This window comes from Colossoma macropomum, unplaced genomic scaffold (assembly GCF_904425465.1).
Source record: "Colossoma macropomum unplaced genomic scaffold, Colossoma_macropomum, whole genome shotgun sequence".
NCBI lineage: Eukaryota > Metazoa > Chordata > Actinopteri > Characiformes > Serrasalmidae > Colossoma > Colossoma macropomum.
This window is the reverse complement of record NW_023494798.1, coordinates 31,097,070-31,211,017: the sequence shown is the minus strand read 5'-3', so window position 1 is coordinate 31,211,017 and position 113,948 is coordinate 31,097,070. Positions and strand designations below refer to the sequence as shown.

General features: G+C 40.0%; 3 protein-coding genes and 1 long non-coding RNA gene across 5 annotated transcripts; all 4 read right to left on the bottom strand.

Moving 5' to 3' along the window:
- Positions 1 to 995: 995 nt before the first annotated feature.
- Positions 996 to 4,675, bottom strand: LOC118818283. Its single transcript, XR_005008072.1, has 3 exons — positions 4,483 to 4,675; positions 4,235 to 4,356; positions 996 to 1,863 (listed from the first exon to the last, which is right to left on the bottom strand). It is a non-coding gene; the product is annotated as an uncharacterized LOC118818283 (long non-coding RNA).
- Positions 4,676 to 13,515: 8,840 nt separating this feature from the next.
- Positions 13,516 to 48,459, bottom strand: qser1 (glutamine and serine rich 1). Its single transcript, XM_036584907.1, has 13 exons — positions 48,118 to 48,459; positions 36,592 to 36,695; positions 36,322 to 36,483; positions 31,252 to 34,737; positions 28,988 to 29,262; positions 25,580 to 25,696; positions 25,288 to 25,421; positions 23,935 to 24,155; positions 21,564 to 21,701; positions 18,535 to 18,632; positions 17,778 to 17,924; positions 17,478 to 17,573; positions 13,516 to 14,180 (listed from the first exon to the last, which is right to left on the bottom strand). The coding sequence occupies exons 1-13, from the start codon at positions 48,261 to 48,263 to the stop codon at positions 14,040 to 14,042; spliced, it is 5,265 nt and encodes a 1,754-aa protein (XP_036440800.1). The 5' UTR covers positions 48,264 to 48,459; the 3' UTR covers positions 13,516 to 14,039.
- A 2,619-nt stretch (positions 48,460 to 51,078) lies between these two features.
- prrg4 (proline rich Gla (G-carboxyglutamic acid) 4 (transmembrane)) lies at positions 51,079 to 69,755 on the bottom strand. 2 transcript variants are annotated; one of them, XM_036585330.1, is made up of 8 exons: positions 69,625 to 69,755; positions 69,427 to 69,540; positions 68,966 to 69,075; positions 65,421 to 65,584; positions 65,134 to 65,161; positions 56,990 to 57,131; positions 54,154 to 54,339; positions 51,950 to 51,977 (listed from the first exon to the last, which is right to left on the bottom strand). In XM_036585330.1, the coding sequence occupies exons 3-8, from the start codon at positions 69,063 to 69,065 to the stop codon at positions 51,950 to 51,952; spliced, it is 648 nt and encodes a 215-aa protein (XP_036441223.1). In that variant the 5' UTR covers positions 69,066 to 69,075; positions 69,427 to 69,540; positions 69,625 to 69,755. The 2 variants fall into 2 exon arrangements, with proteins under 2 accessions (XP_036441225.1, XP_036441223.1); XM_036585332.1 differs by having other exon boundaries at positions 51,079 to 51,977; positions 69,427 to 69,754.
- Positions 69,756 to 85,193: 15,438 nt separating this feature from the next.
- Positions 85,194 to 97,708, bottom strand: eif3m (eukaryotic translation initiation factor 3, subunit M). The gene is made up of 11 exons (XM_036584906.1): positions 97,588 to 97,708; positions 95,732 to 95,864; positions 95,485 to 95,623; positions 93,957 to 94,080; positions 93,701 to 93,795; positions 93,528 to 93,611; positions 91,938 to 92,037; positions 91,763 to 91,844; positions 86,982 to 87,125; positions 86,733 to 86,793; positions 85,194 to 85,404 (listed from the first exon to the last, which is right to left on the bottom strand). Exons 1-11 carry the CDS (start codon positions 97,627 to 97,629, stop codon positions 85,281 to 85,283), a joined length of 1,128 nt encoding a protein of 375 aa, XP_036440799.1. The 5' UTR covers positions 97,630 to 97,708; the 3' UTR covers positions 85,194 to 85,280.
- Between the last annotated feature and the right edge of the window lie 16,240 nt (positions 97,709 to 113,948).

Below are 113,948 nucleotides of genomic sequence, written 5' to 3'. Positions count from 1 at the left end.
TTTCAGTAAATCTATAAAACTCCTTTGTATAGTATACTATACACTTCACTGTACTATACTTTATTATACTGCATTACTAAATTGTACTACACTGTACTATACAATATTATTCTATACTCTACTGTACTTACTATACTGTATTCTACTATACTGTACTATACCATACTGTCTTATAATGTACTGTACTATACTGTACATACTTACTATACTATACTGTACCATACTGTCATGCCATACTATACTGTATAATTGATGGTATTCCGATGACGTCACAATTGTGCTGCCAACATTTTGGTAGGCAACATCATGTTCATTCAGCGTATTACACATGTTCACAAAGCGTATTAACGAACATATTTGAGTATATTGCCTTAATTTTATTTGAATTGTTGCTGTAGTGACAACAAATTAAAGCTGAAAATTTAAATGGCTGAGATTTCCGCTGTGTTACCAGCGCCCCATCCCAAACTGTACTAGTTCACTAAATACTGTGTAAAAATAGTGAATATACCATTAGAAGTGCCCTTATTAGTGTATTAGGTGAAGTACAGAAGTGTGTGGTTTGGGACGCAGCGTTAGATGAGCCAGTGAGATGCATTTAACAGCTGCTCTGCTGTGCTGCTCGCTAGCTGCTCATTAAACACCACCAAGAGAAAGTTTGAGGGGTTTGTTGACTGATGATGCATTTATTGAGGTAAATGAATGCATTTATTGAGGTAAGCTGATGACGGCTTTGTATGAGCCATCTTCGTAATTTGTTCTACGTTTAAGAAACCTCAGTGTGACTGCAGCGCCATTTGAGGTGGAATGGAAAATTCAAATGAGAAGCTGACTTCAGCTTCATGTCTGTGTATGAGTTTGCTATTTAAGAGCTTTCACAGCTACTTTTATTAGTTTTTGTAAACTGGAGATGTGCAGGTTATACGGATCCAGTCCACCAATCTGAATAAGTTCATCCTCTCTTTGTAGCGTATTTTTGGAGACTGCATCTAAAATGTTCACATATCTTGTTATGGTTATTCTGATCTATTTTGCTATTTTGCCTTTGGTCTTCAGCCACTTGCAGGGTTGTAGCTGCAGTAACAGTAATGAGACGAGTCAGAGTTACAGCTTGCCCACCAACATGGCAGCATGGTCTTCTTAATGATGCATCCATACCATGCCATCGTATACTATAGTACACTATACTGCACTATACTATACTATACAGTAATATACTATACTACACGGTACTATACTATGCTATACTGTACATTTCAGCCTTGCCAAGGCTGTATAACACTTTCTTTACTATAAATATAGTATAAACTGCAGCAACCTGTCAGTCATCTCGACACACTAAACGCATAATTCAGACTGTGCTGCAGTTACGCTGACATAATATAACTACATTCACATTTTAAGCTGCTCACATTCAGCATGGAGTTCACTGGAACGCTCCAGGCCTCACTGCAGTGCAGAGCATGAACACACATTATCCTTACTTATCCCCAGAGGAGATAACAGGGCTCCACCAGTGAAGACAGCCTTGAGCCTCAAGAAGAGGATCAGAGACAGCAGCGTCATCAGCCTGGAGGTGTTTGTGTTTAGGGTAAAAGAGTAAAGCTGGAGGGGGGTTTGAACCGGTCGGACCGGGGGAGGTACGGGAGCCAGTTTCAGAATCCTCTGGGACTCCTCCTTCTCCACAAGGCGCTTTGTGGCAGATTTTAAGGAAAGCGAGGACACACAGAGGGAATTAGCCTTTCAATGCTGCACCACGGGGGCCCACATTCACGGCCCACCGCCGGTCAGAAACCCTCACACTCATCCAACTCATCCAGTGCTCTTCTGGGCTGAATGTGAGCAGCTTCCTGCAGTGAAATACTTCACAGAACATGAATGTACTTTTACTATTTCATCATAACTACAGTAGAAAATGTCCAGATTTCAGAGTTTTGTATTGTTAAAACATGTCAAAATACAGTCTGCTGTTCTACTCACTGACAGCATTTACAGTACATATATATGTTCTGTACATAACACTATATATATATGAAGAGCTTTGTTCCAAAATCCTGTGTATCAATTTGTAACAAGGTTTGAATATGATGGGTTTTTGAGTACACTCTTAAAAAAGGTGGTTCTTTTAGGGTTCTTTATTAAATGACAGAACCATTAACACTCAAAGAACACTTTGCATGCTGAAACGGTTCTTCAGACTGATGGTGAACGTGTTGTATATGGTTCTATATAGAACATTTTTGAAACTGGTTCTAGACAGCACCTAAAAGAGTTTTTCTATTGTTATGATATCAAGCTTGTAACAATAGAAGAACCCATTTTAGATGACATATACACTCGCAGAACAGGCTCTTCAAGGGTTCTTTAGTAAAGTAAATGGTTCTATATAGAACCATGAACACTAAAATAACACTTACATAATTAAAAGGGTTCTTTGCATCGTAAAATTGTTCTTCAGATTGATGGAGAATGTGCTGTAGATGGTTCTATACAGAACCTTTTTCAGAAGGGTTCTATATAGCACAAAAAAAATGTTCTATTGTTACAAGCTTGAGATCGTAGAAATAGAAGAACCCTTTTTGGTGTTATTTAGAACCCTTTTCAAAAAGGTTCTATATAGGACCATCTACAGGACATCCTCCATCAATCTGAAGAACCATTTAAGCATGGAAAAAAATTTTAAACATGCGAAAGGTTCTTGGAGTGTTCATGTGTCTGTATAGAACCTTTGATTCACTTGAAGAACCCTTAAAGAATCATCTTTTTAAGAGTGTAGAATAACAGCTGATGTAACTCTAACCTACACTTCCTTTCTCTAATAAAGGTGCTATTAATCATAATATCCCATTATTATTATTTTCCATTATTATAATTTTTTGTAAGTGTAAAGTCATGCCCAACAATGTGTATCATAAAATGAAAAATTCTTGAAAATGATCTGTGATTAGTCTCGGAACCAAACCATATATATAAGTTATAATATAAGTTATAATATATAAGTATATATATCCTCTACAGAGAACACACTTCTGCACATTTTAATACACAACTACTGTTTACTGAATTTTATATAAAGGAACAAATAAGCCATAAAGTGTGGCCTGTGCAAAAGTTATAGCACATATTATATTTTATGTTTAGTTTTTTTTCCAGTGTTTTAATCTCAGCAAATAAATACAAATTGTGCACTAAACTTTGATATCATATTTAACTGTGTTCTCTGAAGAGGAGCTGTTAACTTATTTACACTTATTTAACTTAAAATCAACAATAACGTCTTTTGACTGGGGGTGTACAAACTTTTGCATACGACTGTACATGTCATATACAATATATAAATAATAATAATAATAATAATAATAATGCTATAAATGTTTTCAGTCAAATAAGACATCATATTCTTTAGCACTGCACACTGCCCACTGCATACTGCGGGCAGCCCTGATTTGAAGGATTAGTGACCCTTCACATAATGTAAAGGTTCTTTATCAATTTAAAGGTTCTTCCTAGAACCTTTACATTATGTGGAGGTTCTTTGAACTTTAAAAAGGTTCTTCTCACACACATCTCACTGGTTAGGATGGGTCTCCAATGGTGCAAAGAACCCATTTGGCACCTTTACTTTTAAACATTAAAAACATTTACAGTAACACTTCAGAATTTTAATAACGGAGTCACAGCTCCAGCTGAAGCTTATAGATCGCTGTAGTAATCCAGTAAACTCTGCTGTGCTGAATGTGAGCAGCCTGTTGTAGTGTAACACTTAAAAGCCGGAGCACAGATGTGTTATTTATCACAATTTCAAACACAACAAAGATTTGTGTTTAAGTACAGTCTATTAATTTTTCTGCTTGAAAATTGAATTAAAAAGAGCTCCAGATTGGGATATATATATATATATATATATATGTGTGTGTGTGTGTATATATATATAATTTTTTTTTTTGTTTTCAAAAAATTAAGCCATACTTGAAAACATGTATGCTGTATTGTTTATAATAAAATATGAACATCTACTCCTAATGTACTCCAGAACATTGTATACAGTATATTAATATTTTCTGAGTCAACATCTGATTCAACACGTTTTAAATACTAAAAAATGAACAAAAATAACCAAAAAACAATACAACCTACAAGTAAAAGACATTTGCTGAATCACTATGCGCTTGTAGACACTCAGCATATAACACTAAGAAAGCAGAACTGTATCAGAATGACCACTGAAACTCACCTTTGTGTCCAGATCAGTCCAGCATGTAGTCTGTGGGATATTAATCTCTCTCTTAAAATGTAGTGTACAGTAGAGGAAGGCTGACACGAGAGCTAAGGAAGTGTCTCCTTCCACCGTCCGACCTGCACGCAGGACCAAAACTGGTTCTACAGCTTTCAGCTTTTTTCTTGAAGGAATGAAATGAGTGCTGAGGCATTGTTGACTAAAGCTGTTCTACTTAAAGTAACAAACAATCATTTATAGCTCACCTGTTAATCTGTCACAGCCTCAGATGAAGCGTCATCAAAACATTCAGACCTGTGGGTCAACCATCTGGAAGAACCTGTCAAAAACACTGAAGCTATTATTCCATTATCCTGGCCTCCTTATCAGATGTTAAAACGCTGCGCTCACTTCCTTTAACCTGTCCTCTAAAAGCTGCTCTGCCGCAGATGTTTATCAGCTCAGCTAGTAGGAAGTCTAAGTGGGCTGTGATATGGCGTCAAAGACCGAGAGCGGTGGTATGAGAGCCGCTGCAGTGATGATTAATGGAGATGAGGCACTTTTCTCTGATTTGTGAATAGATTTAATGGAATTTTACTAATTCACAGGTTCAAGACCTCTTTTACCAGGAAAGCCCGAATCAAATGGCCCTACAGGGCAGAACATCACAAGATGAATTGTGACAGCTTTATGAACATACAATCAGTTCCTCGAACAGAATTTGAATCAGAAGCACAATCAGATTCACTCTATTGACGACATGCACCTGTGTGTATGAGGTCTTAGTCTTGTGAATTTTTTTGCTTATGTAAAAGGACAACATACAATACAAGCACCAAACAAATGATGCAAGTATGGGTACTTACAAAAACATAGATCAGGTGTGTTATATGGGTAATAGAAGTTTTAATATAAGTTTAATAGAAGTCTTCTGACTGAAGAGTTTTAGTAGAAGGGTTAAGCTGACCTTTTCCAGGTGAAGACTCTTAGATGAAGAGTTTAGCTGAACTTTTTATGTTGAAAAGTTCTGGCTTGAAGTCTTTTGACTAAAGAGATTTGGCTGAAGACTTTGGACTGAAGTTAAAGAATCTTTGATGAAGAGTTTTAACTGAACTTCTGGCTGAGGAGTTTTGGATGAAGAGCTTGTAATGACGAGTTTTTGATTAACTCTTTGGGCTGAAGAGTTTTTGCTGAACTTATCTGGCCGAACTGTTTTAAATGAAGAGTTTTAGATGAACTCTTTGGGTTGAGGAGTTTTAGATGAAGGGCTGAAAAGCTTTGGAAAAGGAGTTTTATATGAACCCTTCTGGATGAAGAGCTTTGGACGAAGAGCTTTGGCTGAAGAGTTTTGGATTATTTTTTGCTAAACTCCTCTGGCTGAAGTGTTCTGGATGAAGAGTTTTGACTTAAGAGTTTTGGATGAGGTTTTGCTGAATTCCTCTGGCTGAAGTGTTTTGGATCAAGTCTTCAGGCTTGAATTTTGGATGAAGACTTTTAGCCGAATTCTTCAGGATGAAGAGTTTTAGCTGAACTCCTCTAACGGAAGAGTCTAAGATGAAGAGTTTAGCTGCACTCTTCTGGTTGAAAGACCATTCACTGATATGGCCATGCCACGTTGATTAAGGTACTCTATAGTGACGGTCTTTGACTACTCTGAGCGTCTATGGGCCTCAACTGTCACACCCAATCTACCAGCACAGTCCCTGAGAACAGGACGAACAGTATCGATGGTCCAGACAAACCAAATTCCCCCCTTAGTGAAACCAGAATACAATGTTAGCCAGCCTCAAAGGACTCTCTCAACCCCCACAGACGGCTGTGCTCTTATCAATATTCATACATTTCTCAGCTGCAGGGCAGACGCCCGTGGTCGAACAATTATCCATTTCTTCCAGCGATATGCGCTGTGGAATCCCGAACGCCCCTCACCATGCTGCACTGGACAGTGCCCTTCTTCACGCGGGATCGGCAATGGACATTGCGGCCTTTGTTTTCGCGCTAAAGAGCCTTTCGGATTGTTACAGCGTGGCCTGAAACAATCATATTTTATTCAACAGGCCATCCAACAGAGGACGTGGTCTCAGACACCCAACTGGGTGACGCGTTTTTCCATGAAATGTTTGAGGGGCGATTTGGAAAGTACCAGTGGTGGATACAGAACAGTCTATGTGGATGTAATGCATGTGGGAAAGTTTGGCTAAAGTACTAAATGGCATATCAGAAGACTTTAGAACAAATGGAGCAACACAGTATGATGCAGTATGACGTCCTTCATAAACTGTAAGCTCTAATGCTCTGGGTCCTAGTCCAGTCTTACACTAGGGACCACTTTCTCTTCACATTTTAGTTCTAAAACTTTTATTTTGTAACTTCATGAAGTGTTTGGTAATGAACTGATTAACTGAAAGTGAGTTCGACTGATTTTTTAAACTTGTGGCATAATTAAATGGTTAAGATATAAACAAAGTCATTCAGACTTGTTTGATGTAAAATTTTGATGTAAAGTTTCTTGTTTAAAGCCTCTGAAAGTTACTTCATGAAATGGTTATGAATGATGCCTGAGACACTGAGTGTGTTTACATGCACTCAATAGTCCGATCATAATCAGATTTCTGCAGTTATCTGATTATTCAAATGGTCATGTAAACAGCACACTCCGATTTCTTAGATCAGAGTAAGGTCTCCGGTAAGAAAGGTAAGAAATCCGATAAAAAGACTCAGTAATCAGATTTCTCAGCGCGTGTAAACTCTTACTCTGATTTCTTTCGCCTTGCTCAGTCTGCACATGTGTGAATCAGACTGTGAAATACTGGAAATAAGCAAGCAGCGCTGCCGCGAGACGCAGCAAAACACTTTTGGAGCGACGCTGAAACCAACTACATGCTTGATGAAATGAAGGCCTTAAATATTCTTCATCTTCTAGATGATGGATGTTCATATTTTCATGTAAAGTGGCGCGATGTTTAAAAAAAAGCCATTAAGTTTGAGTTTTACATTACGTCTACATCACGTCTTCTTCTGTGGGTTTATTGGTTGGTTGCAAAGCAGAAATCTGATTACTGCCTGTCTCATGTTTCCCCATTATCTGATTACTCAAGTGTATGTAAACACACTGAACAGATTACTGACAAAATCTGATTTTCTGCAGTTATCAGATTATTAAGTGCATGTAAACTCACTCAGTGTTTTACTATAGCTTTGAGAAGATTTTGGCCGAAAATGCATTTTTTTAATCCCTTTATGCTGGACAGGTACATGCTGGGCATTATAAGGTAAAAAAGTACACAAAGGAAACTTAGTTTTTCTGATTTATCACCTTTTTATCACCATCATTACAAATAAAACTTGTGTAGGTTCACTGGTGGTTTTGGATAGTAAATAAAAGGTCTAGTGTTGTAGTCATGGTGACCCCTGGTTCCTATCACCACCACTGTATAGAAATCTGAGTCTCTACAATCAACCATTTCACACCAAAACATTCTGAATGACTTTCTGAAAGACTGAATTATCCTGAAAATGTGAAATATTGGTGCGATTCCTCTTTATATAGCAGATGAAAATGTAAAGAACAGAACTGTAGAGCAGTGCTGACTTAATATTATAAATATGAGGTTACAATGGAGGTTCTAGAGCTAAAAAACAGTAAAGTCTACAGAAGGTGTCCCCGAGACTGAGAACCACTGCATTAATGCTACAGTGATATACAGTTTAGAAAGATCGTCATGCTACATATGATGTACACACTTAAAAAATATGGTTTTTCAAGGGCTCCTGAGTAAAGAAAATGGTTCTATATAGATCCATGAACACTCAAAGAACCCTTTTCAAGACGTAAGGGTCCTTTGCATCTTTAAAGGGTTCTTCAGATTAATGGAGAATGTGCTATAGATGGTTCTATATAGAACCTTTTTGAAAAGAGTTCATCTACTGGTACGATGTCAAGCCGGTAACAATAGAAGAACTCTGCTGGTGCTATATAGAACCCTTTTCAAAAAGGTTCTCTATGGATAAAAAAATAGAAATAATGATAATTGCCCTTCAGGAGGTTAAATGCACGTCACAGAGCAGGAAAACATTTGCATGTGCACTGCAAAGAAAATACAAGAGCAGCACTGGGATGCGCTCAACTACAGTCGCATGCAAAAGTTTGTGCACCCTGGATCAAATAACGTTTTATTGATTTTCTGACAATAATTTTACACACGTCTGCACTTTTTAATGCACAACTATTGTTTATTTGCTGAAAAAATAAATAAAAATGTGGCCTATGTGAAAGTTATGAGGGCATTTTGTTCATTAAGTTGAATTTTTTTTTATGTTTAACTCAAATAAAAGTAAATAAATTGAAATCACGCACTATGATTTGAAGCCCTAATTTGAAGGTAATGTCATTTGATCAGGAGTATTCAAACTTTGTAATCAACTGTAAGCCCAGCCTGCATTATCATCAACACTGGCTCGATGATATTATTCACGCACATGTGACCACATTGTTTGTGTGGTTCCTTTAAAAAAAGAAAAGAGATAAGGCTGACAAGCTTCCTCAAACACATGGCCGGCTCTGACAGGGATTCGTCATGCAGTGATTTAGGCCGCAGCCCTGTGCGTAAATGAGTTAACCATTAACCAGCTCCTCCCTACAGAGGCATGAGAGAAATGTGTGGAGAATGAAAGCGCAAGGTGACCCACGCTGAGTCACGGCCTAAAGCAAGCACACCTGAGCCTCGGAAACTGTGTACCTGAACAGGAAGCGGAACTACGGTACAGATCAGACACGGAAAGATGGTGGGGAAGAGAACTTCCTGCCTGATTTCCTATCATAAAACAAAACAATGATAAAACAAAACAACTCTAACGTCACTGAACTCTGTATTATTTTTAACTGCACAGAATGAAAGGTTCAAATTGCAATACTCACAATATTGCCCTGCACTGCTCATCTATAGTGCATTTTGTACATACAGGAAAAATCAGTAGTCATTCTTTTTTTTTATATATATATTTTACTCAGGTTTTTGTATAATAAGACAAAAGAATAGTATAACCTCCCTCCCACCCCCCAAAAAAAAGCACCATTACAAAAAAAATGAAAAAAAATGAAAAAGTCAGTCAAAAAACAGACAAAAACAATAAATAAAAAATGGAAAACATGATAGCAGGTGTTATAATCTTGGCAGTTTGGAGGAGAAAATAATTGAAAAAAGTTAAATTACCAAGAAGGATGTCACAGTTTATTCATTGGCATTGAAGGTGTTCAGTGAAAGAGTCCCATACCTTTTATACCTCTTGATTAATCCTGTATTGATACATTGTAAATTTATACATTTGTAAATTTATATAGAAGAAACCATTTCAGAAAACCATATTTTAAACGGGGGAAGATATTCAGATTTCTATCCCCTGAGAATAATCCTTTTTGCCAAAACCAGGATAAAGGAGAAATCTTAATAATGAAATAATGTAATCTATGAATAATACATACATCATCTAAACCACTTATCCTTCTGGGTCACGGTGGGGTGCTGGAGCCTATCCCAGCTGTCATTAGGCAGAAGGCAGGATACACCCTGGACAGGTCGCCAGTCCATCGCAGGGCAGACAGACATACACATACACTCACACCTAGGGGCAATTCAGCATGTCCAACCAGCCTGACTGCATGTTTTTCGGACTGTGGGAGGGAACCGGAGTACCCGGAGGAAACCCACACAGACACGGGGAGAACAGGCAAACTCCACACAGAAATGACCCTGGTCACCCAGCCAGGAATCAAACCCAGGCCATTCTTGCTGTGAGGCGACAGCGCTACCCACTGCACCACCGTGCTGCCCTCGATGAATAATCTTGAATTTAATTAATTAAGTAGTTGTTCTAAAGGCCACCGCACCACATCACATCACTACTATTATGGCATTCAATTAAAAGGCCACAAAAAGCCATAGAGTAGATGGCATTGAAATTCACAGAGACATCTTCACTATTTAATTTTATTATTACTATAATTACTACTAAATTCAATAGACTAGAATAGAGAGGTAAAATGTACTGCTGCTAGTATTATTATTATTCCTGAGCTCCACAATCCACAGAACCTCCTGCGGAGAGTTAACTGACAACATGCTAAAGGCTAACATCCCAACATGACAGCAATGTGAGAATAAATACAAATGTAAATAATCTTTATTGCTGGGATGCTTAAATGTGTGTCGATGCTTCTAATCGATCTGTCAAGAAACCTGAACCTGCGTCAGAGAAACCCTTTAGGTTCTATACAGCCTTAACTATTCATGCTAATAAAGTCATTTCATATCAGCTTTTTCATTTTGTTTATGCTGTCAGGTGCAGCATTAAACCCCTAAAGCACTGATATTACACTGCAAAACGTAGAAATCTGTAAATTCACTTAGTTTTTTAAACCAGTGCTGAGATAACGCTCCTTGTATTTTCACCATGGTAGCGCCAAGCTAGCACCATTAGCTCGGCACTATGTTGGATTTTCATGTCAATTCCAGCTTAAATAAAGGCACTTTAAGTGTGTAACAGACACGCGGGTAACATTACAGCTTTGTATGTCTTTTTAAGTAACTCCTTCTGTAAATGCTTTCACTTAAGGTTGGTCTTTTGTTAAGGGGGCGTTAGCCTGTTAGATGGTTAGCTTTTAGCTCAGCCTGCTCTAATGAGGGCAGAATATCCAGTTAGCAAGAGAGTTTTGAGTGTAAACCAGTTATAGAGAGTCTCTCAGCAGCAACCAGTGATGTTCAAATGGCATTTTATCACGTGGTTGGATTTCCCTGCTGAAAAAAACAGATCCTGCGTGCATTTCATGGTAGTCTGGTGTTGATTTAGCTGGTCACCCAGCATGGTCATGCTGATTGACCAACACATCAGCATCCAAAACACAACATATGCTGGTTTTGCTCGTGACGAGCGAAGCTGGCCTACCCTAAGAAGTAAGAAGCAACATTCATATCGCTGCTGTTCGAAGAAAACATCGTATCTCCATTTTTGCCGTTTTCCAGTTTTTGACATAATGTGAAAATGCCTGCTGCTCTTTATATTGCGTGTAAATTTCATGATGAATGGACTAAAAGAAACGGCCCAGAATGACTTGGAAAAAAATCCTGGTTCCATTGACTTCCATTAAAAGTAAAGTAGGTTTTTTCCTTCTCCTGTAAAGTTACCATTTTGGAGATACGAGGTTTTCTTCCGACAACAGCGATACGTAAATTGAAGCTCTGTGCTTTCTTGAGAGGTTTCTGCTTGTGAGATCCAAATTCTCAGCCTACTTTCAGCTTTAGTCAGCGGAGGTGACCACTGCAAAACTGCATACTGTCCCAGAAACACCTCAGACACATTTAACATGTAATGATAACTTAAAAAGTGAGCACACTTTCTTTAACTTAGCTAAAACACTTACGTTCCCCAAACAGATGTTTCGACCATAATCCTGTGGTCACGTGAAAAATAAGGTATTGTATTCTATTTATTTACTTGCAACTATGTTTTAACGTCAAGACAAATTTTTTTGTGATATCATACTTGGCCCATAAAATCAGTTCTACTCCAGATTTTGAGTGTTGTCTAGGGATCCTGTATCACTGTATGTCAGTACAAGGACTTTTATTCTACATATCTGGACTATACTACATCTAGTTTTCTTCTTTGGGAGTCGTAATGTCTAGAACATTAGGAAACTCCAAAATAATTGAACTACTTGCATGTTTTATTTTATATTAAATGGTTATACTGTTAAGCATTTGTAGCAACCCTGTTAGCAAGAGGACAGTGGACCACTGTCGGCCCGCTGATGGCAGAGCTGCTGGTCCACTGGCATTTTGCTCAGCATTTTCTGGGTGTTCCACCAGTGGTTAAGCAGAATATTAGACAAAATTTCACTTATAGTCGCTCATTTTCCACTCACAGTCCAGTTTACTGATTTTTCCTTCCTTCCTTTCTTTCTTTAGTCATATTTTGTCAATTAGTTTAGTAAATAATTTTAATCGAGCTCAGTGTCAGCAGCATTTTCTATAACATCAATTTATATCAGGCCTAATCATTATTTTTTCTCACAGTTGTTTGTAAAATTTGTGTACGCTTATTTTCTAAAATAAAAAAGTCTCTGTGCATTTGTAATCTGTTGGAGGAGATTAAAAACTAGCTAGCATTTGTATGCAGGGCAGTAATCTGGGTGGTCTGAGGGTGGACCAGCAGTGGTGAACATTCAGTGGGGTGCCGACCTAATCAAGCCAGTAGACTGATATATACTCTCTGGGTATATATCGATATATATACACACATATACATATATATATATACATACATACATACATACATACACATATATATATATATATATATCGCTGTCTGGGTTCATTCTGTGTATAAAAGTCACAATGCTTACTATTACTGCTCTTATTTTTGTTAAATTAAAATAGTTCAAAAATTATTTAGGAGCTCCTATTTTCTCCTCTCCAGGTTTCTGACGTACCTCTTTTTCTCCTCCTGTGATTGTGCCAAGAACAGTCTTGGGTTTCCCGAACTGATAACAGAGAAAGCTGAAGGACACTAACAAAAAAACACCAGCTTTATTAGGCATGTGATGTGTGACTGAGATTCTATTGTATTGCCTACGTAAATATTTGCATGCCCAGGTTTGATAATGCCATGAACTGGGAGTACAAAAGCTGAATGAAAATGACTTGAAGGATTTACTGGACTCGGCGGTTTCACTTTCATTTAGTAGGAAATTTATTTTCACATATCAGAAAATAATTGCAGTTTGTAACACAGCTACAGTTGAAAAGCAAAAAAAAAAAAAAAAAAACAAAACCGATGCTGTCAGCATAGTCATCTGTGTAAAACTGTGGAAATTTGTAATATCCTACTTGATCTTAAGAAATAATACACCGTAAAGTATATAATGTGTATTTTTCATATAAATTTATAGGGCTTCTCTGTTGAAAAACAGCATGTACCACAAAGATGAGCATGAAACAAACTGACCACAATATTTCCTTCTGTGAAAAATACATCTATTGTTGAGATAAAGTGTACGTTTTGAGGGAAAAACAGTATAAAACATTTTTCCTCAGAGAAAATAGTTATTGTAAATGTTTTTTATTACAACAAATTATCACAAAAGCAGTATTAGAATTGCACCAACTCCAACTGTATGAACTCTTGTCGTAACAAAAGGAGTTTTAAAAGCACAATAGGTAAGTATTCTGTATTACGTCAAATTCATCCGGGAGAGAATCATTTGACCAAAGAGCTCTCTTTACAAAATGTACAGTATCATATATAAATTTGGCGTTCCATTGTAAAAAATGGATGTTTTATACATATATATCTATGTATATATAAATTTATACAATAATAATCACCTCTCTTTTCCCAGCCTCAAAGCACACACTGATATTTGTCGTTCTTTTCGCTTTTAAATTAGTGTTTTAAAATCCAAGGCGAGGCAATCTGTACCACGTGAACTGTCCTGGTCCATTAACGCTTGGAGAGGGACAACCGTAGGTAGGGTGCTGAGAAAGCCCATCTACACCTAGCCTGGCCAACTATATATATATAAAAGAAAAACTTCAAAGCCTGATCTAAAGAGAAGACCACGATTACAATCCACCGTCTCTGTGGTTCTAAGAACAGATATCCACGTTTTGCCATCGTTTTTGTTTAAAAACTCTTGGGAGCTTTTCCTCACAGTGCTGGTGCTCCATCTTGTCAGTTAGTGCTTCAAAAATGGGGACAGCCACGATTAGCCCCTCGGATTCAGTCAGCTATCCAGTCGTCCATAGGTGATGGTCCGTTACCATGGCTACAGGCAGGCCTGCTGTACCTGTGTTAAAAGCTCCCCAAAGCGGTCAAACAGACCCTCCAGCCAGGCTCTGTTGCTCATGCATTTCTGCACCGTCTCCTCCTGTCCCAGGTCCACACCCCGCGAGCGCAACAGCGCAATCTGATAAACACAGACATTATATGACGTGAGGACGTGAGATATACATATGTTGCATGTTGTTGTCGGAAGAAAACCTCGTATCTCCAAAATACTAACTTCACAGGAGAAGGAAAAAACCCACTTTACTTTTAATGTAAGTCAATGGAACCAGACATTTTTCCAAGCAATTTTGGGCTGTTTGTTTTGGTCTATTCATCATGAAATTTACACACAATGTAAACAGCAACAGGCATTTTCAGATCAAGTAAAAAACTGAAAAACGATAAAAGTAGAGACACAAGAATTTCTTCCAACAGCAGTGATATATAATATGTAAGTATCGAATATGATACAGTGATTTTCAGTTTACTGGAACAATTTTGGAACTAAATCTGTGCTTTATAGTATCCGAATCTAACCCTCTAGCTATGAGCTAAAAAGCCACAATACAACAATACAATAGCATGAATTGTGACAATATACGTTGAATTGTTACATCCCTTGTAAGTAGATACCCATACGCACACACACACACGCACACACACACACACACACACAAACCAAAACGCAACCCTGATTATCTCGTAACAACGCTGTGTACAAGGACTGTACTTGAGACGATAAGCAAACGGTCAGTTATCGTAGTGAACATGCTGGATGTGGGAGAAATGGGCAAGAATGAAGACCTGAGCGACTCTGATAATTGTCATACTGTTATGGCCAGACGACTGGGTCAGAGCATCTACAGAACGGCAAGGCTTGTGGGGTGGTCCCCGGTCAGCAGTGATGAGTACCTAATGACAGTTGTCCGAGGAGGGACAAACCAACGGCTGGCATGGGGTGTTTGGCACTCAAGGCTCACTGATGCATGAGGGCAACAAAGCCCATCCCGTCTAGTCCAAACCAACAGAAGGGCTATTATGACACATCATGTGGTTGGCCGAGTTCATGTTTACCTAGGAAAAGGATGGCACCAGGATGCACTGTGGGAAGCAGACAATCCTGTGGAGGCAGTGTGATGATCTGGGCGATGTTGTGCTGGGAAACTCTGGGTCCGAGCATGCATGTGGACATCAGTTGGACATGTGCCACCTATGTAAACATTGCTACGGACCTTCATGGTGATGGTACTCCCTGATGGCAATGGCCTCTTCAGCAGGATAATAAGCTCTGCCACATTTTTCAGGAATGGCTTAAAGAACATGATGAGTTCATGAAGGTGTTGCCCTGACCTATAAATCTCAATCAGATCGAGCATCTGTGGGATGTGCTGGAACAACAAGTCTGATTCCCAGCAGCTCCACCTCACACTTTACAGGACTTAAAGGATCTGCTGCTAATGTCTAGGGGACAGTACCACAGAGGACCTTCAGAGGTCTTGTAGAGTCCAGGCCTCAGTGAGTCGAAGCTGTTTTGGCAGCATATGGAGGACTAACAGGATATTAGGCAGGTGGTCATCATGTTTTGGCTCATTTGTTTGTTATATGTCCCATATAAAACACATACAGAACATAGTATAATTACATATCTCTGCTGTCAGGGACAAAACCTTGTATATTCATTTTGGTCATTTTTCATTTTTTGACATAATTTGAAAAAAAAGCAGCTGCCCATTATGTTGTGTCAAAATTTCATGATAAACAGACCAACAGAAATGGTCCAAAATGACTTATTAGAAATATTAGACTTTAGAAATATTATTTCTCCATTTACTTCCATTAAAAGTGGAGAACTTTTTCCTTCTCCTGTAAAGTTACTTTTTTGGAGATATGAGGTTTTGTTCCGACAGCAGCGAAATATATATTTAATAATAATAATAATAATAATAATAAGCAGCAGAAGTATTATCTAAACCTAATTCTAATACAAACTCTGAACTCAAGAACCGAGAACTGGTTTTGCTATTTCAGTTTTAGAAATGTACAAAACGCAAAACACACACACACACACACACACACACACACACGTGCGCACTTTTCAAGGAACCAGACTTCACAACTGGAATTTCACAGGAAAAACAACTTCATATGAAGTGAGTATTATTATTAGGAATTCCTTTGTAAATTCACACTGTAAAGTCTTTCTGGAAGGAAGGCTACAAACCTGAGGGAAAAACTGACCCCTTAAAATTTCAGGTACATTCATCCTAAAGTTTATTATTAACCACATAGAAAACACTGCAATCTGGCTGAGCTGCTAAAACGTTTCAGGGGGTTTAAGGAATTAATATATTTTAAATTTTAATGTACATACATACAAAGTCAACAAGAATCAGCTGAACTGGGTCAGAGAGGACATTCCAATAAAAAGCTGAAGAAGTCCATAGCAGCATGAGGCATTTCTTTTTAATGCATACTAGGAAACTCAATTAATTTGAGGTCTTTGCTGTTAAAATGATGACTTACCTAGAATTTGTCAGTATAAACAATAATAAATATAGCACAGACTAGAATCTCTACAGAAATGCTGATGGCAGCATTTTGAAACTCAGTAAATGTGTTATCTGTAAACTTCTAAAACTCATCTGCAAGGTTGACTGTAGGTGACACAAAAATGCTGTCAAAACAAACCAGATTGTCCTTATTCAGTAAAGGCACTGCGGCCTACAGCAGCGTTTTGACCGTAAGCGTTGTGCTCCTGGCGTACGGTGGAGGAAAACACGCACACGAACCGCGTCACTAGTGATAAAGGTGCATGCATCACTAGTCAAAACAATACACTCCCCGAGGGGCCGAGGTCTTTACTAGTCAGCAATTTAGAATCTATCAAATATTACATATACATACAGCTGTACGCAAAAGTTTGGGCACCCCTCGTGTAAATAAGTGAACTAACCCTCTACAGAGAACATATTTCTGCACATTTTAATGCACAGTTACTGTTTATTTGCTGGAAACATGTAATGTGACTTGTGCAAAAAGTTATGGTACATTTTACATTTTATTATTTCAGCAAATAAACAGAAACTGAGAACTAAAATCTGCATAAAAATGCCAAATTTAAGTGTGTTCTTTCTAGAAGATGTGTTATGGATTATACACACACACACACACACACACACACACACACACACACACACATTATGTATATATACACATATATACACACACACACACACACACACACACACATACATACACAAATGGTTTACAAAATCAAGAGTATTTCGTTGGTTCTAGAGGATAGAACTGCTTTTCTCTGGTTCTACAACAAAAGCAGAAATATTCTGTTGATTCTGTACGTTTGAACGCTTTTTGAAATCAATCAAACACACACACACACACACACACACACACACACACACACACACAATCTCACCTCCTCCATACACATCAGATATGTATGGTACTTGTAGTGCTGCAGTGAGTGATAGAGAGAGAACCAATGGGTTTTCTGCTGGTCCACTGTATACTCCTAGAGAGAGAGAGAAAGAGGGAGAAAGAGGGAGGGAGAGAGAGAGAGAGAGAGAGACAGAAGTTGTTTGCCTCTCATTACTTTTTATGCATGTTAAAAGATTTGAGATGTCTACCCCCTAGTGGTCAGATGTACGTACTACAGAACAACTGTGCCCACTGACAACATCCATCTTAATTTATATCGTCAGACTGATGAACTCACCAGGGGAAGCTTAATAGGGGACTTAGAGGGTTTCATGGTCTTCCTATTGTAGGCCTTCCCACTCAGTCGGACTTTAAAAGTGGGGGTCTCTCCATCTGTTTTCAGTTCTGTTACAACAGCCAACTCAGGAAAGCTGTCCAAGGCGTTCTGCGAATGGATAAAGGTGAGAGGTTTGGGTCAGTTGGAGAAACTAGAAGTAGCAAACAGGAAGCATGCACAAATACTGAGAGAAAAAAAGCTCTAATTTACACAATAATCAATGCAGGCTTACAGAAATCCATTCACTGGACTGTATTATAGTAACAGCACTGGGATGGAGGCTGACAACAGTTTATGGAGTATATTAAAGAAATGGTTTGGCAAAAAATGTATTTTATACTATTTTTCCTCCTACCACAAAGTCGACCAGCCAAGACATGTTTGGTTATCTATAAAAACAGTCACAAGTGTCAAAAAAAGTAATGGAAACTAACTTAATGCCTGAATTTTGAATGTACTGTTTTTCATGTTTAACTCCTCACGGTTTAAGGCAAGTGTGATGATGTAGACGCACAGAACTGCACAAGGCTAACTGGTAGAGTATGTGTTAGCTACATTAGCTTCGTAGCTCCAGTATAAAACTAAAGCAAACATCAGACAGCAAACCCATCTTGGCTGACTAACTATATCTGGGCTAAGGGGAAAATTGCGCACATTTGATTTTTCACCAAACTGTTGATTTAATAAACACAGAGTGGATTTTGGAGGGGATGCTCACTTTGAAAACCTGACCCACGCGCAGTTTAGGAAGCAGCCTCCTCCTGTTGTCTGTAATCATTCCATCCACTCTCTTCATATGTGGCAGGAGAAGTTCATCTGCGGAAAAAGTGATTACATCAGCACATGGGTCGTATACCAGAGCATCAGCACAGAGGCCAACCTAGCAAACATTCAGTCTGAGGTATAAACTATGAAAAACTGCTTTCTCTCCTCTCAGTAAACCAGCATTACTCAATCAGACAACATGACGGTTGAGCTTATATAACCTTTAGCATTATTTATAGGTAAGCGTTGTGCTCCTGGTGTGCGGTGGAGGAAAACACGCACACGAACCGCGTCACTAGCGACAGTGGTGCATAAATCACTAGTCAAAACAATACACTCACTGAGGGACTGAGGTCTTTACTAGTCAGCAATTTAGAATCCATCAAATAAAATACATACATACAATGGTATGCAAAAGTTTGGACACCCCTCATGAGTTACATTTTGTTGATTGTCTAAGTGAAAGTAAGTCTTAATCCTCTACAGAGAACACATTTCAATGCACAATTACTGTTTATCTGCTGAAAATCCCAAATGGGTCTGTACTCCCTAAATAGTGTTCTAGCTATGAAAGTTTAGAAATTCTGACCTCTACAGCCAAACATGCATCATTTATTGAGTGTGGATGTGTCCCAAATGACTATTTCTTAGCCATATTTTGCACTGTTGGGCAGCAGGAGCCAGTATTTAAATTCCTACGAAGTGCACTATGTAGGGAGCAGGGAGTCGTTTGAGATTCAGCCCCAGCATGAGCAGAGAGTCGCCACTGGATTGGTGCTAAATAAGACTTGTGGTGGTAATTTGGACCAAAAAGTACTTATAAAGAGAAAGTCTTTGCATTAAACAGTGCTGTGTTACCATATGTTCATTGTTATACGACAAAAAGTAAAAAGAAAATCATGAAATGACTGCAATACTATACAGCCATGGGCGAGCGAACGTTCTCCTCATTCTGTGGTCCATGGTTGCTTGGCAACGACACCATACCAATGCCTAAGCAGTGCATACGCATTCAATCAGTTTCTTGTTTCCATGCATTTAAAGGGGAACTCCACTGATATTTCCCCAAATTTCTGCACAATTAAATAGTTAATATCAACAAAATCATTCAGAGTGGTTTGGTGTGAAATGCTTTGTTTTAGATAAACTTACTAAGTAAGAATTGTTCACAGTGGTGGTGATGGAAACCAGACGTTTGAGGACTTTAATGTGCCTAAAAGCTCCCTCGCAGAATGTTATTATATGAAACGGTATAGAATACACTGCCTGAGACATTGATTTACAGTAGTTTTGGGACAAACTTTGGCCGAAAATGTATTTTGATCATTTTATTTAAATCTATTCATGGTGGAGGGATACAGGAAGTATGTTCTAAGGCAATATAGTCCCCAAAGAGATTAACCATTATTTTACCATCATCAACATTACATATATAAATTCAGAAGACATGTGGAGGTTCACTGGTGGGTTTGGATAGTAAATAAAATGGTTATATTTGTGTTGTAGATATCAGGACCTCTGGTTCCTATCACCACCACTGTAAAGAATTTAAGCCAATAGGTTTCTCAAGAAATGAAGCACTTTACATTAAACCAATCCGCATGACTTTGTTTACATCTTAACCACATAACTATGTAGGAATTTTGAAAAATAGATGGAATTCCCCTTTAATGGAGTTACTATACACTGGTTGTTGTTAACAGGTTCTCTATAATTGGTCTAAATCTGTCTTTATGATTTATGCAGGTGTTCGGTGTTCTACAAGTCCTGATAACACCCATAATACAAATGACTGCCATATGTCTGTTTATGTTAAACACTTCAGATTGACTGCCTTCCTCTGTGTACATTTCAAGCCACATGTTACCTATTCATAGTACTCGATTACATAATTAAGAACACACCACCATGATTTTGGTAGGCAAGCTGTGACTCTGACTGTGCTCCGATAGAGCTTGTCTCATCACTATTGTTGCAGCTACAGCCCTGCAGGTGGATGAAGACCAAAGAAAACAGACCAGAATTACCATGAAAAAGATAAAAAAGTGGAAATTTTAGTTGCAGGCTCCAGAAAATGCTACGAGGAGGAGATCAGCTTGATTGGTGAACTGGGTTTGTATAACCTGCGTATCTCTCAAGTTCAGAATACAGAGTGAGATTTTACAAAAAGTACTAAAACTGCCAAAGCTCTTAAATAAAAAACCCAATTAAGCTGGAGTTGGCGTCTTATTCGCCACCTTCTTATTTGAATTTTTTGTTCCACCTTAAATATGCAACAATCAGTCGCCTCACACACGGAACAAATTTGGAAAAAGTAGCTGGTGAATAAGAAGCAAACATCATGTCGCAGAAAGTTTTGTGGACATCAAGCTTACCTCAATAAATGTGTCCTAAATCAGGAAACACTAAACTACGGCTTGGAAATGTTTAATGAGCAGCTGATGAGCAGCACAGTACAGCTATGATCAGCCACTGGAGCTGCTGGACTGTTAACACGTCTCACCAGCACTGCGCCCCAAACCACACACTTCTATATTTCACATACTACGCTAATGAGTGCACTTCTAATGGTACCGCACTCTTTCTATACACTATTTAGTGTACTAGTGTGCACGTTTGGGATGCAGCATGAGTAACACAGTGGGAAATCTCAGCTGTTTAGATTTCAGCTTTCATTTGTTATCATAACAGCAATAAACAAGCAATAAATCAAATTAAGGTATTACATTTAAATATACTGGTTAATATGCTTTTAAAATCCCCCCTAAAAACCACGTTTTACTGCCTTTGCTGGATTGGTTATGGCGTTTTTTTTATCTCATAAAAAAACGCCACTGCACTGCTGAATGAACCTGAAGTTGTCTACTAAAATAGTAGCAGCCTGACGGTGTGACATCACCAGAACACATTTTTTGTGGCCTGGTCAAAATTAAATATTAAATCTGACTGAAATACACAACGCTACTCAGAAATACTGCTCACCATTTTCCCTCTCGAGTGCGATCATCACGTCTGCATCCAGGGCAACACTGATCAGCAGCTCCACAAAACTCCTGAAGGTTTCCTTCATCGTCCTGGTGTTCAGGAAGCGCGAGGCAAACGGGACAGGAGGCGTAAACTCTGAACAAGGAGAAACCAGCGAGGACAGAGACAGATATACAACCAGGTGAGGAGGACAGTGCTAAACCAGGACTCATGACCCCACATATTTGTACTGTGATCATTTTCAGTTCTCTGGAAGAATTACATCAGTCCTTTACCCTTAGAAGTCTAGAGTTATGATTTGAAGTACATGCGATTTGATATGCATTAGAAACACATTCAATATGTTGCATAATTATTTAATTGTAATTATATAATTACACAGGTAGTTACAGTTAGGTAATTCATTATGTTAGCATAGAATTTATACTCTGATTGGAGAGTTTCAATTCTGAACTTCTCATCAACAATTGACAAAAAATGGCAAAAATGTAAAAAGGACTGTAGAAGATTGTACACACAACAATACCTTTTCATCAAATTCAAATCATGTAAGCAATAGAACACGAGGGGGAGTGTGTTATCGCAAAATAACATCACGGCTGTGATTTGGTCGCCACAGATGTGTGTTATTCACGATAACACACTACCTCGAGTGTTCTATTGCTTTAATACAACAGTTAAATAAATAAAGTAATAAATTAATAAACTGGGCCATGAACGCGGCGTTTAATATGTTTTAATGTTCGCAGTTCCTTCACCAAATTATAGTTCCTTAACAAGCAGCTTGTTGCTACGTCAGAGTAACGAACTCCGCCCACTCGCTGCTCAGTCTGCTGTGAGCCTCGCCTTCTGAAGTTCGGACTGAGCCATAAAACTGCCGCAATATCAAGTTTATCTCAGTTCTGTCTTTTTTTGCCAGATCAGTATTAATGTTGTTTTGTTCCAGCCAGTCTGTAAAGCATCTTACAGCCCATTTAGTTTGGCGAATGGTGTTCGGTTCATTTCTGGCTGATTCCAGGTTGTTTAGCTGTTCTTCTGTCTCAGCTGCTGACTGAAAAGCTGCTCAGTGGTGATGACAGTTTGGGAATTTAGTGCCGTCTCATCTTCAGAGTCTGACCAAATCGGCTGTCGGTCAGAAGTGATCTTAAAAGTGTCCATTTTCTGTTTGTGGCAAAGTAAGAAGTAAAAACGTTCAAATGGCTTGAGCTTCTCCTACAGCGGTCAAAGTCGTTGCTTAGCAACGGCGTCTCAGCGGAGTCATACAGTGCTTGTGAAAAACCCGTGATGTTATGGTGAAATAACAGCACAGTTAGAACGCTTCTCAGCCAATCAGCTTGCGTGGCCGGAACCAACTGTTTCACTTCAACACAATTTCAACGGAATTTCTCTGCTTGTTTCAGCGAGCTAAGAGTGAGACGTTCATATACAAACCCAGTTCGGAAAAGGTTGGGAAAGTGTGTGGCATGCTTATAAATCAGAAAGCAGTGATTATTAAATTCTGTTTGACCTGCATTAAAACAGTACAAATGCATAATATTTTATGTAAGCATGTAAAAGTGTATGAAAGCGTAATGTTTTGCCACTTTGCTATTATACCCGTTGTATTTTGAGCTTAATAGTGTGAAAGACTTTTCAATGGGAGACCAGTTCATCATCGGCTCTGATTATGCAGCCTGTGTACACATGCAGAATGTTACTTGCTAAAATAAGCATGCATTGTATTATTGTGCATTGTGGAGGGCGAAATTCCTAAACTCCTTGCAATCACTTGCTGAGGAAAGTCATTTTTAAACTGTTGCTTTTTTTGGCTGATGCAAGCCTCAACCCATCCTTACTCATAAAGGACTAAGTCTTTCCTGATGCTCCTTTTATATCCAAGCATGATTGCATCACCTCTTCTAAATATTTTCTGAACATCTAACAATGTTTCTAGACTTGATTTTTCCCTGTCCCAATTTTTTTAAAGTGTATTTACATACAGCTGATAAGTAAACCTTTATATTTGTCTGTAATGTTTTTGTTCAAATACAGGTCAAAGTAGATTTATAAACCACTGCTTTCTGTTTTTATTTGCATTTTATCTACTGCGCCAACTTTTGTAATAGGGTTTGTAAAATTACAGCATGGTTTTGTCGTTGCCGTTGATAAATGTGGTGATAACCATGGTGTGTCAATCAAATACCACCAACAACAAAAAAATACCTTGAGGTTTTAATACAAACCAAATGCTTTAGACTCGCACAGTCTGCTGGCCAGTTATTAAATGTCGCTTCAACCGCAACTGGTGCTATAAGCAAATTATAGCTGCCCACAATGGTTCCATGGAAAAATGTGACAATGAACTAGAGGGGTGTCGCAAATTACTCACCATCATCTTCACTCCCAGCCTCTGGAGAGGAGTCCAGTGGAGGGGTTGTGAACTCCTCCTTCCACTTCTTCCTCTTCTTGGGTGGAGGTTCAGCCTTTGTTTTGGCCTGCTTGGGCCTGGGCTTGGACAGGCCCTGCTTTGTGCTGGGCTTCAGCGTGGAGGAGTCGGACACGGCCGGGGCTGCAGCGCTGTGGGCCAGAAGAGCCTTCATCTGACAGCCTCTAAAATCAAGGCAAGAACAAACGAACTGGTGACTTTATAAATGACACAATTATACCAGACTGGAATGACAGCAGCTGAAAAATAGCATTGATATTTCATAACTGGCCAGCAATTATTTGATTTTGGCAATCACAAAGTGGCAAATACACATTATAAGCATCATAACTGTGGGAATAAAAACCAACTGCCATTTAGACTGTGTGAAAATGTCATGATGGATGGACTATAATTTTAAAGGTAAAAACACATTTATGTCAAGATAAATGACTTTAAATAAGGTACTTAAGTGCCTTAAGACTATTTGTTTTTTTAGCTCTTTCCTGCTGATGCTGAAAAAAATGAAAAACTTCTACTTTGGCTACGTTCACATTACAAGCCTCATTGCTCAGATCTGATTTTTTGCTCAAATCCGATCTCTCTGACATGATGGTTCATAATCGTTTAGGTAAGTGACTCAAATCTGTCATTAATGTGAACGAACCGGCGTCCTGAAATGACCCGCATGAGCACATCCTACTCAGTAACGTCACGTGAAAGAATCAAGCGAGACGAAGAAGAAAAAGGTGAGATGAGCTGCTTTTCCACCGTTTACAGGCTTTAACTTCTGTTCGGTGTTGCTGCCATGGTAACGCTGAATGATGGCGCAGTGGAAAAAAAGCACATGAATTCCGATCCGAGTGTCACATTAAGGTCGCATGACCACGAATCAGATACGTATCCGATCTAGGACCACATATGACAGTGGTTCAGGTCGGATTTGAAACTATCAGATTTGTGCATCCACAAAGCCCTGAAAACATCAGAAAATAAAGACTAAAATGTGGTTTTGTGAGTGATTTTGTCTGCGGTTTTATTCTCTGAGAAGGCCGATGAGTGGGCTTGACTCGATCTGGGAGAAAGGAATGTGCTGCCATGGGGACATTGTTGTTAGAGTGTGTGTGTGCGCGCGTGTGTGTGTGTGTGTGTGAGTGGGATTCAATGCAAGCCGCATGACTTTGTTCAAAATATTTGTCATAAAATAAAAATAACAAATAAATCTAAACTGCTTTGATTCTGCTTCTGCTAGGAAGAAATCTGACAGCTTGTTGCGCTCGGATAAGAACAGCAGAAAGAAAGAAAAGGCAGCGGTACCTCATGGAATGCATTGGCTTGCACCTTGGCTTCCTGTTGCAGACGCGCACGTACTCCCGCTTGTTCACAGTATCGAGAAACTTGACGTACACTCTCCGGTACATGGTCTTAGCGTCTCCAAAGTAACCCAGATACTACGGGGCAGAGAAAATAAAACTGAAGTTTAAAATGATGACTGTCAGAAATGTCTTGGGCCAGCTGCCCTGCAAAATTAGACAGCTGGTATTTATTCTACTGATAAAGCAGTTGGCACCAGAGCAACACAAAATCAGAAACTGTTTTTTTCACTCACACTGTTGGTGGCTGAAAACACTCGTTTTCCGTCTCTCAGCTCTGGTATGAATTTCTGCAGCAAGGCCTTCTGTACTTTCCAGATGGCTGGTGGCTCTACTCCTGCCTTTAATGTGATCTGCACCCAAGAAAACACAGAACATGCCACAATGAAGATCAACTGTGGACAGGAACAGAGATCTTTCAGCAATAGTTAACACAATTTACACAACCTTCCACTCCCAGTTTAGTTCCTGTTTATAGATATCAGTACGTCACACAGCAGAGGTGCTCAATCCTGGTCCTGGAGATCTCCCACCCTAAGGAGTTCGGATCCAACACACCTGTCTCTAATATTCAGATGCTCTAGAAAGCCTTCATTACCTGGGTCAGGTGTGTTAGATTACGGGTGCTGCTCTGGACTCTGGACCCTGATAATTTCCACTTGCAGTGTAATATGTAGACAGTCTGCGTTCTCTCATACAGGTTATGGCAGTCCACGGAAATAAACAGGCACAGTTATTTGATGAGGTATAAGCCTCCATTATTTCTTAGCTACATTACTTTTGTAGCCCCAGTGCAAAACTAAAGGAGCCAACTTGTCTCTTTTAGCTACAGTGCACCAGTGAGCTGGAATTCACTACAGGAGTCTCTAAAACTCAGCTCACTGGTGTCACTCAGTCATTTTAAAATTCAGTCTCTAGCCACCTTCAGACAGCCGGTAGCTGTTTTAGTTGAGTTTAACCTTTCCTTTCTCATTTTTATTTTTATTACTACTATTATTATTATTTTAATATTTTATTGCCATTGTTTTATTTGATGTTAGTTCTTTTACTGTTCTATTCTAGTAAATAATTAGATTTTTCTTATTGCTTACTAAGTTGGTTTTCATTATATCGCTGTTGTTGGAAGAAACCGTCCTATCTCCATTTTTGACATTTTTCAGTTTTTGATATAATTTGAAAATACTTGTTACTCTTTACATTGTACGTAAATTTCATGATGAAAGGACTAAAAGAAACGACCCAAAATCATTTGGAAAAACGTCTGCTTCCATTGACTTACATTAAAAGTAAAGTGTGTTTTTTCCTTCTCCTGTAAAGTTACCATTTTGGAGATGCAAGGTTTTGTTCCGACAACTGCGATATATTTTATTGATATTTTATGCCTGTTTTCTATTGGAGCTATTATTTTAAAAATATAAATTTTATTATTCTTCTTCTTATTATTATTATTAATCTAATTAATTAAGTTTTTCCCATCGCACAAGACCAAGCGTCAATCTACTTGAAAGGGAAGAGAACAAAAATATTAAAAAACATGTCTAAACACAAAACTGACAGTACAGGTTAGAGGACAGGACATAGTTACAAAAACTTATTCGTAATCACTGGTAAAAAATAATGAAATCTCAGTTTTTGGCTCAAATAACGCGCACAAAATATGTATTTAAGGTAATTCCAGCAAATACATGTATCTCTAAAAGAAAAGGTGGCTTTCTCACACTTATGCCTTCACCAACAAGGTGACTACTTGTTTTTATTGATGAGGGGGCTTCCCGTAATACAGTCACCATGTAGATAAGTACAACAACTCTATTTTACATTGCCTCTGCCATTCTTCAAGATCAGATTCAGCAAGATGACCCTCAGTCTTGGCCCAGGAATAGAGCTTTTGGCTGCTGTTTGGTTTGATCTGAAACACGATTACATTGTGTCTCTTGAAAAGAGTGGTTGCACTACACAGTCAATTAAATTAAGTTAAATTCATGTTCATGTTGCCCTTTTCTTCTTTGAGCACCCGCATCCTAACATGTCTGTGCACGGGCCTGCATTACGAGCTTTCCCATTTAGAGTTCAACCGGTTATCTGTCTCCTCCTTTTTAAAAACGTCTGAGTGCCAAACCTTTAATGAAACATTAATTATGTTGACATACGGTAAGAGCACTAGCGAAGTTCACTAGCGAGGTGCAGTAAGCATATTTCACAAAGGGAATATCAGTGGAAACAGAAAGAGTCTGAGAGCGGTTTGATTATGACAGTCGCTGTGGCTACATAATATTATTTAAACATACTGCATGGATTACTGAGTTAACAATTTATGACTGGCTGACCACAGTACAGTTCAAATATGATTGTCTTGTTTTGAATCAAATGCATGTAAAGCACAAAATGAGCCTGCATCATGAAGATACATCACTGGCCCACAGAGATATTATATTTTAGAGAAATGGTTACGAACCCCCCTCCTGGAGATCTACTTTCCTTCAGAGTTTCGTTCAAACCTGCACCTAACACAATGCATTCCTCTTTACCTCATAATAAAGTATCTAATCCAGTCAATCAGAGACTTCTGGAGAAAATTAACTGGAGCAGATGTTGTAGATTATGGTTGGAACCAGAATCTGCAGAAAGGTAGATCTTCAGGACCAGTTTTGGTGACCACTGTTTTAGAGTGTATACTAGGTATATACTGAAAAATTCATTTTATTGTCTGAAGTTATTAAAAATTACAGAGGAGTTTATTTTGGGAGAAGGTGGGAAAGGAGGCACTGAAAGTTCTATTTGAGAACTTATTTATCTGAGAAAAAATCTGTATATATGACGAAGACACAGCAGTGCTGCTGGAGTTTTTAAACACCTCAGAGTCACTGCTGGACTGAGAATAGTCCATTAACCAAAAATATCCAGTCAACAGCGTCCTGTGGGCAGCGTCCTGTGACCACTGATGAAGGACTAGAGGATGACCAACACAAACTGTGCAGCAGCAGACGAGCTGTCGTCTCTGACTTTACATCTACAAGGAGGACCAACAAGGTAGGAGTGTCTAAAAGAGTGGACAGTGAGTGGACAGTGTTTAAACTCCAGCAGCACTGCTGTGTCTGATCCGCTCATACCAGTGCAACACTCACTAACTCGCCACCACCACTTCAGTGTTACTGTAGTGCTGAGAATGACCCACCAACCAAATATTACCTGCTCTTTGGTGGTCCTGTGGGGGTCCTGAACATTGGAGAACAGGGTAAAAGGGGGCTAACAAAGTATGCAGAGAAACAGATGGACTACAGTCTGTAACTGTAGAACTACAAAATGCATCTATATGGTAAGTAGAGCTGATAAAATAGACAAAGAGTGTAGATATATATAAAATAACTTTGAAACAATCAAGAAACTTTTCAACAGCACTGTACTGTACCAAACTGAATTTTGAATTCTGGGAATCATTACCATTCAAATGCATAACATTTATGTTTGAAGACCAGTCAAGTTTTCATTCAAAGCAGCTTAACTACTGAAAATGAAAATATCATAATGGAAAATGTATACTGGAAGACATATGGCATCATTTTAGGCCTGTTGTAAATGAAACAGTATGCGCTCCACACCTATTTGATAAATAAAGGCCTTGAACATAAAACCTAGTCACGTACCTTGAGGCTGTCTATTTCCTCGTTTTTCACCACAAACTCATCTCGTTCTCGGTACATGCCCTCCCCTTCACTGTCGGACAGTTCCTCGTCTGTTAGGCCTTCAATAGCTACAGTGGTCAGCTGCACAGCCAGTTTGTCTGGAGGCACATTCTTCACCAATTCCTCAGCAGACACTTCCTTTTGCACAGGCTTTAGTGGCTCCTGTGGCTTTGCATCTGTTGACTGGGTGCTTGATGGCTGCTCTTGCTTTGTGACTTCGCCTGAACTTGTGCTGTCTAGGAAATAGATACCATATCATGTACCCAAGCTCAGAATGCATATCTTACTAATTCAGAATGCAGATCTTACTAATTCAGAACGCAGATCTTACTAATTCAGGTAAACATTCAAAATACTTTTTAATAGGGAAGCATGATGATACCATTTTGGTATTGGTTAAAAAATTAACTAGACATGAAAACTCAAAGAAAGTGACAAGTTTAGAAAACAGTCTAATGTAGCGGGATCCGGCAGCATCATTCCAAGAAGAAAATTGGTTTGCACATGACATTCTGTTCCATTTTGAGACTAAAATACAGAAGTAACTGCTAAGGTATTATTAAGATCATTCACCTCAGCAGCTATGCAAATACAAGTCATGTCCAAATATTGCACTGTTTTCTAGGAATTTAGATGTATTAGTCAAAAATCTTGCTTACCATGCTAAGCTCACAAAACTACTACTCTGGAAGAGCAGAATGTGCTCAAAGTATCTGAATTTTATTCAATTTGCTGCATTTGCAACCATACTGGAATAAATGTTATTTCTCTGTATTCCTAATCCCAATTTTAGTTCCAATTTTTATATTTTATAAATGCATACATATCACCGTCAAAAGACGAATGCAAAAAATATTGGATATTGGCATCATCCCAGAATTTCCATATCAGTGCATCCCTACTTTTTACTTCTCTGGGTGTTACGTGCAGTATCTCTTGTGTTGGGAGTGTTTTAGGTATTTTACCAGTGCTTCTTTTAACTTGGTTTGTAAGATGGTCTTTTATGTTAGAGGAAGCACTTTAGTTGTGGTATTTTACTTTTAACTTTGTTTTACAAGAGACTGTTGGTACCACCTGGGGTTTCAAACAGGTAAGAGGGGTGTGCCTATACATTCGCACCACGTAGATGTCTACTCTGTCTAGCTCCCTAGGTCAGAGGGCGCGCACCACCACATGTACTTTTGGTTACTGGCAAAGGAAGTTTAGAGTTGTTAGCCTTGGTTTCCTTTTTTTTAGATTAGCTAAATACTTTTTGTTTCAGAGCAGGCAAGCGTGGGTCGGTTTTGATATGTTCTTTTCTTTGGTGCCGTCCAGTTTGATTCTTCCAGTGTGGTACTACGTATCACAGCACTCTGGTTTTATTGAGGTTTGTTTTAATCAAAATGGCTTCAAAAGCTCTATACTGGTCTGTTCCTCACGCTTCTAATCGATTCTCACCAGTTCAGTATTTTAATGCCACATGTTACAGATCCCACGCACCCTAGACAAAACATGGGATCGTAACAGGGGAGTTTAGATTTATTAGTTAAAAATCTTGCTTAGCATGCTAAGCTCACAAAAAAGGATAAAATCCGGTCATCTTTTTTTGAGACGCTATGTCTATTATAAATAGAATCATTTGTGTTTTAACTCCATAAGGCACATAATGCTTGGACCCCTTGGAATTGCCACTTGCAACGTAATTTGTTCTGCTCTCATGACAGCCCTCGGAAATAAGCAGGGTCTTTATTAATTTCAGGTGCAAACTAAATGGTTGGTTTGTAAAGAGAAATACGATTATGCAAAAATAAAACCAACTTCACTGCTCACAAAACCTGGCCCTCTTTTCACGTTTTAGAAACATTACTTTAGCTCTGATTGACCAATAAAGATTACATTCTATATCTGTTGATTTGCATGCATGAATACTGGAATAAGACAGATGTTTAGATTTTAAGGATATTTTAAATAGTTATTTAATTGCATATCTACTGTACTATGGAAGAGCAAAATGTGTTCAAAGTATCTGAATTTAATTAAATTTGCTGCATTTGCAAACCTACTGAAATAAATGTTATATTTCTATGTAATCCTTATCCCAATTTTATTCCCAATTTTAATAAATGCATACATATCGCCATCAGAAGATGTATGCAAAAAATATTGAATATCAGCATCAGCCCAGAATTTCCATATCGGTGCATCCTTACTTTTTATTTCTCTAGGTAATTAGCAAAGTTACATACCTAATTTCTGCTTCTTGTCTGACGGTTCATCTAAGGAGGAAAGAGCAGAACTAATGCTCTTTTGAAGGTCTTGGTTTTTACCAACTGATTCGTCCTCATCTGAGGAGAAAGATGGAAGCGTTTCCAGGTTCTTCTGAAGCTCCTCATCTAGTCTCTTACTAGAGCTAACAGTATGGATGTCTGGTGATACCATTTGCGTTGACTGAGGCAAGAGTTTAAGGGGGACAGACAGTGGATTAGAAAGTCTCTTAGAGACTGAAGGCTTTCTTGTGCGGTTCGGTGATCGTATGGGTGGAGAGGAGAAGTGCTGCTTGGGCCCAGATTTAAGGAAGTCCAAGAAAGATCCAATGAACCCAGTTTTAACCTCTGGCTGCTTCTCTTCTACCTCTCTTATTTTCTGACGCATCCTTTCCTGCTGCTGGTAGCTATCATATCCCTCAGACGTGGAGGAAGAACTCGTCTCACTACTTCTGGAGTTCTGTCGCTTTGCTTGGCCAGTTCTTTTCTGAGATTTGGGCTGACCATTTTCATCTTCACCAGCCTGCTTAGAAAAGCCCTTGGACCTGACTTTCTTTTTAGGAAGACAATCAGAAGAGCATTCCATACTGCCATCCTCCATCTTGACGTCCTTTATTCCCTTGGGTTGATTCTGAATTTTCGACAGATTGTCTATTTTCACAAGCCCAGTTGGGTTATAGTCCTGGCCCGCCAGGTGAAAATCTGAGTGGTTGTGGGTGTTTACACTACCTCCATTGGAATTTAAGGAAGAATCATTACTGGGATTAACACACTGTCCCTTGGGTAATGCCTCGTTTTTCTCATTACAGTTTGTCACATTCTCAGATGTTTCTTGCTTAGGGTTGTCGTGTTGCATGTGGGAGTTCGCAAGGGTAAATGCGTGGTGCCCACCAACATCTTTGTTAACGTTAGCTGTCAGTTGAGCACCATTTAGGGTCAAGGTCATGGTTTGCGTGTTGGCTATGATCATGTTTTGGGGAGAGAAATTGTTAGCTTCATGTCTGTTCTCAACTAACTGAAAGTGGCACTTTGAGTCTGCAGCATTGGACATGGTTGTTAAGTTCCCTTCAGAGGATGTGGACTTGAAGTCCTGTGGTGTGACTCCACATGCAGCTGCTGTGGCTGCTAGGATGTCATCCACATTGGACAGAATGTTTCTCTCATCTGCCATTAGCATGGATTCAGGGAAGCAGATGGAGTTCAAGGTAAAGTGCTGCTTGGCGTCATGTGGATTTGATGGATTGCTGAAATTGTCTTTCGATGCCAGGTGCTGCTTGGCGGACTCTGCAGACACTGCAGTCTGGTGATTCTGCTGCTGGTTCCCATGCGTGCTGCCAGCAGAATTTACAATTTCATTATTCATCTGCAGATACTGGATCGGCACTGGCTGCATTTGCACCGCCGGCTTGGACTGGTTAGTTCCTGCGTGGAGCAAAGACTGCTGGAGGAGGATCATCTGCGTGGGGTCCATCAAGACCTGTGCGCTGGGAATCCGAACAAACTGTGTCTGGTTCTGAGGCACCTGTCTGTGATCTGGCAGCTGAACTCTGTTGTTCTGGGTTTGATGGTTCTCTTGCTGAACGGCAGGGGCTTTGAGAAGCAGAGAGTGTTGTTTCAGCTGGTCAGTGCTCAAGGCCACATGGGAGGACTGCATTAATGTAGCGCTATTTTTTGGACCAGAGGTTACATGTGCATGGGCACTGCTTACAAGCTGTGAATGTTCAACCAAAGTACTCATTCTCTCATCTTTGACAGATGACATTTGAGAGAGGCCTATGATCTGATCCTCTGATCGAGAGTTACTTCGGATCACGCTCTGCGTGTTGTGCCTGTCCTCCACTTTTGACACAACACATACAATATTGTTCTGCATCCCAATATCACTGTTTGTGATAGCTTGTGTAGAGGTCCCCACAGATGCTTGCTGTAATGCGTGCACATCTTGAATAGGAAGCTCACCGCAGCCCTCTTTGGAGGAGAGGAACAGAGTTTCGTCTTGTTTCCTTTTGCCATAGGCTTGCTTCTGTTCCACCGACGTTTGGTTTTTCTGTAAGGCTTGTGTATAAGTAGCAGTGGAGGAAGTTGGTGAATGGACAGACAACAAATACTTCTGGGACTGCTGTGCTAGCAGTCCATCGGACTTGCTGCCTGGAGAAGGCTGCATTAGGATGTAATCCTGGGTGGAACTGGAGGTTGGTAAACTGTGGACACGGGAAGAAGAGAAAGGAGGAGTAGAGGTGAGGGACTGACCTGATGTGTAGTTCTGGGAGGGGCTACCAGATGCTGGCCCCTGGGCATAGTAACTGGCAGCTGGCAGACCCTGAGAGTGACTGGAAGAATAATTCTGAGAGGGATTGCCCATGCAAAGTCCTTGTACTTGTGCCTCATAATCTTCCCTGTTTGCTGCAGAGGACAAGACCTGCTGCTGACTGGAAGAGTAAATAAGTGACTGGCTGACGGGTGTGTCATTTTCTGACTGGCTAGCAAACGATGGCAAAGGTTTGTATATGGAGGGCAGTTTCTCAGGCTGACCAGGAGAGAAGGCCTGTGCTTGGCTGAGGTTGCTCAAAAGACTCTGAGAGGTGATGTAAGTTTGCGATGGGCTGATGGACATCAGGCTGGGAAGCTGTGCAGATGTGTATGGTTGTGACTGGCTAGCTATAACAGAGCCTTGTTTCTGGCCAGAGGAAGCTGTCTGAGCATGCGGCTCTGTGCTCTCACAGGGACGCTCTGTTATTTTGGAAGAACCGTCTTTGGCTTTCACTCCTGATGAAGAGGAAAACCCTGGGGAAGGGACAGAGGAGGAGGTTGTCTCTTGTTGAGCGTTTACATTAACGGCCTGGGTTGGATCTCCAGCGGGGCTGCTGGGTACAGGTGTGTGTCGAGAGGGATCCTGCTGGTAGGTGACATCACTGTCATCGGGCAGGTAACCTTGCAAAGAGTGCTGCACACTGCCAGGCAAAGTCTCCTGGACAGACTGGGTGCTGGAAGGCCGCTGGTGGTGCTTGATGACACTACATTCACGCTGAAGTGCTCGTTCGATTGAGCCAGAGAAAACCGGAGCTCCATAAGGCTGTGAAGAGGCCTGCTGAGAGTTGCCCAAGGCAGAGGGCAGCAGGCTGAACTGAGGTTGCAGAAGGTGGGGGGCAGACTCCTGGGCTGAACGGTATGTGGATGACTGGGGCGGTAGGCCAGCGGCCAGCGAAGCACTGCCCAGGCGGTCGAAGGCAAGAGCTGTTGGTACAGTACTTTGGGGGGATTTGATCTGAAGTAGAGGGTCAGTAGGGGACAGCAAACCATTCGAGGGGTTGAACGTGGTGTCCTGAACAGTTAGCGTCGAGGTACTGGAAAAACCCCTAGTAGGAAAGGTGCTGGGGTGCTGGAAAGACGAAAGAGCAGAAGGTGTGGGGAACGTTCCAGAAGAAGGAAGGGCTCCGGTGAGGAAGAGCTCTGTTGAGGAATTTGTACCTACGCAGGGAAATGAAACAGAAAAAAAGGAAATAAGCAGCTTGTTTATACATGAACTGCATCACATAAAATATGTTTGTTTCAACAAAAAGCCCCCCACTGACGCGCTAAAAGTGACGGTAAGAAAGCAACACACAAGGAAGCCTGGAGCCATTCAAAAGATGAAGATAAGAGAACTTACAACCTCGACTGGATATCATTTCTGCCATATCAAAACCTCAAACTTTATTATTTCTGTTTTTATGTTTACATAATTTGAAAATGCCAGCAGCCCTGTACATTGTGGAACATTTCATGATAAATATACCTACAGAATGGCCCAAAAATAACTTTCATATATAATTAACATGATTAAAATCTTATTACCTGTTAAACATAAGTTTTTAATTCTTAGAATATTCATTATTTCTCCTGTAAAGTTACCATCTTGGGTATATAAGGCTTTGTTATGACAGTAACAATCTCTCACTCAGTAGAGGGCCATATGGTAAAAACAGTACATCCTGATACTTCAAGTACTTTTCATACGATTTGCATCAACATATTTTGACATACAGTCAAAATGTAGCATTAGCATAACATTTAAAAACTGCTATAAAAAAACAAATACAATAATTATTTGTTGAAAATTTTAAATATTGCACTGTACCTAATCCAATTAAACAGGACTAATTAGTGCTCTTTAAGTACTGACGATATCCACGATATGCACAATAACAAAAAATTATCACAATCATGATAAAATATGGTCATATTCTCCATCACCACAAAACAATGATTTTAATAAAATAAAATATTTAAAAAATTGCACTGTATAAAAATTAGAGTTAATATTTAGAATATAAATGATAACAGAGTTAATGCTGGCACCAACAGATACTTGCTCAGGTATGAAAAGGAAAAAAGTGGTATTAGTGCAACCTTAAGCTATGTTCACATTACATGTTCACATTATCTGTTTTGGTTCACACTCGTTTAGGTAAGTGACTAAAATGTGTCAATAATGTGAACCGGCGTCCTGAAATGACCCGCATGAGCACATCCTACTCAGTAACGTCAGGTTAATGAATCATGTGCATCATCAGCACGAACTAATGGGCAGAACGAGCTTCGCTGAGAAGATAATTAACTCTGATCAGCTCTCAGCTTCATTATTAGAGCAAGACGAAGGAGAAAAAGGTGAGATGTGTTTCTTTTCCTCCGTTTACAGGCTTTAACTTCTGTTCGGCGCTGCTGCCATGGTAACGCTGAATGATGGCGCATGCGCAGTGGAAAAAAAGCACATGAATTCCGATCTGAGCGTCACATTAAGGTTGCATGGCCACGAATCGGATACGTATCCAATCTAGGACCACATATGAAAGTGGCTCAGGTTAGATTTGAAAAGATCAGATTTGCGTGTCCACACAGCCCTGAAAACATCAGATCTGAGTCACATTAGGGTAAAAAAAAAAAAAATTGGATTTACGTCACTTGAACCTGATAATGCGAACTTAGCCCTAGTGACACATTAAAGTGCTCTTTTATATATTACAACGGAAAGTCTCTCCCGTCAGATCAGTAAAAGCGGCTGCTCCTTCTTACCAGTCTGCCACGGAGGTGTCCTAAACTGAGGGAGGAGAGACGTGGCTGCAGGTCCAGCCTGAAGGCCTCGGGATTCAATGGAAGAGAGGAAATTCATGACTGATGATTCAGTGGTGCTGCTTCCGGTGCTGTGCAGATTTGTATCAAAGACACCAGACAGACCTGAGCGTAATAACAGCACAGAATGAGGGCCAAGGAGTCAGATCATTCAGAGAGCTCACGATTTCTCAGATGTGGTGCCATACATAACGATGTCCCCTCTGTTCTCACCTGTAGGGTGGTGAGAGGTGGTATAGGTAGGGAGCGTATGTGTGGAGGCGTAAGTCTGTCGATGGAGAAGCTCCGTCTCCAAGTGTGTAGCACCATAACTGGAGCTAACAATAAAAGACAAGTATAACAAAACACACAAATAAGACACTAGAAATACAAGCATGAATAAAGGACAAAATACACCAATCAGGCATAACATTCTGACCACCTCCTTGTTTCTACGCTCATTGTCCATTTTATCAGCTCCACTTACTATATAGGTGCACTTTGTAGTTCTAAATACTTTGTTAGCCCCCTTTTACCCTGTTCTTCAGTGGTCAGGACCCCCATGGACCCTCACAGAGCAGGTACTATTTGGTTGGTGGATCATTCTCAGCATTGCAGTAACCCTGACGTGGTGGTGGTGTGTTAATGTGTGTTGTGCTGGTACGAGTGGATCAGACACAGCAGTGCTGCTGGCTAAGACTAAGAGGCAGCGAATAAAAATCAGTAAAGGTCAGATTTATCCAGAAAAGATAAACTGAGCTACAGATTATTCTAAAATGACCAGTACATTTGTATTAAGAATTAGGATATAATAAAATAAACTTCAAAATTGATCATCTTTAAAATCTCAACACGGATAACTTGACAAAAATGATTAATGTCTATACAGAATTACAGTGTATTAATAGTATCTTAATTTTGTTCGCCTCTAGTTCACAGAACATTTGAAATACTGAATAAAACAGCTAAAATACCTTTTGGCAAATAGTCTGTCGTATTTAATTTTTTTAAAATAAAGTTTAATGAAGTTTATTAAAGTTATTATTCTATATAAAATAACAGAAAATATTAATATTGCAATTGATTCCAAACTTTTGAATGGTGTATTTCTTTAAACTTTACAGCTGATTAAAAGAAAACACCCACCCCCTCACTAAAAATGCAATTCACTAATGTCAAAAATCAATTTTTTAAATTTTAACTGATAACGTAATGTTGACGGAACACAAAAGGCAGAATTTGGAAGTGCAGAGGTGCAGCGCCGGACAGTCTGTGGCAGCACACTACATTAAAAGATGCAGGGATCGGCAACCCAAATGTTAATATTTCATTTGAGTCATTTTGTCCTTTCAACAAAAATCAAACCACCTTGGGAGCCACAACATTTGGAGTCCATTTTACCATCTTGGCTGTGCATATGTCTCAGTATGTGCTGATGTACTAGTGTAGGCTAAAAATATAATACAAACACTTACTTTACTCTGCTTTAAGATTTAGCTCAGCTGTAGCCGCTTTTCTCGCATCTCCAACAGGAAACTTTTCCACAAAAGTAGAACAGTTTCTTGTTAAATGTCTCTCAATGTTCTACCTTTTATGAGGCTGAGGTCAGCTTCTTGTTTGCCAGTTTCTTGTTTGAATTTTCCCGTTCCACCTTAAATGGCGCCAGAACGTAACTGCTGCCTATAAGGTGGAATGGGAAAATGCAACTTCACTCCAGCTTAAACGTATCGGGAAACCAGCTAGAGTGATTATAAATGCAAATAAGTCCATTCGTCTCCAAGTAATTGATATTCATCTTAAATCTTTCTCTATACTTTTTCGTTAGCTACCAGCTAGGTGAACCGGCAGTTACAGTCTGCATTAACTCCAGCGTTTAAGACCATTTATCGTTAAAACTGTGTTATAACGATCAGCAGAGCTTTATTTTACTGCAAAGGAGGATTATTTTATTTTTACCTACAAATCTAATTCTGATGTGGAGCTGCAACAGAGCAGTAAAAGCCGCAGGTTGCCGACCCCTGGGTTAGCGTATGGAAGCACTTTGGCTTCTATGGAGTTGAAGGGGATTTAGGACCTGGATAAGAGCCACACTATATGCAAGTTGTGTCACACTAAACTAAAATATTTTGGAAACAGGACAAAAATGAGAAACTATATTACATGTTTCCACCCATTTTCCGCCCGGTTGTAGTTGCTGCCAATCAGAGGACCATCGAGCAAGCGATGGCAAAGCTCCCACCCAACTCGGAAACGGCAAAGCGAATTACAAACTCTATTGCAACTTTTATTGCCAAGGATTTGCGTCCGTTCTCAGTCGTTGAGAACCAGGGCTTTCGCGCTATGTTGCCCACTTTGGAGCCAAGATATTTTACTGACACAGCGACCCCCATCACGCCTACTTAGATCACAAGGTGCTGCTCACTATTAGCACCTAGAATTAATAAAGTTACATCAGGGGGGAGAGCCTTCTCATACAAAGCCCCCCAGCTTTGGAATAATCTTCCTGTTAATGTTCGGGACTCAGACACAGCCTCAGTCTTTAAGTCTAGGCTAAAAACGTACTTGTATAGTCGAGCCTTTGGTAATTAGTTTTCCCTGTTGGTTCTATACCTGCCAGAGTCTCTGCTGCTCTGCTAACACTGTAATCTGTGATCAGTCACCCATTACAGAACTGACTCTGTGTGTTTTTCTTTTCTGTCTTCTCTTTGCCGAGTTGAACAGCTACCCATTCTGTGCGTCTGATGCTGCTGCCTCTCTGCCTTGATCGGGTGCCACTGCTCGCCAGGCCTCTGGACCGGCTTGACCACCATTTAGCTTCATGCTGTACTACGCCGTGCAAACCTCACCCTCACATCCTGACCCCACTGATGCTGCTGCCACTGCTGCTGCATAAACTAATCAAATTAATCATTTGCTCCACCTGTTTTCCCTGTTTTTGCACTAACAATGTTTACTATCCGGTGTCGACCAGAGGAGGATGGGTTCCCCTTCTGAGTCTTGGTTCCTCTCAAGGTTTCTTCCTGTTTCTCTTAGGGAGTTTTTCCTTGCCACTGTCGCCAGTGGCGACGCTCATGGGGGCTTGGACCCGGATTTCTTTCTGTAATGCTGATTTTGTTTTGTTTTGTAAAGCTGCTTTGTGACAACACCTGTTGTAAAAAGCGCTATATAAATAAACTTTGCTGGCTTGCTTGCCCTCACTCTCTACAACGAGACTACATTAAAAGTGCAGGGGTCAGCTACCCAAATGTTACTAAGAGTCATTTTGTCCAGTCAACAAAAAATCACACCTCGGGAGCCACAACGTTGAGTCCATTTTACCATCTTGGCTGTCCATATGTCTCAGTATGTGCTGATGTCCTAGTGTAGGCTAAAAATATAATACAAACAAAAACGCAGACCTACTTTGCTCTGCTTTAAACTTTAGCTCAGCTGTACCCGCTTTTCTCGCATCTCCAGCAGGAAACTTTTCCGCAAAAGTAGAACAGTTTCTTGTAAAATGTCTCTCAAATGTTCTACTCAGTGTCTCAATGTTGCACCGTAGCCCTCTGAATCCTAATCGAGTTGTGAGGTGCCTACAGATTCCCACCCCTAATGATTACACATGACAAAGATTTCGGAGGAAAACTCATGTATGCTTATTGAGAAAATGGGACGACAAACAGGCTACTAAACACTAAAGACTGAGACGTCACTATCAGGATGACATCTTTTTGCCATCACCACATCTGAAAGCAACTATGCACTCAGCAAAGACAATACAGGCTCGTCTTACCACATCAAAACATGGAAGCTTTTCGTTTGTGGCAGCAGGCCACTTCTGCCATTATTCTACCAGTCAGTGCTCCATCTCAGCCTAAATAAAAAACCTGCCTGGGCCGCAAGTTTAACCAGCAGACAAACAGCCGCCCAGGGTATTTCTCACAGCTGGAGGAGGTTCATTATCATAGAGTTTCCTGCCAGCCGACTGTGCATGGGAGATGCTGGTGCACAGACACTCTCTACAGCACACTCAGAAGACGCCTCTCTGCAACCGAAACGGTCTTCCTAGCACTGTTTTTTCTACTTGGTTTTGTTCACAAACTCTCGACAAAGACACTGGCCTGAAATGTCAGGCTGTCTTTATGCATCTCCATTTAAGACTTAATAGAAGATTAAAAATTAAAGACCACTGTCTATGTTTACTTTCACTTTCCTACCTGGCATCTGAAACAACTTCTGTTCTTCAAATGAAACCAAGACACACAGGGCACCTCAAAGTTAGTTAAGGCTACATCTAGAGGAAGTGCTTTTTAAACTGCACTCGGATGTATGATTAAAAGTGGAACTGCATTTTGGTCAGCGGAGGACAGTGGCCTTTCCTCAGACAAGCACTGCTGTCACTATTTTGATTATTTTGACCTACACACATACATAACGCCCACACGGACCCACGCACGCATATACATAAAAATATGGGACTAACTCACTCCCCACTTCTTGCAGTCCCAAATTATGGAACACTATAAAAATATAACTACTGCATTTCACTGAAACACTTCATTTGACATGACTGCAAATCTGAATACTTGCATTTTTTGCACATTTTATTTCCACAACAGTATCTGACTTCGCATTTTTGCACAATTTACTTTACTTTAACAATGTTAGCTGGTAGTATTAGGAGTCTTACCCAAGGTCTCTTATTGGTATAGTGTAGGGTGCTTGCCAAGGCGGGGTACTGAGCTGCTAATATGTTCACAGTATGTTACATCCTCCTTTGCACAACCCCACATAACCTCAGTACTGTGTAATGCCTGTGTTCTGTATTTACTGTAAGTCTTTTGTATTTATTTACTGTACTGTATTGCCTGCCCTGTGTTTATTGTATTGTCTCGCACTTGTGTTCCTGTGTTGGTCCTGGAGGAATGTTGTTTCGTTTCGCTGTGTACTTGAATAAAGCTGAAATGACAATAAAGCCTGACAGTAAATCCTGACTACATAACGCTCTAAACCTCAACAAACACAACATACAGCAACACCACTACACCAACAGTGCCATAAGAGTTTTGCTTTCAATGTAAAGATGGATAACCACTGTAGACCTCCCTATCGAAAAGCAGGCTTCAAAATTTCTACATAATGCAAATGGCTGAGATGTAAACCAAGTCATTCAGAGTGGTTTGGCGTGAAATGGTTCATTGTGGAGAAACCTACTGTCTCAATTTTCTCTACCGGGGTTGGTGATAGGAACCAGGGGTCAAAATGTCTACAACACAAATACAGCCATTTTATTTACTATCCAAAACTACAAGTAAACCTACAAGTATCTTCTGAGTTTCTATATGTAATATTGATAATGGTAAAATAATGATAAATCAAAAAAAAAAAGTTTTCTTTGGGGACCATTCTGCCTCACAAAGCCCTGCACATACCCCTCCGCCATGAACGAATTTTAAAAGAAATGTTTTAAGCCAAAATATTCTCTCAAATCTCAAAACTATGGTAAAACAATGGTTTAGGCATCAGCCAATGCATTAATTTCATAACTTTCTATGAGAGAGCTTTGCACTGTGCACTGTAGAAGTTATTACAAATTACAAGTGTATATGTGGGACTATTATCTGGCTTTACAGGTTAGATAAAGCTATAAGGGTCTGTGGAGGGGGCGTCACAAAAGACCCAGAGACACCCATATGCTCAAGTCAGGAATTTCTGACCTGTATTAACCTCTTCAACTCCTTGAGACCACCGGTGGTTCCAAAATGCACTTCGTCATATTTTTCATAACTTTCAGATTTCATAAGCTACATTCTAAAGGTGGGGGTCGTATGAGAGCTGTAACTGTCTTCTTTCCAGTCAAATAGATGGGTGATGTCATTTTAAACCCTTATAATAAACGAAGCTGAACTCAGTTTTTTTTCTACTGAAAGTCGACCCATTTTTCTGCAAATCTGGGCTGTAAACTATAAACAGATGGCGTCTCTTCAGTGATCTGCTCTGTAAAAATTATTTTTATAAAAAAATACAAAGAGCGTCTAAGATTTTTGGCTTTCAGCAGTAAATTGTAAGCATATAGCAATATGTGTGATCATAAAACACATTGAGGGGAGCTTTTACCAAAATAAATAAATAAATAAATTAAATAAAAATTTGCATTTATTTCATGCAGTTACTGAATAATTTGCCTTATGATTTGGTCACGTAAATTCAGATGGAAAAACCAAAATATAACCTGGAGAATAAGAGAGATAAAAGGGTGTAATTGACTGTGTCTCATATGAGTGACTTCAAGGCACTGATTCTTATGAAAATAACCTTAACATTCAGCAAACATTTTGAAAATAACATTTAGAGAAGGAAATGTTTACAGGTTTGAGGTTAAGTTCTTTTGTGCGTGGAGCTGAGATGGCCCCGAGTAGGTGTTTTCACCAAGAAGGGGATTTCACACATTCCACAAACGCTGACATCAAGTCCCCGGACTGTGTAACAGCTAACATCAAAAAGAAGTTTTTAGGATTGTCCAGGTAGGACAGGAGGGGTTTCACTGGCCTGTTTGTACTGTACCAGCATATTTTATTTTTTCTCTGAGCTAAAAACAGCCATCTGAAAGCAGACAGGAATTTCACAAATACTGGCACTCCTGGTAAACACAAACAAACCAAGCTGTAAAAAACATTCTTTATCGGTTATCATTTTCGTGCTTTCGTTCAAAATATTAACAAAAATCTAACTTTTATTAGAAGTACAATGACTGAAAGAAACGTTTCTCATAAAAAGCTCATCAAGAAATAAACACTTTTCTAAAATCTGTGTGCCACAATTGCTGGCACCCCTAGAAATTATCATGAGTGAAATCTAACTAAAGTAAATCTAATCTAAGTATATCCCCATTCGGATTGTATGCTGGGGAATAAATATGTGGTGACACTCAGGCCAAATTCCTGCAGTCACTCATCACTAGGGCTGCGCGATATAGACATGTCGATAAAAGCTGTCTGATATCACAATGACAATATGAGAAGCGATAAATTAAAATAATGTGTCTCTGGCTGGATGTAATACAAGTGCAGACATTTTTCTGGGATGTGTAAACAGAAATCTAACTAACTTCTCTTTAAACAAACAGCAAAATACATAATTACAAAAGCACCATTTACTATTCTGCAAAATAAAAAGAAATGAAATACTAAAAACTACTTACATCAGAACTGCAAGCATTTTTGTGCACTGAAGGGCAGTGAGACAGTCAGCATTACCTCAACAGCTTTTTCTATAAAGGCTACAAAATCAAATAAGACACACCAGGTTTTATTTAGTTTTAAAATAATGTTATTCTTGCTTTTGGTTGAGTGTATTTAGGCAGTGCGTTCTTAGTTGACCCAGGAGTCTTATTGTGAAGGACTCTGGTGGGCGTAAGGTATCAAGTTTCAGTAGCCCAGCTGGCTAGCAGGAAAACAGTAGAGCCTGAGCAGCCTGTGTGCTGCATGTTCTCCCCTTTGCTGCACTGTTTTGAGTTGAATTTCCATTAAAGCTGAGATATGGGCGACGTTTTAAGGTCTCTGAGCGTGTTTTGTAGTTGCCATTTGGCTGAATGGTTAACCCCTTAAATGGTCAGGGCCCCGGCGGGCCCAAAGTTTTACCCCACACTTCTATAACCTAAGAACAGCGGAGCTGCACACTTGAACCAAAGAATAAAAAAAGATGGTTCTTTAAGGGTTCTTTAGTAAAGAAAATGATTCCATATAGAACCATGAACACTCAAAGAACCCTTTGCATATTCAAATGGTTCTTTACATTGTAAGAGGGTTCTTCAGATTGATGGAGAACCTTTTTGAAAAGAGTTCTACATAGCATCAAAAAGGGTTCTTCTATCGTTACAAGTTTGACATCGTAACAATAGAAGAACCCTTTTGGGTGCTACACAAAACCCTCATCAAAGAGATTCCAAATAGAACCACATACAACACATTCTCCATCAATCTGAAGAACCGTTTAATGAGGCAAAGAACCCTTTAATCATGCAAAGGGTTCTTTAAGTGTTCATAGTTCCAAATAGAACCATTTTCTTTACTAAAGAACCCTTGAAGAACCATAATTTTTAAATTATTTAAAAGTTTTAATCTGCTCTGTCATCGCCGCTCTAACAATGTGTTTATCGTGGACGCTCATGTTGCGATAACGATAAAAATACGATTTATCGTGCAGCCCTACTCATCACTGTGACAAACAGCAGAGAATACAGCATTGATGAGCAACACAACGTTGTTGAGCTGCACAATTCAGACACCACATGTTTGAGAGTCTTCCAGAAAAAAGCCCCTGCTGTCAAGGACCAAAACACTCGAGCGCCTACAGTCCGCCACACGTTACTGGAACTTTCAGCGGGACCATCTTCTATAGTCAGATGACAGTATCATTACACTGATGCTCAAAAGTTAGGAGTCAAAGTTCAAAAGAGCGAGTTCAGTTAGAAATTGCAGATAAATGTATGAAGTGATTTTATTATGATATTAAAACTGATTACAGCTCTTTAATATAAAGCTGTGAAAGATGAAGAAATGTTAGATGTGTCCAGAATGATGAACAGAGCTGTAGATGATTGTACCCTCTTAAACTCCTTGGACCCACCGGCGTTTCCAAAACGCACTTCGTCAAAGTCTTCATAACTTTCATATCTCATAAGCTACATTCAGAAGGTGGGGGTCGTATGAGAGCTGTAACTGTCCTCCTTCTAGTCAAATAGATGGGTGATGTCATTTTAAACCCTTATAATAAAAGAAGCTGAACTCACAATATTTTTGTCTACTGAAAGTCGACCCATTTTTCCACAAATCTGGGTATAAAATAAACAGTTGGCGTCTCATCAGTGATCTATAGCAATATAGATCACTGATCTATATTGAAAAAAATTTTTTTTATAAAAAAATGCAAAGAGCGTCTAAGATTTTTGGCTTTCAGCAGTAAATTGTAAGCATATAGCAATATGTGTGTGATCATAAAACACGTTCTGTTAATTTGAGGGGAACCTTTACAAAAAATAAATAAATAAATAAAATAAAAAAACTGCATTTATTTCATGCAGTTACTGAATAATTCGCCTTACGATTTGGTCATGTGATTTCAAATGGAAAAACCAAGATATACCCTGCAGAATAAAGCTGCGGAACACGAGGAACGAAGCTCTAACAAAATTAACATCCTGAATGCCTCGTATTTGAAAAGTGGTGAGCAAATCTCAAACAGATAATATCAAGAAATTACTGCAAATAATTAAAGCACATTATCAACTTCTATTGAATATTGAACAAAACATCTTAAAACTACTTCTTAAAATCTGAGCAGATAAATCCGATGATTATGAGCGCATTGAAAGAATTTAACGAGAACTCAGTCAAAACTTGGTGAAGGACGTATCTTCTGAGGATGTAAGTAAATGATGTATTATCATATTATCTTCATCAGTATAATATTAATTTTGCATTTGAGACCTGAAGATCGAGCCAAACCTTCTTTTTGAGTCTGTGTGTGATGTTAATAAGTAAAGACGTATGACGTGGCGTGAAAAACTCCCAACTCGATGCCTCTGACTTTGAAATGATTATTTCAGGCTTTAAAGGGCGACTCGCAGCAGCTTGCTCATCATATTTTAGCTTATTTTTATCCTCCTGACTTAATAATGATACTTTTTTTAGTTTTAACAAAAAAATACATAGTACAGCTTTAAAAATAAAGCTATAAAATCTATAGGTGGGCAATGGTTATGACACAGTAATACACTTTTTATATGATCTCATGCACTACTTGTATTAAATGAGCAGACAGAACATGAACCGTGTGTCTCATCTCTTGCAATTTTCCTTCATGATATTCTGAACAAGCTCAATCAACAGTGAGCTCTGTTTGTGTAGTAGATATCTCAAACCCTTGGCTCCTGTCACCAGCTCAGTGGAAAATCTGAGACTTCAAGTTTCTTTAGAACCATTTCACATCTAACCACTGTGAATGACTTAGTTCACATCTCAATCACTGAATTCCAGAGAAATACTGAAAAATCAGCGGATTTCCCCCTCATTCACACTCAGATTACCTGCTCATTACAAAACAAAAGTGACAGCATTGATGGACGGCTTTTCACAGAGGCCGAATCAACGTAGCGCTCTAACGTTGTCGATAACAACCAGTTTCAGATCACACTTTATGATACCTTAACAGCACAGAGTTAAATATAACTCCATATCCAGTGCTGATGTACTGTCTAACACCTACTCATAAAGAGGAACTGCGATCATCTTTCAATATGTCTGCATAATTCATCGGTTAAGATGCAAACAAAGCCATTCAGAGTGGCTTGATTTGAAATACTCTGTCCTTGAGAAACTAATCAAATCTGGCTTGCTGACAATGGTGGTGATAGGAACCAGACATCTGAAGCGTTTAACGCCTCTAAAAGCCAGCAGAAAGTCATTACATGAAATGGTTATAAATGCGCTGTCTGATGACAGACATTGTTTTATGGTAGTTCTGATGCAACACTTTAAAAACTATTTTTTATTGTTCTACCATCATCAACACTGCACAAAAAAAAAACTTTTGGACAGTAACTAAAATGGCTATATTTGTGCTGTAAACACGTGACCCCTGGTTCCCATCACCACCACTGTAAAGAAATCTGAGTCTGTAAGCTTCTCTACAATGAGCCATTTCACACCAAACCACTCTGAATGACTTTGTTTACATAGCAAGGATTGAATTATGCAGAAATACTGAACAATAGGTGGATTTTCCCTTTTAACAGGAAGGGTTATATGCTTATAAGAGCTTTACCTCTTAAACCAAACCAACAACAAAGTTTTACTAACAGTTAAAAGCCAAATTACCACGTGACTCACCACTTACAGGTAGTCACACATTTAAAATTGGTTATTTGAAGCTTCTGTTTGATTTGGGTAAAAAGCAAGTGTATCAGTTTTGGCCTGTTTATCACCTGCTCGTTTCTCTACGACGCCTTCCTCCGCTGTTCCTCTCCTATATCACCCTTCTTAAAGGGATAAAGCATTAATTGGGGTCTCTGAGTGAACATGAATACACATTTTGTTCCAGATCACGGAAAAATGAATAAGGAGTACGAGAAAATAGTAATAACATTAGGCTAAGCTGGACACACGTGGCTCTTCACACTGTTTACATGGAAGCTAGCTGGCTATTTCACTGCAAAGCTGCTGATAGTCACAGCCACACTAGCTAATGAAGAAATAAACAGCGAAAATATTTTGGGTGGAGTGAAAAATATCCGGTTTAGTAAAGATAAAACTGAGCTGTTTACAATCATATCTTATTATTTTGTTCACGAACAAACTAATTCAGCGATTAGACGAAGCTGAAGTTAGCTTCTTAGTCGAATTTTTCCGTTCCACCTTAAATTTCGCAGCAGCTGCTCTGATCCTGCCGCCTCGGGCTCAGGCGCCAGAATGTAGCGGCTGCAAAATTTAAGGTGGAACGGAAAATTCAGCTAAGAAGCTGGTGAATAGGAAGCCAGTTTCAGCCTAGTGTGTAAAAAAGTGCAAAGTGCGAAACACGACAGTGATTCCGTCAACATTAAAAACAAAAACACTGACTTATTTACTCGAGTGAACGCGGTGGTGGTGGTAGGAGCTGCGAATATAAGAAGCGCTAACTTTAGCTAACATAGGACCGTGGTGCTGCTGGATATGCTAGGCCTTTCATCACCGGGATTTTCTTGGGAAGGTAATTGGGCCCCCAGTCCCGTCCTGCTCGCCCTACCTGGGTGTTAGGCCGGCGGCAGGGCGCTCGTAGGCCCAGCCCGGGCTCTGGCCTGCCGCGGCCAGCGGCTCCCCGAAGCCCGGGCTTGGGTAGCTCCGGTCCATCGTCCGCTTTCCCCGGGACAGCGTCGCGAAGCAGACGCGCATGCAAGCGAGCGGCGCGGGCCACAGAAAAATCACATTTTCCCCCTCCGCTCGGATCCAGAGAGGCGCGGAGGCTCCCGGAGGGAGACTGCTGGTGCTGGGCGGCGATCAGAGCCTGCACACCCCCCTAAAAACACCCCAAATCAGTCACACGGGCACGGCTGAGCTGCACTTGGAGCAGGTCCCCATTTCGGTTCATTTCCTAACATGCACTTCCGACTGAGTTTGGAAGTTGTGGACTTTTTTTTTTTAAAGTATAGTTTCAGCTCCCTCTCCTGTAGTTACACATAATGATGGTCATATTAGACATCAAATATATGTGTATATATTATTAGCATATATATATATATATATATATATATATATATATATATATATATATATATATATAGACAGTATTCATAATAGTCACTTTTTAAGTTTTTAGAAGAATACTTTTAGAATACATGCTAAATTAATTAAACAAATATTTGCCATCAAGTAGTTTATTAACTATTTTAAAAATCAGCACACAAGTTCCTGCTAAAGCCTGAGTAGACTGATAAACCAAACTGATGAGCCAGTTAATCATCTCAGCATTACTAAACTCTTTTGAGGGACGATGGAACTGAACTGTCTCCTTAGTAGTGGACATGTACACCAAGCTTAGTATCAGCGTTGTACTGGACTGGTGCAGGCGTTTTGTGGCAAGTTACCTCATTAACAAAATTCTGTTATTGGGTTTGTGTTATTGTATTGGGATATGGTGGATTGTTTGCTTCAGAGCCAAAATAATGTATCATTTAAATAAGTGAATTTTTCATGAAACATATTGACAGAAGAATTACACAAAGAAAACTGCCAACTAGTAACATAGAGGAACAGTGTGAATTAAATAAAAATGACAACAGCAGAGTTTTTCTCAGCTCATTTATTAAGATGTATTCCAAATGTATTCTCAATATGTTACTTTTTGTGTATTGTAATGGAATATATTACTGAATACATTCAGGACAGTGTATTCAGTATTCAGCCAGCACTACTTGTTATTTTGCCCAACACTGTATATATTCCCCAGCTGAGGTCTCTTATGGGTTTATGTTAATTTATCTTTCCATAATCATTTTACAACCTCTCTGTATCCTTTAGATATTAAGGTGTTTCTTGTTACTGTGCCTTTAAGGCTGATAGATGTATCTGTTCTGACTGGCCACCCTGTACTGCACCACATTGAAACTCCTTATAGGTTCACTTACGTTATGGGCAGGGCCGAACTGCTGTAGACTGAATAGGTGGTTATATGTAAATGTGTTGGTTTTTGTGACATCACAGAAACAATGAATTCAAAATAGTCTGTTTCTGCAACTTAGTTTCCATATACAGACACTGTTTGGACTGTGGAGTAAAGGATGCTTTCTGAGGTTTTAGCAAAGCTTACCTACTACATCAAACTCTTTAACAGGTACAACTGGGACAACATTACTGAATCTGGTATTTTCAGGCCCATCCATGAAGCCTGACCACTAAATCTGATATTAGCAAAGCCTAATATGATCATGCTGAATATCCCTAATCATTAAGATCCAATGTCTTCAGGGGTATCTGATCATATATAAATTTCAACTTAGGAATTTTCTGGGTCATTAAATTTATTGTTATTTCTTAATGAATTAATGTGTAATGTATAATCAGTTCTACCACAGTGATATAAACAACCCAAAATCAGGCAAGTCCTCATTTTGGTTCATTTGAGTTGAGTTTGGAAGTTGTTACCAATTGGCAGAGTTTTTAGTCATAAAAATACTATTATAGATCAATTAAAATATTATAGAGCTATACAATTACATAAACAATACGGTCATATCGGACTTATGAAAACTAGATAACTGTTATTATTAGCTAAACCTGCAAGCCCCATCTGATCATCCAAAAAGTTCAGCCATTAAAAGGATCATATTGTACATTTTAGCATTTTATTTTTATCCTCTGGGGTCCATTTATGATATTAGTGTGGTTTTATGTACAAGAAGTCATAATTCATTTTGAAATCACCCTTCTCCATCCTCCCTGTATCTCAGGCTGTTTTTGTTTCTGTGCCTTTAAGACTGGTATATGCAAACAAGGCCTGTTCTAATTGGCTGTCCTGGATTGTGCCCTAATTGATAAGACAGTCCCGACTGAAACACTCCTTATAACTTCATTGTGAGTGGGCAGGGCTAAACTGCTGTAGGCTGAATATATATGGATATATGTACGTGTTGATTTTGTGACATCGCAAAAACAATTAATTTAAAATGGGCTGTTTTTGCAGCTTAGTCTCCATGTATGGACTGGGCAAAGAACAGTACATTTAGAAGTGTTTAAATATTACATTAAACTTTTATTTAAAAAAAAAGAAAATGAGTAAAACTTGTTTTTCCATGATATGAGCCCTTTAAATCTGATATCGTCAGCCCTATTTGACCATGCAGCAAGTTTAATAAGTTAACCTTTAGGGTCAGGAATTTGATCATCCATTAAGTTAATTTTTTTTTTAGGGGCTCTGATAAAATTGCTCATCAAAAATACAAAACAAATAAAGTATTATGGTTAATTTTTTCCTAATTACTTAACTTACACCAAGCTCCACCCCAGCAATCTAAACAAATCAACTGAGTCAGATGTTCACAGCTGTACTTGGAGCAAGTCCCCATGCTCTATGTGCAGCTGCACTTCCAACAGAGTTGAGTTTCTATACAACACAGAGCATATATTACGTAAGTCGTGTCAGACATTAAATAAAAAAAAGTGGGAAAATGACAATCTTCATTATGAACTAGACCCATGAGAACACTAAATCTTATGTCATCAGATCTTTATAATATACACAGTTAAAATATTCAGAGGCATCAGCCTATTGTTCACAGATAATATGAGACAAAATAAAGTGTCATTTATTTCTTAATTATTTAACTAGCTTAAAATAAAGCTCTACCACAGTGACACGCTGACATAATTATCAAAACATTAAAAGATCACCGAAGCATACAAATAGTCCAAAAAGAAGAGCCTTATAAAACCAAAACATATAGATGGAGTCAGTAGTGATTACAGTGCGTGTGAATTACAACATTAAAAAAGTGCTACAACAACAGTAGTTCTGATTTACTTGGTGTGCATTGGCAAACTGGAGAAATGAAATTAATAAAAATATTACAGCATTAATTAAATCATACACAAAGCAATAATTAGTAATGCAGTAGCTGATGAGCTAACGAACCTATCCTTACTATTTTGCTCAGAGGTAAAAAGAGGTAAATCTGGTTTGTTCAGTGAGTCAGAGTTAGCAGAAGGTGAGTGAGGTCTAACTGTGTAATGCCTTCATAACCCATTTTCCTTCATCAAACTTTTTAGCATAAATATGAAGCAAAGTCTGAATTCTGTATACAAAAAGTTATTCAGCATATTAAATTATTATTACAGTGTCTGTCAAAAATGACCTGGCAAACTGGCTGCTTATAGGTCACTACAAAAAGTAACCCTCCAACATCATTATATTGGCAAACTGTGTTTTAGTGTAATTAGTGTAAAACAAGGAATGACCACCTGCTTTAGAAATGACTCTGAAATGAGCGGAAAGGTCATTGTTTAAAATTAACAGTGCATTGCAGTTTATGGGTAAAAGAGAAAAAGAATGGACCCAATCCAACTGTGCCCAGTTAATGTTGAGGTTATCGTCGAATGGTGCCTGGTCTGGACCTGTGAACAGCATAAGGAGTCGTTTTTAATAAACAAACAATTACAGTAAAGTGTCTAAAACAACTCAGACAGTTAAGCATCATATTTTATAAGCTACACAGGAGTTTAAGAGTTATGAAATTTAAGAGATTTCTCCACAGTTTAAATTAGTGCTGGGCCATCAATCATCTATACCAGTATACCAGGAAATAAACATAACACAATATTGAGTTTAAACTACATTTTTGGCAATACATTTGATAGATAAGGAGCATTATATTGATGATATATGCCTATAAAATAGCGGTGCCCCTGAAATAAAGTAGTTTGTTTTTAGTTTTTTAAATTCTATTTCGTGTGCTTTGACCAGCAGGTGCTCAATTGGTTCCATAATTATCTTTATTAATAGAACTCAATATGTTGCTGCTCAGGGATAACAATTACGTTTTCTAGAAACTGTTAATGGTGTTCCACAGGGCTCTATCCTTGGGTCAGTACTTTTTACATTGTATATTAATTAAGAATATATTAATGAACACACTGAAAGTTGTATAATTCATTTTCATGCAGATGATACTGTCATGTATTCTTGTGCTTCCTTTGTAACACTAGCAATGGATATATTTACAGAAAGATTTTAACTTGTTACAGAATCTTTGTTATAGAAGTCTAAAACTAGTGTTGAATAAAGGGACATAAAGTATGTTGCTTTCCTGAGCTCATGCGATTGATAGTTTTAATTATGTAACTGTAAATACATTGAATGGTACAGTTATTGACTACATTGGCTACAAACATCTGTGAATTTGGATCAATGACACTAACTTTTAGAGCACACATTGATGAGCGAATACAGAAGCTTTTTTTTTTTTTTACAAAGCTCTAACAGCTTGCACCCTACATTTCATCTTTCCTTACAGTCAGAACAAATGACAAGACAAATGCATTAGACGTAATGATTGAATGTATCATTCTCATCTATAGAACTTGATAAGAAAGCATTTTCATGCAGTCTCCTGGTAATGTGGAAGAACTTTCAACTGAGTGCTAAAATACATCATCTACCATTTAATATATTTTAAAATACTTTAATGACCTGATGGATGAGAGCTGTATGTGCTTTTCTTAATTATATGCCATTTACCTTGTTTTTTTGTTATAATTATTTTATTTAATCTAAATATTTTATATTTTTTTACTTTAAAATGGTTGTTCTATTCATTTTATTTTCATGTGCTATATTACTGTATTGTATTTTACTGTATGTCTTACAGGGACCCCACTGTAAATGAGACTTTGGCCTCAGTGGGCTAACCTGCCTCAGTATAAATTAAATTAAAACACATAAAATTAAGTAATAAATAAACAGTAAGTTTTCGTTCTGAAAATTTGGTTTATGTCTGGTTAACATTTCCAATACAGTGTAAGGTTCTCTTTGTTGTAATGGGAAAAAAAAAAACACACCCAGAACAAAACATGCAGTCCAATTAAATTCCAAATTAAATATTATCTAATACAGTAACACTGTGGTACATTAATAAAACACTGTGCTTTTGAATTTTACCAATAGGGCTGGGTATTGTTTAAGTAAATTGTTTAAGGTATGCTGGGTATTGTTTATTGTGTAAGTTTTCTCATACTGATGCCGGTAGCGCTACTTTGACTTTGATTCTGATATCCAAACAATACATTTTTCAATTCCTTTTTTTTAAATTACAAACTGAAAGTTGCTGTGGCTTGAACCAGAAATGAGTGTGAGGGACTGAAAGTGGGTGTATTAAAAACTATAACAAATTACAGACCAATCAAGAAACACTGACTTTGATGCAAACTGAATGTAATTTAGCAGTCTAGATTTCCGAAGCAGACTTTGATGCTAATAAGACACTACTTAGGTACTGAAATTTGGTACTGAATGCCATGGAATTTTTCCATTTTGTCCAATCCATTTTTTTTAAATATAAGTAACAGCTATAAGACTTTCCAGTTTAAGGTGCTGGCTATGTAACAAAGGCCAGATGCTCCTATTGTAGGAGAACTCTCTCTTATTAGAGTTTAAGTATTTGCGTATTTGTTATGTTAGGCTGTGTGTGAACTGACTGGCAGTTCATTCAGGATGATGGTTGTAGGTGTGTGATTCAAAGGTTAAAAAAAAAAAGCCTCAAAACTAGCGTGCGTATGTGTGTTGTGTCAGTACCCAGGATATGGGGGTGGTGGAGCATCGTGAGGTCCATCTCTAGCAATGGCCTGTTCATAAGAGGGTAGTCCGTGGTCATCCAGGCCGTCTGATGAAGGTGGGAGAGCAATGGGCTGCAATGAAACTTCCTCCAGTCTCCGGATAATCACAGAGGCGTTACTGCGCCTAGACCGCGTCCTGATGGGCCTGAACAAACACAAACCAGCAACAATATAGTGTCACATTATTTCAAACCAAGCAACAATAACAAAACACACTTATTTGCTGCTCAGTGAAGCAAATAAAATGGCCAAATATATGTGGACACGTGACCATCATGCCTATATGAGCCTGTAGGGCATCCCATTCCAAAACCATGGGCATTAATATAGAGTTGCCCCACCATTTTGTGGTCAGAACAGCCTTCACTCTTCTGGGAAAACTTTCCAGAAGATTCTGTAGTGTGCTTGGGGGAATGTGCCCATTAAGTCAAGGGAGCATTTGTGAGGTCAGGCACTGATGCTGGACGAGAAGGCCCGGCACACAATTGACATTCCAAATCAAAGGTGTTCAGTGGGGTTAAAGTCAAGGCTCTATGTAAGCCACTGGAGTTCCTCCACACCACACAAGTCATGCTGGAACAGGAAAGGGTCTTCCCCAAACTGTTGCCTCGAAGTGAGTTTGCGTGGTCTACTGCTTCGTGGATGAAATGTTGTTGCTCCTAAACACTTCCATATTACAATAATAGAAGGGCAGGAAATTCACAAACTAATTTATGCAAAAGGTATCATTTATGCAATGATAGTGCCACATTTAAAGTCACTTAACTCTTCAGTACAACCCATTCTACTGCCAGTGTTTGTCTATAGAGATTACATGGCTATATGTTCGATTTTATACACCTGTTAGCAAAGGGTGTGGCGGAAACACCTGAACTCAGCGAATAGGAATGGTGTCATATTGTGTATCATGATGCGCCAGTCTGAAGGTGGCAACTGTGTCCATTTTATGACCACAATAAAAATGTCAGCCTGTTTTCAAATGTAAAAAAACAGTATATTTTGTATTGTCTATAGTCTCCAACTGTGTAAATAGTAAATCCAGTTAATTTTATGCACAGATTTATGGAAACGTTTGTTCATCTCTGGTCAAATTACACATTTGATTGATTTTAGAATAAACAGAAATGTAAAAAAGTAGTTGACACAACAGCTACATGCAACAAACTTAACTACGAAATATTCCTGCAAATCTTTACGCAAAATTAACAATTATTTCCTGAATTTAACATATTGGAAAACAAAAAACAGAAAATGCGGCGTGTGCGAAAGTGTAGACACCTGTTCACTTGATACACTAGTTTTTCTGGTAAATTCTTAGAGCTTATTTGACTCATTAGGGCTTAATCCATATCAGGTGTAGACAATGCCATGGCATGATAAATTCTGTGACCCTTCAAAACTTGTCTAGGTGTTGTGCTCAAACTCAACAGCCATGGGCTCAACAAGCAGCTGACTGAGGATCTGGAACTAAAGATAATCGACTCTAAGAAAGCAAGAGAAGACTACAAAAGATATCTAAACATGTCCTGCTTGTAGCTTTTATAATCTGAAATTCCATTAACCAATGGAAATTAAGGAGCTTGACTGTTGAAGTCAAGACAAAATCTGGAAGATCTATGCAAAGCAAAACACCCACATCACTAACAAGGGCCTGCAGAAAGCTGGCACAGGAATAGTAATGCACTGGCCCACGTCATCTAAATGGAAGGGTCATCCGAGGGTAACTCTGTAATCTTATCACAAAAGTCTGTGTCTGAAGTACGCAAAACAACATCTAGATAAGCCACAGGCATTCTGCAAACAAGTTCTGTGGTCTGATGACACAAAAATGTAACTCTTTGGCTACAATCACCAAAGTTTGGAGAAAAAAAAGACAACTGTTAAGCATGGGGGTAGATCTATTATGCTTGGGTTTGTGTAGCAGCCAGCGGCACAGGAAATGTTATGGGGATAGAGGGAAGAAAGGATCCTCTTAAATATCAGCAAATCCCAGAAGCTAATGTGCCACAGTCAGTGAAGAAAGTGAAGATGAAAGGATATTACAACAAGACAATGATTCAAAACATACATCAAAATCAAACTTAGTTGAGAAAGTCAAATAAAAAAGGTTTAAGGTTTCAGGCCATCACCGTCCCCAGACTTGAATACTGCTGTAAATATGTGAGAAGATCTCAAACATGATGTGCATGCAAGACAACCTATGAATATTTCTGAGCTAAAAGTGTTCTACAATAAAATCATCGAGAAGAGAAAGATTATTAGTTTGCTACAAAGCCAAAGAGTGCTTACTAAGCACTGAATGAAAGGGCGACCAAACGTATGCATGCATGTTTTATTTTTCTCCTAAATGTTACATTCAGCTAATAAATAATAACCGTCCATTAAAATTTGCAGAAATATGTAAGTTTTTTTAATGCAAAAGTGGTGTAACTTCACTTAGAAAATCAACAAAATCATAAAAATATTTAAAGATTTTAAAAAATAATTCTGATCAAACCAAAACAATGTGATCAAATCGAACTGTGGTGAAATTCTACTTAATAATGCATTGGACTGTTTTCCTAAAATATCGTAATCTTGTAACCAAACTGAATTGCTGTGATTTGATTTACATTGCTAGTATTCACCCATCAGTCAAAGTAAACCAGATGGGATCTGATGATATTCACATACAAACATGGATGTCATTATGACAAACACATACCCTTCATTAAACTGAGCATGCTCCTGCTGCACGCTCCTAATAAATTAACTAATGATTATAAAACATGCTTATGCAGCTGAAGAGTCCTTACCCTGCAAACCGGTCACTTTTTCCACACCTTTTCTGGCAGGAGTACCAGATGAGCAGGCCCATTATGACAATAGCTACTCCACCTGCGATGAGGCCCACCAACAGGGCTGTTATATCCAGTCTAGACGGCCGCTGACTATGATCTGTAAGCATATGTGAAAATAACTGTAATATGACAGTATACACAACTACATACAGATTTAATAGTAATACGACAGTATACACAGCACATACAGATTGAGCGCGTTTACATGGACTTAATAATCCGATAACTGCAGAAAATCAGATTTTGTCAGTAATCCAATCAACACATTTACATGCTCTGGAGTAATCAGATAATGGGGGAACTCCAGGTCTGCATGACTTGGGCAGTAATCAGATTTCTGCTTTGCAACCGGCCAATAAACTCACAGAAGAAGACGAGACGCAAACATAATATAAATCTCAAACTTCATTCTGTGGCTTTTTTAAAAGCATCGCTCCACTTTACCTGAAAATATGAACATTCAACATCCAGAAGATGAAGAATATTTAAATCCTTTATTTCGTGTTTGGCTTCAAAAGTGTTTTGCTGCCATCTTGCAATGTCCACCGTCTGATCCCGCACATGCGCAGACTGAGAAATCCGATCGAAATCGGAGTAAGAGTTTACATGCACTGAGAAATCTGATTACTGGGCTAAAAACCAGTCTCTTTATCGGATTTCTTAACTGGATTTCTAGATTGGGAGTATGATGTTTACATGACCATTTGAATAATCAGATAACTGCAAAAATCCGATTGTGATTGGATTATCGAGTGCATGCATATGCACTCATTGAAATTAGTGATGCAAAGAGATATCGGAATCATATCAGCATCATCATGTATTACCTTAAACAATATATCGGCATCACATAGATGTTTAGATTTGGCTGATATTTTGTTCCAATATTTGTTGACTTATTTACAGTACCCCTGAAAAGCAGAATGTTTAGGCGCACTGAGCTACTGTGCTAAAATATCTGCATTCATGCGTACTGAATCCTACAGAAATAAGTGCTACATTTTTATGTATTGCTAATTCAGTTGGTTCTAGTCCCACCTTTCACATTTTATAAATGATAATGCATCAGCATTGGCAGGTAAAGTTGTATGCAAAGGTGTGAACGTTCCCAGTCAAATTACACATTTTCTTGATTTTCTGAGTGAAAATAAGTGAACGCATCCTCCACAGCAAACACAAGGCCCGCGGCCCAGATCAGGCCTGCCACACAATCCCATCCAGCCTGCAAAAGTGTTTGAATTTTCGTATTAGCCCTATTTCACAATGCGCTGCACTACAGTCCCCAGCATGCACCGCCACATTATGTGCACTTTGACTCTCCTAACCCCAATAGCAGTCTATGGGACAGTGGTTACACCTCAGGTTTACGCAATTCCACCCCAGTCACAAACAATCAGCTCAAGTTCAACCAATATAAACACTTAACATTAGCTCAGCAATTGAGCCCAAGTCTTAATGAATGTGCAGCAAAGAAAGTATTTCAAGTGTCCATGTAATATTTCAGGGCTTACTAAAAGTATCTGTATTTTACTGTCATTGTTTTTGAGTAAACAACAGCAAGTTGGGGTTACAGCACAACATTAATTAACAATGACATTGATGAGATTTTTTAATATGGCCCTTTTACTGGTTGAGTTTGACACCCCTGCTCTACACAGAACACACTTAATTGTGGTATTTTTTCTGCACATTTTAATGCACAATTTCTATTCATTTACCGATTTACATGTGTGTTTAAAAGGATATAAAATACAAAGTGTGCCATGACTTTTGCATTTTGGGTTCATCAAGTAAACAGTAATTGGGTATTACAATGTGCAGAAGTGTGTTTTCTGTAGAGAATATATTAAATTAATTTCAATTAGAAAATCAACAAATTGGTCAAGGATGCTCAAACTTTTGCATACATCTGAATTTATATGAAAAATGAATAAAGGGTCTCACTTTATTTAGATAGTTCACTATAGTCCCCTATAGATTATCTACAGATGTTCAAATTGTTAACAATCTGTAGAAACTGATTCTAAGCAGTGGTGGGGTTAGGGTTAGGATTTGGACCAGGGTTAGGGCTAGGAACAGGGTGAGGGTTAGGATTAGGCCCAATCTCATTTAAACCCTCGCCCCTACCACTTAGCCCTCATCTCTCTGATTAGCGCGTTCACACCTAGTGGTAGGGTGTCCTGATTGTTGTTGAGATAGAGGGGTAGGGTGAAGTGGTGGGGCTACATGGCCCTCCAAACAGAGGTTTTTCAGAGACTCCAAACAGAGAGTTATGAGGAAAAAAAAGAAAGACCAGCAAGACGGCTGAACAAGAGACCAAAGAAACACACAAATGTGAGAATCTTCTCTGTTAAAAGTTACGATAAACACTGTATTATCTTAGTTTAATGTCGTTTCAATGTTTTATGATCGTTTTCTTCATAACAAGCATAATAAAAACGCTAATAGTATGCTAATGTCTTGGTAGCTAGCTAGCTAACTTTCCCGTTCCACCTTAAATAGTCCAGCAGTTCTGACGCCTGAAGCACCAGAATGTAACTGCTACTCCATTTAAGGTGGAACAGGAAAATTCGAACTAGAAGCTGGCTTCAGCTTCATATCACCAAAGAATTAGAGGTGGGCAATAATAAAAAAATGTCGCATCCCCCTCTTTGCAGGCATATGATGCCCTAAATGTAACTAAAGCCCAGCAGTGAGGAGCTGAACTTTACCCTCCTCTGCTGTCACTGCTGACTGGCAGGGTCGCCTACAGAGCAGCGCTGGTAGCTGTTAATGAAGAGCTTAGAGCAGGTTTAGAGTTAAAGAAAATTATGGTCAATTTCATAGATATTTAGTTGAATGTAACTTGAAAGTAAATTAAGTATCTACAAAGCATATAAAGTGAATAAAGAAATACTAGTTTGCAATACTGTTTAAGCACTACATTACTTGGCATGCTGGTTTCATTCAGCCACGTTACACAGCAATGCAAACCACAGTCATGCAAATGAGATCAGGATAAACTCAGTGGCTTCAACAGGTCTGTGTGTTATGGAAGTTAACTGAAAGCAAACGAACACTCAGTTATGCGTGTAGAGGACCTTTCGTAAAACATATGTGAAAAATGAAACAGAAAGTGAAGAGGCACAAATGAAACACTTGTGTCCCTATGCAAATCACTCATTTTTAACCAACGACCAGTAAAAATGGTCTAGAGACACAAGTAGACCTGCTAGTCTGGAGCCAATTAATGCATTATACAACCCCATTTCCAAAAAAGTTGGGAAGCTGAGAAAAATTTATATAAAAACACAATGCAATGATGAATCATTAAATTCATTAAATGATTCATTAAATCATTTAAATTAATCATTTAAATCCTATATTTCATTGAAAATGCTTCAAATTTTCAAATGTTGAAACTGAGAAATTTTTTTGTTTTTTGAAAAATTTATGCCCATTTTGAGTTTGATGTCAACAACACATTCCAAAAAAAGTTTGGATGGGGGCAACAAAAGGCTGGTAAAGTTGAGTAATGCTAAAAAAACACCTGGTGGTTAATTGGCAACATGTCAGTAACATGATTGGGTATAAAAAAGCATCCCAGAGAGGCGGAGTCTTTCAGAAGTAAAGATGAGGAGGGGTTCACCACTCTGTGAAAGACTGCGTGAGCAAATAGTGCAACAAGAATAACATTTCTCAACATAAAATAGCAAAGAACTTCTGCTTTTCATCATCGACGGTACAAAATATCATTAAAAGATTCAGAGAATCTGGAGAAACCTCTGTACGTAAGGGACAAGGCCAAAAACCAGTAATTCCTGGCCGTGATCTTTGGGTCCTCAGGCGGCACTGCATTAAAAACAGGCATGATTCTGTAATGGAAATCACTGCATGAGCTCAGAAACACTTCTGATAACACTGTCTGTAAACACAGTTCATCACTGCAACCACAAATGCTAATCAAAACTCAAACGCAAAAGGTGAAACCAAATATAAATAGGTTCCAGAAATGCTGCCACCTTCTCTGGGCCCAAGCTCATTTAAAATGGACTATAGCAAAGTGGAAAAGCATTGCCCTGTATTAAAAGAGTCTGGGTGCTAAACTGACCTACAGCAGTCCAGACCCATCACCACTAAAAATATTTGGCACATTATAAAATTAAAAATACGACAAAGGAGACCTCAAACTGATGATCAGCTGAAATCTTGTATCAAACAAGAATGGGAAAACATTTTACTTTCAAAACTACAGCAGTGTCTCCTCAGTTCCCAAATGCTTACAGACTGTTGTTAAAAGAAGAGGTGATGAAACAACAGTGGTAAACAGGCCCCCGTCCCAACTTTTTTGGAATGTGTTGTTGGCATCAATTTCAAAATGGGCATATATTTTTCAAAAAACAATAAAGTTTCTCAGTTTCAATATTTGATTTGTAGTCTCTGTATTATTTTCAATTAAATATAGGGTTTAAATAATTTGCACATCATTGAATTTCTTTTTATTCACATTTTGCACACTGTCCCAATGTTTTTGGAAATGGGGTTGCAATATTGATGCTAAATATTGTTCAAACAGTAAAACCAAACTATTAGAGATATAGTTTTGGCAACTATTTGGCAATACTAATGTAGTCCCAGTAATCTCATGCATTTCAAATATGGGCTCAAGGGCCACAGCAAGTGGCAAACAAGTTCAGATAAAACTGAAGGGGTAATAAAAAAGGAAAGCATTTGATTTAAATGAGCACATAATTTCCACATGAATAAAATATATTACATCCACACTGCTACTGCCAAAAGAAAGTAAATTCAAAGATAAAATGTGTTGATGAAATACATTCACAATTCATATGGAAATGATGTACACATTTGAATGAAGTATTCAATTCAAGGCAGCACTTTTTTCAGTGTATGACATCCTGAACATATTGGGATATTTGGCACAAACACATTTTTCATAAGCTCATATCCAAAATTACAAATGCAGTCGCATGTAGAAGTTTCAACAACAGGTTCAAATGCCACGTCTGTAGATTTAAGTAAAAATAAGTTAACACATCCTCTACAGAGAACTTAAATGACATTTCTGCTAATTTTAGTGCACAATTTCTATTTATTAGTTTAACATATCAAGAAAAAAGGACACAAAATATAACTGCTGAATGTAATTGCTGCACCATTTAAGATGAAATGGGACAATTCGAACAAAAAGCTGGCGAACGAGAAGCTGATTTCAGCTTTGTGACTCTGTAGTGTTTGACAGTTTCTCGTTGCAGATTAAACGTATCAGGAAACCAGCTGGAGTGATTATAAATGCAAGTAAATCCATTCATCTCCAAATAATCAATGTCAGAGCCGGTTTATGAGGAGCCTGGCCTCTATTCCCCCATTATATCAAAAACAGGACTGCTAAACAGCAGAGGGCGCCCGCGGGTGAGTTCTCAATGAATGGGAGTAAATGGAGCTTGACAGCTAAAAACGAAAAGTTTTTTCAACCCAAAACCTAATCCTAACCCTGACCCTAATCCTAACCCTAACCTTAACCTCAACACAAAACCTAATCCTAACCCTGGCCCTAATCCTAACCCTAACATTAACCTCAACCCAAAACCTAATTCTAACCCTAATCTTAACCTCAACCCAAAACCTAACCCTATAATCCTGACCCTAATCCTAACCCTAACCTCAACCCAAAACCTAATCCTAACTCTAACCTTAACCTCAACCCAAAACCTAACCCTAATCCTAACCCTAACCTTAACCTCAACCCAAAACCTAATCCTAACCCTAACCTCAACCCAAAACCTAACCCTAATCCTAACCCTAACCTTAACCTCAACCCAAAACCTAACCCTATAATCCTGACCCTAATCCTAACCCTAACCTTAACCTCAACCCAAAACCTAATCCTAACCCTAACCTTAACCTCAACCCAAAACCTAACCCTAATCCTAACCCTAACCTTAACCTCAACCCAAAACCTAACCCTATAATCCTGACCCTAATCCTAACCCTAACATTAACCTCAACCCAAAACCTAACCCTATAATCCTGACCCTAATCCTAATCCTAACCTTAACCTCAACCCAAAACCTAATCCTAACCCTAACCTTAACCTCAACCCAAAACCTAACCCTATAATCCTGACCCTAATCCTAACCCTAACATTAACCTCAACCCAAAACCTAACCCTAATCCTAACCCTAACCTTAACCTCAACCCAAAACCTAACCCTATAATCCTGACCCTAATCCTAACCCTAACCTCAACCCAAAACCTAATCCTAACCTCAACCCAAAACCTAACCCTATAATCCTGACCCTAATCCTAACCCTAACCTCAACCCAAAACCTAATCCTAATCCTAACCCTCATATGCTTTTGACATGTTACTGAGAGTCCATTGAGTGTTTGTTTCATCCAAAAAGGACCACTCAAAATAAAGTGTCACCCATTTTTCTTGCATTTTATTTTTTCCAGGTCCTTTTAAAACATGTGTGGTTTTATGTACCAAAAATAGTTATGATTTATATTAACTTGGTCGTTCTCCAACCTTCCTTTATCCCTCACAATTAAACAGGCTGTTCCTGTGCCTTTATCAGAATGATCTATGCAAATGACCTTATTTCTGATTGGCTGCCCTGCACTGCGTCTGGTTCAAAAAGCACACAGTGCTGAAACATTTCTTAGAACTTCAGTGTAAACGGGTGGAGCTAAACTGCTGTAGGCTGAATAGGTGGATCTGCACAAATGAGTTGGTTCTTAAAACGTCACAAATAAACTCAAAACAGGATGTTTCCATATATGGACTGTATGGACTGAGGAGTGAAGAATATGTTTTAAAACTTGAACAATGTTTACATATTATTTCTCAAACTTATTTGAAAAATGAGGGAGGGAAATTCGGGTTTCCATTATGTGGGTTCTTGAACAGTTCTTGTCATAATGTGAACAAGGCTGACTCTTTAATGTGAGAGGTTTAGGCTATAGGTAGGGGAACTAGATCTTCACACATGAACACAATCTGATGAACCTGAAGACTTTATACCCAACGTAAATGTCAACAGACGCATCTTAACCACAGACTTCAGCGATACGTCTCTCAGAAGTGGCGCTTGTGACCACAGGGCCTGATGTCATGTTTACTCATAAAAAGCAGAGTAGCCGGTTTGTGATAACAGATAAACATTGAGTCAGCTTCTCCTGACAAAACTGCAGTCTCTCTGAGCCCTTCTGCATGTCCGCATTGAGACACTCGATCGTCTACGAACGATACGAGTGATACAAATACGAGTGAGGTGAATAACAGGACATGAATGAGTCATAAAACAAGTGGTGGACGAAGTACACAAACTTGAATTACTTCAGTTAAAGTAGAGATACCCAGGGTAAAATATTACTCCAGTAAAAGCAGAAGTTCCTCCCTTTGGACCTCCACTTGAGTAAAAGTACAAAAGTATTTGCCTTCAATTGTACTTAAGTATCAAAAATAAAAGTACTAAAAGATTAATTATGGCTCTGACATCCTATTATCATTTTTGTAGTAAGACTCTTGCTTAATCGACTCATTTTAGGTGAAAATACTCCAGTGCCACTCTTGGTAAACCCAACTTTTAATAGAATGTCATTAATTATTCTGTCACTGATGTCTATTAAAATTATCATAAGCACAAAACACTGAAGGCAAACAGTTTCCATTAGGTAGAACTGAGTGGCTCTGAAATAAAATTTTGCAAACAAGCAAAGTTTCAGTTTTATTTGCAACTTAGTTACAAGTTTAATAAAAATTTGCTTTAAACACAGGTTCACAAATGTGTTTTCCTTCTTTCGTTTTGATATGTTACGTTTTTATGCACACATAAGCCAAAAGTGACGACAGATTTCGCAAAATGTAGTGGAGTAAAAAGTAAGATATTTGACTTTGAAATGTAGTGGAGTGAAAAGTAAGATATTTGACTTTGAAACGTAGTGGAGTGAAAAGTAAGATGTTGCTCAAAATGAAAATACTTCAGTAAAGAACAGATACACGAAAAAACTACTGAAGTACAGTAACAAATTACATTTACTTTGTTACTGTCCACCACTGCATAAAACTATTAAGAACAAATTACTCCAACCTACCCTCCGTATACTTTTTCCAGAAAGCATCCTGTAGAGAACAAACAAAAGGTATCAAACCTAAAGCAGGCAAACAGCTCATTTTTACAGCAACCCATTAATCATTTATATTAAACTAATACAAACATGACTCATAGCTGAACACCATGGAAAAGAGATAACAGCTTTTATAATCTCAGATTATAAAACATTCAGCAGGTAAATAGGAAGGTTCATGCTTAATGAGGGTAAGGAACAGTTGTAGATCACTCGCGCTAGCAGGCTGTTGAGAAATAAGCAAATTACTCAACTGTATCTGGAATATTCTCAAACACCTCCCGCGCTTCCTCGTAGTTACACACTTCTTCAATGCACTCCCTCTCCAAATTCCCCGGAGTGAACATTTCGAAGTCAAATCTGTTGAACATCAGGTGGCGCCCTAGGAACTTACTGGCCTCCTCCTCCTCCACAAACACTGATCAGAAGGAAAAACATTGGCATTATACACCGATCAGGCACAACATTATGACCACCTCCTTGTTTCTACGCTCATTGTCCATTTTATCAGCTCCACTTACTATATAGGTGCACTCTGTAGTTCTAAATACTTTGTTAGCCCCCTTTTACCCTGTTCTTCAGTGGTCAGGACCCCCTATGGACCCTTACAGAGCAGGTACTATTTGGGTGGTGGATCATTCTCAGCACTGCAGTAACACTGATGTGGTGGTGGTGTGTTAGTGTGTGTTGTGCTGGTACGAGTGGATCAGACACAGCAGTGTTTATTGTTAGTGAGGACTTCTTGACAGCTACACATCCTTTCAGACCCACAGCGCTGAGTTGTTCAGAGTGCCGTTTTCTCTGTATCATTTTTTTTGGTCACACTTTATTTGGATGGTCCCCTGTAGAAGCCTCTGGTGATGTTCAGTTAATTATCAACAATATCATGGTTAGAGTTAGAGTTAGGAGTAGACGTAGGTTTTGCCTTGAGGTTAAGGTTAGGATTAGGGTAGGGATAGATTTGATAAACTCTTTCACACTAAACTTAAAGTTCAGTTGCATTTACTAGATATTTAGTTGAATGTTACTTAAATATACTGAGCTTTTACAAAGCATCTACAGTGGACCATCCAAATAAAGTGTTACCAATTTTTTTGAATTCTCAGTTTGTTTTTTCACTTATTTTCTCCTTCTTTATGCAAATGGATTATTTTAAACCTAACCTCCTCAAAAATATATCCTGAAAAATGAATAACTTGTATGTAATGGTTTTGATGGGAAATTAAAAAATGAAGGGTGATCTCTAACTTTCGCACAGAACAGTGAAAAAACTGTGCCAATATAGGCTTTTAAGGCAGAGGTGGGTAGAAACCTGTTACATGTACGTCTGGTATATGTAAGAAAACCAGTATCAAGTATATCATTATATAAAGGTTGTGAGGAAAGGAATCAAATTTTTTACTGAGTTCAATTTCAGTTCTTCACATTTAAAGGAGAAGTCCACTAATATTTTTCAAATTTCTGCATAATTAAATCACCAAAACATGAAGAAATGCATTCAGCGTCATTTCATAGGAAATGCTCTGTTCTAGAGAAACTTACTGAGTCAGAATTGTTCACAGTGGAAGAGATAGGAACCAGATGTCTGATGAGTTTAATGCCTGTCAAAATCTACATCACAGAAAGCTTTTTTCACAAAATAGTTACGAATATACTGCCTGTTGCCCGAATGATTGTTTTTAAACAGTTTTTTAAAACTCATTCATGGCAGGGACGTACACACAAGGTGTTGTAAAGCAAAATAGAACCCAATAAAAACTTATTTTTTCACGTTTACCACTACTTCACCATTATTAACATATAAAAACTGAGAGGACACATGTAGGTTTACTGGTCATGATGGACAGTAAATAAAATGGCTACATTTGTGTTGTAGAAATTGCAACCCTGGGTTCCTATCACCACCACTGTAAAGAAATCTGAGTCATTAAGTTTTTGTTCACTGAACCATTTCACATTAAACCACTCTGAATAGGTTTGATTACATCTCAATGACAGAATTTTAGAAATTTGCTGGAATTCTCCCTTACTTCTATTTTGGGTTTGATTTCTTTCTGCTCTGTTGGTTCAGCTAGCAAGCGGCTGTGCTGTTGTTCACACCTTCCACTTTACCATTTTATTTTAGAACAAAAGGATCCTAAAAAGATAAGAACAGTTCCTATGCTGATAGATGCTGGATGCACAAGGGCTGTATCTCAAATGGCTCCCCATTCCCTATGCAGTGCACTATGCTGGTCAAGAAATAACAGCTTTTACAACCAAATATTGCTTTATATGTGGAATAAAAAAGCCATTTATATTTACCCGCTACCTGCACGTCACCATAAATGACATTTAGAGCAATGTTTAAGTGTAGAAGACACAGTTTCATGACCTATGCAGTGCTCTTGATAGGGAACAGGGAGCAATTTGAGATTCAGCCCACATCAAGTTCCACCGCAGTGCTATAGGAATTCAAGTACTTGATGTGTGCTGTTGTTTTTGGGTAGCTATTTTTACTTCAACCTGTATCATTATTACATTGAACTACATAAGTTTACTATGCATGGTTTTAGTAGCCTATTTTAGGCCATTCTGCCCACCTCTTGAGTAACAAGTCTACAGTAACATCAGTTCAACCCATTTGTCATTAGCTAGATAAGGCTGTGACCATGACCAGCTGAACCCATATTACCCATATTATGGGTCTGTGTTGGTTTATATTTAGCATTAAAGGGGAGTTCCACCAATTTTTTTAAATTTATGCATAGTTCAATCGTAAACAAAGTCGTTCCGAGTGGTTTGATGTGAAATGTTTACCTAGAGAGAAACTTACAGTTCACAGACATAAAAATATAATGTAATTTGCTTGTTTTCTTATTGTTATATCTCAAACAAGTCTATGCTCTTAAGGCATCCACCCAACTAACATCTAACATTGACCTGAATGCTTACATCAAACTACTTATGTAAGATTTTAGAGTTATGAATAATGAACACATGACGTTGCAGGTTGTGAAGGATCTGTTTGAAAACAGCTACCATGGATTAGCTGCTTTATGAATAAGCGGGAGATAAACAGACATCTATATATTGTTGATGGAAAATAACTGGGGAGGTGTGTTGTTAAAGGGGAATTCCACCCATTTTTCAACACTTCTGCACAATTCAATGGTTGAGATGTAAACAAAGTTATGCGGAGTGCTTTGATGTGAAACGGTTCAGACGTAGAGAAACTTACAGATTCAGATTTCTTTACAGTGGTAGTAATAGGAACCAGGGGTCACAATGTCTACAAGACAAACACAGCCATTTTATTTACTATCCAAAACCACCACTGAACCTACAAGTGTCTTCTAAGTTTTTATATATAATGTCGATGATGGTAAAATAGTGGAAAATCAGGAAAAAGAATTATTTGAGGGAACTATTTTGCCTTAGAACGCCTTGCATGTACCACTAAACATGTTTTAAGCCAAAACCCAATCGCAAAACTATCGTAAAACAATGTCTAAGTCACTTAGGAATTCATTCATAACCATTTAATGTAATAACTTTCTGTGAGGGAGCTTTTAGAGGTGGTCGTCTGGTTCCTATCACCACCACTGTGAACAGTTCTGACTTGACAAGTTCCTCTGTAACAGAGCCTTTCACTCCAAACCACTCTGAACGACTCTCTCAACATCTCGATGATTTAATTATACAAGAATTTTGTAAAAAAAAACAAAAACTGTGGAGTTCCCCTTTAAGCTGCGTTTCAGGTCTCAACAGTAGACAAACCTCACCGCTCCGAGTAACTTTAAAGGGAAAAGAAACTCACCTGCATTTCTTTCTTCCTGCTCTGAGCTCTGTATGTTCCTTGCCCACGCAGAGTGTCCACAAAAAGTGACATTACACAACACAAGCAGAAGTATACGCATTTCTGTTTAGCTGTAACGTAGGAAAAAGACAGAAAAAACCGTCAGAAATATGAGAAAAATATGAGCAGCTTTCACTCCCACCGCTGTCCCCTCGCCTGTCTGTGGCATTCGCCCAGTTAGCAAGCTCTCGTTTGGTTTCGGTTGTAAAATTTCCACATTAAGACTAAAAGTTAATATTTCTGCTGGCTGTTATCGCCTGGAAAGCCAAAATATCTCACATATACACCTCAAACGACCTGCTAAACCACATAAACGTGTGTTTTAAGAGGCGTAACTTGAAGAAATGGTCGTTGGTCACGTAGGCTAGCTAACAAAACGGAGCAGTAGTTAAGTTAGATTAGCCATGACAGCGTTTACTCACTTTTGGCTCTAGTTTGATCCACAGAGTTGAGATTTATCCTCTAGTAGTTCCTCAAACGACTTTCATTATCGTTTCGACCCTCAAGCCATTGTCGTTCCAGGACGTTTCGGTTTACTGTATGGAATGGTGAGATGTGTGTGGGAAGCAGCTGTACCTGTAGCACCTGTGTACCTGCTGAGTGGAGGTGAATCTGCTCACCTGGACGAACACGCTGCGGGGTGGAAACATGAGGAACTGCGTCTGTCTTTCAGCCCAGAGCAAAACTGCAGCTCTACAATACCAACCAGCCCACTCTGTTCACATTCCACTCACTGATACTACCAGCAACGAGCTACTGAACAATACAGCAGAGCACTGAGCCTTATTATACAGTCTACTGTGAGCTCCAGTTCACTCCCTAAAGCAGTGAACACTGTCTATGGTACAATAAGTCTAGTGTACATGGACCATCCTGCTGAATTAGTTCAAACCCAGGTCTCACAGTAAAAAATATATTTAATAAAAGCAATGAAATATTCAGACCTTAGATATTTACGGTGATTGTTATGATTTATTTAGACTCAAGATGTTAATTGAGATAGTAATACACTAAAAATATACAAAATCATACCTTATACACTCTTAAAAAACATTGTCCTTCAAGTGTTCTTTAGTAAAGGCAATGGTTTCTATTTAGAACCATGTGTTCTACACCGATCAGGCATAACATTATGACCACCTCCTTGTTTCTACGCTCATTGTCCACTTACTATACAGGGGCACTTTGTAGTTCTACAATTACAGACTGTAGTCCATCTGTTTCTCTGCATACTTTGTTAGCCCCCTTTTACCCTGTTCTTCAGTGGTCAGGACCCCCATGGACCCTCACAGAGCAGGTACTATTTGAGTGGTGGGTCATTCTCAGCACTGCAGTAACACTGACGTGGTGGTGGTGTGTTAGTGTGTGTTGTGCTGGTACGAGTGGATCAGACACAGCAGTGCTGCTGGAGTTTTTAAGCACTGTGTCCACTCACTGTCCACTCTATTAGACACTCCTACCTTGTCAGTCCACCTTGTAGATGTAAAGTCAGAGGCGATAGCTCATCTGCTGCTGCACAGTTTGTGTTGGTCATCCTCTAGTCCTTCATCAGTGGTCACGAGAACGCTGCCCACAGGACGCTGTTGGCTGGATGTTTTTGGTTGGTGGACTATTCTCAGTCCAGCAGTGACACTGAGGTGTTTAAAAACTCCAGCAGCACTGCTGTGTCTGATCCACTCAGACCAGCACAACACACACTAACACACCACCACCACGTCAGTGTTACTGCAGTGCTGAGAATGAGCCACCACCCAAATAGTACCTGCTCTGTGAGGGTCCATGGGGGTCCTGACCACTGACGAACAAGGTGAAAGGGGGCTAACAAAGTATGCAGAGAAACAGATGGACTACAGTCTGTAACTGTAGAACTACGACATGCACCTATATAGTAAGTGGAGCTGATAAAATGGACAATGAGCATAGAAACAAGGAGGTGGTCATAATGTTATGCCTGATCGGTGTATATAGAACCATTTCATGCTTAAATGGCTCTTTGCATGGTGAAATGGTTCTTCAGATGGATGGAGATTGTGTTGTAGGCTGTATGGTTCTATGTAGAACATTTTTGAAAAAGCACCAAAAGCGTTCTTCTATTGTTACAAACTTGGCATCTTCACAATAGCAGCAGAACCATTTTCATACAGGTTCTGTATAGAGCCATTCTTTTATCAATGTTTGGAAAAAAAGTAGAAAGCACATATTTAACAAATAAATCTAATATAAACTTTTTCAGGAGACTTACTTTTAGTTTTTTATAGGAATATATCTGCAGGGATGTTTCTCCACACCTCCAAAGTTCAGTCTTAGAAGTTGGCTGTATTTTCTGCTTCTCACGATCCACGTAATCCAAACACGTTCGTGCTACACATCCTTTCAGACCCATAGCGCTGAGTCGTCTTCTCACAGTGGAAGGATGGACCGAAACACCTGTGGATGTTTTCAGATCTGAAGCAGCTTGATTTTCTCCTCTCTCTCAAAGATGAAAGCTTTAAGTGCTGTTTATCTGATGGGGGCAGTTTTGGTGTCTACCAGGTCTTCCAGGTGGTTGTTAGTAGGCCCATTTTCTCTGTAGCGGTTAATAATTTTTTGAACTGCAGTTTTCGAAACAACCTTTTCACTTATTTTTCTTCGACTTTCTCCGTATATAGGTGGCTAATCTTATATCTAACCTCTTCAGAAATACCTCCTGAAAAAATGAATAACTTATAGGCTATTTAATTACTTCCATTTCATTTTACAGTTTTTGATATCACCAGACTTCGACCCTATTGAGCCTGTTTAGGGAAAGTGAAAGGCCCCATCTGTGTTGCTCTTAAAAAGAACTGGAATAATGTTCATCCTCCAGTTGTGCAGTTCTTTATGTTTTATTATTTTCCCGATGTGTTAAATTCAACGAAAAAACAGTAATTGTGGATCAAAGTGTGCAGAAGTGTGTCTCTGTAGAGGATGTATTCACTTATTTACACATTTAGAAAATCAACAAAACATGGAATTTGCCCAAGGGTGCTCAAACTTTTGCATGACTGTACTTCCAGTTAAGGTGACCGTTTTCCTTTGTTGCATAAACTATGCGCTTAAAATGACCACTAGGTGGTGCTGAAAGCCCTGCAGTTCTACTGACTTTATGAAAATCAACCACCAGGTAGAGTTAGAGAGACACTTCCATGTTCATACAGCCTTCGACCAAAGTTAAGGGCCCATAACCTACATTATTCTTGCATTTTACGTTTTCCCTTGTTTACTTCATGCTTAATGTACCAAAATCACCATAATTCATTCGTACATGACCACATTCAATCCTCTCTGTATCCCTTAGAATTAAACAGGCTGTTTTTTTTCTGCCAATCAGAACACAACCATGTATTAAGCTTCATTCAAAAAGCCATCTGGGTTGAAACACGCCTTATAACTTTAGTGTGAATGGGTGGGCTGTAGGCAGAATAGGTGGATATATGTAAATGTGTGATGTCGCAAAAACAGTGAGTTCAACATGAGCTGTTTTTGTAGCTTAGTTTTCATATTTGGAATGTATGCACTGAGGAGTGAATGGCATAACCATTAGAACCATTAGGATTAAAACCTGATGGTTTTGCTTTCTAATGGGAATTGGCTTAACGGTTACCATTAGAGACCACTAGTTTCCTGTAGGACACATTTAGATGCCATTAGGAAGCATCTGGAATTCAGTCCCAGAACACCTGTTAAACCATTAGAATCCTTTACTCTGTGATATCAGCCCATCAGGAAAACACAAAATACCATTAGTGACTGTTGGACACCACCAGAGACCAACAGAAACGTTTAATGGTTTCTATGATTTTTTTCTGCAGGAATGTTTTTAAGCTTCAACAATGTTTCCATACAAATGGTTTGATTTTTTAAAGGTGAGGACAGCTCAGTTTTCCATGAGATGATCCCTTTAAAGGGTCACCTTTGATAAATAATGCACACAGGGTTTTTGATCTTTATACATGTATTTACACATCACTTTTTAGTTATGTCATTTGAAACGAGTAGTGTAATGCTATGGTGAGCCAACACTGTGACGACTCTATAAATCGACTTTATAACCATCACTTAGATAATTTAGTTATCAATCTAAAACACTGATAATGGCTCTTTAAATCACCCATGTTCCATTAATTACTGTCCTGGAATCCACTGATAATTAGCTCTACCATGGGCCCAGTGACTTATTTACAGGGGCAGGGGGAGCAATCTCACTGCGGCCCAGGCCTGTATTGGGCCTCTCATAGAGATACTGACACAGCTGTACACAAATGACACACAGAAAGGTCTATTTTTCTATTTTCTTAAAGGGGGATTTCACAGTTTTTGTCATATTATTGTCTACATAATTAAAAGTTAAGATGTAAACAAAGTCATTCAGAGTGGTTTGGTGTTAAATTTTCCGTTCTAGACAAACTTACAGCGTCAGAACTGGAATATGGAACCAAACGTCTGAAACAGGTAGGTGTATCAAACCTGATTTTACAGTTTGGCCTAAAACTTCTATTTTTAAAGTGCATTTCTGGCAGAGAGGCACATGCAGAGTGTTAGAAGGCAAAATAGTCCCTAATAAAACTTTTTAAAACTTTTAAAACTTTTTTTTCAGATTGATCACTATTTTACCATCATCAACATTCCATATAAAAACTCAGAAGACACATAGCTTCACTGGTGGTTTTGGATAGTAAATTAAATAGTTATATTTGTGCTGTAGACATTATGACCCCTGGTTCCTATCACCGCCACTGTAAAGAAAGAGTCTGTAAGTTTCTCCATGTCTGAACCGTTTCACATCAAACCACTCCAAATGACTTTGTTTACATCTCAACCATTGAATTGTGCAGAAATATAGAAAATGGGTGGAATTCCCCTTTAACAACACACCTCCACAGCTTCCATCAACGCTATACAGACGTCTGTTTATCTGCCCGCTTATTCATAAGGCAGCTCATCCATGGTTACTGCTCCACCCATTCAAACAGATACTTCGCAACCTGTAACGTCATGTATTCATTATTCATTACTCTAAAATCTTAAATAAGTAGTTTATCATAAGCATTTAGGTCACTGTTAGATGCTAGCGGGTGGATACCTTAAGACAGGGTTGTCCAATCTTATCCACAAAGGGCCAGTGTGGCTGCAGGTTTTCACTCCAAACAAGCTGGAGCACACCTGATTCTACTTGTTTAATCAGTTGGTCCTACTCTTTAAACATTTCATCAGGTGACCTCCTGCCTTCTTGAACTGAAAACGTGCAGACCTCTGCAGATTAGACTGGACAGCACTGCCTTAAGAGCATAGACTTGTTTGAGATATAACAATGGAAAGCAAAGAAGCAAATTATGTTGTCTTTTTTGCTCATTAAAAGTTGTTTTCTTACAGGGGGGTATTCGTTTTTTTGCACTAGGGCCCATAAGATCCTGCCACTGCATGGGCCATTTGCTAACCTTGATTTAGCATTGCATTACAGGGCTACATTCCAAAAGGACGACCCAAACCTCTAAATAATAAGAGAAGATTGCTGATTCCTTTTCAAGTTTCTCCACAGACATCCTCATGACCTGAACTTACTCTCATCACTCTTACTCTGTTGCCCCCCCCACCCAAGTCCTTCCAGCTTGACCTATGCTCTTAGATTTACAACCTAATTTAATGACCCGCACATGAGTTAAAACCATTCGAATATCTAAAATGCTACGCAGCTACTCAAGGGTCTTTCTGCTTTCTTGCTTTAAAGGGGAATTTCTGCATAATTTGTTGAAATGTCACCAAAATCATTCGGAGTGGTTTGATGTGAAATCATTCATTGTAATTCATTGTGTTTCTTTACAGTGGTGGTGATGGGAACCAGGGGTCACGGTGTCTACAACACAAACATAGCCATTTTATTTACTATCCAGAACCACCAGTGAACCTCCATGTGTCTTCTGAGCTTTTATATGGAATGTTAATGATGGTACCGCAACCACGGTGGACAATTCGGACTCTGTAAGTTTCTCTAGAACTGAACGTTTTTTACACCAAATGATTTCGTTTACATCTTAATGATTTCATCATGCAGAAATTTTGAAAAATAGGTGGAATTTTCCTTTAACGCAATATTGTGAATAAACCATGGTAGCTTCCCCTCCTGTCACATAAAAACGCTGAGATAGAGAAGTTATGGCTCTGTGGTGTTTTAAATCACAGCACAGTGAGGATGGAGGATTAGAGCATCTTTCACTGCTGTATCGGTCAGGCTGTCTGTTAGCTGATAATCTCTTTACTGCACGCTGTTAAATTTGCTTGTTGATGTGTAAACCTGTTCAACCACTATTACAGGGGAATTCCACAGATTTTTTTTTGCAAATTTTTCATAATTAAATCAGATTATGTAAACAAAGTCATTCAAAGTGGTTTGGTGTGAAATGCTTCGTTCTATAGAAACGTACAGAGTCAGAATTGTTCAGTGGTGGTGATAGGAACCAGACGTCTGAGGAGTTTAATGCCACTAAAAGCTCCCTCACAAAACATTATTGTACAAAATGGTTATGAATACTCCTCCATCTGGGGCAGGTCCTTTCCTCTTACCATCCCTTTTTCTGGGATGGTATGCCCCCTCCAGGCAAGGGGAGAGGACCTTTTAGTTTAAGTATCTCAGGGTCTTGTTCACGAGTGATGGGAAGAGGGATTGTGAGATCGGCCGCAGGTTGGGACAGGCGGCAGCAGTAATGCGGTCACTGTACTGGACTGTAGTGGTGAAGAGGCAGTCAAGCGACGGAAATGAGCTTTCTTCATAGGGTGGTGGGCTACACTCTACTTGATAGGGTGGGAAGCTCAGTGATCAGGGAGGAGCTCAAAGTAGAGCCGCTACTCCTTCATATTGAGTGAGCCAGTTGAGGTGGTTCGGGTGTCTGATTAGGATGCCCCAGGCCGCCTCCCGGTGGAGGTTACCAGGCACGGCTGACTGTGATGAGACCACAAGGTCGTCCTAGGACCCGCTGGAGGGATTATATCTCCAAGTTGGCCTGGGAGCAGCAGCCTGCTACCATGACCCTAGCTGGATTAAGTGGTTTAAGATGATGATGATGATGGTTATGAATACAATGCCTGATGTCTTTATGATATTGAGCATTTCTATTGGTCCAATCATCATGAAATTTTCACACGATGTAAAGGACGGCTACTGAGCTCAAATGAAGCAGAAAAGTAAAAATCGCAAAAAATGGAGATACATGTTTTTCATTGGACAGCGATGACATGTAGGTTCACTAGTGTTTTTGGATAGTAAATAAAATGTCAATATTTGTGTTGTAGACATGGCAACACCTGGTTCCTATCACCACCACTGTTAAGATATCAGAGTAGGTAAGTTTGTCTACAGTGAGCCATCTCACAACGATCCATGACTGAAAAATCTGTGGATTTCCCCTGTAATAGTGTGGTCTGCACTGATTCACTGGTGCATTATTACTACTAATCTCATTGTGAAGGCTCTGTATCCAGCAGGGTTCTTTCAGCACATGAACTTTCTATGGACAAGAAGTTGTCAGGTTTTGACTTGGATGTTCGAAGAAAAATGGACTATACTGCAATATATTTTTTTCAATATATTACATTTTGTATGGCACATTTACATTTACAGCATTTAGTAGACGCTCTTATCCAGAGCGATTTACACAAAGTGCTTTGTTGTCTACTCAGAGAAAGTATCTTTGCTAGTTACAAGTAGGTTAGAGAGAAAGCCAGTCCTGAGCTCAGATACTGCTAGAAACAAAAGTCCATGTTGATACCCAGAGAAAAAGAAACAGAATTAAACACAGTGCAGTACAATACATTTCAACAAGTACTTTAATGCTGTAAAAAGAGATGTGTCTTCAGTATATACGTACAAGATTTTGAAGTGTGTCTGTAGGAATGTTTGTCCATTCATCCAGAAGAGCATTTGTGAGGTCAGACACTGATGTTGGACGAGAGGGCCTGGCTCACAGTCTCTGTTCTAGTTCATCTCAGAGGTGTTTGATGGGGTTGAGGTCAGGGCTCTGTAAGGGCCAGTCAAGTGCTTCCACACCAAACTCACCCAGTCAGGCCTTTATGGACCTTGCTTTGTGCACTGGGGCTCAGTCATGCTGGAACAGAAAAGGTTCTTCCCCAAACTGTTCCCACAAAGTTGGAAGCATACAATTGTCCAAAATGTCTTGTTCTGCTGAAGCATTAAGGTTTCCCTTCACTGGAACTAAGGGTTCGAGACCAACCCCTGAAAAACAATCCCATATCATTATCCCTCCTCCACCAAACTTTACAGCTGGCTCAGTGCAGTCAGGCAGGTAACGTTCTCCTGGCATTCGCCAAACCCAGACTCGTCCATCAGACTGACAGACAGAGAAGCGCGTTTTGTCACTCCACAGAATACGTTTCCACTGCTCCAGAGTCCGGTGGCGGCGCTTTACACCACTCCATCTGACGCTTGGCATTGTGCTTGGTGATGTAAGGCTTGCATGCAGCTGCTTGGCCATGGAAACCCTGCCATGAAGCTCCCGGCGCACAGTTTTTGTGCTGATGTTGATGCCAGAGGAGTTTGAGCTCTGCAGTTATTGAGTTATTGAGCGTTGGCGACTTTCATGCACTGTGTCTCAGCACTCACGACCCGCTCTGTAACTTGGTCTGACATTTCATGGCTGAGTTGCTGTGGTTCCTAAACACTTCCACTTTTCAATAAAACCACTCACAGTTGATCGTGGAATATCTAGGAGGGAAGAAAGTTTGCAAACTGGCTTGTTGCAATGGTGGCATCTTATTACAGCACCACACTGGAATTCAGTGGGGTCTTTAGAACGACCCATTCTTTCACAAATGTTTGTAAAGGCAGACTGCATGGCTAGGTGCTTGATTTTAGACGCCTTCGGCAATGACAGTGAATGAAACACCTGAATTCAAGGATTAAGAGTTGTGTTCCAATACCCAATACTTGTCCATATAGCACATATATATATAAGTGCTATATGGCAGATTTGAATATGTCTGTTGCCCTTCACACTGTGTTTAAATTTCATGATGATTGGACCAAAAGAAATGACCCAAAATGACTTTATATATATAGACACACACTTGTATGTGTGTGTGTGTGTGTGTATGCATCAGTGTGTGTGTGTCTGTATCATGGTGTAAACCATGCAAACCATCCTCTAAACATCATCCAAATTCCAACAACATGTCTTATCATGGCATGGATAATGTTCACCATCATGCAGAAGTATCCAAACTGAGTGGAACAGATAGTCCACTGTTAGTGCCTCGTACAAATGTTCTCCAGCCAGGAAAAGTCCCTCTTTATGCAAAAGCAGCGATATGATATATTTCTGGTCCTCTTGGAGCCTGGTGCTAATTGAACAGTAATAGGCTGCACTGTTTCACCCTTGTCCCTCAGCGGGCGTCTGGACACTGTTAGAGAGCAGCTGAGTCGGACTGAAGAATGTGGACGGGGCTGAGCAGCCTGAGGAAAGCTGATGTGAACGCAAAATTCCTGCCTTTATCTCCAGTGTAAGACCAGACAGCACTGAACTCATCAGAAACCTCTGAGATTTTAAACATACGCTCGGCAGGAGACGAACAAGCACGGATTGTTTGGGGCTCTGGTGATGTGATAATTTCTCCTCAGTGGGAATTACCTTCTGCTGCGCTTTGGGAAGGGACATTTTTACAGCGCTGGAGTGAAGCCATTACTCTGAAGTTTATGAACCCAAACTTTTGAGCTGATTTAATAGCTTGTATTTGCCTGGAGTAAACATACTCAAAGCTAAAAGCCTCTCTAATCCATCCCGGCGTAAATCATAGTGTACAGAAGAACGAGGAAAAAGTGTCTCGGGTCGTGGAGCAAAAGCAAAAATCACACTGAAATGTATTTGGTGGTGAAACTGCCTTTTATCGGATTGATAAGAAAGCATCATGTGGGACGTTTCTCACTGCTGAAATATGCTACCTGCATCAGATCCTGATAAACTGGGGTCATGAAACAGCTCAGCAGATAGAGGACTGGAGAAATGAGCCACAACTGCTAAATCTCAACAGCACATCATCATAGTATGAAGTGCTAACCAGAGAGAGAGAGACTGTCAGAGTCATTGTGGTGTTCCATGTATTTCAGTGAAGCCACATTTTTCTCACATTATTTGTCATGTCCTGAGCTCCACTGCTCAGATGCTGATGCGTAATCGAGTTCACAGGAACACTTTTGGATGAGTTACAGGATTTCAAAGGCCCACCTTACGGAAAAACAAATTATCCTTCAAATTAAAGTATTTTAATGTACGATGTAGATTCCCAGTCCTAACACAAAAAAACACTGGTCCCACTGGTCAGTACAGCATGGGACGGTGATTCATTCAAACTCTGAACTACCCGTGCCCTGTTCGAGTAACTGTGTTTGTTTCCCATCGCATACAATCTTAAAAAAGATGGTTCTTCAAGGGTTCTTTAGTAAAGGGAATGGTTCTATTTAGAGCCATGCATTCTATATAGAACTATTTCATGCTTAGATGGTTCTTTGCATGTTGAAAACGTTCTTCAGAGTAAAATGTGTTGTATATGGTTCTATATAGTACCGAAAAGGGTTCTGCTATTGTCACAATGTCAAGCTTGTAAGAATAGAACACCCTTTTGGTGCTATATAAAGCCACTTTCAAAAAGGTTCTATGTAGAACCATATACAACACGTTCTCCATCAATCTGAAGAAAAAAAATCACCATTTAGAGAACCATTTAAGCATGCAAATAGTAGTACGAGTGTTCATGGTTCTATACAGAACCATTGTCTTTACTAAAGAACCTTTGAAGAACCATCTTTTTAAGAGTGTAGCAGAACCGTGAAAGTAAGCAGGGTTCTCTTTAGGTTTTGTGGTGATCATTTTTTCTCATGAACAACAGACAACAGTACTCACAAACCACAGTAGTAAGAATAGAGAAGGAGAAGTTCTACTTTAATTCCCAAAAATCTGGGATAGTATTTGATCTGTACAGTACAATGACACGATATCAGTGTCATTGATTTTTTGGAAATACACGCTCATTCTGAAGTTGATGCCTGTCCAAAAGAGTTTGGAAAAGACTAGGGACATTGTGAAATGTTTCAAAACATCTGAAACAGGTATGGAAGGAGCATCCAGGAAAAAGCAAAGCAAAGATGCCAAAAATGTGTCAAACAATTTAACAATAATGTTCCTCAACTAGTGATTGCAAGGATTTTTGTGTTTTTCACAAATGGAAAAAATATTCCAAATGTATTTATCACATATATATATTTGCAATGTAAGAAAAATGGCCAATATATATATACACACCACCACCCTTCTGGGTTGCAGGGGCCCATCCCAGCAGTCATTGGGCAGAAGGCAGGATACACCCTGGACAGGTCGCCAGTCCATCACAGGGCAAACAGACAGACATACACATTCACACACACCTAGGGGCAATTCAGCACATCCAATTGGCCTGACAGCATGTCTCTGGACTGTGGGAGGAAACCCACGCAGACACAGGGAGAACATGCAAACTCCACACAGAAAGGACCCTGGCCACCTGGCTGGGGAATCGAACCCAGGCCCTTGTTGCTGTGAGGTGACAGTGCTACCCACTCCACCACCGTGCATACGGACTGGTTATTATATTTTTTAAATGGTAGTTTTAATAAAGTTTACAGGTATAACTAAACATACATGAACTGAATGAACAGACTTCTGTGTTCTGCATTATTCTTTGCATTAACCATGTCAGTATGCAGTAAGACACTCACACAAAATGTATTTCAAATAAACAAGATATTAAATCATAACTGCATTTTTACAGAGTATCAATACCTACAACACCTGCCTTTGCCATGTTAAATGTTCACTTGCTAATATTTAAAATTAAGATACTGGAAAGCAAATTCATTTCAAAAGATATCCAAACAATAAAGTGCATTAGACAAGTATTTTGTCTATTTTCATACAGTACATACATTTAAATACATTTATTTTTGTATGGAACTTGCCTATGTGTAGTGTTTCCCTGTTCATGTTAAAATAAATATATTTTAAAATTTATTTGGTGTGGCAATACATTCTGAAATACATTTTAGTGTTTGGAATGTGTTTTGGTGTGGATTGCAATGTATTTGACATGTATTTTACACACACACACACACATTTTCTAAACCACTTATCCTTCTGGGTCACGGGGGAGCTGAAGCGTATCCCAGCAGTCATTAGGCAGAAGGCAGAATACACCCTGGACAGGTCGCCAGTCCATCACAGGGCAGACAGACATATACATCCACACACACACTCACACTGTCTTTGGACTGTGGGAGGAAACCCACACAGACACGGGGAGAACATGCAAACTCCACACAGAAAGGACCCTGGTCACCTGGCTGGGGAATCGAACCCAGGACCTTCTTGCTGTGAGGCCACAAGAGTCCTCTAGAGTGCATAATATCATCAAAAGAGTCAGGGAATCTGGAGAAGTCTCTGTGCGTAAAGGGCAAGGCCAAAAACCACAACTGAACATCTGTGATCCCTCAGATGGCACTGCTTTAAAAACTGGCATGCTTCTGTTCTGTGATGGATATCACTTATCTGAGAAGGACTGACACACAGTGGAAACATGTATTGTAGTCTGATGAGTCAAGGTTGCTGTTTGTTCTGACTGTACATCATCTGCAGTGAAGTCAATGCTTATTAGAACATGACAATGTCAAGCTATGTCCTGCATGTGTTACGACAGCATGGCTGTGTAATCAGAGAGTGCGGCTGCTGGATTGGCCTGCCTGTCTCCCATTGACAATGTGCAAAATATGGCAACGAATGCCCCGTACAGCTGTGTATATGAAAAGCTGTGTAAAAGAATGGCAAAAAATTCCACTTTCGAGTAGTCTTCAGTCCCCAAATGGATAATAAAAGGAATTTCAGCATTTTTTTCAAAATTTTTGAATAATTCCGCCTGTGAGATACAAACAAAGTCATTCAGAGTGGTTTGATATGAAGAGGTTCATTAAAAAGAAACCTACCTACTCAGATTTCTTTACAGTGGTGGTGCTTTTATATATGTTACACTGAGGATGGTAAAATAGTGATAAATCCGACAAATCTATTATAAGACAAGGCCTCAGACATCAGGCAGCTTATTCATAATCATTTCATGTAATAGCTTTCTGTGAGGGAGCTTTTAGAGGTGGACGTCTGGTTCCTATCACCACTGTGAACAATTCTGATTCGGCATGTTTCTCTAGAACAGAGCGTTTCACACCAAACAACTCTAAATGACTGTGTTTACATCTTAACAGTTTAATTATGTAGAATTTTTTGAAAAATCAGTGGTGTTCCCCTTTAAGTGCAGTTAAAAGGAAAGGTGATGTAAAGTTGCTCCTGTCCCATTTTTGAGCATGTTGCAGGCATCAAATTTGGAATGAACATATATTTAGAAAAAATAAAGTTTATAAGGTAAAACAATTTTGTACTATTTTGAATTTAATACAGGTCAAACCGAACTCATGAATCTTTATGTTTTTGTTCACGTTTCACAAACTGTCCCAGCTTTTTTGGAACTTAGGTTTGTAATTTACCGTTTAATCTGCATTGGTTTTATCTGAGAGTAACAGACAGCAATTCTGGTGAGCTTGTGGTTTGTAGAAATGCTAGTCATCTGATGATGCATCATGAGTCAATGGCACCTGTGTTGGACCAGTCAATGGTCTGCACTGTTGCTGGCTCCATCTATATGTTCAGGCTTGGCATGTTTGGTACCCTGACAAGAAAGAAAAGCAAACCCAGCACGGCGCTCAATATGACATGATTTATTTGGCAGTAGAAATGACAACAAAAACTACAAAATGAGTTGTGATGGATTTGTAACTACACCGTACTGAACTGCACTGCCTGGTGGAAAAACAATATAATCTCCAAAAACACTCCTTTCTGAATCTGTCATGGTTGTGATGTCATACATGAACACATTTGTATGTGACTGCCCACTCAGCAGATTAGCTCTGCCAGTTCGTATTGAAGTGATGCAGTGTGTTGTTTCTGTTAAAGTTATTATGTGTTTCTACTGAGTTATTAAAGTGGAACTATTAAACGTCGTGCTGCTCCTGGCTGTCAGGAAGCAAACGGGTCACTGTCTGCTTCCATGTCCTTGAAAACTTCAAGGACCTTATTACCGTAACAGCTTGTTCTGTACATTTTAGCAGAGTGCTTTTTGGAGCAAGAGCAAGACAGAGCCAATCAAAACAGAGGTCATTTAAATATACTGTGGTGTGAAAAAGTATTTGCCCCCTCCTATTTTTTCAGGTCTTCAATCTAACCTTAATAAAATATATATATACACCCAATTCCTCCAGGAGCACAGCACTGACTCACCCAGAAAGCCACAAAAGAATCCAAATTTAAAAAAGAGACTGAAACAAAAATATAAAAATTGAAATCAATTGAAAAAAAAACGGTTTTGGACTGGTCTAGTCAATGCCCTAACTTGAACCCCCACTTAGATGCTGTGGCAGGACCTTAAACGAGCTATTTGTGCTTGAAAGCCCTCCAATGTTGGAGCAATACTGCAAAGAAGAGTGGGCCAAAATTCCTCTGCAGTGATATGAAAGTCTGATCTCCAGTTATAGGAAGTGTTTGGTTGTTGCTGAAAGAGGTACAACCAGTTAAGTTCAGGGGACAGTTACTTTTTCACATGGGTGATATAGGTGTTGCAACGTTTTTTTTCATTTAATAAATAAAACAATCATTTAAAAACTGTGTTTTTGTGTTTTGTAATGTTCTATAATGTAATTAAACCGAAGAATATAGAAAAAAATAGGAGGGGGCAAATACTTTTTCACAGAAACCTGTTCATTTCTAAGTGAATGAGCAGAGGTCGGAGAATGTCATGTAAAACAAATGATGTCCAAATTGTGTTCGGGACATAAAACCATACAAACATAAGTGGATTTGAACACGGGCCCTTTAATAAGGACGGTTAAGGGAAAGCGTTTGTTTTTCGGGTCTGTTGTGAAGCAAACATACTGTAAACAGATGGAATGTATGAAGGACAAGACACATCTGCACTGAGCAGAGAAAGAAACTCACAACGGCATCCGATCACAAATGTAACTCGTCATTTTATCTCATATCTTAATGCGCTCTAATATAAACTAATGCATATCTCTATGAGGCAGAGCAGATGTAACATTTTCCAGAGATGCATGTGCTCATGTGCTAAATGAGGAGAGAAAGCGTGTGAAAAGTACAGGAAGTAATCCTCTGGACAAGCAGAGAATTTCATAAGCATTTCCTTTTAGCAGTACAGAGTCCTACTATAACTGAGCATTCCGCTGACATGTTTAACACTCCCTACGCCTCACTCCTCTGGAGAAGTGTGGCTAGCAGGAGGAACGTCATCGCGGGCAAAATTTATGAAATTCCTGCAGAAACTCAAGGCTCACCAGAACGCAGTATGTGTGGGTGAACAGTCTGGCTGCACAAGGCACCGCAGGTTTCTGAATATCATTTAACAAAGGGAACCCAGACTGTTAAAAGGACCCATTTTCTATTTCTTATAATGTTAGTAAGAATAAAGCTCCATAGAACTTCACTTACGTTTGCATGGTTTTATGTACCAAAAACTATTTTTTTTTACATGGCTATTTTCCAACCTCTCTTTCTCCATTCGAATTAAACAGGCTGTTTTTGTCACTCAAAGCTGAAACATTTGTCATTAACATTAATAATTAACAATAATAATTCCTCTGGTTGTTGATCACTGGACTCAGTCCTGTGGAAAATAAAACTCCATTCTCTGAGAATTGTTCACAGCGGTGGTGCTGATAGGAACCAGATGCCCACCTCTAAAAGCTCCCTCACAGAAAATTATTACACGAAATGGTTATGAATGCACTGCCTGATGCCCAAGACATTGTTTTATTATAGTTTTGCACCTACAACATATTTTTAAATACATGTAAAGCAAAATAGTTCCCAAAGAAAACTTCAGATTTACCACTATGATTACACAGAAAATCTTTAACCTGTGCAGAAGGCATGTAAAGGTTCATGCATTGTTTTTGGATAGTAAATAAAATTGCCATGTGTTTTGTTGACACCATCACATTGATCAAATTTTGCTGAAATTCTGGAAAAATGTTGGAATTTCCCTTTAAAACACAAGTCGGCACCAAAGTAAATATGGTCTTCACTTGTCTTTTATTGACTGTGCATATTTAGATATATATAAAAACTGAAATGGATGTAATTGCAACAGGTGGGTTGAGCTAGGCGTTTGGAGAGAGGGTCTGCAGGCTGGTCTTGACGGTGGCCAGATGTTGCTTCCAGGAGCTGAGGGTGTCATACAGCTGCTGCCACTGTTGCTTACCAAATGTGCGATGGGTGCTGTGGCTACAGAGCAAGCAGAATTACAGGTTAGTATTGATAAACTAAGAAAAGGTTGTCCAAAAATCCAAGACAGTCCCCCCCACCCTCAACCCCCAACCCCCAACCCCCAACCCCAAATATAGACTGGGTGGATTTGCTAAGTAATCTAAAGGAGCTTGTGTGGTTTCAGGCCTATAAATTAGCTAAAAACTGCCATTTTAAAGCTAGAATGTCGTCTGTACTGTTGGCAGTTTTTTTATACTGAGCAGGTTTTGACATATTGGAAGTAAGAAAATTTGTGCAAATTTGATTTTTCTGCAAGCCATCATTTTAAACTGGCCATAAAATACAACAAAACAATTGGAAAAAATTATTTAAAAAAATGCAATGCAGTGGTACTTACACCAAATCAGACATAACATTATGACCATCTCCTTGTTTCTACGCTCATTGTCCATTTTATCAGCTCCACTTACTATATAGGTGCACTTTTTACAGACTGTAGTCCATCTGTTTCTCTGATACTTTGTTAGCCCCCTTTTACCCTGTTCTTCAGTGGTCAGGACCCCCATGGACCCTCACAGAGCAGGTACTATTTGGGTGGTGGATCATTCTCAACACTGCAGTAACACTGATGTGGTGGTGGTGGTGTGATCAGACACAGCAGTGCTGCTGGAGTTTTTAAACACCTCAGTGTCACTGCTGGACTGGGAATAGTCCACCAACCAAAAATATCCAGCCAACAGCGTCCTGTGGGCAGCGTCCTGTGACCACTGATGAAGGACTAGAGGATGACCAACACAAACTGTGCAGCAGCAGATGAGCTATCGTCTCTGACTTTACATCTACAAGGTGGACTGACAGAGTAGGAGTGTCTAAAAGAGTGGACAGTGAGTGGACACAGTGTTTAAAACCTCCAGCAGCACTGCTGTGTCTGATCCACTCACACCAGCACAACACACACTAACACACCACCACCACGTCAGTGTTACTGCAGTGCTGAGAATGATCCACCACCCAAATAGTACCTGCTCTGTGAGGGTTCATGGGGGTCCTGACCACTGAAGAACAGGGTAAAAGGGGGCTAACAAAGTATCAGAGAAACAGATGGACTACAGTCTGTAAAAAGTGCACCTATATAGTAAGTGGAGCTGATAAAATGGACAATGAGCGTAGAAACAAGGAGGTGGTCATAATGGAAGCTAAAAAAATGAAAAAGGAATAAAATGTATGACTAAGCTCCCGCCCTGTAGTGAGATAAATAACCTGCAGCCTGAACAAATCATACTCAAAAACAACAAATGAGGCTTGATTAACTTTACAATGTTGATAAAGCTACTCCCACAGCTTACCTCACGACAACTTTTCGCTGTGTCTGGTCTATTTTGCAATACACCATCTTTGTCCGCACAGCTAACAAAGGAAAATCAAACAATAAACATAAACGAACATTGTAGACAAGTCTTGCACAATCTTGGACAGTCCTAGTAATACAGTTCTGTTCCGGAGAGTTTGTTTAAAGACTTAAGATACACTTGTGGTTTGTGAGCTTTTCTCATCTCAGCAGGGAGCACAATCACAGAGAGAGTCACGGAGTTTACCGTCAATGACGAAGGCTTCCACATCATCAGCACCGATCTGCAGCTCCTGCTGCATTGTGTCGAAACAGATCTCCTTCATCTCCACGGCCATGCCCATGAAGGTCAACAGCCTCATCTTCGCCATGTTCTGCTCATGGGACAACCCTAAACACGAGCAAAAGCACAAAACAGTGTCAGTCAAATCACAGGTAACTGTAAAAAACAAGTAGTCACGGAAACTGTGTGGCCAAAAGTATGTGGACATCTCTTATTGAGTTCAGGTGTTTCAGGCACACCTACTGCTAACAGGTGTATAAAATCAAGCACATAGCATTGAAATCTTTATTAGCAGCAGAATGGGTCACACTGAAAAGCTCAGACTTTAAACATGGCACTGTCATAGGATGCCACCTTTGCCACAAGTTAATCTAAAGTGTCTGCCCTGCTAGATCTGCCTTAGTCAACTGTTAGTGCCAGTATTGTGAAATGGAAGCATCTTGGAGAAACAACAGCTCAGCCACGAATCGGCAGACCAAAAAAGCCAATTCTTCCAAACCACTTCTGGAAGCAACATCAGTAACAAGAACTGTGCGTCATACGCTTCAAGAAATGGGTTTCCATCATTGAGCAGCCGCACACAAGTCCAAGATCACTATGCGCAATGCCAAGTGTCGACTGGAGAGGTGTAAAGCACGCTGTTACTGGACGCACTGGAAATGTCTTCTCTGGAGTGATGAATCACGCTTCACTATCTGGGAATCTGATCAAATCTGGGTTTGGCAGATGCCAGAACAGTGCCGCCAACAGTAAAGTTTGGTGGAGGAGGGATAATGATCCAAGGCTGTTTTTCAGGGTTTGGGCCTCTTAGTTCCACTGAAGGGTGAGGTTAATGCTACAGCATAAAAAGATATTTTACAAAATTTTATGCTTCTGACTTTGCGGGAACAGTTTGGGGAAGAACATTTTTTGACTAAAAGAGCACAAATTCCCAGACAGGGCTGTGTTTACATGCAAAGATTTCTGCCAATCCGATTGAATAGATTCCGATTACAGATTAAGACTGAGGTGTTTATGCTCACTCTACTCAACAATCTGACGGAAAATCTCCGTTTAAATGCTCACTACAAGTAATCCGATCCAAAATTACACGCATGCATAGAGAACCGCTTAGTGTAGACGTCACCATGACAGCGAGCTTCACGTGAGTCCAGTCAGAGTGAGACGAGCAGCAGTGAGCAGTGCTTGTGTTTTTTAATTGCTTTAAAATGATGTCAGACTCAGGAAAACGTCCTTCACATGTCCTTATTAAAGAAGGCCGAGAGGAAGACGTCGTGTTCTGAGACACATAAGCTGGACGTCCGTCCCACCGCCGTCTTTTAAAGATCAGAGCATAAACTTCGTCTCCTCTGCAGACCAGTTTCTGCTCTGCCATGTTGAACGGTATAAACTTTCACTATGACGTGACGAACATGATCAGAACGGACTTAAACTTTCCGATAGGGAATGTAATCAGATACAGGCGTTTACACGGATATTATTCTTCTATTTAACAGATTATTTACAGGATTACCCACCTCGTTCAGTCGGATAGATATTGTATTCTGAATGGCCTCAATCGGACTAGACTATTCTGACTGAGGTGTTTACATGGATGTATTCTATTTCAATTGGGCTCTTATTTGGATTATCATCGGATTATCAGGCTGCATGTAAACGTGGCTATTGTTCCTGTGGTTTTGGGATGGGATGTCCAAGAAAGTGCGATGGTCAAGTGTCCACAACTTTTTGGCTATATAGTGCATATTACAGTAGTTACAGCAAATCAGTTTTACCATGAAGCAACAAACAATTGACAGTTTAATGCTGCACTTGTCATTTATACAGATTTACTCCCAATTTGATTTTGACCAAACAGGTAGTAGGTTCAGAGATCATTACATCATGACTTGCTAGAGAGACCTTTACTGCTCCAGACTAACGAACGACAGCTCTGCTGACGCTCAGTGTAAATACTTAATGTCTGGCCAACCTGACAATGTATTTACATTAATTAAATGACCACTGACACAACCAAGGAACTAGTGACCCTTCTCATTATGGGCCAATAGGAGGGGTCATTAGAGAAGAGACTCTTTGTTTTTACCCGAGTCTGAATTGTCTCATTCTGTCAGAGGCAGGGAGGATCCCAGCTCTAATTAACAGGCTGCTTTGGGCAGAAGCCAAACAAAGCCAATGCTGAGTCTCGCATTCCAGCAGCACAGAACCGCTGCAGCTCCACTGGTCAGTGAAGCACTGTGCTTGTGTTTAATGGTCCAATGAACTTATTTCTTTGAAGGTACTTAATGTTGAAGAACACAAGTTTAAATATTCATCACAGTCATTCAAATCAATGTTTACACTGCAAAAAATTATGTCTTGGGAACTGAAATCATCTTAAATCCAGTCAGTAGATCTAATTCTCACTTTATGATTGTTGTTAGAATAAGATTAAAAAGCATATTTCTTAAAACAAGCAAAATTATCTGTCAATCCATTGAGAATTGACTTGATTAAATGACTTAAAACAAGTAAAATGTCTAGAAACAAGTTAAATCTCAAGATTATTTTACTTGCCAATATATAATTATGGCAAACAAAACAGGTCTACTCAGTCAGTATCTGATTAAGCCTAGTCACCAAGCCTTGGTATAACAAATTTTAAACCCAGGAAAATTACTTTTGCAATGCTACAGTTTGTCTATTAAAGTCAACCTGAAATCAAAATAGACTCTTCTTATTTCATGTCTCTCGTCATATTAAGCATGATTCATCATATGGAAAGGACAATGAATGAATGAATGAGTGAACGAATGAATGAACGACAGTTCCACAAATGAAATGACTTTTGTCCGAGCAGAAAAAGTGTTCTGATTTTTGATGATGTCATCATGCACTGGTGGGCGAAAAATAAAATCATATTAACCAATGTCATATTTACACTTCATGGAGGGAAATGCTTAACCAGCTCAGAGACACTCCCTAATAATAAAGTTTTACTTGTAAATGTATCACAGTACAAAAGGAAAAGGAGTTATTTTACATTCATGCTGACTAAAACCTGACTAAGAACTGACCACAGGTGTCCAGCCACAGCATACAGCTGGCTAGCAAACCCATCTTAACTGGTGGTGGCAGACTTAACCGCTGCTTTCTAACCAGTCTTGCAGTGATCACATATTTTAGGCATGCAGTTGACTAGGCAGTCCTTCAGGGTTATTTGGGAACACTGGGACGCTTTAGTGTATGACGTACGGTTATCAATAAAAATGGACAAAATCACACTGCTTAGCTAAAAGCAGTAGTAGCCTGTATGTTGTCTATGCTAATGAGATGAACTTAAGTCTTCCAGTGTACATACATGAAATCATTAGCACCAAATACTAGATAAAGAATAGTGAGAAAGAAAATTACAGCAAACTGGAATCATGAGAAAAAGTTATCATTAATATTTTAAAGAGGCACTTCATTTATTTTGACACTCCCAGTTCAGCTGTGGTCTGTATTAAACAGGTGTTAGATTCACAGATAATTACATCATGACTTGCCAAAGATTCCCCTCACTGATTCAGACAGTAATGAAAGACACATGTTCAACTGCTACACTGTCTATGCTGGGATGTGGAGAACTCATTGGGGCACTTTTGCATTCAGACAACAAAGGTTATATGGTCATATGTGTCCCTCACTACCTCCAAAGTTGGTTTGAGTGCATCTCCAAGACAAATTCACACCTGTGCTAAGCAATGTCCACTTACGAGAGAGATATATATATATATATATATATATATATATATATATATATATATATATATATATATATATATATATATATATATATATATATATATATATATACACACACACACACACACATATACATACACACACACACACACCCTGTTCTTCAGTGGTCAGGACCCCCATGGACCATCACAGAGCAGGTACTACTTGGGTGGTGGTGTGTGTTAGTGTGTGTTGCACTGGTCTGAGTGGATCAGACACAGCAGAGCTACTGGAGTTTTTAAACACCTCAGTGTCACTGCTGGACTGAGAATAGTCCACCAACCAAAAATATTCAGCCAACAGCGTCCTGTGGGCAGCGTCCTGTGACCACTGATGAAGGACTAGAGGATGACCAACACAAACTATGCAGCAGCAGATGAGCTATCGTCTCTGACTTTACATCTACAAGGTGGACTGACAAGGTAGGAGTGTCTAATAGAGTGGTCAGTGAGTGGACACAGTGTTTAAAAACTCCAGCAGCACTGCTGTGTCTGATCCACTTGTACCAGCACAACACACACTAACACACCACCACCACGTCAGTGTTACTGCAGTGTTGAGAATGATCCACCACCCAAATAGAACCTGTTCTGTGAGGGTCCATGGGGGTCCTGACCACTGAAGAACAGGGTAAAAGGGGGCTAACAAAGTATCAGAGAAACAGATGGACTACAGTCTGTAACTGTAGAACTACAAAGTGCACCTATATAGTAAGTGGAGCTGATAAAATGGACAATGAGTGTAAAAACAAGGAACACCACACACACACACACACACACACACACACACACACACACACACACACACACACACACACTTCTATAAAACAAAATACTTACCGAGAGAATCAATGAAGTAAGTGGAGCTGATAAAATGGACAATGAGTGTAAAAACAAGGAACACCACACACACACACACACACACACACACACACACACACACACACACACACACACACTTCTATAAAACAAAATACTTACCGAGAGAATCAATGAAGTCTTTGTTGCTCTGGTAGAACTTCACGTATGCTGCGAGCTTTGCACTCACAAAGATGGTCAGGAGCTAATGAGAGACATTTAAGTGAGAGCTTGTAGAAACTACAGGACGTTGGCCTGTGAACGGTGTCCATAAAACTTCATTTGAATCTCTACTTACATCATGGATTAGCTCTCCCTCAAGAAAGCGCACAGGTTTCAGAGCCAGGAGATGGTCAAACAAATACGTGTTCGGATCTTTCAAGGCACGGACGATGCATCTGTGGATAGAGTGGTCAGTGTGAATGCACAGAGAGCTTGATCAAAAGCGGCAATTCAACTTCACTGCTTTTGGAATGTTAATCAATTATAATATTCAAGAAAGCAAGCAGGTTGACGAAGGCCATAACATCATTTTCATACTATCAAACCATTCTGTGACCCCTCATACCCTGTGGAAGGGGGAAATAATCATCCTGAAAGAGGTCACTCCCCGAGGATATAAATATTTCTCTTCATTTCTCACTTTAGTGGTCAAGCTTACAGACTTGTTTTAGCACCACTTAACTCTCAAATGTGCATCTGTCTTTGTAATGAGGGGTTTATGCTCTGCAGCCCAACTATAATATTCCTCTCTATGAAGTTGTGGACAGATTATTTTTTCGGGGAGTCTGATCACGTCCTGGCATTGATGTTCTCAGCTAAATGAGGACAGCTGCTCTTCTGTTTTTTGCTTATAAACCGATCAGGCATAACATTATGATGACCTTCTTGTTTCTACGCTCATTGTCCATTTTATCAGCTCCACTTACTATATAGGTGCACTTTGTAGTTCTACAGTTACAGACTGTAGTCCATCTGTTTCTCTGCATACTTTGTTAGCCCCCTTTTACCCTGTTCTTCAGTGGTCAGGACCCCCATGGACCCTCACAGAGCAGGTACTATTTGGGTGGTGGATCATTCTCAGGACTGCAGTAACACTGACGTGGTGGTGGTGTGTTAGTGTGTGTTGCGCTGGTCTGAGTGGATCAGACACAGCAGTGCTGCTGGAGTTTTTAAACACCTCAGTGTCACTGCTGGACTGAGAATAGTCCACCAACCAAAAATATTCAGCCAACAGCGTCCTGTGGGCAGCGTCCTGTGACCACTGATGAAGGACTAGAGGATGACCAACACAAACTATGCAGCAGCAGATGAGCTATCGTCTCTGACTTTACATCTACAAGGTGGACTGACAAGGTAGGAGTGTCTAATAGAGTGGACAGTGAGTGGACACAGTGTTTAAAACTCCAGCAGCACTGCTATGTCTGATCCACTCAGACCAGCACAACACATACTAACACACCACCACCACACCAGTTTTACTGCAGTGCTGAGAATGATCCACCACCCAAATAGTATCTGCTCTGTGAGGGTCCATGGGGGTCCTGACCACTGCAAAACAGGGTAAAAGGGGGCTAACAAAGTATGCAGAGAAACAGATGGACTACAGTCTGTAACTGTAGAACTACAAAGTGCACCTATATAGTAAGTGGAGTTGATAAAATGGACAATGAGTGTAGAAACAAGGAGGTGGTCATAATGTTATGCCTGACCGGTGTAAATCACAATAATACACAAGCATCACAGTCTGTGAATGTGCACTTTTGACCACAAATTCCAGCCCTATTTATTTTCCACAGATGTAAATGTAGATCACTTTAGTTACTGTTTCTATTAAAACACTGGAGAGTGGGAGAGAGCAGCAAGAGAGACAGAGAGAAAAACATACCTGTGGGCATCTACCCTGGCTTGGGAAGCATTATCTTCTGTGTAACTGCCCAACAGCTCTACCATCACTTTAGCTGCAGCCTCACTGTAGGGTACCAAAAGCACATGCTGAGGAACCAGTATTAAACTAAAAGGCAAATCCATCTTTAAAAGCAAAAGTCTTTATGTGAAAACCTCTTCTTGCAGTCGACCAGCGCCTCATACACCAGCCTCAGCAGAGTGTGTTTCTTCTCTGTGGTCAGGTTCCAGTCAACGATCCACTTACGTACCTAAAAAAGAATGTAAAAAAAAAAAAAACATTTTATTTTAAACTATTAATAAAAGTAGATGACTCTGCCATTAGTAATTGTGTACGAAGTGCTTATTGAATTCTTGTATAGAATAAGCATGTGAAAAGCTTTTCTTAGACATGTTAAATTGATGATTATACCTGGTCCAGATCAGTGGGGATGAAGGAGATGGCGTTGCAGGCAGCTGCCACCTTGATCAGACTGCAGTACACAGTGTACCTCACCGGTGTGTTCTCATCCATACCGTGGAACAGGTTGCTCAGGCTGATGAGTTAACAGATCATTAAAAAAAACAAATAAAAAAAAACAACATATATTTATATGATCACAACAGCATGCTAAGCAATGCAACAAACTAGAGATAGACAGGCAGTGAAGAGTCCAAATCTGCATATAAAAATTTGTTATTTTATTGTTTGCTGGCTACTGTCCTCTATTTTTCATCAATTGGCTTGTTTTTTTAGTATTATTGCTGTTATTACCATCACATTAATAAGATGCAAACCCGTTTTCTTTTTCTTAGGGTCAAAGTTGTAACAGTTACCCGACATGCTTCCAAAATTACAGGGAGTATTCTGAAGTTGAACTGACTTGAACTGAGCAATGCCTTTTTTTTGTACCCACTTCCCCCCCTGATCTAATTTAGTTGTGGATAATTCCACCTGCCAGTTCCTCCCATCACGATAGCAAACTGGGACAACAGAGTCTGGTTGCAGATATGCACTCTCAGCCAGATGCACTCTCAGCCCCAGTGACGTCATGTGCACATGCACTCTCTGCCACAATGGCAGGAGCAGCCCAACTGCACGGTAACCTTTGGCTGCTGCTGCTTAGCGACATCATCACTTAATCCATTTTTCATCCATAACTCAGCTAGAGAGTTACATTTAATGAACCTCCCTGTTGAAAAAAAATCATAGAACCCATTAAAAGTGTCTGTTGGTTCCTGGTTATTTTCAGTTGTCGCCAATGGTGTTCTGTGTTTTCCTGATGGGTTAATATCACAGTTTAAAGGATTCAGATCATTCAATCAGGTGTTTGGGGCTGATTCCACATACATTTGTTCATTTCCTAGTGGTCTCTAACCACAACCATCAAGCCAATTCCCAGTTCTAATCGTCTTCAGCATGGCTTTAATGAGTTTCAGTAGCCTGTTTGTTTTTTCTGCGAATGAACCAGAAATTCATGTCTTTTCGTTGTGTTAGGTTTTATTTTGGAAGTTTCCACATTTAGTTACTTTATTATCGATATGACAGCGTTAATATATGTTCAGTGTAGCCCTTGTTGGCCGGCAGTACATGGTTCGCTGTTTTTCCTCATAAAACCAACAAAAACACTGTCGTGGCAGAGCGGCACTGACGTCATCAACAGGCTGGCGGTGCATGTCAGGCTGAGAGTGCATGTCTGCAGCCAGACCCTTCTCAGCTGGGAGGGTGTGGAATAGCATGTTCTCAAAATACCACTAACGTAACATCTTTGGACATTTCAATGCGGTTAGGGGAGAACTCTAACTGCAAAGTCACGTCAGCTGACAGTGGTTTTCAAGCCACTACAGCTGTGGCATCATCACATAGTAAATTTTTGTAGATGACTGATTAAATGAATGAATAAATCAATTAGTGAATGACTCAGCTAAGTCACAAATGAATGGGTGGATTCCACACATACAGCTGCATCCTGAGAGAGGGCCGCTCGCCTTCCCGGAACTTCACCAGCTTCTCACACAGGCTCTCTATCAGCGCCTCCTGCTTCTCCGTTTCCAGAATCAGCAGCAGAGAAACGATGCTGTTCATCACACTCTCCACATCTGCACAGACGCACACAAGAGCATGATGTTGAATACAAAACCCCAACACTGTACACAACTACACAGGGTCAACACTGAAGGCTTGTTCATGGCCTTGCAGATACTCACCCTTGTCATCGTCTTTTAGGCAGACATCGCAAGCCTCGATAATCTGAGCCAGGTCAACATGGAGGCCTCCTTCAGAGTTCTCCTCCGAGATCTCAGCTCCTTTGGATTTGATGTAGGCCCGGAGCTCTGAAGCCTATATACGTAAGCATAGGAACACAGACAAACAATTATATACATCAAGAATAAATATCACTTGCGCTTAAAATGTGCATAAAATAGATTTTCACACAGTCAGTGTTAACATAAAAACACACTTATGTACATTTATCAAAGTAATAAAGAGTTCACATAGGCTCACACATCTTATAACAGCACAGTACCAGCAACTTCACCGTTCTAGGAGTAATATTTCGTTGTGTGCTTCAGATGGCAAGATTGCACTCGAGTGCAATGATGTCAATACAGTACAAATACATGTATAATTAACATTTAAAACAGTGCACAGAAATTTAAAACCATCACAAATATGCACCTCGTCTCTCTCACAGTTGCAGATTCTCAATGAAACCACTGGCAATATGGCAAAACTGTGAATATTAGGCACCAGGATGCACTGCATTCATTTTTTTGTATTGCTTATAGTGCAATCAGGCTGTTCTGTGAAATGCCTGTTTTACCCAAGGAGATGCTTCTTATCATTATTTTGTGTAAAATACTATTTATATTTGTCTGAGCTAAACTAACCCAGTTTCCCAAAAGCATCTTAAGAGTTAAGATCATCTTAAACAGTAGAGAGAGTGTTCAGTGTGATGCTCGCTCTCCCATTTCCATTTAAATATCGTCTTTGTGGTCAGACCCAGCCCTGTGGCGTGTATAATTAGAGCTCAACAGAACCAAGACCACTTGTTCCCTTTAAATATTTAAAATCTAACCAAATCTGGACCTCAGAACCTGAAATCATAATTAACCTGATCATATGTACAACATTGCACCCCTACAAGCTAATGACACGACATGAAGTGCACGTGCACAACAGAACTGGGGCCGACACTCACTGGCCACTTCACCTTCCTTACAGGTGTGCACTTACAGACTGCAGCCCACCAAACTGGTACATTTCTGACCACAGCACCACTGGGCACACATCATTTGGGCGATGGTCCACTCTCAGTTACTAAAGAACCACACATTTAAAAAAGATGGCTCTTCAAAGGCTATTTAGTAAAGGCAATGGTTCTATATGGCACCATTTCATGCTTTAAGAAGCTTAAGTGGTTCTTTGCATGGTGAAATGGTTCTTCAGACTGATGGAGAAGGTGTATAAGGTTGTAGACAGAACCCTTCTGGAAACGGTTCTGAATGAGATCAGAAGGTTTCTGCTACTGTAACAAGCTCGCCATCATAACAATAGCAGAAACCATTTTGGTGCTACACAGAACCATATCAAAAACATCCCCCATCAATCTGACAAACCAGTTCACCACGCAAAGAACCGTTTAAGCACGATATGGTTCTTTACAGAACTCGTGGCGCTAAATAAAGCATTCCTTTCACTACAGAACCCCTGAAGAACCCTCTTTTTTAAGGGTATGGAGTCTTAACACATGGAGGATGGCGAACACAACGCGCATCAACAGCCTGGTCTCAGTTTTTATCTGTATCAGTGAAGATCTGCCAGGTAGGGCAGTGACTCTGATGCGGTGGACAGCGCGGTTTGATAGGTAAGAACACTTTTAATCCCCGCCGGTTCGTCCATGTGAGCTGAGAGCGATCAGGCTAGCGCGGCTAGCGCGGCTAACGCGGCTGTGCTGGGATGTTTAGCTCCCGGCTAAAGCTTAAAGCACCCGATCTCCTCAAAATACCGCATCCTACTGAACACTACAGGTAAATATCGTATCAGCCGGTGTTTACGGTACCTGATCCTCCTCGGTAATGTCGATAAAAGCCGGGACGCTCATATTTATCCAGATTTTCAGAGCGCAGATAAAGCCCACACTCACGGCGAGGCTACGGAGGCCGGAAAAGGACTTGCGTAGTTCCGGCGCCCTCTCTTAAAGAGACATGGCGGCCTACACTGTAGTTTTATTATTGATGAATGCTCAACTGACAGAGCTCTACGGAGCCCCGCTGGTGACGTCCTGTGTAAATAAAAATAATGCGTGGCCACGACTTAGTAAAGCATGGGAACGAGATCACGGCTTACTAAGTCGTGGCCACGCATTAGGATCTCGTTCCCATGCTTTACTAAGTCGTGGCCACGCATTATTTATACAGGATGTCACCAGTGGGGCTCCGTAGAGCACAAATATATGCCGTGGTTAAAAAAAAAAAGTTAATGACATCGCATTCCCTCGCAAAATATATGCTCGTGAGACAGCAAGCAAACGCAGGACCAGAGGTGCCCAGCGACATTGCCTACATTAGAGCTCTGTTTTCAGCATATTTAACGTTAAAAGCTGTTTTCCCAGTTTCACCAGTCGGCGCTGAGTTTATTCAGCTGTTGTTCTCTGCAGGTCTCTGTAAATTACTGTACGAGGATAACTGACCTCAGTCTCAGTTTGCGTCACTACGGAGCCCCGCTGGTGACATCCTGTATAAATAAAAATAATGCGTGGCCACGACTTAGTAAGGCGTGGGAATGAGATGATTAAGTTGTGGCCACGACTTAGTAAAGCGTGGGAACGAGAACCTAATGCGTGGCCACGACTTAGTAAGCCGTGATCTCGTTCCCATGCTTTACTAAGTCGTGGCCACAACTTAATCATCTCATTCCCACGCCTTACTAAGTCGTGGCCATGCATTATTTTTATTTATACAGGATGTCACCAGCGGGGCTCCATAGGATCTCGTTCCCACGCGTTAATAAGGCATGGCCACGCATTATTATTATTTATACAGGATGTCAGCAGCGGGGCTCTGTACGTCACTATCAGCAGAATCATGTTTGATTTTGAGAAGCGACGCTGTGTCTTTATATTTCAATCCGAGATAAACGTAAAGTTCAATGAGCTGCTTCATGTCTGAACTACAGCAAAGCACAGCTTTTGCAAGCCGTTGCATCGTAATGCAGAACATTTGCGAGGGAACGCAATGTCATTAACTTTTTCCTTTTTTTTTACCACGGCCCCTTAGGGGCTCCGTGACGCGGCGCCCTATGCTGTAGTTTTATTACTGACATATGTTCAACTGACAGCACTTTAGTATGGAGCCCCGGAGGGGACGGAGGTAAAAAAAAACCCAATTAATTCGAGCGAACGTTCGTACGCACGTTTTCTCTTATTCGTGGCCACGATTTCTTAAATCGTTCCCTCGTTTTCTTTTAACCGTGGTCATGTTTTATTTTTAACGGAACGCACGTTGTTTGTGTTTTGATAACAGCTCCCTAAGACCATCTGACGGGTTTTGACGTGTTAGATTGATGAGATAATTGGCAGAGAAGCTCATCAGGTCTGATTCTGATTTTGAGGAAACTGCAGCTCCTCCTCACAGCAAACGGCCCACGGTGTTAGAGACCATCTCACAATTACAAGAAGAAATGATCAGCGTTTCAACATCCTCACATTAACATATCTATATCTAATCAATAGATCTAATAAACTCTCTCGCCATTTGACCTCATCCCACATGCATGTTTCAGTGTGTGTTTAATTTGAGTTTGTTGAAACGTTGACGCTGATCATTCCTTCCTGTAATTGTGTGATGGTCTCTAACACCGCAGCTGATCGGGGAGCAGAAACAGGGCTAAGCGGCTGCGCTGCGTCTCTATCTCTGTTAAATATGATCATTAGGCAGTGCAGTTTAGTGAAGATTGTGGTTGTAGTTTGTTGTCTTCCTTCATTTCACCACCAAACTGCAGCTGCACTGATGAATCTGAGGGCCGTTTGCTGTGAAGAGGAGCTGCAGTTTCCTCATAACCCCCAAATCAGAATCAGACCTGATGAGCATGTCTGACCATCATCTCATCAGTCTAACTCCTCAGAACCCGTCAGACAGTCTCAGGGAGCTGTTAGCTGCTTCTGCACAGGACAAATAACACGACCTGTATCTACTACATTAATTGTGCGCACAAATAAAAAAAGTAAACAACATGCGTTCCGTTAAAAATGAAACATGACAACGATTAGAAGAAAATGAGAGAACGATTTAAGAAATCGTGACCACGAATAAAAGAAAAACGTGCGTAGGAACTGCAAAACGTTCGCTCGAATTAATTTTTTTTTTACCCTCTGGGGCTCGGTACTTTAGACTGAGTATTATAGGTTTAAAAAATCATTAAATAAAATAAAGTCTATTTTGAAGGCAGGGTAGTTTTTTTGCCTGCGATTCACCTCTGATACAATAACAGCTCAACATTCACATATCAAACTGAATTTCTTCTTAAACCATCAACAGGGGGGGAAAAAAGAAGAAGAAAGAAAAAAAAAACAAAAAAAAACATAATGTGGGATTTAAATAAAAATGAAACGCTTTAACCCTTTAATGTTCTGCTCAACCACTTAGTAGAGCACATTCTGAGTCACTATATATGCCACATTGTCTTGTGAGTGTCAGTGAGATGACAGTAAAGGGACAGACATTGTGTAAAATTCAGTCACATGGAAAAGTTCAAACACTCCTGGGCAAATAATGTTTTGTTGTTTTTCTACATGAGAATAAGCTAGTCTTCTAAAGGGAACAACCTTTTTCTACAAATTTCTATTTGTTTGCTGATGAAAAACAAAAAATATCATTCAAAATTTGTCATGTTTTTTCTGAATATGTTAAATTCAGCCGATAAACAGTAACGGTGCTTTATAATCCGCTTAAGTGTTCTCTGTAGAGGATGTGTTAACTTATTTTCACTTATGGTGCATTCCAGTCGAACTGGGAAGTTGGAATGTCTGAGTTCCCAGTAGGAAGTTTCAACTGGAACATGCCCCCAAGTCAGATTTCCTACTCAGAAACTTGGGAGAGCCTCACCAACCCTGACCTCAAAATCCAAGATGGCTGCACCGCACATCAACAGTAAGTAAAAACAAACAAACAAACAAAAAAAATCTCGACCGTTTGGTAGACGTGAATATTTTAAGAACTGTGGGGTCAAAAAACGAAAAAAAAACCCCCACCAATTGTTTTTATTATTGCCTCAAACAAATACATACATACATACATACATCATCTAAACCGCTTATCCTTCTGGGTCGCGGTGGGCCTTCCGCCCAATGACAGCTGGGATAGGCTCCAGCACCCCAACGCGACTCAAACAAATAAAAAAATACAAAAAAAAATAAATTCCATTGCTTTTTTCTTGGTGAGGTCATTTAAGGGTTAACACAGCAATGGATTTACAAAATGTCTTGTTTTGCTATTGGTGTAAAATTCATTAATGTAGATTTGTATTTACACAGATCTGAGTTACAGTAGCTATATGTGAACTGAAAATGTATCATATGTACATAAAATTTGCTATTATCGTGATTAGGTCTATTATAAAGCGCTCAGTGGGGTTAAATAAAGGGTCATCAAAAAGTATTTAAATGTAGGCTTTTAAGGAGAATTTCTTTACCTATCTTTCTTATCAAGTCTAGAAGGAGATCAACCCTAAAATAATAGAGGGCAGTGTAGAGGCCTACATTTCCCATAATCCTCTGTATCAGCGCAGAAGCTGAGCAGCAAATGCCAGCGCTGACACAGTGGAGGAGAGGGGAGCCGAATTCGAGGAGTTAGGACGATTCTAAGGGGCTGTGACTGACAGGGGTCCTGAAAACTATTACAACATAAGGTATTTTTTTTACCTTATCACCGTTAATAGAATAGTATTATTACAATGCACTTATAAACTGTTTCTTTTCTTGTTTTTGGCAAAAAGTAAACATTCAGAGAACCTCTCTATTTCCCAAACCCCCCTCTGTTTGCATGAAATGGTTCGGTCCAAACCAGGAGTGAACGGTACTCGTTAGCAGTGAACAGCCAGTGAGGAGTGAGCATCATGTGTCAGCTTCCTAAATAAAAATCTGGCTTCCAAAACTGGAAAGAAAGACAGGAGAGAGAAAAGAAAGGGAAACAGTCTCCCAGAGAAAGGTGAGTGTAGTCTGTGAGTGGAAATGATCCCTTAGCCTGTTAGTTAGCTGACCAGCCTAGATCTAGTAAAGAAAATAAGGTTTCAGCCTCTCAGTTTAAACAAAAACGGGTTCTTACTTCATCAATATACTTGGTGGTCCATGCCATCAGCATTAGACTCAAAGATTAATCCATTAACAGCAGAAGGGTTTTTGTGCCGTAGCGCAGTAATACAGAGTTCAGTTGTTGTGAGGTGGTCATAGCCTTGATTTTAGGATTTTGGGACCGGAACGATCTGTTTTATAATAATTATTAATTATTAAACAGAGTACCACTTGATAAAGTGCATCCTACATCCTACAAAGCTTGTTAATTAGTTAATAAGTTGAATGAGGCGTGCTAAATGAGGGAAAGAGCCTGAAATATGCACAGGGTGTCCACTTTGGGAACCCTGCATCTAATGTGCTTTGCTCAACTGCTGTGATGCCCCCACTTCTGAACTAATCATCGGTAGCTACGTTTCTTTCTTAAGAAGCTTTCGCACGAAACACTGTAGTGCTTTGGAATTTCCACTCAGTAGGAAAAAGTGTTTGTCAATACATGAAATGTAAAGGCATACTGACTCATGAACCAGTGAATCAAACATCAGTTCACTGAAACAAGTGGTTCCAAAGAATCAGTTCAGTAAACTGGATCATCACTACTCAGATGGCTTATGTATTATTGGCTGTGTCTAAATCTGAAGGCAGCTGTCTCAATGTCTTGCTGTCTGTGCTGTCTCATGAGTCAGTGCTTTAGAAGGTGGCGTTGTGCTGTGACGAACTGAACTGCGTTTGAGATGTGCTTCGATAGCAGCGATATCTCATATAGTTGCCAAGATAGCAACAGCTCACTGCTAGCTGTTGGTATTATCCATTAGCATCCTTTAAACAGAAAAAAACTATTTTAAGAAGGCTAGCATGCTTTACTTTTATAACCAAAACACAAAGTATTGTATTTGCAGGGGTGCCACCAGGGATTATGGGCCCCATGAAAAGATATCACGCCACTCCACCGCCACAGGCCACGCCAACCCTGAAAATATAACACTATGCAGACATGCATGCAACATTCTGCATACAGTGGAATTCATTATTTGATGCATGATTGACACCCTCTATAAGAATGTTAAAAAAAAAATTCCCACAGACCCCCTGCAATTATACCCACTGACATGTCCTTTAACCCAATGCTGCTCACCTCCTTCAGTTGACTGGTTCATTGGTAGGGGTATGGGGATGGGGAGACAGAGCTGGTTCATTCATAGGGGTATGGGGATGGGGAGACAGAGCTGGTTCATTGGTAGGGGTATGTGGATGGGGATTGGGGCTGGTTCATTAGTAGGGGTATGTGGATGGGGACACAGGGCTGGTTCATTAGTAGGGGTATGAGGATGGGGAGACAGGGCTGGTTCATTGGTAAGGGTATGTGGATGGGGACACAGGGCTGGTTCATTAGTAGGGGTATGAGGATGGGGAGACAGGGCTGGTTCATTGGGAAGGGTAAGGGGTGATGGGGAGACAGGGCTGGTTCATTGGTAGGGGTATGTGGATGGGGAGACAGGGCTAGTTCATTGGGAGGGGTATGAGGATGGGGAGTCAGGGCTGGTTCATTGGGAAGGGTAAGGGGTGATGGGGAGACAGGGCTGGTTATTGGCAGGGGTATGGGGATGATGGGGAAACAGGGCTGGTTCATTGGTAGGGGTATGGGGATGGGGAGACAGGGCTGGTTCATTGGTAGGGGTATGGGGGTGATGGGGAAACAGGGCTGGTTCATTGGTAGGGGTATGGGGGGGATGGGGAGACAGGGCTGGTTCATTGGTAGGGGTATGGGTATGGGGATGGGGAGACAGGGCTGGTTCATTGGTAGGGGTATGGGGGTGATGGGGAAACAGGGCTGGTTCATTGGTAGGGGTATGGGGGTGATGAGGAAACAGGGCTGGTTCATTGGTAGGGGTATGGGGATGATGGGGAAACAGAGCTGGTTCATTGGTAGGGGTATGGGGGTGATGGGGAAACAGAGCTGGTTCATTGGTAGGGGTATGGGGATGGGGACAGGGCTGCTGAGCCTGAAGCTGCACCTGTTGCGCCCGGCACCAGGTAGGTGCAGGGACAACTGATTTAGTATGAACAGCTCACTAAAAGTTTGCCTGTATTGATTAAATATTAGTTAAACGAGGAGCTAAATGTAAACACTCTGTTAGGGGAGCACAAGTATATGAAGCCCTACTGGAGACATCACATATAAATAAAAATAATGTGTGGCCATGACTTAGTAAGGCATGGGAACAAGATAATTAAGTCGTGGCCACGACTTAGTAAAGTGTGTGAACAAGATCCTAAGGCGTGGCCACAACTCAGTAAGGCATGAGATGATTAAGCCTTGACCACAGCTTAATAAAGCATGATGTCATGGCCACAACTTAATTATCTCGACAGGGCTGGTTCATTGGTAGGGGTATGTGGATGGGGAGACAGGGCTGGTTCATTGGGAAGGGTAAGGGGTGATGGGGAGACAGGGCTGGTTTTTGGCAGGGGTATGGGGATGATGGGGAAACAGGGCTGGTTCATTGGTAGGGGTATGGGGATGGGGAGACAGGGCTGGTTCATTGGTAGGGGTATGGGGGTGATGGGGAAACAGGGCTGGTTCATTGGTAGGGGTATGGGGGGATGGGGAGACAGGGCTGGTTCATTGGTAGGGGTATGGGTATGGGGATGGGGAGACAGGGCTGGGTCATTGGTAGGGGTATGGGGGTGATGGGGAAACAGGGCTGGTTCATTGGTAGGGGTATGGGGGTGATGAGGAAACAGGGCTGGTTCATTGGTAGGGGTATGGGGATGATGGGGAAACAGAGCTGGTTCATTGGTTGGGGTATGGGGGTGATGGGGAAACAGAGCTGGTTCATTGGTAGGGGTATGGGGATGGGGACAGGGCTGCTGAGCCTGAAGCTGCACCTGTTGCGCCCGGCACCAGGTAGGTGCAGGGACAACTGATTTAGTATGAACAGCTCACTAAAAGTTTGCCTGTATTGATTAAATATTAGTTAAACGAGGAGCTAAATGTAAACACTCTGTTAGGGGAGCACAAGTATATGAAGCCCTACTGGAGACATCACATATAAATAAAAATAATGTGTGGCCATGACTTAGTAAGGCATGGGAACAAGATAATTAAGTCGTGGCCACGACTTAGTAAAGTGTGTGAACAAGATCCTAAGGCGTGGCCACAACTCAGTAAGGCATGAGATGATTAAGCCTTGACCACAGCTTAATAAAGCATGATGTCATGGCCACAACTTAATTATCTCGTTTCCACACCTTACTAAGTCGTGACCACGACTTAATTATCTTGTTCTCACACATTAGGATCTCATTCCCAGGCATTAATACGTCGTGGCCACGCATTGTTTTTATTTATATGGGATGTCACCACCAGGGTTCTGTAGAAGTAGCCTATTTTACTATGGACTAAGCTAACAGGTTCATTTCCACTCGCAGACTACACCCACCTTTCTCTGGGAGACTGTTTCCCTTTCTTTTCTCTCTCCTGTCTTTCCAGTTTGGGAAGCCATATTTTTATTTAGGAAGCTGAGACATGATGCTTACTCCTCACTGGCTATTCACTGCTAACGAGTACCGTTCACTCCTGGTTTGGACATAAATTTTCATAAATACATAAATTTTCAGTTCACATATAGGTACTGTAACTCAGATCTGTGCAAATACAAATCTACGTTAATGAATTTATGCCCCCAGCAAAACAAGACATTTTGTAAATCCATTGCTGTGTTAACCCTTAAATGTCCTCACCAAGAAAAAAGCAATGGAATTTTTTTTGTATTTTTTTATTTGTTTGAGGCAAAAATAAAAACAATTGGTGTTTTTTTTTTTTTTCGTTTTTTGACCCCACAGTTCTTAAAATATTCATGTCTACCAAACGGTCAAGATTTTTTTTGTTTGTTTGTTTGTTTTTACTTACTGTTGATGTGCGGTGCAGCCATCTTGGATTTTGAGGTCAGGGTTGGTGAGGCTCTCCCAAGTTTCTGAGTAGGAAATCTGACTTGGGGGCATGTTCCAGTTGAAGCTTCCTACTGGGAACTCAGAAATTCCAACTTCCCAGTTCGACTGGAATGCACCATAAGTGAAAATAAGTTAACACATCCTCTACAGAGAACACTTAAGCGGATTATAAAGCACCGTTACTGTTTATCGGCTAAATTTAACATATTCAGAAAAAATATGACAAATTTTGAATTATATTTTTTGTTTTTCATCAGCAAACAAATGGAAATTTGTAGAAAAAGGTTGTTCCCCTTAGAAGACTAGCTTATTTTCATACCCCTACCAATGAACCAGCCCTGTCTCCCCATCCCCATACCCCTACCAATGAACCAGCCCTGTTTCCCTATCATCCCCATACCCCTACCAATGAACCAGCCCTGTCTCCCCATCCCCATACCCCTACCAATGAACCAGCCCTGTTTCCCCATCACCCCCATACCCCTACCAATGAACCAGCCCTGTTTCCCCATCACCCCCATATCCCTACCAATGAACCAGCCCTGTTTCCCCATCCCCATACCCCTACCAATGAACCAGCCCTGTTTCCCCATCACCCCCATACCCCTACCAATGAACCAGCCCTGTTTCCCTATCATCCCCATACCCCTACCAATGAACCAGCCCTGTCTCCCCATCCCCATACCCCTACCAATGAACCAGCCCTGTTTCCCCATCACCCCCATACCCCTACCAATGAACCAGCCCTGTTTCCCTATCATCCCCATACCCCTACCAATGAACCAGCCCTGTCTCCCCATCCCCATACCCCTACCAATGAACCAGCCCTGTTTCCCTATCACCCCCATACCCCTACCAGTGAACCAGCCCTGTTTCCCCATCACCCCATACCCCTACCAATGAACCAGCCCTGTGTCCCCATCCCCATACCCCTACCAATGAACCAGCCCTGTTTCCCCATCACCCCCATACCCCTACCAATGAACCAGCCCTGTTTCCCTATCATCCCCATACCCCTACCAATGAACCAGCCCTGTTTCCCCATCACCCCCATACCCCTACCAATGAACCAGCCCTGGCTCCCCATCACCCCATACCCCTACCAATGAACCAGCCCTGTTTCCCTATCATCCCCATACCCCTACCAATGAACCAGCCCTGGCTCCCCATCACCCCCATACCCCTACCAATGAACCAGCCCTGTCTCCCCATCATCCCCATACCCCTACCAATGAACCAGCCCTGTCTCCCCATCACCCCATACCCTTCCCAATGAACCAGCCCTGTCTCCCCATCACCCCATACCCTTCCCAATGAACCAGCCCTGTCTCCCCATCCTCATACCCCTCCCAATGAACCAGCCCTGTGTCCCCATCCACATACCCCTACGAATGAACCAGCCCCACTCCCCATCCCCATACCCCTACCAATGAACCAGCCCTGTTTCCCCATCCACATACCCCTACCAATGAACCAGCCCTGTTTCCCCATCCCCATACCCTTACCAATGAACCAGGCTTGTTTCCCCATCCCCATACCCCTATGAATGAACCAGCCCTGTTTCCCCATCCCCATATCCCTACCAATGAACCAGCCCTGTTTCCCCATCATCCCCATACCCCTCCCAATGAACCAGCCCTGTTTCCCCATCATCCCCATACCCCTATGAATGAACCAGCCCTGTCTCCCCATCCCCATACCCCTACCAATGAACCAGTCAAATGAAGGAGGTGAGCAGCATTGGGTTAAAGGACATGTCAGTGGGTATAATTGCAGGGGGTCTGCAGGAATTTTTTTTTAACATTCTTATAGAGGGTGTCAATCATGCATCAAATAATGAATTCCACTGTATGCAGAATGTTGCATGCATGTCTGCATAGTGTTATATTTTCAGGGTTGGCGTGGCCTGTGGCGGTGGAGTGGCGTGATATCTTTTCATGGGGCCCATAATCCCTGGTGGCACCCCTGCATACAATACTTTGTGTTTTGGTTATAAAAGTAAAGCATGCTAGCCTTCTTAAAATAGTTTTTTTCTGTTTAAAGGATGCTAATGGATAATACCAACAGCTAGCAGTGAGCTGTTGCTATCTTGGCAACTATATGAGATATCGCTGCTATCGAAGCACATCTCAAATGCAGTTCAGTTCGTCACAGCACAACGCCACCTTCTAAAGCACTGACTCATGAGACAGCACAGACAGCAAGACATTGAGACAGCTGCCTTCAGATTTAGACACAGCCAATAATACATAAGCCATCTGAGTAGTGATGATCCAGTTTACTGAACTGATTCTTTGGAACCACTTGTTTCAGTGAACTGATGTTTGATTCACTGGTTCATGAGTCAGTATGCCTTTACATTTCATGTATTGACAAACACTTTTCCTACTGAGTGGAAATTCCAAAGCACTACAGTGTTTCGTGCGAAAGCTTCTTAAGGAAGAAACATAGCTACCGATGATTAGTTCAGAAGTGGGGGCATCACAGCAGTTGAGCAAAGCACATTAGATGCAGGGTTCCCAAAGTGGACACCCTGTGCATATTTCAGGCTCTTTCCCTCATTTAGCACGCCTCATTCAACTTATTAACTAATTAACAAGCTTTGTAGGATGTAGGATGCACTTTATCAAGTGGTACTCTGTTTAATAATTAATAATTATTATAAAACGGATCGTTCTGGTCCCAAAATCCTAAAATCATGGCTATGACCACCTCACAACAACTGAACTCTGTATTACTGCGCTACGGTACAAAAACCCTTCTGCCGTTAATGGATTAATCTTTGAGTCTATTGCTGATGGCATGGACCACCAAGTATATTGATGAAGTAAGAACCCGTTTTTGTTTGAACTGAGAGGCTGAAACCTTATTTTCTTTACTAGATCTAGGCTGGTCAGCTAACTAACAGGCTAAAGGATAGCACACAGGCTAAACAACTCCAACATTAATATCACAGGCTTGAATTAAAGTACTCACGATACGATTCACCGAAAAACGGCAATATAAAAGTCAAGGAATGTCACTTGAATGGCTTACACGCTTCAAATGTCCGTGTTTCAGTCAGAAGTCGCATCAAACCCAGGCTGAATCCCAAACACCTCCATACTCCCTAGCTAAATAGTGAGCTGTGTAACATTAAGTTTAGAAATTCAAGCTTCCGCTGTCAAATAATGCACTGCTTGTCGATTATGAACGTGAATCCCAAATGACCATTTCTTAGCGATAGTTTGCATTGTTGGGCTGCAGGAGTCAGGGAGCACGTAGGGAACCGTTTGAGATTCACCCCAGCGTGAGAAAAGTGGCATCGTCAGACTGTCGGAAGACTCGTGGTGGTAATTTGGTGACCAAAAAGTACTTATAAACTGCAAGTGTTTGCATTAAACAGCGCTGTGTTATCATTTGTTCACTGTTATACGAAAAAATGTTTTAAAAATCATGAAATATCTTTAGTTTACAGTGATGGGCGACCAAACGTTCTTCTCCTCACTCAGTGGTCAGTGGTTGCTTAGCAACGACACTGTACTCTAAAGGAACTACAGCTGCGTTCCAAAGCCTAGGCTGCAGCCGAGGTAGTTCGGGTCTTTGGTAGGACTGTCCTATGAAGACTCCTCCTTAGTAGCCTATTGGTCACACAAATGGAGCCGTTCTAACGAGGCTTTGTGGTGACGTCGCCAGAGCGGCGGGAGACTCGTCAGGGAACTGGTGAGAGAAAATGGAGCCTGATTGTGTTTGTTGCTTTTTCATTTCTTCACAGAAATGGAGGAGATGTTCTTATGTAATATGATAAAATACATAAATACAAATACTTCTAAATTAATGTTTCAGTTAATCAGTGATTTTACACTTTATAAGGTAACGAAGACGAATTCAAGTAAGCAAACAACAAGCTCTGCTCCAGCGGCTTTGTTTTCCGTCATTTTCGTGCTGCTGTTTGTTTCTCTCCTTTGCGTCCTTCGTGCGCGTAGAACTGTGGGTAACCGAAGGCCAGGAAGGATCCATCTGATGTATCGTTCAGATCACCCAGAACGTAGGCTGCATTTCTAGGCTGTATATGAAGGATCCCTCACTTTGGAACGGCCTGCTATGACGTAGCGACGGAGAAATGCAGCCCAGCTCGGCTGAAGCCCAGGCTTTGGAACGCAACTTACATTTCTTGGCGTAAAACTTGTTTATGTTGGTTGTTATTAATAATAATTTAAATAATTATCTAAAACTGTGCATTTTTAATATATTTTATGTTGGCCGCCGTTTTATAAAAGCAATTAGCCACTCGAGGCAGTGTGTTATTGCGATTTTATCATGGGGAAGGGACACGCTTCCTGTGATAAAATCGCAGTAACCCACAGCCTCTCATAGCCTATTGCTTTATTGTATCTTTCATGCTTAAACATGCCGTCCAGTGTGATTCACAGAAGTGTACAGACAGAACAAGCTCTGAAAGATGAAACAAGCACTAAAAGGCAAAATTGGTTGAAAGATAAAGTAATACATTTTCCATATTTAACATGTCCATCTGTTTATGGAATTATAATCTGAGATAAATCGTTGAATTGCTGTTCTTATATGTCAATCAATGATATACATGATTAGTGTTTATGTTAAGCCTGTATCATCATTGTTAGGCTAAGTAAATGGGGGTTTTTACCATGACTTGATAAATGGGAATTTCACATCCAGTGGGCCAGATGACTCCCTCACAGTCTTACAAGTTTCAGTTTTACTAGCCAAGGCTCATGTACAAAGTCATCAACATTTAGTCACAGGGAGGTGTTTGAAACGTTTCTCATGCAAACAAAAGGGCCTGGGAGACAACGTGGGATTGAGGTAACATGAGATGGACACTGGACAGCTGAAGCAGTTGTTAAACCATCTGAGTTTTTTAAATCAGGTCATTGTGGTTTTCAGTAATGTGTGTACTTGGTTAGAAAAGCAACCGAGATGAAATACGCGGATGATTTTACCGAATAGGTCCAAAGTCAGAGCTCAAAACCCATTTCAGACTTGGACTGACTTTAACTGACTTTATCCTAAAATCCTTTTGGTTTGAGTGACCCTCTACCTTAATTATGTTCATTTTATTGAAATAAGTGATTGAACATTCCATTATGTCACTACCGAAACCATATCACTACTAAAAATCACAGCACTACTGAAACTTTACCAAATGTTTCAATAGTGATCGTTTCAGTAGTGACAATTTTAGGTCATTCTGAGCAGAACTTAAGAGCGCAGCCAGTACATGACTAGCAAACACAGCTTTGAACAGTTGACCACACACAAAATCATAATTTTATTAAAACACAAAAATGATTACTTAACTGCAGAAAATGACAATTCTTAATATTAGACACTGATTTTCAGACTTCGGGACACATTTACTTCAAAACAATGGGATCTAACTGCTCACAGCTGCGGTCCAAAACCTGGGCTGCTGCTAAGGTAGTGCGGGTCCTCGGTAGGACTGTGCTACGAAGACTCCCCCTCAGTAGCCTATCGGTCACACAAATAGAGCAGTCCTAACGAGGCTGCGTGGTGACGCCACCAGAGTGGCGTGAAACTCGTGAGGGAACTGGTGAGAGAAAATGGAGCCTGTTGTATTGAGTTTGTTGTTTTTTCATCTCTTCACAGAAATGGAGGAGATGTTCTTATGTAGAACGATGAACTACATATACACAAACACTTCTAAACAAAATACGATCTATGGACAAATTCTTTAATTAATCAGTGATTTTACACTTTATAAGGTAACGAAGACAAATTCAAGGACACAAACAACTTACATTTTAAAACAAGCTCTGCTCCAGCGGCTTCGTTTTCCGTCATTTTCGTGGAGCTGTTTTTTTCTCCTTTGTGTCATTCGTGTGCAGAGAACTGTGGGTAACCGAAGGCCTGGAAGGAAACATCTGATGCATCGTCCAAATCATCCAGACCGTAAGCTGCATTTCTAGGCTGTATACGAAGGATCCTTCACTTTGGAATGGCCTGCTATGACGTAACGACGGAGAAATGCAGCCTAGACTTTAAAACACAGCTACCATGTGGCCACGAGGGACAGGGATGCAGTCTCACTTTCTGCTCTAAAATACAGGGGCATGGCTAAAATAAGCCCCCCCTACAGACTAAAAGTCATTGTGTTTTGGTAGTGACATGAAAATGTGGAACAGCATGTAAAAAGTTTTTTTTTTTTATTTTAGTTTTATTTAAACACTTTAAATATTTAAATCAACCTCACAAGGAATCTAATTTTGTATAATCTAAAAGTGTAAATTTAGGGGTTATGGATTCAGACAGATACCTCTCAATAGAAAGTACCCTATAAATGATGATTTTGCATATATTAAGCTTATTACTATCTCAATTAATGCCTTGGTTTTACATGGATCATAACATAATCCTTGTAAATATCTATGGTCTGAATACTTCATTTTTACTGTGGGACCTAATTCAGTAGAGTGGTCCAAATAACAAGAGCTTTTATAAGTGAATCCTAATATTTCAGGCTGAATCATTACACTTTTCGTGTGCTAAAGCTCAGAAAACACTAATCTTTATGACAAGAACAAGTGGATGAGATTTTTAAGACCAACCAGCGTTTAAAAGCATATTGGCAACTTTGTCTTATTGGCGAGAAGAAAAAGGATCCGTTTAACGTTGAAGAAGAAAAGTTATATTTCATCCAAGAAGCATGCAGCATGAGGCCAGCGACAATACATCACTTTCCGAGCAGCAAGGAAGTGCCTGGTACCAAACGCTCCTGTGAATTCAGCCGTGATGTGTCAGATGCTGAAATTACGGTTTGACTCTCTTCCCAGGGAAAAAACCCTCTCTGGCTGATCAATGATATAAACATTTTAAAAGCTTTTGCTCTGCTGTTGTTGTTGTTGTTACTACGGTTACAAGAAATACAGGTCATTACAGTCAGTGTACCTATTTACACCGCCCGTTAAAAGTTTGGGGCAATGATGAATCATGACTACCAGAATGAGGCCTTCAGTTTGGGCCATAAATGCCAAAGCTAGGTCAAAAACAAGGAAAAAACCTCTTAATGGTAATGTCTGCCTGCATCAGGGTCATATATAGTACATTTTATTAGTTTTTACTTTTATTTCCTTTTTTAATTTGAATTTGCATAACAGTTTAGTTTCACTTAGTCTTCATTTAGATACTGTTTCATTATTATAAGGAACACTGTAGGTATTTGATAAGGGCAGAATGAAATCAGCACAGCAATAGACTGAGCTCGGCTCATCTCCAGCTTTCCTTAAAGACGGCCAATCACAGAAGGGCTCTAAACTCATATACATGCACCGAAAAAATGAAAACAAAAGTTTTTTGTTTTAGTTAGTTTTGCAGTGGACTTTATAGTTTTGATTTAGGTTTCATGTTTTTGAAAACTTTTTATTTTTCCTACAATTAATGAACAAAGTTTTTCGCTGCTGGTTTTCATTTTTAATAGTTTTAGTTAACTATAATAACCATGGCTATTGCCCCCATGAGATACTAATAGTATGTTAGCACTAAGCTAACAGCAATTCACTTAAACATTTTTTGGCCATTCTAGATTAAACACAGATATTTGAAGCTTGTAACAGACATTAACAAACACCGACTATTTCATTAAGTACAACTACCTTGTATCTACATTGATTGTCCATTTTATCAGCTCCACCTACCATATAGGAGCACTTTGTACTTCAACAGTTACAGACTGTAGTCCATCTGTTTCTCTGCATACCCTGTTTTTCAGTGGTCAGGACCCCTGTGGACCCCCACAGAGCAGGTACTATTTGGGTGGTGGATCATTCTCAGCACTGCAGTAACACTGACGTGGTGGTGGTGTGTTAGTGTGTGTTGTGCTGGTACGAGTAGATCAGACACAGCAGTGCTGCTGGAGTTTTTAAACACTGTGTCCACTCACTGTCCACTCTATTAGACACTCCTACCTTGTCAGTCCACCTTGTAGATGTAAAGTCAGAGACGATAGCTCATCTGCTGCTGCACAGTTTGTGTTGGTCATCCTCTAGTCCTTCATCAGTGGTCACAGGACGCTGCCCACAGGACGGTGTTGGCTGGATATTTTTGGTTGGTGGACTATTCTCAGTCCAGCAGTGACACTGAGGTGTTTACACACTCCAGCAGCACTGCTGTGTCGGATCCACTCGTACCAGTGCAACCCATGC

Excerpts from the sequence above, each read along its gene's own strand:
- eif3m (XM_036584906.1), bottom strand. The coding sequence starts at position 97,629 with ATGAGCGTCCCGGCTTTTATCGACATTACCGAGGAGGATCAG. Across the intron at positions 95,865-97,587 it reads ACATTACCGAGGAGGATCAG|GCTTCAGAGCTCCGGGCCTA; the intron begins GTACCGTAAACA and ends TTACGTATATAG. Across the intron at positions 86,794-86,981 it reads GGAAGCCTTCGTCATTGACG|CTGTGCGGACAAAGATGGTG; the intron begins GTAAACTCCGTG and ends TTCCTTTGTTAG.
- qser1 (XM_036584907.1), bottom strand. The coding sequence starts at position 48,263 with ATGCGCGTCTGCTTCGCGACGCTGTCCCGGGGAAAGCGGACGATGGAC. Across the intron at positions 25,422-25,579 it reads TGTTTTCAGCCACCAACAGT|TATCTGGGTTACTTTGGAGA; the intron begins GTGAGTGAAAAA and ends TCTGCCCCGTAG. Across the intron at positions 14,181-17,477 it reads ATCTGATGTGTATGGAGGAG|ATTGCGCTGTTGCGCTCGCG; the intron begins GTGAGATTGTGT and ends TGTGTTTATCAG.
- prrg4 (XM_036585330.1), bottom strand. The coding sequence starts at position 69,065 with ATGCGTATACTTCTGCTTGTGTTGTGTAATGTCACTTTTTGTGGACAC. Across the intron at positions 65,585-68,965 it reads GCAGGAAGAAAGAAATGCAG|TGTTTGTGGAGGAGGAGGAG; the intron begins GTGAGTTTCTTT and ends CCTTCTGATCAG. Across the intron at positions 51,978-54,153 it reads CCACCACCCCCATATCCTGG|GTCCAGACCAGGCACCATTC; the intron begins GTACTGACACAA and ends TGCTGTTCACAG.